The sequence below is a fragment of the Channa argus genome, chromosome 9, assembly GCF_033026475.1.
Source record: "Channa argus isolate prfri chromosome 9, Channa argus male v1.0, whole genome shotgun sequence".
Classification (NCBI taxonomy): Eukaryota; Metazoa; Chordata; class Actinopteri; order Anabantiformes; family Channidae; genus Channa; species Channa argus.
The window spans coordinates 12,706,347-12,823,473 of NC_090205.1; the positions used below are offsets into that span (position 1 = coordinate 12,706,347).

General features: G+C 38.9%; 3 protein-coding genes across 4 annotated transcripts; 1 reads left to right on the forward strand and 2 right to left on the reverse strand.

The window, feature by feature from the left end:
* Positions 1-423: 423 nt before the first annotated feature.
* tnfsf13b (TNF superfamily member 13b) lies at positions 424-4,099 on the reverse strand. The gene is made up of 6 exons (XM_067516463.1): positions 3,360-4,099; positions 3,128-3,239; positions 2,569-2,625; positions 1,725-1,849; positions 1,274-1,424; positions 424-1,037 (listed from the first exon to the last, which is right to left on the reverse strand). Exons 1-6 carry the CDS (start codon positions 3,591-3,593, stop codon positions 925-927), a joined length of 792 nt encoding a protein of 263 aa, XP_067372564.1. The 5' UTR covers positions 3,594-4,099; the 3' UTR covers positions 424-924.
* Positions 4,100-5,386: 1,287 nt separating this feature from the next.
* abhd13 (abhydrolase domain containing 13) lies at positions 5,387-8,812 on the reverse strand. Of its 2 annotated transcripts, XM_067516462.1 has the most exons (3): positions 8,607-8,812; positions 6,476-7,604; positions 5,387-6,263 (listed from the first exon to the last, which is right to left on the reverse strand). In XM_067516462.1, the coding sequence occupies exon 2, from the start codon at positions 7,568-7,570 to the stop codon at positions 6,515-6,517; it is 1,056 nt and encodes a 351-aa protein (XP_067372563.1). In that variant the 5' UTR covers positions 7,571-7,604; positions 8,607-8,812; the 3' UTR covers positions 5,387-6,263; positions 6,476-6,514. The 2 variants fall into 2 exon arrangements, with proteins under 2 accessions (XP_067372563.1, XP_067372561.1); XM_067516460.1 differs by having other exon boundaries at positions 5,387-7,604.
* Positions 8,813-21,378: 12,566 nt separating this feature from the next.
* LOC137133180 (NALCN channel auxiliary factor 1) lies at positions 21,379-100,232 on the forward strand. The gene is made up of 3 exons (XM_067516495.1): positions 21,379-23,404; positions 92,311-92,482; positions 94,626-100,232. The coding sequence occupies exons 1-3, from the start codon at positions 22,673-22,675 to the stop codon at positions 94,925-94,927; spliced, it is 1,206 nt and encodes a 401-aa protein (XP_067372596.1). The 5' UTR covers positions 21,379-22,672; the 3' UTR covers positions 94,928-100,232.
* The last annotated feature ends 16,895 nt before the right edge of the window (positions 100,233-117,127 follow it).

The following is a 117,127-nucleotide window of genomic DNA, read 5'->3' on the forward strand; positions in this document are numbered from 1 at the left end:
TTAGTACTAAGAACCTCCCCCACCCTTTCCCAGATGTAACTCGCCCACCTTCTGTAGCTTAACATAATATAAACTTAAGAGTTATCCACTGAGGATACTTTACTGTTTCCTCCAGAGTCCCACCACATTCATTGAGCAGCTTGAATGTTGAATGTGTAGACATCATCTGCTTACAGTTTAGCCTCAAGCTAAAAATAGGCTCTTTTACTTGATTTTCACCGATCCTCCTCTGCCTTCCTTTGATTTGTCTCCGTGCTGCCATGCAGGATGTTTCCTTCTAGTGGCCAACACTGGGACAGCATCTCGATCTTAGACTCCAGATGATGTCATCTCAATTGCAAGAACTGTTGCATCTCAATGTTTGTCATTTTAACATTAACAGATTAAATGTCACCATTTCATTCACGTTTGAGGATAAACAGACCTGTTTATTGTTGTTTATTGCTTGTTTAAAACTATTTAAAAAGCAAATGAGCCGCTGCTACAGTAAAAAATATTATTGATTAGCACATTAAAAAACATACAAAAACGATTTCACACAAGTCACACACGTTACATGTTAGGTTATGTCATGGGTTTGTGATTATTCAATTTTCTGGCAAGATTCTGGCAGGTTTCGTAATATTGATGTGTGTTATTTGATGTGTGTTAGGACTGAATATAATAAAGCTGTTGCTATAAGATGCGAGTGAAGTGTGTGCAGGTGAAGAGAAAAAAATTATGCCATTAGGTTATTATCTTTTTTATGTCTGCTCAGGCTGAACAATGTCACACAAACTGCCACTCAGTGTGTGCTTCCTCTATGCATGTCATAAACACCCAAAGTCAGTTGGCAACAACAGAACTGTGTTTCCTCTCCTCCCAGTTTGGCATCTGTTTCCCATGACAACGGCATTTCTTGGTTCCAAAGCGACGTGACACACTTTAAGCCAGTTTGACAGCACCCAGAAAAGTGGCATCTCCATCCAAGGATACGTTGGCTGTGGAACGGGGAATTAGAAGCTCCAGGACATCTCCGACCTCCAGCTTTACAATACCTGAGGGAAGCAATGTTCACTTCAGACATTAAACTAACTGTTTGTTTTTTCTGTTTTTGTTATTGGCACTTATGTGCAACCACTTCATAAACACACATATAGATGTGTGCACACACACAGACACACGCATACATGTGTTTGAGAGGTCGTCTAAAGATGAAAACATGCACACTGACCCTCTCTAACAGCTGCTGTATAGGGAGCATAGCTGGACATAGACAATAAGACAGGCTCACCTCCTGTGTAGCAGGTGTTGTAAGGATAGATGGGGTTCATGTTTTGGATGCAGCGGAATAGGGTCACATACTGAGGCTCATCTCCCACCACATTCCTCTTCCTCCGAATCACCACGTGACCCATTGCAAAAGTAGAGTCCATATAATAGACCTGTGCACGTGAGGAATACTGGGTTAAACCCACAAGATATCTTACAGGCATATTGGTTTGAACCTGCATGGTCAGATGGGTGGTAGAGCAATCGCTAATTCATTTATGATGCATATCTCATTTACATTTTTTTTCTTTGATTGGCATTTTTTCAAGGTCAACTACATACTTTGTCTTTTTAAACAGGCTTATTCATCTACTGTGGAGACGTGTTACCTTCTTGCAAAGTATCTTGCCTTGGCCACAGAGCAGCACCGCCTCCCTGTGGAGAACATATGAAAAGACAACCAGAGGACCCACCTGACTGTACACAAAGAAGAAGCCCTCCTCTTTGACTATCATACTGTCTCTGTCCGCTTCCAGGGCAGAGCCCCTCCTCAGCCCAACCTGCCAAGGGATACCTGTGTGTGGCTCAAAAGCAAATTCTGAACAAAGAAATAGGGATTTATTAGAAAACATATTTAAGCACCTTAGATAAACAACTACCCCACGAGTCAACCAGTTGCTGCTGGTTGGTAAATACAAAACATGTTTAGAAATATATTACTGTGAAACATACTTAGCATCAGTACTATTGAGCAAAAGTAATTTTAGTTAAGGTAGCACAGATCCCATATTTTCCAGATTTTTTTTCCTGGAAACCTTTGATAATATTAGCTGTTAATTACTAGGATTTTAATAACTATAACTCATCTCTTGCTATAAAACTCAGCCTACTCAGAAGCAGTACTTGCAAACAAATGTCTACATATTTCCAAAACCAGAACTGGGAAATAATGCAACTAAGTGTAGCACACAATGTATGACTTCAAGAATTAAGAATTAGTGATTGTCTCTTTTTTTTATTGGTCTAATGAATACTACTATATCTTTATTTTTATTTAAATACGAACACCTAATAATTATTGACTGTGGCCAAAAAAATATGTATACATTTTTCATGTTCATTATCAATCACATTAGGCTTTTGTGGAGAATTTCCTTGAAATTAAGAACTAACTAGGGAAATTATGAGAATTATGAGGAAAATATCTTAATGAACCTTAACTTACACAGTCTGAACAAAAACCATATAATTAAAATAGTAATGGAAATGAAGTCTACATGAAAAAATAAAATCTATCACACAGCAGACATACTCTACCTTTGCTGAAGGTTTTCCTACTATTGTTTGCCAACAACTGCAAGCAAGGCTGAGAAACTGTGACAAAACATAAGAGATATTTAGAGAGCTTGAAACTGAAGGGGTTTTCTCTCTTGTCTCTTCTTGTTTTCCTTTTTGGAGGAAATTCCACTGACAGTACCAGGACTCATCAAATAAAAATCCTTTACCAAATTCATACAAAATAGGGCAACTTGGCCCCACACAAGCACACTCAGTTCACTCTGCGGACTATAGCATTTTTTTCTCAAGACATCCAAAATCTTATTTTTATCAACTAAGAGCCCGAGCCATTCACACTTAGTGTTGATCTCTTTTTAAGTGGCCAGTGTTTTCCTTTTCATTTAAGGGTCTAAAAGGAATAAAATATAAAATATAACAACAGGGATTGAACTGAATTGACCTTAATCAATGACTTAGACAGTAGAAATGTAATTGGTCACATACTGAGCATGATTAAAAAAAAAAAAAGTTGTATAACAAATTTTGCAATTCATGACAAAAGGTAAACTACTAGTCTTTGGTGCCCAGGGTGTCTTACCTAATGTCTCGGCTCCTGGCACCATTCTTATCTTCCTTACCAAGGTGCCATCATTTTGGGGTCCAGATTGGTGGGGGGGTTCTTGGCTTCTCCTGGTATTGATATTATCAGTCTGCACAGACAGAACAGAAACGCAATACATAGATGTGAAACAAAAATGTTTTGCATACTTTCACAGACCTATGCACACAGGGTCTCTGTTATGTCAAGTCGAAGACAATTTGTCACTAACCTGGCCTCCACGCCTGGCCATTTGTCCCTCTTGTCTCCTGCGACACACTTCTGATTTGAGTCCCTCCACCTCGGCTCTGAGAGCCATTAGTTGGTATAGGGACAGAGCGGAAAGTGAGGAGGAGGTGACAACAGCTAGCATCAGCAGGAAAACGGGCCAGGACAGCCTCCCTTCACCTCCCTTTTGTCCAGTTCCAGGCTCCAAATCTGCAAAAACTGCCATTGCACAACTCATGCAATGTCAAGAGCTCACATGGGCAACGTGACCATTCTCACGCTTGACTCGCCGCCTCTCTTCCAGCAGACGCGGGCTAAAAATGATGGATGTTTGCTTCTGTCATCAAGTTTTCTCTAGAGCATCCAGCTGAACTGAATTCTTGTCTATAGGCTCCAATGATTTCCTTAACTCTTGCTTTTGTCTTCTAGTAGCCTATTCCAGTTTAGTCAGAGGGACTACGCAGAACAAATACTGTACAAAAACTGCTTCCCCTCTATTGTTCCGCTCAGCTAACCACACTTACAGCTTCCTGCCTGTCCAGTGGGCCTGATTAGTCTCTCCCCTTTCTCTTCATCTCTCTACTTCAACACATCTCTGTAATATAAGTGTGTACATGTGTGTGGTCATCACAGACTGGGTTGAGGAAGGACAGTCTTGACAGTTAGATTAGTCACTGTCTGCTAGGGGAATGGGAGGAATGATTTCGGGCTAAAAAGGAGAAAGACATATTAATAAGAATTTGACGTTGACAGCTAGAAAAGCCAACATGCACTAAAAGAAGGAAGTGCCAAAAAGACTTCAAACTTCAATGGCAACATAACAGCAAAATAAACAAGCTGCAATTCCCAGAATATAAAAAGTGAAGTGACAAGTTGTCAAAACAAACAGGACATTTTAACATATCAATTTATTGCATGTTACGGTACAGTAAATAGAAAGTGAAAATGTTTGCTTACAAAAGAAGTCGGCATTGTTTCGAAATAGAAAAGAAACGATAAAATGGAAAATCTCTCACTGGACTGAGAATGAAGATAAAAGTTTTCACATATCCCATGAAGGTTTCTTCAGTGTGTGGACACTGTTAGCCATAGTAGTTGTACACTTATTATGTCAACACTGAAGGTTCAATATAGAAATCTGACAGACCCAGCGTCGTCACACACCAGCTTGCAAATGCAAATTCCAAATGGCGTCAACACTCTGAAGAGCATTCATTTCACTCTGTTCACAATCATATGAACATTTACAAATATGTTCCGCAGAGCATTCACACAGTATTTTTAAAAACATTCTGTTTGATTCCAGTTCTTCTCATCATCAGGATGTAGGACAGTAACAACCAACCATGATAAAAAAAAAAAAAAATCCTTTTAATGTTGATTTTGCTTTAGGGCCACCACAAAAGAATAATAAAAAAAAAAAAAAAAAAAAAAAAGAAATTACTAGTTCCTACTTTGTGTGCACGTGTGCGATAAGTAAAGTGTGAGAAGTAGCATAAGCATAAATTCTCAATGAATTCAGATTGCACATAGTGCACTTCCAACAATGAGATGGGATAAAAACCTTTACAAGTGAATGGTGTTCTAATCTTATAGTTTTCGTATAATACAAAAGTGTCTGAAACTTGTCAGCACCACTGGCGAACAAGAAAATCAAAACAAACTTTACATTCATAAGAGCCATTTTTCAAGTTATCGCATTGACACAAATTTGGTATTTTGGTGCCTTTTATTTAGCATACTGTTTGCAAACAGTATCAAGTATGGCTAAGGAGATCTGTTGATTGTATTCAAATGGCTTAGATATCACTGCGGTGCAGCATGCTGCATTTGGAAAGCAGGAGCAGATAACAGTGTTTTAATTGTCAGGCTCTGCTCCACCCCCTGGAAGACATGCAGGAAAGGTTAATTAACTCATTAAAAGCCCTCCAGCCTTTTTCCACATAAGCATGGGGTGAGATGAGAACCAAGAATTACCAATTAACAATTATGATGCTGATGATAATAGGAAACAAATAATTACAACATTCATTCAAAAATAGCCCATATTTTATTTTTAGTTATTAGAATACGTTCAGATTCTTCCGGTATTGTAATACAAGACTCAAATAACCACTTGTTTGTATGTGAAAGACTGTTTCTAATCATTCTCCCCATCCTTACAGGCCATTAAGAAAATCCTTTCTATGATGACTAGTGTAGGTGGGAGAGAACATCTCTTCCAATGTCCATACAAACATTTATTTTATTACTGTACTACGATAAAATGAAAGTTCAACCCACCCTTTAATAATAAACCACACACAAATTGCAAAAACTACAGGAACCAATGTTTCTCGAAGTCCATCAAAGAGTAGACACTATCCTGTGTGCTAGTTATGTGTTTGTGTTTTCTTTTTTGTTTTTTTTTTTAAGAGAAGCGTGTAGCTTATCTCAATCACACTAAAACAGAAGTAATATAACAGGAAAGAAGAAACTATTTCTGACGGGCAGAAGTATCAAGCATGACAGCTTATCATTCTGACCACTTAATATCAGCCAACATTTTCAAGTATTTTATGCTTATGAGTTGGACAATTTTCTTTCCAAGGGTGTATGGACATTCCATTCCAAAGGAAGGAAGGAAAAACAATTTTATTGCTCAGACAATTTTAGCGTGGATAACTCAACCCTTGAGTATATCTGAACAAAAAAGTGCAATGTGTTAGCAAATATATACACAGGTTTATTGTGTCAGTTTAATTCTGTAAGTATTTTTAATGAGACACCTTATATGATGAATGACTGTTACACTTTATCTCAGCAGAACCATTACAAAACATTCCTCTGTAGTTGTGACATGGCTTGCAGTGTGGACAAGCATGGTCTGGCTTCATTTATGAAACGTGAGAAATAGATCCATTCACAGCTGCAAAACAAAAAAATCCAATGAGGGCACCATTACCCTCCTTGAAAATCTTATAATAAATCTAAACTTTGAGACACGTAAAATTTACAACAAGCTTGAAATAAAATTAAAAACCCAGAATAAAAGCACAAAAAAAGTACATTCTTTCTAAACAACAATTACGTCCCTCCACTCAATTTCCTTGACAACCTACACTTAATTCAAACCATTACCTGTAGTCACAGTTGGCCCTGGACAGTTTTTTTGCTTTGTCAGATAATTGTGACACTAGCCGATGGCTGAGCACTCTCCTCGTGGGCATGACTCTTCATTAGGTCTTTCATGAATTGCTCCAAAGCTGCAAAGTAGCCTTGACATTGCCATGTGTCATTGTGTGTACCCTCTGGAAAGATAGCCAGGCGTTTAGTCCGTGCAGGAGAAAGCTCATAAAGTTGTTTCATCATAACTGGTGGGATGAGCTGGTCCGACAGACCAGATACAAACAGTGAGGGCATGCGACACAGCGCCACTTGCCGATATGACAGGAACTGATTCCTATAGCACCACAAGGGTAGCAAGCGCATGGGCAAGAAAGAGAAGAGTGTCGCTGCCATGTGGGGGATGCTGAGGAAGGTGTTTTCAACAATAATGGCCGCTACACGATGAGGGTTGACTGATGCCAAGCGCACAGCCACTGCACCTCCTAGTGAGCGGCCAAAGAGTACCACTTTTGTCTTGTCCAGATCAGGGCGGGTCATTACATAATCCAGTGTGGCCTCAGCGTCCAAGTACAGACCATCTTCACTGGGCTCACCCTCACTTTTTCCATAGCCACGGTAGTCCACCAGCACTATGTTGGCTTTCAGATTGACCAACATCAGCAGGGCGTTTGGCACCCTGTGACCAATATTACCAGCATTACCATGGAAATAAAGAATAGTAGGTGGAGCAGAGGATGCGGGGCTGCTCTGATTTCCAGAGGCAACTCCTGGAAGGGCATCCCCTCCTGTGTAGCGAAGCAGGATGAGGTTGAGCTTTACACCATCCTTGGTGCGGATGTATACATTCTCATGTGGGATTCCTGTTGGCATGGGAACATAAAGGCGCGAAGAAGAGGGCTGGTCAGGGAAGTAGAGGAGCACATCCTGAAATTTGTAGAGGATGCCTGCAACAGAGGCTAGGATGAGAGCAAGAAGAAAAACTCCTCCATACAGGTGGAAGGTGAGGATAAGGGCCAAAAGGGAGACTCGACAGGCACCCCAGGACCAGGAAACGAGAAACAAGGTGCAACGCTCCATTGCCCCCCACAGCCTCCAGGGCTTCTCCATGGCTACACGCAAGCTGAGTCAAACAACATGCACTCTACAAACACAGAAACAAATAAAACAAGAGAATGAAGGAGAGCACCAGAGAGTACAGCATTATTAACTGTGTACTTAACATAAAAAATATTAAAAACAATAAAAGCAATAAAATAAGGTATAGGTAAGAAACTTTACAAAAGCACAATGTCTGTTAAAAATTGATAATGTGGTTTTGAAGCAATAAACTGAACACCCACATTAACCCCCCGCCCCCCCCAATTTTTTTTTTAAAACAAAAAAAAAAACAACAACTTTGTCTTATAAGCCATTTAGCTAAGAACAGCGTTATTACCATACTGTGGACACAGTTTTGTCTAACTATGTGAATGACACAGCGATCACTCGTCTGTCAGTCTACAGAGACAGAAAACAGTAAAGGTGATGGGGACCACAGCTGGTCCTGAAGACCCCCAGCAAGGCAGCTTTTTCACCTGCTGCTTATACTTAATTATATCAGGCACGTTCGGCCAGAAAAGACTAGGTCGGCACCAACGTGATGAACCCCAGCTTCAGCTAATTAACCTGGGTGTGGGCAGAGCGCAAATATTAGCTTGCAAACATAGTTGAGGACCACAGAAGCCTGTGTTAAATTCATGGGAATGTTGGTGAAGCTCCCATAACTACATTTACACGATACGTTTCTTCACTCGATCCACAAGGAGGAGAGTGTGACAGCTGCTGTCAACCAAAAAAGCTAGAAGCGCGTTGGCAGCGGTAGCTAGCGTTAGCTAACACTGACTAACGTTAACGTCAGTAGTCGTTCATAATTTCATATCTGGGCTGTCAGACCGGGTAGTCAAATCAACGACCGCGGTGCGCAGAGCTTTATGGTTACTAAGTATAGAAAGAAACTAAACCTTAATAAACTTAAAGTTAGCTATCGGCCATGGAGTTCGATTAAAAAAGTATCACACTCTTTTGCTCGCATTAGCCTGCTATAACTAGCCGCCTAACGTTAGACTAGCTTCCTATATGTTTAGCAAAGCAGGCACACACTCACCTTTCTCTCATTCTTGGCGCCTCAGCTGCGTGAAATTCTTACAAAACGGTGACACAATGACAGCACAGTCACTGTTAGCAGAGCTGCACCAGTGAACCCAATTACACTGAAAGTTAATTGAAAAGAACGGACGGGCAACTAACCAGCATAACCCGGCAAAGCTAGCGACACCGCTGGTTGGCATTACCGGTGTAGCCCTCATTAGCTCCGTGTTGAGCTCAGCTCAAGACAAAGGTTCCGAGGGAAACCTTTGGTCCGCGCCACATACAGTACAACGTTGCAATGTGTGAAAATAATGTGACAGAAAGAAGCAACCGCTGCTATGATATGTTTCATATTCATCACGGCGTACATATTTACCATAATGCAGACCACAACACTCGGGGTGTTAAACACAGTGATCTGCTATAAAGTTGAGCTATAACTAAAGCATGTTTAATTTGTCCACCAGGTGTTGCTCTTAGAGAGAAGGTGATCCAGAATAAACTCACCGAGGGGCAGTTAATTGAAGTTAGCAGAAAGAAAGTACGTGGTTTAGGGATGTGGTATATTGCACAATAACCAGGAAACTACAAGTCATGGATGACACAGCAAATACAAGTTGTTATTTTCTTGTCTTTTGTTTTGGTTTGTTTGGTTTGTTGATGGGGAATCAAAACTGACCACCTAAAACTAAAAAAAGACATCTACAAAAGTGGTTTCAAACTGTAGACATGAAAGCCAAAGCCCACTCTGGGCTGCTGGTAGGTAGGCTGTGAGAAATGTCTTGAAATTGTCCCTGGAAGAAAACAGTAAGGGCAGACAGTGTGTCCACCTATTTAACTGAGAGAATGCCTCAACCTAGGATCTGACATTTGCTTAAACATGATGAGGTCAACAAATCAAACAAAGGTGATACTGCTATTGATCCAAGTGGACTAAATGTGATTGTAATTTCTACAACTGGCATTAATATTACATACAATTACACTGTAAAACATCAGATTAATCAGAAAATAAACTCACATAATGGAAAACAGTTACAGGCTTGATTAATATGTATATATTAATGTTTTCTCCTCTTCCTAGGTTTCTATTGGTATTTGTGCATTTAACACACTCAGTGTGACCTTGGAGGAGACAGATTATAGGCAGACTAGCACAGCTGTTGGTCATTCAGCTCTGTCCTTGAGGTTTGTTGATGTGATTCTGGGGTGTCTAAGTCAGGATTAAAGCATTAGATGAAGCATACTTTTCTCTTCTGTTAGATAAAACGAAGGCTACCAAATTCAAGTTATTATACAACTGAAATACAGTGATCATTTTCAGTTGAGGCAAAAATGCTAACCCTGACAGAAATGACCCTTAAAGGTACAGTGGAGATGCAGATGCAGTTGAGGGTGCTGTGCAACACTGTGGAAGAGTTGGTTAGATGTGATTAAAGGAAAACATGGCTATTGTTTATATGGTATGATAACTGCCCATATATTGTAGATGAGTGCAGAAATTATCTAAACAAATAGTTGTATTCTATATATCGTTTTTGCCTGTGGACGATCAAATGGCAGTATTTCATTCTGAGCCGTATTTATTTGGATTTTGAATTTAATTTTATTTTTGATTTTTTTTCGGAACACGAGGTTTGTTAGATTTAGAGTTGTAAATGTATGTCAGCTCAGGGGCGTTGGTCCATGCTTGCTTGTATGAGAACTAGGACCAACGCAGAACGGATTTAGGATTACGGTTAGATGTGCATACATTTTTTATTGTTGCTAAAATCTCCAAATAACTCCACGGGAATTTATGTAAGAATGGAAAACTGTCCTTAAAGGAAAATAGTTTTTTTGAACCAAAATACTGAGGCAGAGGAATGAGAATGAGGATATTTTTCCACTATAAAAGACTTAAAATTATGTACATGTTCAAACTCCTTTTATGTTTGAGGCTAATATACAGAATCATAGTGCAGTGACTTTTGCAGTGGCACCATGCACCTAGTTGGGGGCTCATTATCTAAAGAGCAGAATGCATGGTGTCCACACACACACACACACGCACGCACGCACGCACACACAGCTGTCTCTTCAGGTTAAATATGATAGACTTAGCAAAGAAAACTGACAACTGGCAACTTCACTCTTCTTACCTATACGGGTCAATTATGTTTGAAATGCCATTTAAAACATCTACATACTCACATCGATACTATATATGCCAAATCTTTGTGTCTCTCTCTATCTTTCTCTCTCTCTCTCACAACACACACTCATGCAGTAAACCCACTGTGGAGCCACTCTCCTATCCCACGACTCAATTACTTGAGATATAGCATTCTAAACAGCTGGAGGGCCAGAGTTCAGTAATACAAAGTCAGAGCTGGTGTAGGACGAAGACTCCCGGTAAGGACCTAGCTCGGAAAATCATATGATAAGGCCAAGGGACATGCTTATCATTCACCTCACGCCATACAGCCAGTGACCTCGCAGGGGCACCAAAGCAGCAGGTTATAATTCTACAAGGCACCCATGGATTCCACTGATAAAATAAGAAACTGCACTCGGCCTTTATGAATAAGGCAAGCTATTGATATACGCTTACTTTTCTGTCAGTCAGCATTTTTTATGACTGGTATCATGTATGCATCTTCATTTGTACAGTAAGAATTTTTTTTGGTTTTTAAATTTTTGCTGTGAAAGACATTTGTAAAAGAAGCAGTTTGAGCCCGCCTGACATTAACATGACTGATTCCTCTTTGATTTGCAAGTCACTGAATGCCATGCACAAGGTGATAGATGTGGTGTCCATGGCTACAATGTAAATGTGTTGTCACCTTGGAGACACGGCATTGCTTTGAGTCAGCTACATAATAGCAACTCTTCTTTTTAAACACATCACAGAAAGAGGGCAAATAGAGCCAGAAATCACCTGTTAGTTCTTGTACAACATTAAAATGAACCTTCCACTTTCATGCTGATTCAGAAGGGGCTGCTGTAGCTCATATGGCTCTGTCCAATTGTCAGTCAAAAAAGTTTAAGTGGGCTGTACTTACAAAATTGGCCTAATCAGACAAATAACACAGACAGGCCTATCTGGAATTGTAGACATCCAGGGTGTAAATCGGTTTATTTTTCAGGCAGCAATTTGGAGGAATCCTGTTGTGAAAAGACTGACATTTCACAACAATAGAGACATCAATATAACCTGCAAATATAAGGTTGTGCACACACGTCTCTATGAGTGTGTGCTTCTGTGTTAAATATGGGCTAAACTTCACTACTGGCAGTTTAACCCAAATCACATTAAGGAAATGGATACCAAGCTTAAGAGAAGAACTACAGAATGCCTGACCAGAAATACTAAAATACTGTACTGTAGCAAGTAATTATATGTTGAGAGGATGTGGTTTCTAATTGTGTTGGATCTAAATGAGGTGCTGGGTTTTGTGTGGTTCCTTCTGTTTGCATTCCTCTCTGTGTTTAGTACATTTAACATGAATTAGATTTTTGCCTGCCTTGTACCTCACTTGTAAGTCGCTTTGGATAAAAGCGTCTGCTAAGTAGGGCATTAAGGAGGACTGGTCTGAAGATGACGGGTCACTGACTTTTGGGAACATTTTGAACAAAATATGAAGAGATGATTGAGACCAGTCTCATGCCTACATGTTACGAGTGAAGCTAAAGGCAGGCCTATAAAAAGCCTATTATAATTAACATATAATTAAGTTATCATCAACTCTTAAAATCAATAATTAACATGTTTTATCAAAGTTGGTGATTTATACAAAAATATGCACTATGCATGGTGACCAGGTGCAGTGGCTTCCTGACACCTGATGACCTTACAGTGATTGAAAAAAATGCCATCAGGCCACTGCACCCTTGGAAGAAATAACTACGCAGTAAAACCACAACTACAAAATGTACAACACGTTAATGAGCGAGCTTTAGCAAATATTTTTGAACTTTACACAGGCAAAATCTTGCCTCCTGCTAATTACCTGATGTGGACAAACAACAGACTGTATCTTCCAATTTAACTGGAAAAAAGCATCATATGTCATGAAATTTTAAATTAGGCAATAACTGTCCCCACCAAGACCACCACAGTAATACTTCAAATTACTTTAAATACTCCCTATCAAATTGGGAGACAAAAAGAAAACAATGAAAAAAGTTTAATCTCTGTGAAGGATATTTTCTTTTTAAAGGCAGTACAACCATGAACCAGTCCCAGTAGCAACCCTTTTTGAAAAAGTGCAATATCAAGGGCATGCTGTAATTACTATATGTTCAATTTGGCCTGTTGAGACTTCAGCCTCCGCAGAGGGATAGAATCCACTGTCCTTGAAAAATGCAGCCATATTGTCTAAGTGAAGAGGTTTCATAAGGTGCAGTAAACTGTAGGAATTTAAGTGCATACGGGATCATTTTAGTAACTGCCGTCCACTTAAAGAGCAAATTCACTCAATTTAGAGAAAGCTCAGTCACTTTGTGAAGGTCATTCAAAGCAGTAATAAGTGATTGTTTGAGTTGTTTTGGTAGATCACTGCTGACTGAGCTGATACCAGAGGACATGCAGAGTCTGGTCGCCAATAGAAACAGACAGGGTTGTGGCCTAGATGAAAGGTTACTGTTTTATCCTGTGGGGATGGAAAGGCCATCTTTCATTTCTGATTTAATGAGTGTGTGTGTTTGTGCATTACAGTGTGGTTCTGCATTAGTATAAATGAGAAATTTGTAGGTTTAGAATTTAATAAACTGAAAAGGAGGCCAAACTGTGGGGTTTTTATAACATTTTATAAAAAATGTTATCTAACTAACTCTACAAGAATGTTGCTGTACTGTATATGCCCTGCAACAAAATGAGGATTCTTGTACAATAATCCTAAGTGCGCACACTGCCATTTTCTAATGTGTGTTATCATTGACTTCAAGTTAATGCAAGGAAAGTGGGGGGGAGGGTACTTATTCAACACTGTATGTCAGTAGGTCGTGATCTCAACAGATCCTGAAGCCGCGTGTTACAAATAAAGACTAATGGCCCAGTTGGGGGCAAATAATTCTAACACCAGTCATTGCTTCCCAGGCACTACAATTATCAGATACAATGAAAACAGCTATCCAATCATTTAAAACCTTGTGGTGAACACACTTTATTGACTAACCAATGCTATAGCTGCCCATAAAGCGTTATATTCTCTAGAGTGGGTGCTTTAGAAAGGAAAAAAACCTTGGGGTTTACCATAGTAATACAGTTTTCAAAATGCAACATTGTATTTACCCCATCTTTAATCAGTCCTCTTTGCTGAAATGGCTACATGAGAAAGACATAACAAGAATAAGAAAGACTGAGTAAAAAGGTAAAGAGTGAGGTAAGGGAACAGGCATGATTGATTGGAAGGGCCAACATAAAATTCCACATAGTGATATCTGGTATCTCCTTCTTTTCATATGACCCTGTAGTAAGTCAGTGTAATGGCTCTGTGATTTAAAGACAACAGTCTCAACCTGCAAATCTTATCACTGCCTCCTGCCTCCTCTTTCACTCTTTATCTCCACACTTGCCTCTTACTGTAGTTGTTGTCCATTTCAAGCTTTCTGTTTCTCTTACACACAAACTTATACAAACACACAAAGAGGGAGAGAGAGAGAGAGAGAGAGACAGAGACAGAGGTACACACACAAAGCTAGGTACTCTCCTCCTCGCCGCTGAGGCCCACACAATTAGATCTTAATGAAAAGGTACTGTACGCTGGCAGCTGTGCACTGGGGAGTTATCTCTAAATGTGACTGTTAATGGGAAGCAGGAAGTAGAAGGCATAGAGCAGGGTGTTCTGTATCTGTGTGCTAACATGTGCATGCTGATTGAACCTGATCTTCATAAATTCATAATTTATACATCTTCATAATTGTTATCTTATTTGTGCGTGTGTGTGTGTGTGTGTGTTACAATCCAGCAGTACATATTGGAAGTTCATGTGATTTATTTATGTTTCCCAGGCCTTAGTTCTCTAGACCCCAGCTTGATTACAGTGTATAACAGCAAAAGCAACCATGACCCCACCGTGACCCCATAAATTAGCCCTACTACCTGATGGTACCTTGCAAAATTAGATCATGTGGATCTTCTAAGCTGATTGATTGAACTCTTCCTTCCTGCAAATCAAGCATCTCAGTGGTGCAATGCATCACAGCTCCTGTGAGCCTAGAGGACCACAGTGAAAAGGATTGATGTTCTTCTATGGTTCATTGCTGAGGGGGTCTGTGTAATGGTTACAGCAATGCTTCACATGCTTGATAAAAAGGTGCTGAATGAATGATCACAAGGTAAAAAAAATGGAAGCAGATCATGTTGCTGCTCTCTTATAATCTTAGCTGATGAAGTTGTGATACACCGAGGTGAAACGGTCGGTACTTTCTCAAACAAAGTTTTACTCTGAGACACAGTAAATAGAACCAGAGTAGAATGTATCACTTTTGACCTTTTCCTGAACTTTATTCTGTCTGTGGTAGTTATTTACAAAGGCATGCAGAGAGGACTTGTGATAGGAAGAGAGGAATAAATGTCCAACAGAAAAAGGAGGGAAGGAGGTCTCTGTCTGTATCTTGCTGCCTCCTTCACATCAAAGCAGCTTTTAGGGAGCAGTTAGCACAGCTGTAAATGGGTGAATAACACAATTTACAATGACACAGTCTTTATATTTAATATGGCCCCAGGTTAACAGAATTTACAATGGTAGATTTAGAGAGAAACACTAATGGATGGCACAGCTTTGATTGTCTCACTTAGCCATAGATTTTAAGATTGCCAGGAGAAGCACAGATGTGTGCTGTGATCATGAGTAGAACAAGTCATCATTGGGCAAGAGAGACAGAGATGCACGTGCCTGGTAGACTGCAGAGTGTGTCCGCAAAGTCATCTGAGGTTGACCAGTCTATGTGATGAAATAGATGATGCAGAGTAAGGGGCTTAGGCCAAGTGCAGCACAGTGTCATGCAGGACCCAGCTCACACACAGATTACACAACAAAGCACAAATTAGATCAGTAACCGATTTAAACTCAATTTTATTTGTGACAAAAACCATAAAATGTTGAAGTGGGGAACTAAACTACTGATTCTACAGCAATGCAGCATCGCAGCATCATCATACACGATACTCTGAGCTAAATGCCAACATGTTAACATGCTACACACATTGTACAGCTGAGGCTTGTGGGAATGCTATTGAAATTATATTTTGTTCTCAAGTTGGCTCTAAATGAAATGTCTGATGATGACTAAAAACAGTGCAATTCTTCCTAGGGGGAAGATTAATGTACCTGTAGAGAATTTTAAGGCAGTCCAGTGGGGTTACTCACTAAATGCATAGAGACAAGTTCCATTAGCAAAATGTTATAACTAAACTAGTCAAACGAGGAGCAAAAAGTACCAAAAAAGCAGCAATAGCATATTTCTTATAAAAGAAGTCATTTTACTTATGCTAAGTATCTGATTAGCAATCTCACCAACATATTTTTCCAATTACACAGCAAGACAGTGATGACAAGAGTGAGACAGAAATTGAAGAGAAGGAATTGGGGATCAGTGTCGTAGCAGCCACACGAAATTAGGTTTAATCTTCTTTTTAACAGAATGGCCATGGTTATCTTCTAGAGTTCAGCACACACTACCACTACAAGCAGAGCAAGAGGAGAGGAAAGGTGAGATGAGCCTGAGGGAGTGGAGCAAAGCCGCTGTACACTGGCCTTCCTCCAGCCCTGTTCCAGGTGCAGTCTGAGTTCTAAATGAATGTCAATTTCTATAAACACACCACTTCTACAGGATGAGTGGTGATTGGATCTTGGCACTGGACACAGGTCAGACTCCATGTTAGACAGGATTTGAATTCACTCTCAGTTCTTCAAACGCTGCACTATACATTTTTCCACTTTACTCTTGCATCCAGGGGTAGACATATCCCTTTCATCAGGAGGTGCTTTTCTTTGACAGCACAGATTAGTAAATGCGAATGCATTCAAAAATGCCAAGCTCATTTTCTGTGCTCACACCACACTGAGCCTTTGCCGTGCTTTGCATTAATAAAGGGTCCATTCAAGGTTTTCAATGTATTGCCCCATTTCATTCAGCTTATAAAATGTTGTATACACTCAATACTATGTGATCAAGTGATAAGAAGAAGAACAGCCAAGTCAAATTGGGTCAATCTGTATTTTTAAGCTAGTAGAATTTATGTGACAGAGGAGAACCAAGAGGGAGGGATGGATGAGGAAAGAAGAACGAGGACAGAATAAGGTACTGTGGGTCCAGCTCAGATTGGTGTTGACAGCAGGGATGCTTGGTGACAAAACCCTTTGGGCTGGGCCTCATTTCACTCTGCTGGAGTGTGAAGCCTCAGTCTCTGCCCCGGAGTTCCTGTAAATCCTGCCTTCTGCTGTTTACACTAAGCCGATGTTACAGGGGCCCACTTGTTCCATCTGGAGGAGGCAGACCCATGGGTTTGGTACTGAGTGAGACGCTCTTTGAATTTAAGATCTCCTCACAAATGTGCACAAATCTAATTTAACGAATATATTGTACGAATATATATTCTTTTCTATCGATAAAAGCTCGCAGTCACGCTAATGGTCCCGTAAGGTTCTGCTTTGTGCAAAATAGGTATGTTTCTATGCTCACAGCAAAAATACTAAAATGGTAATGTGTAATATTTATACCCTAATTTGTAAAGTGAGTATGATCAGTAATCTGAAAAACATTAATATCAGTACAATTCCAACAAATAAGAGTTTTGAATATTTTGACCAGCTCTGTCATATCCTCCTAATCATTTCTTTATAAAATCCTAATCATAAAGATAAAGAATTTTAAATTATTGAACAGAACTTCAATATACAAATGTTGTGCTAATACATCTTACTTTTATATGGTAGTACATAGTTTAACTATGCTTTTCATTTTGTCCTATCATTTTTTACAGCCTTCTGGCCCTTCCCTAGAGAGAGATGTCATTCCCTGTGCAAGAGACTGTGAAAGCATCATGCCATCAGTGATGTAACATCAGAGTAAGAGACGATGAAGACACACACCCAGACTAACAGAGATAAGTATATAATCGTACTATACACGTTTTTGTGCATATGTTGTGATTTTAATGTGACTGTTATTAAGTTATTCTCCGCAAGAATGTTTTACTTTTTATGATTGAAAATAAAAGGAAATAGAATGTGACGTAAGACTACGATGGCATAAAAAAGCTAATTTAATGACATTGTTAGATTTTTCCCAACACAAATCAGTCTCTTCAATCTTGTATTTGTATTCTATATTTTTCTCTGCCAGGGTGAAACGTGCCTTCCCAGACAGGCACAATTCCTTTAATAATGGAAGCTCAGATCCTGATTGCACGGTGGGAATATAGCCCTGGAAGATCCTCGATATGAAAATAAGTAGTATCTTTGGGAAAAAAGCCAGTTGTATATGTGCCACAGAGGGATTCCTGGAATAAAAATGGGGTATTAAAAATTGGGTTATTCAGTCGATAAGGAGTAAAACCCTCAGGGGGTGGGTGGAGTGAGAGGCTGGACTGTATGATGGTGTCTCTCTACTGCCCCTTGATTCTACTGACCAATTAAGCACACTGATAAAAAGCTAGTCAGCTGCTCTTAAGTTAAGACATGTTTGTAAAACTTCAATTAAAGCATACATATATTACCACAAACACATAAATGCACTGACCCTAGGCCAAACTTCTGTCAACGGAAACGTTCACTCAGGACAGTGAGGTTGGGCTGGGGGTTGTTGATCCAACCAATCAGAGAAGCTAAGCTCTTTTTTTTCTTTCTGATGAGAGAAAGAGAAAGACAAGGTCATGAGGAAGATCTGAAGGAAACACATCAGAACGGTTTCATGGAGTCAGCTGAGAAGGAGAAACATGGAGAGAGATGTTAACATGAGAAAAGGAGAAAAAAAATGGTGATAGATCAGAGAATGGAGGAAAAAAAATAACGTTGAATATAGAAGAGGAGGGTGTGACGAGACAGTGAGACAGTGTCAGATAATGGTGGGAACAACCTATAGCGACAGAATCAGTTAAAGGGATCCAATTCCTACATGACACGGTGAACAGGATGTGTGAAGGTTAAGTATTTGACACATGTTGGCAAATGGCCATCTGCAAAGTATAAAAATATGGCCTGTTGTTTTGCACATGCCCCGTTCTCTTTCTCCTCTGTTGATAATCAGCAGGTCCACTGTAGCCATACCCTCTTTCCTCCTTCCTGTCGCCCCCAATCAAGTATGCTGATGGCTGGGGAAACAAATTGCAGTTATGAGAAAGTCAATATCAGGGTGCAAAAAGGTTGCAAGCAAAACTTGAAATGATTGTTGGGTTTTTAAGGAGACAGAAATATCAGCAGCAGTTTAAGCTTGCGTGCATTATCTTTTCAAATAGAAACTCAATCAGAATCAGAATGACTTTAAAAACAGCATCAAAGCGAGAACTACAATGGCACTTAGTTATTTTCAATTTGTTTATAACACATTTTTAAATAGACATTTATAAATAGATTGTCAAGCTTCATCTGAATGTCACAAATGTACTTTCAAGTGCATTTGACAAGGCAGACAGAATGACACAGTTATTATCTGCAATTGTTTTCCTGGAAACTCACACAGAATTTTAAATGGAGAAAAGAGGCAAGGCCCTCAACTGTGCAAATTACCTTTGATTTAGCAAGTGCTATCAGTACGTACAGTTGTTTCAGAGAGAACACACACACACACACAACACACACACGTTCTCCAGCATGGTTATTGGATGAGTCATGTCTGCCAGCCCTTACTGTTACTGTGATGGCTTCAGATTTAAGGGGCAGCAATCTGCATTCATCTCACACACATACTCTCTCTCCCACTGTCCCTGTCTCACTCTTGGCCTTACACTACTTCTGTCTCCTTCACACACACACACATGCATGCGTGCATACACACACGCACACACACACACAAACACACACAGGTAGGAAACTGGTGGGGGTGGTGTCAAACTGACAACTCTCTGCTGTGCCAAACATAACTCCGTATGTTGTTGATTGGCCACCTCTCAGGTGCTAAACCAAGTCAGGTGTTTGGTCTGAGCCAATCAAATTACAGTTCTGGTATTATGAGACTCCTGGCCAGGTCCCAATTTCCATATGTCTTCCAAGAGAACAGGGTCAGGCAGTTACATACAGCACAGTTTTGATGTATTAAACAGTGCAACTGCAGTTAAAGGCAGATTAGACAATCCCAGCTGAAGTAGGACATCTATCCCTGTGAGGCATGATCACAGCATCCTGCAGTGACATAATATGTGAGAGCAATGAGTGATGAACGATAAACATTCAAGCACCCCTAGCAAAGACAGCACAGATGTTTGCCATTATACCATCTGTTTCAATTCCAGTTAATGTTCCTATCAAAATCCAGGAGCTGCGCGGTGAACTTTCACTTACCATTAAAATGAGAGGTGACGCACAAAACACAGGTTCAAGAACATCAAGCAAATTATGTAAGTGCATGCTGACATTTTGGTGATGAATGGGTAAATTCTGTTAGTGACAAGACTTGTTCCCTCTACTCAGAACATTATGATAGAAGTGGCCTATATTAGTGGATTTGTCCTTAAAAAGGAATTTAATACTAAGAGCTTTTTGGGTGCATTTTAGTTTTTAGTTTTTTTTTTTTTTGATTTTGTGAATGGGTTCTTTAGCTTAAACAATCAGTACAATCAGCTCAACATGCAATGCCACCAAATACAAAAACCAAATTTTTCTTGTGTATGGAAGCAATTTCACAAATTAAAACCCTGTCACAGGAAAAAGTTGAATTGCAGCATCTAAACAGACAACATTACTGGAGCCTAATCTGAGCACACTCAAACCTTTCAAACCCGATCTCCAGCCTTAACCTTATCTCAAACTGCTGCTCTAAAACACAACGAATATGTTCGGCCAAACAGTCAGCCACTCCTCTCCTTCAGCCGCGGCAGGTGCAGACAGATTGCTTACGTTTGCTTAAGTCTGGTATTTGTCACATTTAATGCTTTTAAAACCATAAACCAAGGCAGAAGCTGTTTACTTGATGATGATATGAGCAAAGTTGATTTTGCTGACAGACTTTTACTGTGATATTTTTAAGTATGTACAAATTGACCAGGTTGTTTTCCAATTTGATAGAAAATTAATAACATTTTTATTATATGATTGCATTTAAAACCCCAATATGTGATATTGTAATCTGGTCATGCTTTATATTTAGCTTGCTGAAGACTGATAGCTAATTTCATAACATTTCCTGATTGATTGCTGCTGCTGCTGCTGCTGCCTCCTGTTTTCTAAAGCAATTATTATCAGAGTTTTTAGTTTATTTGTTATTGTGCTTGATATTTACTACATTGGTTTTACAGCTCATGTATTATGCAATGCAGTTTAATTTGGTACTGGCATTTGAAGTGCATTTTGATGTCAAGAAATATCTCTCCCATGTGGGGTGTTTTCATCTTTATTTTACTCATCAGTTCTGGATGCTGCAGTTCTTCAGCTCTGAAAGGTTTCCAACAGTATATTACATTTGTATAAATAAAAATCTGCTATGTTGTTGTGTCATGTTTTTGCCAGCAAGACACTGGCTGAACTCAAACTAACTGGATTTACAGTTAGTTTACAGAGCCTTAAATCAACCTTGAGCACAAATGAATCAGGTAGCACCTCTTATCTCCTGTTTACAGTTCAATAACATTAAGCAACATGCGTATGTTGATAGCATCCTGACAATGATTAGCAGCTTTAAGAACAAGGAAAAATGCTGTAATTTACTTTCCAGCAACAACACCCCCTCTCCCTTTCTGTCTGTGTCACTCACAGGAACATTGCAGGTCCATACTGTAAGCCATATGTTTGTTTTAACCCACTGACCAAACACAGCACAACTGATAAGATGGGACGCACTTGCAGGGAGCAGCTACATATTGTTAAACACAATCCTCCTGCTTGTTCAGCTGCTTTCCCACTTGTTCACACGGATCAAGCTTAACTAGATATGTCTGTTTTGGCAAGACCTTGATTGCCTACAACTTAATCCATCCCTTTCTTCTGAGCAATAAAAGCAATTATCATTAGATGATTCATGGTATCTACACTACAGTCCACATTAACCGGATCAATGAATCTTTATGACTCTACGGAAATTGTGACTGTGATCTCTTAACTGCATTGTTGTTCTTGTCTATGAACTCGCGTCTATCCTGAACCAAAAACAAGATGTGGCCAAAAGTGTGTTTGTGCCCTGCCAAGAAAATATCTGGCGACTATTACTCTAAAGAGCACAGATGACAGCCAAAACATCTTTAACCACCGTGATGTGTGTCTGTGCTTTCTCCTCCCCCCTCCGTGTGTCTCTGTGTGTTTGAGTGTGCGTGCAGATAGGTAATGAGCTGCTCCGCCACTGCGCAACGATGGAGCTATCGCAACGATGGAGATGACGCAAACAGACCCAGCTCTCCAAAAAAGTGTTTCAAGACGAACATGGCGGCAACTTAACCGCGGTCCAAGATGACAATGGCCAACGGGAGAAAGGATTCTAGGCTTTATGCCCTGGTACGGGGCAGAGAAACCAGCCTGTGTGCATCTCAAGAGCTCGTTGCTCTCCTTTAAGTGAATCTGCAAAGCGAACGGCGGAAGACGCGCAGTATCAGTACCGAGAGGTTCGCAACAGCTGGTCTCCCTGCACCTCCGACGAGAAAAAAAAAAAGCCGAAGAGGGACGATAGGCAGAGGGGGCATGCGGTCAAAGAGGACGCCGTTCCCCCCCGGAGAGCCATGGAGAACCGGGATGCGGCAGCGCGAAGCTTAATCCTTGCGGGCGCGCTAATTGGATCGCAATAGCACCGATTGCTGCGGGCGCGACAGAGGAGCGCCCTGGACCGGCGGAGGCACGGCGCACCACCGTTACAGAGGAGAACTAACCGGAGTCCGTCTCCCCCCAAGTCAATGAGTATTGTGGCAGAGCAGCCCCCGCGGTGGAGTCGGCCAGGGCAGCACTTTCCTAAAATATGACCAGGGGTGCTTGGATGCGTCGGCAGCATGATGAAGGCTTAAAATACTGGTTCGCACCCCGAGAGAACGAGAAGCCATTTACCGAGTCGGAGCGGGCCCAGAGATGGCGACTTTCGCTGGCCTCTCTGCTGTTCATCACCGTCCTGCTCTCTGATCACTTGTGGTTCTGCGCCGAGGCGAAACTGACACGAACCCGAGACAAGCGGTCCGACGAGGAGCTTGCAATTACGGACATGGGCGAGTACCCAAACTCCCTCCACCGACACCATATCCCAACATCACCTGACCCCCACCGTCTCGCCATAGAGCAAGATGTTATTTTTCTAGGGAATTCTACCAAACCTCTGTGGCGAATGGACACCTGTCTCCCTGACAGCCTGTCTAAAGACTGCTTTACTTTCACGGACGCGGAGACCGTGTGCCTGGGCCTCTCTGGTGGAGGGGACAAGGGTACACAGCTGGCGTACGTGAATCTGAGCGATTTGTACCTTTCTTTTTGTAATTCCTACTCACTTTTGGATTTGTTTTACGGGTTTACGAGTCCGGGCGATTTGAATTGCACCCTGGATATGGCCATGGGGGTGGATCTGCTGGGATGCAGCGAGTGTGTCCGGGCATATCAGCGTCTTGACCAGCAGGCGGAGGAGAACTACCGGGACTTTGAACTGCTGGTTCAGAAATACGAGACGGATGCATACTCGGTTAGGACGTGCATGGAGGAATGCAAGGTAGGACTACGAGGCCGGACGAGTGCGCGCACACACATCAGTACATTTAAGGGGGTGGGTCCACAGTCGTCATGGAAACCATTGGGTATAACTGTCAGTAATTTTTGAGTTACACTACCAGTAGGATACCAGTGCCTGTACTGCATCATTTCGCCTGTCAGGGTTTGCACAAATACACAGCTGCACGGAGGGACTAGAGGACAGGTCAACAGCTGCAAGCCTTCATCATTCTCTTCTTTTCCTTGTTTCTCAGTCAGTCTTTCTAATATGGAGTGAACTGTGGCTGTGGAAGTGACGTTTGGCAAGGATGGCAAGGAAGGATCAGGCTTGCACCACAGCTCTATGCAATGAAGGGGAGAGACAGGGCTTTTCATCACTGTTAATAGCACAGGTGTGATTTCTGCCCCTAATCCAGGCTGTGTCCCCAGTTTGCTTGTAAAACAAACATGGCAACCTTAAGCACACATAGCTCAGGCTTTGGAGTAGCCTGCACATTGTGCTTGTCAACAGCTTTGCATACCTAGGTTTATATCATCTCACTTTTTCTCTTTCTCTCTCTCTCTCTCTCACACACACACACACTTTTGGTATAAAAACCCTGTTCTGAACAATGTTTGCGTGTAAATAGTAACATTGTTGGGAAATTACAGTTGTTTCATTTGTTGAACACTGGACGTTTGCAGAGGCTCCCTTTCATCTGTGCATCCTCCTGTGTTCAATGTCAAAGGGGCTGTCAGAATGCCCTGCAGAGGCCCTTTTAGTTATTTTGTTGTGCAGTTATTAAAACTGTATGAATAGTATTCATCAGTAGTCAAGTCTGGTTCTGTGGTGGCTGATGCAAAGACCATGGCCAAGCTGATTTCTGTTACTGAGGGGACGCTGCATTGCTTGCTCTCCATCTCTAATTGCTCCATCAATGCCTCATTGGCTAAGCTAGGTGTGTTTATTAGTCTCTTTGCTGAATGTGCCTTGGAAATGTTAAATATATTGTGTGGGGTTCTTGTGTAATTGACACTATAGGGTAGTGAAGATTTATGATGAGCCCAGTTTGTACTGTACAGGGGTAGAATATTACACGCCCCATATCTGTATTACGTCATTTGTTCTTTCCAGATGAACCTTTTACCTTTGCTCCAACAACTTTTTGTGTGGCATCATAGCTTTAACAATTAACTCATCTTACGGTTTTGGAAAATGGTATTTACATTGTTATCAGTCTAATGCCAAGAGAGCTGCATCCTCATCATCATCATCGTCCCAAAAGCACTATAACACAGACAAAGGAATGACCCTTGAAAAGTAGGAAATCTCTCTAAATTGTCGTCATTATGATCCCTCAAGCCAAAGTCATTTCTGCAAGATGGATGTTGTACAAGGGCAGATGGTCAGGATACTGTGCTGTGAGTGCTGATAATCTGTGTGTGTGAGGAACGATCTTTGGTGGGAGGATCTTCTGATGATAAAGCTTCACAATGGAATCATGTGTTGGTTAATATCTTTGTTTATTCTGAGTCATACCTATTTTTTATGTCTCATTGTTAGTGTGCACATCCATATACAGGATGTGCTGTATGCACTGTACCCCTTTCTCTCATGTGTTCCATGAATCTGTTTCCTTTTGCCATTTGTGCATTTGCACTCCTACTCTTTGCTAATCTAATAAGACTTAGGCACAGCAGCCTTTTAGCCCCTTTAGCCCAATCTGCATTGCTAATCTGCTTCTGTGTTCATGTGACCTTTTCGAGAGCACAGCACCCCAGGACTGTATCACAAACCATCAGACTTTTAAGAACCACTCTGCTGGACAGAAAACACACATTTGACAGTTTGACACAATAATTATTCGCTACCGATGCTTACCACTATTTATTATGTCATCTCAGACATTTCCACTGTTTTAAATTCTTCATCCATATTTTGACAACTGCTCAAAGCTTCCTTTTAGACAGTTAAAGTTAATTGGATTTGGAACATCATTAGGTTTGGTGTATACTGTAGAAACCTGTTGTCAGTGTTGATATGAGAGAATGGTTAGGCAATAAATGTAGAAGAGGATGGATAATGTCCTAAGTGAGGAAAGATTAAAAAGTAAATTTAAATGACAGAAAATAACTTGAGAAAGAAAATGAGAAAGAGACTTAAGTAGCTCAATAATCCTAGTGGACATATGTGAACTGTGGGATGCCATCATCACTTTTCATCAGGCTGGTGTGTGGCACTGGGCCTGCTTTGTTTACTGTCAGAGAATGATGTGCTGCTGGAGTTTGCCAGTTTTTTAATCTGAAAGAAAATGCAATACAAAACAAGTAGTTATCTACAGTACATTTATATAACATATAGTTTTGAATATTTGGCAGAGGTTATGCAGATATTGCAAACAATGACAAATGATATTGAGCCAAGGCAACTTAAAAATGTAAACAAACGTCACTAAGCCTATTTTATGTCAACAAATCGAAAGGCAAATGCTTCAGGCCTGCTAAATATCATTTAACATTAAAAATGATAATATATTGTAAAAAAATCTAGATAATTTAAAAGACTGGATGAATGATATATTATTTGAAATTGTTAGGATACACTTGCATGCACATATATTAGGGGTGTCACAATTCTGAAACTGAGAACAAAACTGTGATAAGTACATGAAATTGTATCACAATATCGGAAGACAGATATCGGAGTCAAATAGCCAAGTCAGCAGCGTAGAACCATTTTTGTTATCCAGTTAAGCATAAGGTTGGTAACTGTAACTGTGTTGGAGTTAAAAAAGACTCTTTGTTCCTGTGTTCTATGTTGTTCTTCTCTGTTTTAAAAAAGATTTAATAAAATCCAGACTTTTTTTTACTTGTTTTCTTATTTAGCCCCACTGCAAAACACACAAACAAACAAACAAACAAACAAACAAACAAACAAACAGCATACGAACCGAACTGTGGCCTAAAACTTGACATCACAACTGAAGATGGACATCTCTACGTGATTCCAACGATTCTGATGAAGGGTCTATTTCAGTGAACAGACCGAGCATCATAAATAATGTAAATGAAAAGACAGCCTTGGCATTGTCAGTGGACAAAGTGCTCAAATTATCCCCCTTTGTCAGTTTCTTGTCTTAAGTTTTATTCAGTGACACTGTGGTCACCAGATCCTATAAAAAGCCCAACAACTCACCTTGTAGAGCTTCTAAACTAGCAAGACCCAGATCTGAAGTTATTCCCCGGTGACATGTCATCCAAAAACATGCATGCATTAGGTGACTCCTGTCTTCATTTCCACGGGCGCTGTGCTGTAGTAATTTTGAGTCTGTCCTCATACACTATCCTGCTGTGGTAAATACCCATAAAAGGATTCATCCACAGCTGAATAGAATTCCCAAAGTAACATTTGAATAAAACGTATGCACAGTATTGACAAGGTAAAATGAAAAACAATCTTTTTGGGATCCAGTTGAAAACACATATGTCCGCATACAGAAGAAATTAACTTGAATTTAAGCAGCGCAGACAGGGTTGAGAAGTTGTAGTTTCCAATTAGTCAACTATCAGGCCCCTTTATCTAAAGCAACTTGCAGACAACAGAGACAATCTTTCGAGGTTCAGTGTATCACCGAGGGAAACTTGGGTAGACCAGGAGTTGAACCATTGACCCTGGGGTTTATGAACACCTGCTCTACCAACTGAGCTACAGCCACCTCTTCCTGATCAATCCCACCTTTCCTTTTGTATGAATGAGGAAAGGCACAAGGGGCCTGAAGGTGGGAGATGTCCATTGTTTTTATGTTTTTTTGTTCATGTCTCAGCAGAGTGACAGCACAGGAGGAGAGGAAGAAGAAAAAAATGTGAGACACATGCAGCTGATTCACAACAGGAAGTGTCTGAATTTAAAAAACCCACAGAGGAAAATATAGACTTCTATGGGGCAATTTTTGTTAGTTTAATTTACCTTTCACTCAACTGCGTGTTCCTGTCTTTTGTTACACACACACACAGTTGGAGAAAGCTGATTAGAAACCTGGTTACACTTATACATCAGTGCATTTACTTGCACTTAAGTAACCGATTTACAGTCATTTTTCTCAGAAAAGCTAATATTCTATCGTCATGTAACATCAAAGCCGGTTTCCAAAATCAGTGTAGGTTATAAGGAAAATTTGGCATAGTATGCATAGTATTTCCAGCATGTCTTTTGCGTACCATGGAGACATGCACAAAACCTAATTTTACACTAAAACCAAATCGTAACCCTCAAACAGCTTTTCCAAAGTGTGTAAGACACTGAGGACCAGCCAGAGTATTTTCACCCTTTAAAAATGTTATCACTTCCCTTGTTCAGATCACAAAGTGGTTCACACAATATACAGTATGGCCACATACACACACAAACACACACACACACACACACACACAAACACACACACACACCAAGAGCCCCATGTGCAGTGTTTCCTGCAGGTCCAGACCTGAGTGTCCCTTCCGGTGTAATTTAATTTGCACTCCCATAATTCTCTGCTTTTCTGGTGGCTGTGTCTCCAGGGCTCTGTCTCAACATGCTGATGTCCTTTCTCCCTCTTTCTGACACTGTTTCCCGCTTACTTTCACATCCTCTCCCTCATTGTCTTTCTCCCATGTGTGTCAGAGCTCTAAGGAAGCAACATCACACACACATGTGCCCAGTATTGGTCTTCACATCACCTCCACCCCTTTCTCTCTCCTCTTTATGGATTTACATCCCATTGGGGGCCTTGGCTTCTCTCCCACTTTCCCTTTCTAGAAATATGTGGGTTTTGAGTGGTCCTTTCCTACTGGAGTGATAGATACTGATCTGGGTTAATGTACCTTCCTTTCCTTCAATTACGGGCCTGTCCACACAGATCCCACCATGTGCTCCTCCACCCAGCCTCTCTGGCCCTCTGCGTATTCAGTCCCATGTTCTCCTTCATCTCTTGCTGCTTCTTGACTACTACTGGACTATTCTGACCATTTTTTTGAACAGGCTTATGTGTTAATGGCATCTTAGCTGTGAACACCCAGGACAGCCTAGCCATCAGTTCTTCAGGTATTTGGACATAAATATGATATATTGGCAAATTTAATTTTTGGCCTGATCAATTAAAATAAATTCTAATTGTCCAAGCAGATGTTTAGATTGCAAGTTCATTCTTGACCTTGTAAACCACATTTTTAAATCAACCTCCATTAGTAGTCTTCACAGACCTTTCAAATGATCTTTCCTGTGAGAGTTTGCCCAGGTGCGACTGAATTCAAGTTTTCTATCCATCTACTTGGGTAACCCTCAGTCTTGAGTCTTGAGCTGGTTTAAAAACATTTAGATTTTGCTGTATTATACCACATTAAAAGATGGTTTGATGTTTTGTGATTTGATCACACGATCGGAAGCTTAAAAAAGCTTAAAAACACCCAGTAATGAGAATTATGGTGAGATTCTCCTGTTCAATCAATCATCCATCCATTTTAAATCTGTTGTTGTGAAGACATCAGCAGAATCAATAAGCTAGCACAAATGTGGTTATTATCCTGGCAATCTTCCAGATATATGGGATCTTGCAATCAACCAGTTGAGACCCACAATACAACTCATAATGTATACAATCGGAGTTATGTGAAGTGAATTGCCCTAGCTGGGTGTGAAATGAAAAAATAAATGTAGATTTATGATAATATATGTTGGATTTATATATCTGTGCATTACACAATAAACAGGATGACTAGACATTCACAAGGAAGAATGTAAGAACCCCATGAACCCTAAGAAGCATGTGTCTGACATTGTGTTTTAAGGCAAATGCACTGTTCTGCTAAACTAAAATTTTAGTGAAACTGACAGCTTTTTAATCCATAAATAAAATGATTAAATAAACTCACAGCACTAATGTATTGTTCTGCCATCAACACCAAAATCATGGAACATGCAAGTCCTGCACTTTGTCCTCTTCCCCTTGAAATCAATTAGGGCTCTGTTGCTTCTCTATGCATCTCAAATAGATCCAGGGAAACTCCTCTTCGTGTGAGCTGCCAGTGTTTGTTTCACCCCAGGCAGTAGATAAGGGAATGTATCTGTTGGTGAAGAACACAGCAGCACTCAGATGGAAACGCCTCCTCGTCACCCTCAGCTCCCTGTCTGAGACTGTACAGCTCCCTCCTTCACTGCCTTGGGCTTCAGCTCCAATCAACACATCCACAGCCATTTTTTTCCCTTCTATCAGCCACTATTCAGAAAAAAAACCTTCTCTCACGCATTCAGTACACTGAGTAGTGAGTTCCTGTTGCTTTTGCACATATTTTTGCTACACAGTCAGCATACTACAGTCATGTACACATGTGTTTGTGCCTGTGTGCAACCACAAGCTGCATGCATCCAGTAATTTCATGTGCACCATAACCCTGGTACAGATAATAATGAGATAAACTACCAGGAGTCTTATATCCAGTTCAATCAGATCTATTGTATCAACATATGAATTTTAAAAATGCACTCTTTTGCTATCTGTCTCTCTCTCTCCCTCCCCTCTTTCTCAGTGGTATGCTTAATTGAATGATTTGATGAGTGGGTGATGTGTTATGTTTGATTTTCTGTGACAAAGTGAAGCGAGAGAAGGGGCTAGGAAGAGCGGAAGTAGCTGCTATTGATAACTGGCTGCATACAAAATTCACTTAAACACTGAAATCCTAAACTCAGTTCACATCAGACTTTCAATTGTCCAAAATAATGGAAATTTTAAGTGTTTTAACAACTCATGTTGTGTTACTTGATGACCAAAACAAAAAAAGAAAGATCATAATAGGATTAACAAAATTAGTGATATTAGAACAGGTATTTGAAAGTACAAACCACGTATAAAACACTAGTGCTACCATGACAGTCTCTAGTACTGTTTCACTTTTCAGGTTTGATGTTTTCTTCTGTGTTGAAATGTACATGTTAATTCAGCTCTTGTGTGCGAGCATGACATGGATCTGTAGACAGAATTGTTTATTTGAAAGTAAAAGAAACAAGCTTTCAGTGCAATGAGTCATTGATAAAAATGGAATCAATTTAATCAGAGCATCATTGAGCAGCTCTGTGGAAGCCATTTATAAAGCAGTGTGTGCTATTTAGACACTATTTTTAGCATAATGACAGAAAGCTGTTTGATGTTGCTGTACGTTCACGGACAAGAAATAGAAAATGAGCAGCACGTCACATTGCCTTTACAGACTTTCCTGCAGGTAAATCCAACAAACATGAGCATATTCAGTCACGTTTTGTCCTCACGGCAGGTTGAGAGTGATCAGGTGACAGAGGTGAATAGAAGACAGAGAGTGACAAAAGAATGGTTAGAGTAGAGGAAATACCCAGTGATCTGTGCAGCATTATGGGCTCATGTCAGATACCCTGACATACTGCATTTTCCTTGGTGTTTTTTACAAACAATTTATTTGAGCACCCATTCTTTCCTAATCCTTTCCATTTTAATCAGGCTAGTGTAGAGTCTGTTTTCAGCACGATGTTTAATAGTGTTTTACATACCGGAAAAGAAATGGAATTGGGCAGCACTTCACATTTCATTTACAGTCTCTCCCGCAGGTGAAGACACCCTGGTTATGAAGAATGTTTGGAGCAGTTGGACTCTTTGTTTTGTAAAATATTTTAATCAGTCATGGTTAACATACTAATCATACTACGGTGCTATTTTATAACCCTTTTAGTTTATCTCTCAAATCCCAAATTATTGGTATCCTGATAGATTAGGCTGATAAATAACACTGTATTTAGTGTAGTTCTGATAAATGTACATGTAACCTCCTGTATATTCTGTTGATGCTTTACCTCCCCCAACTGCACCCCCCTCTCATCCTTTGTTCCACACGTGAAGGGATTTATCTTAAACAAGCCTATTTTATTAAATCTCCAACCACTTCCTGCTTACATCCAGGCCTGGCTTGTTACTATATTTAGAACCAGGATACTCTGCTCCTCTGAGCTTGATTTCTAAGGCAGCACTTTCCCTAAGACTGTTCTGTTTTTGTCAGAATCTAAACTAAAATCGAAAAAATCTTCCCTCTTACTATAAAAGTCCTAAAGCTAAAAGGCTGGTTTCTGGTTTTAATGGATGTTCACAAAAAATACAGTTGGACAGACTTGGCCAATTAAAAGCTGTGGAAATGCAACGACTAGTAATTATGCAAACACATTAAATCACATCTAGCTTTTTATTTGCATATACAAATCTTGAAATTGGGTCTAAAACAGGAAGAGAGGAACAAAAAGCAACTGACAGCAGAAATAGTGAAGTGTGCTGAGAAAGCTACAGTCTGAGCATCACTGGCAGAGAGACAGAAACCAGTGACAGTTCCCAGACTCTGGTGACATTCTCACATTACTGAGTCACCAGCATCATCGGCCGCTCACAGCATGTCCTGATTCAGAGAGAACAGTGCAGAACAGTGAGAGAGGACAGACACTGGTACATGCAGACTCATGTCCATAAACTCAGATATAATGCACTGTGCGAAGTCTACAAGGCCCGAGGAGAGACTTACTGTAGTGCAATCAAATAACAAACATGGTCGTATTCAATCACATTTTCTCCTCATTGGAAACTGACCGCGATCAGGCGACAGAAGTAAATGGGAAACGGGGAGAGAATGACAAAAGAATGGCTTGATTAGAGGACATACCCAGTGATGTGTGCAGCATTATGCCCTCATGTCAGGTCTCATGACATACTGTATTTTCTCTGGTGTTTTGTACAAACGATTCATTTGAGCACCGGGTCTTTCTTAATCCTTTCCATTTTAATCGTTCTAGTGTTTCTGTCAATGGATGAGCGTGTGCATTTGTTAAGTGAGAGCGCATGTGTGTATCCCTGAGTACATGATGGCATGGATGCATCATGGGATTCTATGTTCTAGTTGTCAGTGTCATTTCTCATTATTATAGTATGAAGATTAAAAAGCAGTTTAAAGGAATGGCTCAACATTTTGGGAAATGTCTATTAATTTTCTTTTTGGTTGAAAACAGATGAGAAAATTGATAGAACTGCTATGTCTGTCTGTGATGCATGAAGCCACAGCAAGAGACATTCAGCTTATTTAGTTTAGTAAGCAAATAAATATATTTCACAAAAGCCATAGTATCCTCTTTTGTCTTATATCTTATATTTGCAAATATTTTAACTTTAATGGAAAACATTTCATTTCATAAGTTGCAAACAGCAATTCCAAATCAATTGGAATTCAAACTATCCAATTTAATTTCTGGAAGCCTGTATATTTAAATGCTTTGACTAAAAATCAAAACTTCAATTCCTCAACCAGAGAATGCTGAATATTTTTTCAATGAAAAGAAAGTGATTTGTTAACAATGCAGAACGGTTTAACTAGTCATTTAAATCAACTAGTTACGTCTCACTGCAGCATCCAAATATTCATTTCACCAGTGATAATATTCATACATACTGATTTTTTTAATTATTATTATTATTTTATTTAATTGATACTATTAAAAGGTGTTCTCCAGGTGGAGTTGAATAACACTCAAAATGGCATTTAGACCATATTGCACTAAACTCCTCCATTCAAACTCATGCAAATGAGTTTTGCTGTCCTCTCACAGCCCTCATTATAAAGCCAAAGAGGCTTATTATTCACATCATTACTCCAATGGCACCTAGCAACCACCTCACCACTGAGGAGCCTTTTCTGGTGTGTGATACAGGCCTGTATGTAAGTATGTCAGACCTACGTTTGGTGGTCTGATTGAGGATTTAGTGAGTGGGCTGAAGCTAACCAAGCAGTATTCACACCGTGTATGGAGCAGGGAGGGGCAGAAAGAGAGGCTTTCATACAGGTTCAGTACAGGTAGAACATGGAAAAGGAATAAAGGAAGATGAAGAGAGGAGGGGAGCCTGAATGGACGACTTGGATCTTATTGGCATCTTTTTGTAATGTTCTTTTTTGCCTGCTGTGTGTGTGTGTGTGTGTGTGTGTGTGTCTGTGTCTGTGTGTCTGTGAGTGCATGTGAAGTGGATGTCTGATGGAAGGGTTTTTAGGTTTTCCACCTGCAGAAGGTAACCTCTTTGGCTAAAACACTTTTGTTCACTTATGCCTAGCCCCATCTGCTATTTGTCACTGCAGCTGTGTCTCCCGTCTTTGCCTTTTACATCATCTTTGTTATGCTTCATGCTTCATTTTATTCTTTTTTTCTCTTCAAACCTTTTCACCCCTTAACATGGATGTTGCTTTAGTCCTGTCCTGCTTTGTCTCTTTTGTTGCAGTTTTGCTTTACAGTGGCATTGACGGCCCCGACTGATTCTCTGTAAATTATTCATCTGTCATTGACTTTTCGAAAGCACCCAGGAGGAACTGGAACACTTCTGTTACTTGCTCCCACACTGCTGTGTCACTCTGCTGTACCTCAGTTCTCTGCACACACAGGTAAAGCAAGCAAGCGTTATTCCTTCATGTACACAGAGGTGTCAAGTCTACAGATCTTCGGTCAGGCCTGTGTGACTGCAGAACCTTCCTGACCCCCTCAAAAATACAAACAAACAAAAGAAAACTCTTCAACTACAACACAATGAAGTACTTTAACATAAAGAATTCATTAAATGGTCCTATCAGTATTAAGACGATGGCAAGATGTGAGACAACAACCATGATGTTCTTACTAGTGCTTATGGTGTATATTATTTATGACATTCTGGTTTTCTGACTCGTTTCAATGTTCAAGCATTACATCTCAAGCAACGTTGATGTTTTTTACCCTTCATAAGTCCAGTTAACTGGGTTCGATGTTTCAAAATGAATATTCCATGTAGCAAATCCATCTGTTTCATTGTATCATATTTCCATATGTACTGAATTCAGCTCAGCACAGCTGAAATGGCAGCTGCATCACTGCGAGTGATGAGCTTTAAAATATGTCTTGTTATGGATTTGAAATTGGCACTGTATATGAACTCTGTATTGACACTTTATCCACACTGTTGTATCTCTGTGCCTCCCTGCTTTCCCAACCTTTTTGCATCTCTTCCCTGTTTTATCAAGGCAGTTTCCTTTCACACACTCATTGCTGCGCTAGTTCATCACGTCCTCCTCCTCTCACTATCTTGCTCCCTGTAGCCGTAATCCTCCTGTGCAGGCTCTTAGCTGGATAAAGATGTCTCCCATCCCTTCTCTTTATGGCAGGATTTACAGCAGTAGCCCTTCATATCCCTCTCTTAGCACTCTCCCTGTAGCCTCCGCTGTTATAGGGCCATGCTCTTTGGAGAGCATCAAATTCAGTAGCACAGCAGAAGGAAATCCCTGAAGGTCTATAATACACAAACTACAATGTAAAAGGGTTAAATATATTAAAAGGCTGTGTTGTATTTTCATGCACAATTTAAAAAAGCTATCACACCTTAGAAGAAAAAATTGAGACAATTTGATTCTAAACAATTTTCAAATTGTTACTTGCTGTGAGGAAACAACATTATTGAACATTTATGTCTGGGAATGACGTCTGCGTAAAGACTCTTTCTGTTTGCGAAAAATTGAGTTTTTGAGCTCACCTTTCTGTTATCCTAGTTGCTTTAGCACCTCTGTTTAAGTGCTTCCCTGAATTTTTCTATAGGAGTGGTCAGGATGGATAAGACAGTACCACAAAGGGTTATGGGCTTTTAGGAGCCACCTTATCAAATTTGAATGTCCTCATTTTCAGTTGCGAAAAAAAAACTGGGCTCTGAAGTTTACCTCAGGGTTTTTGGTGTCAGTTATTTATGATATGCATTGCAGCATAATTCTCTCTTTCTTTGTGTGTGTCTGTGTGTGTGTCCACAGTCTTGGAGTATTGATGGACTATGAGGGTAGACATAGTGTATACGTGACTGTGTGTGATTGTATGAGTAAGAGAATAGAGAGCAAGAGAACAAAGGCGACGTTCACAAACTGACTTATTGATTTCCCATTTTAAAGCAGGGGTGAGGTTTCAGACGGTAAAAGCGTGGGAGGTGGAGTTGTCAAAAAAAAATGGGGTGGGAAGTAAAGGCAAAAAGAGTAGGGGGGGTGGGTTTGAGACTGACAACAGAATAATAGAGATGATTTGAAATCTAGTGAGCTGGACTCTGATGTAAAAGGAGAGCGGGTAAGCAAGACATTGATGCGTTGAGCCAAAGCAGATAGATGCTGGTAGCACAACCAGGAAATGATTGTGATTGATTGATAGATGATAATGAAGGTTGTATCCAGTACAGAGGACATCAGGGCTGTTACTCTGTTACTTGCTTTTTTGTCTTTCATCTCTCCCTCTGTCCTACACTCCACCAAAGCACTATATCATCAACTGGTCAACTCTTCCTTTGTCTCTGGTTCTTTCTTTGAGGGATGCACGGACTTTTGCTGTAACCACATATTTAAAATAAGGTTAATGTATAATACTGTGTAATATTTTTGTAATAGCAAAATATCATGTGACAATGTGAAATATTTGTGGGACCTTTGATGAACCTACTTTCACTTTTAATTTCTGTAGCTGGACAAACTACAGCTTTACTGTTTGAATGTCCAGATACCAGACTAGAACAAGTGGAAGTTAAGTTACTGTAAGTACTTACATTTAAGTATTTGTCCGTACCAAGTAATGATAGGAGTACTAAACTGTTATATATACAGTATGACTTGCATACTGTAATACTGCAGGTGTAATCATCATCAATTCACTACAAAGTTAAACTGATCGGAGATACTGACAGACAGGGTCAAAATAAAGGTGGGGACATACTTGAAGACTAAACTAAGACTTTGAAAGATTGGATGGTTCAGTTTATATGGAGGTAAAACTAAGCGAACTTTAGGTAAAGCTGTAGATAATTTCAATCTCACCAATCTCACCAGTCTCACTCATAAATATTAAATATTTCATATTCGAATAACTGTGGATCTCAAGACTTTTGCAAAAAATATCTTGTAGTCCGCTTTATTTTTGTCATTTACTTTGACTTTTGGCTTTATTAAGAATATGAGTACACAAGGGTGCTTTCAGACCCGATACCAGATACTCGTACTGATATTGGGACATGCCCAGTTTTCACCCTTTATCATTAATAATAATAATAATAGGAATAAAAAAACAATAACTAGCTATTACAGTCATGAGAAATAATACCATCAATCAATATGACTATTTTAAATACTCAAAATTGAATTAAAGGTTTTGGTTTGACAAGCAATAGTTAATTGACAAGACTAGGAAAATAAGTCAGCTGCTCACATTGTGATCATGTGGGACTGATGTGCACATTGAAATAAAGTTTCTTTAAAGGACCTCTTTTCATCAGAACATAGTGTAAGGCAACAGCTAAACATTTAATTTCCCTTAGGAATTTGTATATTAGACTAAAATTAAAGCTAAAATAGGTTTAATATTGGATTTACTTTGACCAGGTGACCACAAACATGAATTAATATTTGGACTTGCTGCTCTAAAACTTACAGTAAATGGCATTTATGTTTTTTTAAAGGGTGTTTTACATATTTTATAGTAGTAGTACATCAACCTCTTGGCAAGGGAGACACAATCACATTCTTGTCTAACTCACACAGTGAATGCTTTACAATTACCGCTGTTGTGACAGAAATCAGGACCAGGCTTGCCTCAACATAATTACAAGCTTTAAAAAAAAACACTTTGCCTGTGTAAAAAACACTTTGTATATCCATGTAAACTTCAAAAAAAACCTTCAAAAAGTGAAGCAAATGTCAAAATCTAGCATCTATATGGAGTAAATGTTTAAAAACGTTACATAACTGCAATTGTCAGCACTTGTGTTTTAACTGTGTTCACATTAAAATGTATTCATAGTGAAATAATGTATATGTAGTATCAGCAGTAGCTTTATGTATGTGTTTTCAATGTGTTTTGATGATGTAATAAGGTCAGTGTTTGTGCTAAAAACTATGCTTTTCCACAAGCTGTCTGGATTTCACAAGCTCGGTTTCTCTCTCTAGTTCTTGATGTGTCTTTCACTCCTTAAGCTACAGTATAAAAGTGTAGCATAGTGCAACGTTAGAGGAACATCATTGCAGGTGGAATACATGATGCTTTTATAAATACTTTCTCGGGAATCTGAAATCCATGTATGTTGTTTTTTCAACATTTGGGCATGCACATGGTGTCTAAAGTGTTTTCCTGTGTGTTCTGGGGGTTCAGTGTATTCACAACTCTAATCTGTCTGCTAGGAATCTGTGTGTGGGTGACATTAAAGTTCTCATTAGCACTGTAACTCAGCACCAATGCCACTGTGAAGACACCAACGACACATCTACTGCAGTAAAGTCTACCCACCGTGTGTGTGTGTGTGTGTGTGTGTTTGTGTGAGAGTAAAAGCTTCTTATGTTAAGAGTACGAATGATTTCTCGCACACATTCTCCTCATTCGCTTTTCTTAGTCTTTTTAATGTGCTGTCAGTTTTATTATGCATGTAGGCAAAATGAAATAAAACAGAACACAAGTACTTCGTTTAATAGCTGCACTATTAAAAAGTTGAGGAATAGTAAGTAATATAGTGTGATTTGCCAGATGAGATGTATCATGTCTTGCTACAAGACTTTTTCATAAGTAACTGAACAGTTCTCTTTATAGACACATTATTTGATGTATCTTATCCTGAAGAAAGGAAGGATGAAGGAGAGAGAAGAGGTGGAAAGAAGGAATAGATGGGAGGAAGGAAAAGATGGGTTGCCATGGTAACAGGAAACGAGCTTGAATTGAGTGAAAGATGTGGTTTAGGCTGTTTTACTGAGCAGAAACCACAATAAATGAGTTACTGTACAATATAAGGTCTTGGACTTATATTGTAATCCAAGATACCAGCTGTGCTGCTCTATGCATCTTATTTTCTCCTCTTGTCACCCACATATTGGCATCCTTCTTCTATAACCATCCCTAGACCCACCTCTGAAAGCTTTTCAAATAAGCATGGTTAAGAGTGCTCTGCACCAAGTTAGTCTGAGTTGTTTGCAGCAAGCATATTAAATAAAGAAACCAGAGCGGCTGAGTGAAGTGGGACAGAGGAGGATATGGGCGGCTGCACTCAGGCAGGATTTGTCTGATTTCACACATCTCAGCTAATCAGCCTCCAACACTTAGCATCCTTCCTTTCTCTAGCATGCTAATCACAAGTGAGCTACTGTACTAGTTTTTCCTAAGGGTCATGCTAACATGCTAACACAGAGCTCGCCATCACTACTGTGCATGGAAAGCTTATCCTGTGGAGCATGCAATGCAGCAAGGTCATCATACCTGCCCCTGATTGCTTGGACGTAGCATTAGCATGCTAATGTGCTATTTTTACTTGGGTGTATTGTAAGAGCTGGATATCCGACTGAAAAGACTGGACTCCATAACCTTTACATGTCACGATATCAGGAGGATATAATTTATTTTCTGGACTGTGTAAAAGTTTTACAAATATAAAACCACTATAGATTCGAAATTCACAACAGAAAAGTTCACATTACTAAAACCTGAAGTGTTTGTAGTCTGTCAACAATTTTAGAAACATCTATTTTATTATTGTAGTCAATAGAGGAAAATATTGCAACCAAAAGAGTGCACAAGCCAGTGTCTACTTGTGCCAGTCCCAAGTCTGGATAAATGCAGAGGGTTGTGTCAGCAAGGACATTCAACGTAAAGCACATGCCACATTTAACATGCAAATCATGACTTCCTTACCGAATCTGAATTCCATACCGGATCGGTCGCGGCCCGATTTAACAATGACCACTGTGCAGTTAACCTACAGGGTGCCGTCGGAAATTGGGCTACTATTGGTCGAATAAGGAAAGGAAGAAAGCATGTTCATAGGTAAAGAGACAAGAGGAAAGCTAAGAATGTAGGACTGACAGAAGGGTCTTTAAATGTTGGGACTATGAGAGGAAAGACTAGAGAGTTGAATGACATGAATCCGAGAAGGAAGGTGGACATACTGTGTGTCCTGTTATTTTACCATGGGTTAGATAGGAAGAGAAATTTAGTAGGAGTTAGTGAGGAATGTTTAGATGAAAAGAGAGTGTTTAGGTGAAAAGAGTATCAGACAGGTTGATGAGTCTGAAGCTGGAAATTGAAGTGATGATGTTGATGTTGTTAGTGGTTATGCCCCACAGGTAGGATGTGAGTTAGAAGAGAAGGGGAAATTCTGGAGTGAGTTAGATGAAGATGTGAGAGAGTGGTGATTGATGCAGATTTCAATGGACATATTAGTGAAGGGAACAGAGGTGATGAAAATGTGATGGGCAGGTTTGGTCTTCAGGACAGGAATGCAGAAGAACAAATGATGGTAGACTTTGCAAAGAGGATGGAAATGGCTGTAGTGAACACTTTCTTCCAGAAGAGGCAGGAACAAAGGGTGGATGTAGAAGCACTAAAATGACTGGTGGTGAGGGAGATGAAGACGACAAAGACAGAGCAGAGGACAAAGTGGTGGAAGTTGAAAAAGCAAGAATGTAATGTAGTTTTCAGGGAAGAACTGAGACAGGCTCTGGGTGGTCAGGAAGTGCTTCCAAATGACTGGACCACTACAGCGAATGTGATCAGGGAGACAGCTAGGAGTGTAGGAGGTGTGTCATCGATAAAGAGGAAAGTAGAGACTTGGTGGTGGAACAAGGAACTTCAGGAGTGTATACAGAGAAAGAATTTAGCTAAGAAGAAGTGGGACACTGAGAGGACTATAGAGAGTAGACAGGCGTACAGGGAGATGCGGCATAAGGTGAAGGTCGAGGTGGCAAAGGCCAAACAAAGAGCATATGAGGACTTGTATGATAGGTTGGACAGTAAGGGTTTGTAAAGGTTGGTGAGGCAGAGCGATGGAGATGGGAAGGATGTGCAGCAGGTTAGGGTGATTAAAGATAAGGATGGAAATGTATTGACAGGTGCCGAGAGTGTGATGGGAAGATAAAAGGAGAACTTTGAAGGAAAATGGAATAAGGAAAATGAAAGGAAACGAAGAGTAGAAAAGGTGACTGGTGTGGAGCAGGAAGCAGCAAAGATTAGTGAGAGTGAAGTGAGGAGGACGTTGAAGAGGATGAAGAGTAGAAAGGCAGTTGGTCCTGATGACATACCTCTGGAGGTATGGAAGTGTCTAGGAGAGGTGGCAGTAGAGTTTCTGACTAGTTTTTTTTAACAAGATCTTGGAGAGTGAGAGGATGCCTGAGGAATTGAGGATGTTGAGGTTCTCTTAGGGAGTGATGAGGATGGACAGGATCAGGAATGAGTACATCAGAGGGACAGCTCATGTTAGATGTTTTGGAGATAAAGTCAGAGAGACCAGATTGAGGTGGTTTGGACATGTTCAGAGGAGAGACTGTGAATATGTCCGTAGAAGGATGCTGAGATTAGAACTGTCAGGCAGAAGGTCTAGAGGAAGACCAAAGAGGACATTTATGGATATAGTGAGAGAGGACATGAAGTTAGTTGGTGTGAGAGAAGAGGATGCAGAGGAAACAGTTAGATGGAGGCAGATGATTTGCTGTGGTGACCCCTGAAAGGGAACAACCAAAAGGAAAAGAGGAAGAAGAGAATTGAGGTGAAGCTATTTTGGCAGTTGCAGATTTTCAATAGGTTTTCCTTAAATTACTTTTTTCTTGAAAAAGACAGGATTAGTGAGAAAGGCAGCAAAAATTGAAAGCAAGAAAAAGACTGGAGAGACTGATAGCAGATCCATCAGACTTGTCTCTTGTGTCCTTGGTGACGCACATCTGCAGTTTGTCTGCAGTAGGAACAACAGAGACACAGAGAGGGAGAGACAGAGACAGCAAAAAAGAATACTTTTCCAGGGTCAGGGGCTGATGCAAACACTGAAGCTCAGGGAATGAACATTCTGCACCTGCAGTGGGACTTGGCTCCTACAGTAGTTATTTTTTCTGGAAGAAATGGGGTCTCTGATTTGCATTATGCAGCATCCTAGTTGCAGTGCCAGTTCTGCTGCAAGGAAAAAGTTGAAAGATATTGGCTTCAGTTACCGGGCTTGACTTTGTGTTGGTGTTGAAACAGATATCTTTTCATTTTTTGACCTTTGGGTTGGGCCATGTTGTTGTTGGTGTTTGTGTGTATGGAAGGGGACATTAACTTAAAATAAGCTAATGTACTGTTATGTAACAGAAAGAAATGTGCCATTATTTGTGAGGCAAATGCATTTTTAATAGGATATAAATATATTTTAATTACCACCAACTAATTTGCCTAAAATGACACATTTCTTTTAACCGTTCCCTAATAATTACTTAATCACATGCATGTTTATACACAAGATGATTTTTAATGGCGTCTTGATGAAGCTATGAAGCTTCGTCTCCCCTGTGGCTCCCATATTAGGACAAGGAGAGAAAACCAAAGAGGGGATTGGGGGCAAGGTTGCGAGACTCAAGACAAATAGAAGAGAAATGGATTAGACACACTTACAGTACAGGCACAGAAAAAAGGAAGAACACGTTAACCTAAGTTGTAATACTTCAAGAAGGATGATGTGTAACATGAAGTGTGGACAGAGTTCATTAAATGTATGCTTTCTCTCTGACTTTTTAAAATAAATGTAACCAGCCATCTGTAAGCTCGTACAGCCAGAGTTGTGCTAAAAATGGACCACTGAAAAGTTTTGCTTAATTAATAAAGGTTAATGCATTCTGGATGGAACACTTAATCCTGAAATACAAGGGCATTTAGTTTAACATTCACTTTCAGCATGTTTGATATCACTTTCGTCAATATTTAATGTGGAAAATGAAGGAAAATGTTTTAACGACTTCTCAGACCTTTACTAAGTCCATTCTTTCAGTGAATTAAGGGTTTTGTTCCTGTCTCTCCGCTATTTTAGTAATTCAAGCATGCACACAGATAGCAACTGACATATGTTTATAACCTAGATTCTAAACCATCTCACAACAGGTGAAAGTGGTAGAATTGCTGCAACCCTGTGTTGTTGTGACTGGGGAAGAGATAGTCTTACCAACCATGGAAGCACAGGCATCGTGGAACGTTTACTTTTAACTTGGTTGAAATTCAAAGCTCCTTAATCACACACACAAAAAAAATGAACAAAAGTTTGGAGCCTCAGTCAGAAAACCTTTTTGGCAAGTGTGTTACTAAGAACATCGCCATCAACTTTACAAGAAAATAATGTTATGATGCTTAACTTTAGTATCTACGTAACTAAACTGCATTTTGGAGGAAACGTAATCACTTGCTTGGATTATGTCCCTATTCTATGTATTGTCTTAACGAGTGAATCACTGTCTCACGAATGTTTTGTTTGGAATGTATTTTTTTTTTTTTTTTATACTCGCACTGGGCACTAGGCACTGAATGAATTTATGAAGTCATCACGTGCTGCTAAATATGAAGCATATTTCTGTGTCTGGAAATTAACAGAGAATGTCAAATTTACATTTTTAATATAATACTTATTATACAGCCAAAAGCTTGCCATCTGTGCGCAATACGGCACTGGCTCTGATCAACTTTGAAACTTACCAGATACATTTCTTTCCATTATTTGCTTTCCTTTTACCCTCGCTGTACAGTACTCAAGTGTCACTCAAGTTTAAAATTGTTTTTTTCATTTGTACCTCTGTTTACATGACCTACAGAGTAAACTCTTCCTTATATCTCATCTCATGATCACCTACCTAGTTATGAAGTACGTCTAAGTTAAAAGGGAAAACAAAATGTTTCATTATCAAATGACATGTAGAAGAAACAGGATAACTAGTGATGCTGATGAACTCAACTGTTCAACACTAACTTGGCAGGATAAAACAGGTGCCACTTTGTAAAACTTTTAGCCTCGGTCCACATTTCAAAACAATTATATCAATGCTGTACCCGGATTAAATGTCCTATTATTCCAGCTGTACGTATCACACCTGCAGCCACTCAGCTTAGGTTTGCTCATGTAAGTGTGTGGGTGTTTGTGTGCAGCAGCGTATGCCAGTGTTTGTTGGTTTGTACACTCACAAACAGAGAGAGGATGAGTCAGTGTCAGCCGGTCACCTGTGTACTGTATGTTTTGTCCTGTGCCAGTGTGGCCTCTCTGAAGACTGATGTTATTGACCTCTGGTGATGAAAGGTAGATTCTGTCCTTTCCAGGTGTTCCTGGTAGAGAGGGTGGGAGGTAATATGAGAGGTTTCTTCAAGTCCTCTATGGGCTTTGTGAAACACTTTTGATTGGCTTTGTATTAAACTATTTCATGTCTTAAGTTTAGCCTTTTGTATATTCTCTTACTGGACTTGCCATCCAGAGTCATAAATACCGTATTCTGAAGCATCTTGTGGCTAAAGATTGAACAACGCTAAAATGCCTATTTACTGTAGCTTTTCTTGAAAATGTGTGAAAATTTATAATGGCAGTGTTTTTTAGTGGAATATCTGCAACATACACATACAGTTTTAATGTGTTTAAATTTAATGCAGTCTAATGCAACAACTGTCACAAATCCCACATCTATAAGGCTTATAATGTCCATTTTAGGGAGGTGATTCTTAATAGTTAGATGGCTCTGATTTAAGTATGTTGGACAAATTCTAAGAAATGCCTCTTTAAATCTAACCAGAAATTCATGAAGTTGGCATCAGAATTGAAACTTTTTACCACTTTTCTGTAAACTGATACACGAGAGGGCTTCACATTTTTATTTATGTTCAATTCTATTTTTCTGTGTGGATGTGGTGTGAAAAGTATTCAGTGGTGCCAAAAATACATAATACACTGACAGAACAATGGGATAAATGTGGCGCCACAATACATGCAACAAATCCAAACTTTAAAATGGTTCACTGATTAAAGATGATGAAAATGACAGTCCCTCATGTCTTCATGTTGTTTCCTGCTTTACAATAAAAGCTGAATGCTTTTAATTTGAAGCAGCAGCAGGAGCACATGCTTAGTTTATGCCAGCAGTTATACTGAATACAGCCCTGATACAGCTGGAGAGAATTAACAGTAAACAGTGTGGCTGTTATCAGTGAGATAAAACGGGAAAAGAAACACTGAATTACATGCATGCCTCATTTCCTGTAAATCTCTTGTGCATGCAAAGGTAATGAGAGTTGGGAATGGCAGACTGCCGTAAGATATATATATATATATATAGATCCTGTATAGAATGGAAATTACTGAACATAAATCCATTTAGTATTGCTAAAGACAAGTTGCTGTGAAAACGTGTTTTCTTATGACACACAGATCCATGTTATATTGTTTGTTTTTATTTTAAAATGATAACACGAACTGAAACAACAAACATATTAAAGTACAGCAACTACGTGTACTGGTCAATTGTATAGACTTATAGACATATAAACAGGGTTACATAATTACACAACAAAGCATCTGTGTGTGGGCTCCAGGTAAAATTAATTAGGGACGTTAATGGTTCTGTGGCCGAATCAATCACTTCCAACAGAGCAAAGCATCAAGATGCAGTGTTTCCTGTTCTTATCCCGAAGTGATTCATCGTCTTCTGCATCTTCATTTTCATTTTTATCCTTAGAAAACCTTAGAAAACATGTTTGGGTCTCTTCTACATCTTTTGGCATTTATGTGTACAAATAAGGTAGACAAGGGAAAAACATAATATTCAGGCACTCTGCCACTTTTCAGGAGATTGAGTTTATATTAGGTGACAAAGCCCCTGCTGTACCGTATTTTTCAGTGATATTGCTTAGCTACTGGGAAGGATAATTTCTGAAGTGAGAAAGCTGTAAAGAACAATAGGACCATATGTTACTGTGCAGTGCCCGAACATGTTTGCAGATAAACAGGTAATTTTTTTGTTACAGTACATAGTGAGCACATTGCTATTTCTGTTCCTTTTCATTTTATATTGACATTGACAGTGTTTTTTGGAATTTATATTTCAAATTTACTAAAAGACCTAACTGAGGCCTTAATTATCTATTATTCATTTGGACACCTGTCTTTAAATTCAGTTAGAAAAAAAAGTGCCTAGACAGTGTCTTTTGATGTCTGCTCATTGTGGTTCATAGTGGTTCTCAAAATGCAGCTTTGGTGTAAGAATGTTTCTCAGGTTCATTGTTTGATTAATCAGAGTGGAAGTGAGCATGTCCAGTATAAAAGCTGCTTCTTGCTTTTTGTTTAAAGGACGCCTTCACTGATATTCAACTTGCTTCTTTTTGGTCTAATTTGACTAGTATGTGTAAATGAATGCCATTAAAGTTCCCTCTGACATCTCTATATTAAAATTAGGGGTGGGACCAAGTATGATTAAGTAAATATGTCGACTTACGTAACATGCGTTTTCTGCAGGTTTTCTGCTTTCTAACAAGGTATAGTTTGTCGGGTTGTGTTCAGAATAGAATTTTGCAATTGTGATACTTCAGGTCTCATGGGCAACAGTGAATAATAACGGATGGGAAAATAATAATAAATAATAATTTATCAAAAAATTATTATTATATATTAATTAACAAAAACCTAATCGTTAGGTGCAGCCCTAATTAAAATATCTCTCTGCTTCTAGCTGGAAAAGGCCTCCAGATGACATCACTTGGAGGAACCTCAGATTATGTTATCTTGTTGCTCACACCATGGAGTTTTTAATCATGGTACAGAGCTCCTCCAGATGAACTTCTAATGAAAGAAAAGCCTTCATTGAAAAGATGACAAAAGTTATGTCATCTGGAGGAGTTTTTCAGCTAGAAGGAGACAAATATTTTAATATAGTATAGTCAGAGAGATGATTAAAATCATCAAATATACATTTAAACCCTAAACTAAAACCATAGAAAGCAAGTTAAAAATTGGGAAAGTCACCCTTTAACAAACTTGGGCTGTAAAATATTCAAAATAATTATATGGTCAAATTGTAAAAAAAAAAAATAATTAATAGAAAAAGTATTATTTAAAAACAGTAAATGTAGATATTTTCATAACAGTAAATTTGGATATTTTAATAGAATTTAAATTTGTTTTTAAAGAACAATTATATGATTTTGGCCATTGCAACAAGCGTCAAAGTGCTGATTGCTTATCATTGTCCAGTATAAGAAAAACTCTCACACAAAATAAATGTAGCACACATAGTGTGTCCTGATTTGAACAACATGTGCTGGCATCCAGATAGCTTCTTTTTTCAGATGAGGCACTACGTATGTACTATTAACACTGGGGCTGTGCAGTAAAAGAGTTCAGGTGCTAAACAGGTCTGCCAGCACTCAACACCCTTCATTTATTCATTATGTGAAAGTGAAGTGAAAAATATGAGAAAAAAAACGCTGGACCATTGAGCAGCTGAAATGTTATCAAGCAAGGATTAGAAAAGATATAAATTACAAAACTAAAGCAGTTGGTCTCCAAACACGTTTCCAAACATACTGAGTGTTGTTAAAAGAGAAGGGAATATGACACAGTGGTGAATATGCCCCTGTCCCCACTTAGTTTAAGAATGGTGACATCAAAGTCCAAATGAGCATACATTGTAATTAATTGGTTTTAAATGATTTACAAATCATTGCATTTTCTTTTAAGTTTATAGTTTCCAAACTTTCAAATGGGTTTGTACTCTAACAACATTCATACTCACCATTCTCGGATGCTAGAATTATTCCCAAATACCCACACACATTTGGACTGCTCCATCTTGTGTTTTATGTTTGCTATCATTGAAACTCAACACATTATGTACCACATGTCCATCAGGGAAGAGATTATGCACTTTGAACTGCTGCAGGGCTTTTTATCTGAGCAATCTGTATGTTGGGTTTCTTGGACAGTAGACGGAGTGAAAAGTACAAAAAAAGAAAAGAAAAAGTAATTCAAATGAACCTGTATATAAAATAAACCTGATTCAAGTGAGCGCTTTGCTTGCTCTGAATTTGAGAGAGAAAAAAAAAAAGGAGCTTTGTCACCTCATATAAACTCTGGGGTCTGAAAGGTAGGAGAGAGCCTGAGTAGTAGCTAGTCACACATACTGCAAGACGTGGAGAGAAGTCACAAACAACCAGGTTTTCTTAGAAAAAAAGAGGAAGGAAGCTACAAGAAGTACATTTTGGTCAAGTATATAGTTCAATTTATAATAAGTGGAATTTTTATCAAATTTACAGAAAATATGCTCCATTACGAAATATATCATAATATAAAAGTTTGCACATATTGCACATGATGTGCTAAAAATCAATAGGTTTTGCTGTAAACAATTGTGTTCAGCTCTGTGAAAGAAAAGTGGTGCTTATCTCCATGATGCTGCCTGCCAAACCACTGCCACAAGAAATGACATTGTCTGACCGTATGTGTTAACTTGCTTGCTCGTTTGTGTCTGTGTGACTGATAAGTGCTTTCCTTTGAGAGAGTCCTATGCAGCAGGAAGTAGACAGTTACTGTTCAAACCGCCTTGATGCCTCTTGCCGTGCAGCCCCCAGCTGGCTCAGCTGGTCTGGAAACCCACCTTTATATAGATCGGGCACCTGGGAGAGCAGCATGAGATCCTGGCCCTCTGGCCTGTTCCAGTGCTTTATTGATAGGCACCGAGTGGGCCTGCCAATATCCCAGCAGCACATGGACATAGTAGCTGTCCTTTGGAGTGTGTTTTTGTGTGTGTCTCATTTCTGTACTCTCTGTGTGTGGCTGTATTGTGGCACTTTCTTTTTTCCTTTGATATTTTGTTTTCTTTTATTTTTTCTTTTACTTTTATGTCCTGTATGGCCATGTAAGACAATGCTTTTGAAAATCTAAACAGCCATGCTCACACACACATGGATTTGTACACAGCGCTGACTTTTACGTAGCAAACTAGCTGGTAAGTGAAAGAGAATGTCATTAGATTTTCTTTCCTCTGTCTCCATTTGTTTTTCTGCCTCTCATTTTTAAATGTCACGATTTATTCCATCTAAATAATGACTTTGTGATGTCAAATCAATATTGCGGAAATGAGAGCAGGGAATTCACATGTATATCCTGTATCTCTACCCCATTGTACAGAGGTCTGACTTCATCTACACAGACTATAAGAACATGAAACATGAAAAATGGAGGTGAGGAGGATGGGTGATAAGAAACATGGAGAGAAAAGTGCAGAAGAAGTCAGACAGAATCGAAGGAGAATGAAGAGGTAGTTAATATTTGATTAGTTAATTAGAGACTGTGCTATGTTCTGAGCGAGTGTGCTGTAGCTCTAGGCTCCTGGGTGTCATTGTGGCCGACACAGTCATCACTTACTGTACCAGGCTATTTCCGATGGCCTCCACTTCACAACAAATACAGTACCAAGAGCAGTGTTTTTGCAGTCACATTCACCAAGAGTAGTTGGCTGCAGACAGGGAAAGGGTGCAAGTATTGTGAAACATGGTGAAAGTGTTGGTTTGCTATTCTTGTGGCGAGAGCTGTGTGGTAGACCCAGGAAATCTTGGTTAGAGCCTAGATTATGATGTAATCCATTATTAAACATTGTCGGAGGACATGGTAGAAGGTACTTACAGCCTGATATTAGTGAAGACTAATTTTATCTGTTCTGTTAAAAAGCAGTTCTCCAACCATGACACAGAAAAAGTTTGATGATCTCTGCATATACAGGGATTTGGTGAGTTATGTCTTGGTATTTTCTCATTTTAATTTGAGTAGGTGGACACAATGCAAAACCTAGTCATACTTTACCAGAAATGCAGTGTGTCTGTGGACTCCTAGAGCGATAGACCCCTGCTGCTGTTGCCCCACCTTGCTTCACAGGACAGTCTTGGAAGTAAAGAAAAATCGAAGGAATATGAAACTTTACCTGTCAGACTATTATTTTTTTCTGCAGAAAATAGACTTCAGAGAGCCAAGAAGGGAGAACGTGACGACTTGAGGTAAATTGAAAGCTTTTGACACATGGTGGCTGAAAAAAACCCACAACAAAAATGTCTCTTTTCTGTTGAACGTTTGCCAGTTATAAAATTAGTCTGATTACTGTTTCGGGCATAAATGTTAAACAAAGGTGAAAATATGATCTCTTTTTAACAAGCATGTTGTGACGTGGAAATGTCACAGCGGGTCCAAAAAAAGATACAGATGTCTCAGTGATGAGTCATAGATGTTTTAATAGAAATCACAGTCTATCTGTGTTGATGGAAAAAGTATATAAAACATGATGAGGTCTCTTCATGTGTTTATTTGGTTGCCATATTTGTATGTGAAAACTTTTAGACATAACACACACACACACACACACACACACACACACACACACACACACACACACACACACACGCACACACTACTGGAATGCACGTGAAAAGCTAGGTCGTTTATTGCAAGACCCCTGTGCAATACCCCCTACCAATCTATGAAAGAAGTTTTCCCTCGAAAGCAGAGCACAATGAGACTGATGAAAATGAGCTGTGATTGATGCTTTATTAAGCTTATCAACCCAGAGAGGAACAGAAAGCCTAATTCTCCAACTCACTGCCAGACCAGAGAAAAGAGCAAAGGGAGCAGGGACCATGGTCTGGGTGTTGATTACAAGTGGATAGTGTGTGTGTGCGTGCCTGCGTGTGTGTGTTCTTAATTTTCGCATTGATACTGCCTAGATTTAGAGGTTAAAGCTAAACCAAACCATTCATTTAAAAATGAAGGTGACATCTTATAATGATTTACAATAAATGTTAATGCTGGCAAATGTAGTCACATATTTTAAACATATTTAATATATTTTAATATATTTTAAAAGTGGGGTGTTTTAACCAAAGGCAGAAAACTCAGTAAATGTAATCCATTCCTGAAAAGTAACTGTTCACAAGTGTGTACAGAAAATAAGTATTACTTGTAAGTTTACAATTCCTAAATTTAGTCATTTTGACAGACCTTGTATTTTGTGTCCTGAGCAGTGACTGTCACATTACTAATGTTCTGGTTGCGTAAATCTCTCTTTTCACTTGAGTCACAGCCATATGTCGGATGTCAATACATATCAATAAATTGTATTTCTAAGAGGAGATTTCTGTGAGGGATAAACTGTATTTTTCTGCTGACCAACCCTGCTTACAATATGACATAATCTTATGCTCATGCCTCAGTGTTACAATGATAAACTCAGTATTACAGTATGCACTGTGCAAAGCTGCGTAAAAGATACTGCTTGCAACATTCATGGCAATATTTTGATGCAGACTTCACTGACTTGTGCTTTACTCATAAAAGCTTATTTTAAATTTTTAAATTTTTAATTTTTAAACTTGTGTGCTATGCAATCCTTACTTTAGAACGTTTACATGCCAGTGTAAAATGTTGTTACGCTTTTGGTTTAACTTAGTTTAGTATTTCAATCAATCAATCTGCTTTTGTTTTAATTTAAAAATTTATATAGAGATCTAGATCTTCATGGCGACAAATACGTTATAAATAAATTAACATAAGTAAAATCTGCTCGCAGGAATGGGGCAGATAATACTTTGATACTTTAAAATAATAATCAAATTTCAGTGTTTTACAAAATTTGTATGTTGCTGTTTACATAGCTACAATGACTCAATGTGTGTGAGTAACTGTCTGAATGACATTGATCCAGTTTCTCAGTTCTTTAGATTACTTTACATGCATTTGATTCCTGAGCATATGGAGAAGTTTGAGGGCAACATGCAGCCAAGTTACAGTATCTAAAGTGGTAAATTTCTCTCACAACTTCAACCGTTTAAATGCTGCACTGTACTGTCTTAGTTTTAGCCCATTTTGCATACAGATGACTTTCAGCCGAGGTTTAAACTGGCAAGTTTGCAGTTTCTACTTGCAGTGTTTCTCTTGGAAGAATGTGTTTCACATCGGACAATTAGCATTCTACAGTAGCTTTCACCATCACATCAGGGTGTTGTTGCTGCTGTTTTTAGCAGCTTTCACTCCTACACTCTTGGTTCTAGCCAGCTATGACTCAGGACTACTAATTGTCTTCATGGCATAAAGGAACCCTCAGGGGTATCAGAAAATAATCCTGAGTGATAACTCCCGTTCATACTTTTTTTTTAGATCGGTGCTTTGCTTCCAGGTACATCACGTGATCTAGAATATGTGTGTATATGCAAATGCATGTGCAGACATACCTTTGCATAGACATTTCTCTCCAGATTATACAGTGTATCTACTCACCAAAGGTGTAGACTGTACCTTGTGCATACTAGAACAATATTTATGTATTGGCTTCACTGGGGTTGTTTTGGGTATCGGAGTAGATAGTGATGACCTGGCAATAGTGATATTTTGGCTGAGAAAAAATTCTGGCCCTCTCCAACTTCCTGCTGTAGTGATTACTGAGTTCTGACTCCTGGCAAACATATTCCAGCTAGAGGCCAGGGAAGCTCCACCCCATAATCACTATTGATTACTGATAATCCAGTTAGGAAGAAGAAAAATGCCTGTGTTTTGGCAATGAGGACAGGATGGCATCAGTTAGATGAGCTGTCTTCTTACAGTCCTCCTGAAGAAAAAGAGGAGAAATCATTTTCAAGCCTGTTTCATACACATTTACTTGTACATTTGTTACATAAAGACTGTGTAAACCATCAGGAACTCAAAGGCTTGTCTCAAGCTGTCTACAAACTGTTTGCTGGCAGAATACGTTATATGTTAAACTGGTTTGGTTGAAAAGGTGATCAGCACCACTAAGATTTGATTTATACTTGGTAAATGGTAAGTTCACCCATTCATACACCAATGGCAGTGGCTGCCATGATCCACCAGGAGCAACTTGGACCAGGGATTGAACCACTAACCCTGTGGTCAATGGACTACTGTTTTGCCAACTGAGCTACATCCGTGTGTCAGCTCTAGAACACTGGCTGCAGCAGGATGGATTTAAGCAGGTCTGGATCTAAAGGGTGAGACACTGCCTGATGGAGAACAGGGCCAGGCTGAAGGCATATTCGCCTTTTTCAACAGATTTGACAGCTCCTCCTCCTCTGGTCAGCTGTCTGTGGTGCTTAACCCCCCTTCCAACATATCAGTCCTTTGTTTTCACCCCTCTTAATTGACACTTGACCCCATCAGCTCAGTCTCCTCATGGCAACCCTCTTCTGTCCAGAAGCTTCTACATTTCTTACCCCCCCACCACCACCCTTTCAGGCCACTCTTCAGCACTGCTGACTCAAAGGTCTACAGGCCGGTATCTATCACTTCTCACATTATGTAGAAGTGATGTACTCTACATTTTGCATATCAGCCTCACATCAGTGTGGATGATGCTCGTGTCTACATGTTGCAAAGGATCTATAACCACTGCCTCTTGAGTGCCTTCAACATGGTCCATCCGTAGCTGCTTGGTGAGAAGAGGAGGATGACGCAGGTGGAGCTTGCACTCGTCTATTGGACAATTGACCTGCAGACCACAATATTTTCACCCAAACAAACTGTGTCTCCAGCAAACTCCTGAGCAGCACAGGGCCCCCACAAGGTACCTTCTTGTCCCACTTTTCTCTTGAACACATTGGATTTCCAGTACAACTCAAGATGCTTTCTTTCTTCAGAAATTTTCTGATGATTCAGCAGTTGTCAGTTGTATCAGAGAAGGACAGGAGGAGGAATTTAGGGCCACGATAGTGGACTAGTGAACTTCTCCTTCACTAGTGTTTTGTGTTCGTTCAGCTTTTTCAAACCATGTTTTCATGATAAAAACTAAAAGATATCTTATGAAGTGGTAATACTACTGTTGTTTTGTTGGCGTTTTGAACAGTGCCTCACCTGTCCTGTGCACTCATTCTGGCTCCTCCTTAACGCTTTCTATGCTCTATGTAAACAAAAAACTTGGACACAAATGTGAGCATTATGCTACAAGCTGATACAATATGCTTAGGCCATATTTCCATTTTATCATTTACAGTTTTTCATTAATCCATTTAAAAGGGCCCTGTGGAGTTTTAATGCTTAGTTTACAGTCATTGTGTGTCAGCAGAATGCATTGTGTTTAGCCATAAAGGCTAAGAAATATGTTGAATTTATGTCCTACTGAAACATTTGGAAAACAATTTTTAGAGCAGTTTTGCTCCTAAAGCTTCTTTTAAATGTCTTCTTGTTTCTCTCACTTGAATCCTATCCTCATGCGATAGTCCCTCCCACATACGACACGAGGGAGACATGCAAGGGAAAGATGTGAGCAGACAGCAACCGAGGAAACAGAGACACATTCTCAGCAAAATTAGACGTCCTTTTTGCCAGAGTGTCATCTGAGGTGATGTAAATATGCGATGACACTGACACAGCTGGATCAGCTGGCACTCTACAGGTGTTACGAGTTATCCTTTCCTTGGAGTTTGTATATGCAAAGATAATGTGATGTGCTGTCCAAACAATATTAACTAATGCCAGCAGAGTGATGATCAGAGTAGATGTGAAATTCCTCTGCATTTCTGCAGTATCTGCACTTTTATTAAAAACGTTTGTTTTGTATTTATATTATGAAGAGTACAATGAAAATATAGGAGAATAAGGCAGAAGTTAGGAAAACCCAGGCACATTGTAATGTGATAGGAAACAACCAATGACGACCACCTCATTTTTTTCTAGTCTTAAGTTTTCTTCAACTGCCTTTGTGAGTGCATTACTATGTTTCTTTGTGCTTTACTACCAACTGTCCCTGGGGTGAACGGTGTGAAACCAGCAGCAGAAGGTGAAACACTACAAAGGAACCAGGGAGCTACTCATGGACATCGCTCAATAGTGCTGCTGCTAATGATCAAAATCTCTGCTTGGTACCATTAGGCCATGGATATAAACAATAATTCAACTGCCAAATATGTTTTAAAAACTGTGAACCCTTCTCCTTGATACTTTCCAACTCACGGCTGTTCTCTAGCAACACTTCTGCCACCTTTCACTCAACTCCTGCCAAATATTGCAGGAAAATCTCTGTCCTGTCACAATTAATATATGCAGTACAGAATATTATACCATAAAGTCATACCTTTAGATGCCAATAAGTAACAATTTATTAGATATGTCAAGTCAGCAATAATACAGACTCCACGCCTGAAAATTGGTATATTCTTTGTGAGAGTCTGGATTATAGACGCCTGGTTGGTTGCGAGCTTTAAAACATGATTTAATAAAACATGATATTGTGTATTTTCTCATTGCTGTTAAAGCAAATCAAATGAAAACATAAAGGGGATTCAGAGAGAGGAGAGAAGAAAATGAGAACGGAACCAGAAATGAGGCAAAGGAGAGAAGACGGATAGGTTAAGAAAAACAGCTTCAGTTAATCTGCAGTGTGGGAGATAAAGAGAAACAGAGATCTACTGTAGGTGTATGAGGCTAAACTGAGAAAGGCATTAACACAGATGTTTTTGGCACAGTATTTTTTGTATTATATCATACCGCATGTTAGGAAATATAAAAAAAACTTTGAAAGTATCAATGTGAAAATATGATTACAAATTAAACATTATATTTAAAATAAAATTCATCATTATCAGGAAAAAAACACAAAAAAGAAAAAAAGTCTCCACTTAATGTAATTGTTTCCCCCTGGATGCATCATAGCATAAACAGTACACAAATATGTAGAAATTACGTATTGAATTATTACTTTTAAACCTCAATATCTAATAAAAAACACAATAGACTGTAGAGTACATAGCAAGTAAAGTACATTTTGCTTCTTATAGATTCGTTTACTGTGCTGTGTGGCATAATCCTGGCCATCAACTCCCACGTTCTCTGCATCTCCACAGCATGGAGCTTCCACTGTCTGTCAACAAGCTAATGGGAGGGAAACCAAACAACACAGAGGGAAGGGAACTAAAATATACACAGACTACATAGAGAGTTGGCCAATGTACCACAGATTGGAGCTCTGTGAATTATGCTGATTATGACTCCTGTTTCAGATGATCTGCAATGGGCTAATCCTTTTGTCACATTGCATCAATCTAAAGACAGTGTGTTAGATGTGAAATGATTGCTCTACAAATCAGTGGAAGAGGGGAGGATTTAAAGGGGTCATTACAGCAGAAACTTTAAAACAGAATAAACTAAATGCCCTCAAGAACAAAAAAAAGTAGGTAAGCTAAGTAGGTAAATTTAGATATACTGACAGAAAAGCTGAGCCTTTGTTAGCCTTGTCACAGCAGAGTAGATTTAATAGCACTGGCATTAAATTGAAGAGCAATTAAGTGAATGAATACAAGATAATTGTATTTACTGCAATGCACACATGGGGTCAATAACAGCAGTGAATAATGCTGTTGCATAACCCAGCAGCTATGTAGTTACTGTGCACAGCTCATGTCCTTCCTGTACTCGGAATACAGGGTCCCATTGGAGTCTAAAGAAATGGCAGCTAAGTGGGCTCTGGATTGATGTTCTCCCACAGCAAAGCACTGCAGAGGTCTCCCTCTCACTCCCTACCCCCCCCCTGCTAAACCCCTTCTTCACTCACCTGCATTGCACCAGTTATTTCTCACCTCTAACTTAGCATCACCTCCTCCCCTATAGATTCTGTACTCTGTAGTCCTTCCGCCTCACTCCCTCTGTCAGTCTCCTTCCCTCTCTCTCTCTCTGGCAACAGCCTGGGTTCATTCACATGTGCTCAGGTGCTCATACTGTAATCAACACTGTTAGCACTGAAGCTGAAATACATTTACTGTGAGGGAAGTAATAGGGAAACCGGAACTTTTATAAATGATAAAGGTTTAGATGTAAAGTTTTAGACAATCTACAATTTACACAGTAAGGTGAAGACCTTAGAGAAGAATGTAACAATTCCCTTTCTGAGCAAGAAATATCCAACAGAGCCAGTCTCTGGGTGGGCAGCTATCTGGTTGAGGTGATTAAAGAGTGAAAAGATAAAAGAAAAGCTATGGTGCCCCGTGTGTTTTGAAACATGTCAATGATTGTCCATATGAAATAGATTTAATGCTGAACCCTATTTTTAATGCTGAACCCTAAATGCATTGACATTAACAGAAATAATGTTGGTATCCCATGCAACATTTAAACATGATAACTTTTAAAGGTAAATACGTAAATACGTAATGAATGGAAGGACCCCACCTGCAGGAGGTTGACAGAATGGAGCAGAAAGGCTATAAACCCAGAAGCAGACCAGCTGCTACCCTGCTGACCAGAGTTTTTCTTTGTAGCAGTCTCAAATGTTGGCCCTTTTGTAACCTGTGACTGAAAGTCTTAGTTTTGTCCTGTAGCTACTTCAGGGTGGACAGACTGTGTCCTCCTCATCTACTTGACTGTGGCAGGCTCCTAACCATTGTTCAAGGGCTCTACCCTAGAGAAACAGAAGCCAGTGCTACACCATTGAACCCAAGATTAAGTGGCTAAAGGGATGAAAGGAGGAAGACCCAGATGTGTGTATGTGTGTAATTAATCATGATATAGGATGTGTTTAAAGCATTTGGTTTGGCCACTGTAAATCAGCTCCCTACTTATCTCCTGTCACTATGGCAATGACTTCCTGATCCACTCTGGGCTGATTTAGTAGTCTTGGGGGACCTCTAAACACATGCCATAGATGCTCTCTAGGCTCAGGCTCAATTCAATCACTTACAAGTTAGTGTAGCTGTGTGCCGTTAGATGAATCTTACTGGTGTGTGTTTTCATGTATTTATGCGCTAAACTAAATAATCATTTCCCGTAGTAATTAAATCATCTGTTTTTTTTTTATGTAAAGTTCCCTGTTTTGTGCAAGATTAGTTTTCATTTCAAGCATTATAGTGATCTATGATAGTTTTTAATTGCTCACTTCCAACAGTAATGACTGGAATTCCCATTAACAAAAAATTATATTTTTAAGTAAAGTACAATTAAGCAATTTTTTTATAATTAACAAAATTGCTTCTGTCTGTCCCACTGAGAATTAGCCTCAGTCTGCAACTCTGCAAATTTTACTTTTATTCACAGAAAATAAGATGTTTATACAGGACTGTTGAGTTGATAAATGTTCAACTATGTTTATCTTCTAATTGCTCACTAGTGTACGTTGATCTGCTGTTTGGTGTTGGCCAGATAGTGTAAAGTATTTTTCAAAAGCCTTTTTGCGTAAAATAGCCTCCTGCTGCAGTCAAAGAATGGCAAACAATACCAAGAAGATGGAGTGAACCAAATTCTTTAAAGTTTCAACGTGGAAACAAAGAAAATGAGTTAAGATGCAATAAATCTGTAGCTGAGGAAAATTACAAAGTCAGGTCACAAGAAGTGACCCATTTCCCATTACACTTATAACTTATAACAATATCATTAAAGCTGCTCCAGTGACTCAAGGAAGCAGGTCATAGAGTAGGTATTTCACTTAAAGTCTGACATAAGCATCTACAACATTTAAATGAGTGAAAATGTTTAAGTCTAATTAATTAATGCACTTATTGACACAGTTTATTGAAAAAAAAAGAAAACGGCTGCAGCTGCATTAGGTGTCTATACTGGAACATTTTCAATTTGATTCTGTCAAGGGGCTGTTTTTACACCAACTGTATTCTTTTTTTCTTCGCTGTCCCTTTCTTTTCTCTCTTTCTGTTAGGTTGTCTGTCCTGCAGTACAGGAAAAAATGCTTACAAATAAATAAAATAATAAGAAAAGAATAAAAAAAAGTATTTACAATAATAATTAAGCATTGCCTAAAACTTTACATCATCACTGCATACATTTGGAATAAAGCAACAAGTGGACATCAGTTAAATGGCAATATCCCCCATCTTTATCTCATTCTGTCATCTGCTACATGTTAAAAAAGCTGTAATTGCAGTCCTAAAACATGGGCCTAGCTCTGGTTTTCTGTCAACACATAAGCGTAGGTCTATGTTCATCTCCTCTCTCTGTCCCCTGAAGTCTAACACACATGCACACATGCACATAAACACACTAACACACACACACGCTGAATGAGCTTAAAGTGTCAAGACCAATAAGAGGAGACTGCTGGTAAAATCATGACCAGCATTTATATCTTTATGTGACTTGTGTTTCAGAGGAACCACGTAAGATCAGCCTAATAAAATGCTACTTGTTTATCAGCAAAAGCAACAGGAACAATTAATACTTTTAGATTCTTTTTTGGCTAACTACTTTTACATGTGCCCTCTCATGGATGAGCTAAAGTTAAACCATGACCTGACTCTTTCAGGGCAACCTCTGGCAGCCATACTATATATGACACAGGCAAGAGTAAGTCAAGAGGTCTAGATGGATGAATAGGTCTGAAAACACATGTATTTCTGAAATTAATTCCATTGTGTTTGTTGGTTTGCTATGAATGAAAAAAGTAACATGTAGGAGAGGAGTGTCTTTATTTCTGAAATTCCATCAATTTTTTTTTTTTTATATAGCCTACTCTGTAAAAGGAACTAAAGAATAACATAAAGTAAGCTCTAGTTTTATTTTTGTGTTCAGGTGGGGAGTCTTAAGAATTGTTTCATTGAAGTTATCATGTGCAGTGTTTTGGTAAGCAAATGGTATGAACACCTTAAGAGCTTCTCATCTGAGTATATTGTGTGTATTTTTTATTGTGTTGCATTTTATTACTCATAAAACATCAAAACAAAGTGCAGCAAAAGCATTTACTGAAATATTTGTAATTTTGCAATGGTAACATCCATGTTTACTTCAGTCAGCAGTGTTCATCTTGACTGCTGTCCTGCTGTCTGTGTGTGTGTGTGTGTGTGTGTGTGTCACTGTGTGTTTGTGTGCAGAGATACAAGATACAGACAAAACAGAACTAACTCATTGAACAGAACATTGCTCTACTGCATCACAAGTGGTTAAAGTGCCAATGCATTTTATCTTTAAAGCCTTTTAAGGTTTTTCTTTTTTTGCTTGCTCGAGTGTCTCAGCTTAAAAATCAGCCACACTTGGTGTCCACACTCATATCTGGACATTTCTGGCCTTAATAACAGGTAAATCAATGAACCCAGTTCTATAATAATTCCCCCTGCGGGGCTCTTTTTTCCTTCAATTAAGCTCGGGGTCCTCTACCAAAGGCCTGGGAGCTTGAGGGTCCTGTGTAGTTTCTAAGCCAGATATAGATCTCAGTTGTTGCTCCTGGAATCTGTTGCCACTCTCCCAGTTTGGTGGTCACAGCCCCCAAGATCCAATTACCACAGGGAGCACTGGTGCCTTCAGCTTCCACGTCTTTTCCAACTCTTCTTTCAGCCCTCTGTATTTCTGAAGCTTCTCGTGTTATTTCTTCTTGATCTTGCTGACACTTGGGATTGTACATCTACACTCAATGGCCACGTTATAAGTACACCTGTACGATTAATGCAGTACAATACAGCAGCTCTGCCATAAATTCTACTTTTAGAATTTCCTAGTTTTTAAGTTAAAAGTTGATTAAAGGTGCTAATCCTACTCTCTACTAGTTCTAACGTTTTGGCCACCCTATTTAAAATGAATGAGGGGGCACTCCAGTATGACTCCGCTACCCGTTATGACCTCAATAATAAACAGAGTAGAATTATTATCTTACTAACTCTCTGACAGTTTCAACCTCAACCTGAGAAGTTATAACGTATGTTGAATTTGTGGCAGAAATGCTGTATTGGATTGAATTACATTGTACAGGTCTACCTAATAAAGAGGCCAATGAGTGTATATGTGTGTGTGTGTGTGTGTTTGAGTGTTATTCATTGTTGATGCAATACATGGTTTTTGTACATTGCAAGATTTGAGCACTGTGTCTAGATGGTATAAAGTTGAATCACTGCTGCCAGTTTAAGACACACAGGCCTAGGTTTTCCTTGTTACTCAGAAATATTTTTTATTTTATTATCTTTTTAGTAATCAAGTGCTTTAAAGTATTCATAAAATTTTAAGCAGGGGTAGCCCACCATGTACTGTGGAGAGCCAGCAGCCGCCTATTTTTCCATTCCAACCAAAACTTCAGCCCACGGATTAGCACAGTTTCAAGTACAGAGAAAAAATGTCACTGAAATCACCTGCTGAGGCGGAATGAAAACCTGCAGACTGTGGGTTCTCCATGACACGTGGCAGGATGTGGTCTGATTTATTCAGCACAAAGAAGGGATATAATTGGGAATTAGTTGTTTATTCTGTGAATCTGTTTTTTATATTACGTCTTCAGATGCAATATAGTTGTTTGTTTTTAGGATTGGGCCAAGTGGAATCTATCTTTCTCACTGGGTGTTTGCACACACATTTACTTTCTGGATATTCGAATGTTCCGTATTTAACTTGGCACACAAAAACATCAAATTCTGCTTACAATATGTGGGAGAAGCTTGTATTTCAAACATGAAAAAAACTGAATATGTTAGCTGGGATACAGTGATGAATGCTGCAATACCGTTTTCTAAACCACATGGGTCAAAATAAAACAGGGGGAACTTCTAAATACTTCTAATTATGCTTCCAAAAGTCAATCCCTACACAATGCCAATTTTAAATTCAACTATGATTGCGTGGATGAATGTGTAAGAATGAATGACTGAATGAATGACATTTATCATTGATCCCTTCATTGTACACACCTTTTAAAATGCTCTAATTAGGGCTTCGTGGGCCTGCTGCAATACACTCTCAGAATATATCTGGAAGTGTATTATAGAAGAGAAGTGTAACCATGGAAAACTCATACTTCCTAACAAGTGCTGTTGATGTAACTAGGCCTGCGGTTGTCATGGAAACCGCTCTATTCATGCCGGGTGATGTACGGCTGCTTCCTGTTTGTTTTCCCTTTGGACATTTCAGCTTAATCGCATGGAAACAGGCCAAATATGAAAATATGAAGGAACTACAGCAGCATGGACTAACTGTAAAACACAAACAAATGTAATATATAACACTTGTTTGACTTTCTTCTTGGAAATATGTAAACCTGGATGTTTGTAGTTTTGTAGCTCTGCCTCTGACCTATTAGAAGTAGTTTTTCTGGGTTCCAGTTGGCTTGCTTTCATTTATGAAGAAAATGTAACATGCTCTTCAGCATTTTGACCAGCAGCTGTCAGCTCTTAGTTGTGAAGGTGAGATTGTATCTGTAACTGTAGACATTTTTGACATCTACACACACACACTCATACAGACACACTTTCCTGATGGTAACAGTGACTCAGTCCAGCTCTCCCTCCAAGGGAAATGGAACAGAGCTCAAGCAAAGGCCTAGGGGCTTTACAAGGTGGCTAAAAGGCCTTTCAGCCTCTCTTCAGCTTTCTGTAGCCAACATGTCAGTCTGACAGCTGATATACTGTATGCAAGCATAAATGATGTAAAAGGACTAATTTGCCATTAATATTTGTACACTGTCAAAAAAGCTACCTCTTGCCAAATCGTGGGATGACTGTTTGACGACAACACTATTTAGGACTAATTTACAGTTGATGCCGTAACAGTATAAGATATAGAGGATACTGTAAGAAAAACTCATGGGCACTGGACAAAGGTAGATAAAAACTTCACAATATGATTCCTAAATGTGATTTGGTACAAAAAACATTACAGCTGTGCATATGAAATGTTTTTGAAGATTTACATTTATGTAAAAAGGCTAATAGTTTTAATGCAGTGTTCATTCAATCAGATGAGCTGTTGGTGTGCTGATAATCAGTTAAATGCCCTTTTTGACAAGAACAAAAAGAGTTTTTTTAAACACATAATTTCATAAAACAAAAGCGTTCTTTTATCAAATTATGGATTGACAGAAAAATTCTCTGTGTATAACTCTGTGTATACAAGGGTTCTCTCGAAGGTATTCACTCCTTGAGGCTTTATGCTTTGCTTTTTTTTAATTTAATAATCAAAGTAATGTAAATAAACTAAATATAATACAGAAAACAGATGATTGTCTAATTATTCACCTCGTTCAGGTCAGTATCTTAAAATGCATCCAGTGTAGATAGATTTTAATTAGCTTTGCACATCTTGAGACTGCAATTGTTCCTCTTTCAGTGCTCCAGCTCTTTTCACATGCATGAGGATTGTGAATGAACAACCCTTTTCACAAGCGCCTTTACCGACCTCCACCTACCTACTTTCAATTTGCTACCCTTACAAGCCTTCCAGGGCCTGATGCTGAACATCTTCACAGCACGATGCTGCCACCACCATGTTTTACTGTGGGCATTGTGTGGTTTGATACTGCTTTCTTTATGCCAAGCATAGCATCTAGTCGCATGGCCAAAACAATGGTCATCAGACTGTAATATTATCTTCCAGTGGACTTCAGAGACTCGCACATGCCTTGTGGCAAACTCTGGCTTTTTCATCCTTGCCTGGCTTCCCTCACTACACCCCATTTCATAATGGTGCATTTTACTATACTAGGGACATTCAGTGACTCAGAAATTGTGACTTTTTTCAGCCCTTGACTTTTTAAGAATCGTTTTCATTGAGTTGCCTTGCCTGCTGACTGAAATACAATGCACTATCACACTGTCTGCTTTACTTGCCATTACTTGGCCATGATTAATGTATTTCCTGTGGTGTGGAAATTGTCAGTCAATAAACTTTAAGTGGACTGGCTTTTCTGACAAACATGGCTTGCCAGGCAGTGGGGTTTGGCATGCCAGAGTTGTGTTGAATTTGTCCCCCCATGGAGATGTGAATAACCCAACTTGTGTTTGACTTGCAGAGGGGTTAGAAAGTTATCTAAGAAAAACAGACAAACATAAAAATACCAACACCCTGACCCTACAGCCCTGCACCCATTAAAATAATTAACAACACTGTTCTGTATAAATAGAAATTCAAGGCCTTGCTGTATTGAGAGTACAGCAAATCCACTGAGTCCTTCTTGTGTGTCTTAAACAAGAAGTTATCAACTTTAGGTAAAGCTTCACTTGTAGGTCTAGATGTAAACTGTGAGCTAACATTAGCATTTAATAAATTGTGGATAAAAAGTTTAGAAGTCTGCTTATCTTTTTCTGAGGGCAGCTTTTAAAAAAAGCTTGATAAACGTTATCCTTCTAAGCATTTGCTGCAAAACACCTTATTCTTTAAAGAAAAGTTTAATCAGTGGAAATAAAAAACTGACTGCATAATGTCCACCAGTGTTACCAGATCTTGCAAACAAAATACTATGTACAAAAGGTCATACAAATCCAGACAAGTGAGTATTTCCACGCATACCTTCTAATCCTGAACCTTTAAGAAAAACATCAACTAAATTAAGTAAGTGCTGGTTATGTTTATAAAACATCCAGTTTTGGAACATTTTTATAGGACAAATACCAAATTGGTTCCAAACTGTGAGTTTAAAACACAAGAAGAGTGGTATGAATACACGTATAACAAAAGTAGTAATTAACTAATAAATGGTGTTTTTGATAACTTTGTATCAGCCACATAGCGAGTGAGTGCATAAACTCTTCTCTATTCACATGTTTGGCAAATACATCCAAGTCTTCTTTAGCTCAGGAAGATTATCAAGACATAAGACTACTGTGTAGGACGGAGGTAAATATTGAGATGTCCAGCATGGTAGAACTGAGGTGTCCAATGACCCAATGACATGAGAAAGTCTACTCTTATTTCATATTTAGTTTGCGGACAAAATGCCAAATACCCTTTCTTGCCTTTTGTAATTCTAATTTAACTTTGACAGTCTGATGAAACATACAATTTAATGATGGGCAATGAGAATTCTGATAATAAATCATTTAAAATTAAAATAATCTTCAGATGCAGCACAAATTACAATGAGGACTTTATTTTAGACTCAGTTCTGCATCATGGTTCAACAGGGACAAACCAGTCATTAAAGAGGAAATGATACTAATTTCCCGACTGACAGGTGGCTCAGAAGACACATCAATAAGACATACTGTGTTTTATTAAGGGTGACAACTTTCACCCGGTCTGGACTAGCTACTATCACTATTCATCACTAACACATAAAGTAAACCCCTGTTTAACAATATGCAGTTGTTATACCTTATGAACATCAGTGTGTACTGTAAATATCATTACAGGAAAGACAATATCAGACAATAGCAAGTTGCTGATATCAAGCTTTTAGTGACAGAAAACATTATACAACATTACACATGTAGGCATTTAAAGTCTACTTTTTCCCTGTAGTATTATTGTTGTGTCCTACTTGCTGGCATGATGCCCCCTAAATATTTTTGCAACTATACAGTATCTAATTACTGTGTATGGATTTGGTGTCAGATGGGCTGACGTTCCTCTCATTTCAACACCAACCACCAACTTTTTTAATGCAATGACAAATAATTTATAAAACCAATAATTTCTGGAACTGATTTGCTTAAAAGCTAATATTACAGGCAGCTGTAGATTAAGAAACCCTCTCCCCTCCCTGCTGAAGTAGTCCAATGCTATAACATGTCACATCTAAAACTTCATGAACCTGAACATGCAGAAAGTTCAACACATTGTTAATGTTGGTGATCCATCTAATATGTGCTGAATTATTTTATTTATAATGGCAGCCAGCAGCAGCAGTTGTAGGTGAAGAAGAGATAGTCGTCTCTGAGCAATTCCTCTTTTTTTTTTAAATCAATCTTTGCCCAAAGTCTGACTAGAACTCAAACTAACACAATGACCTGTAAGAGTCTAAATAAGTGGTGTTCCACCATTGAGCTTTTTTCTTCAGACAGTTTGCACTGTGTCTACCTCTTTTGTCTCTATTGTCTCACTGCATTGTCTCTTTGACCTATCAACTCTTAAATTATCATTTTAATAAGCTACTTTGCCTCCAACATGCTTTGTTTTTAATATGATTAATTCTAAATTAACAAAATAATGAAAAATACTTTGACGTTGTGGTGATTTGTTTCATTTATCATGTCACCTGACTACTGTGTGTATTTAATGCATTTAATAATACTCTAAAAGGCGAACTAATGGGTTTACCACTGTTATACGTACATCACGTCCTCTGCAGCTGTTTCTCTGTGGGTGTGTTTATGGTTTTTTCTCACTAGCAGCACATTGTGGATAATTATGGATGGATGTCATTATTGTCAAATCCCCAAATCAAACCTCTCTACAAAGGTGCAGTGGGCAGGGGGCAGGGTAGGTTACCATGGAGATGGTCAAGTGCAGTTCACACCACTCAGGTGTGAGACCATTTCATTTAAATACAAATTAGTGCCTCCAACCTGTGGCATGCAGTTGTGCTGTTTTCAGCCTCCCTTTCATCTCATTTTCATTGGGAATGAAATCCAGCCAATCAGTCATTGTTATAAACTCAGCTCAACACAAAGGGTGACTTTACAGGAATGTAAATTAATGTAAAAGTTGGTCAAGAAGCACGTATACAGATTTTCTCTTGCAAGAGTAGTGCTGGGTATCATAAAACATTGTACTGAAGCCAATAATAGTAGCTCACTAATCTACTGTCCTCCTCTTTGGTGTGATTCACTGCTGTGCAGGTCCTGCTGGAGGAGGGAGGGACTGTTTGGGAGTAGAGGAGCTGAAGAGACTATTAGAACTTGCTCTAAGATACTAACATATGTTAAGCTAAACATTTCTGTACATTGTTACTTGCAGAGCTTCTATTGCATGAGCAGAAGCTGAGTTTTTGCTTCTGCAGCTCATCTAATTAGTCTTTGCTCAGCTCCACCCTGTCACACAAACAAACCGAGGACGGACTACATCATCAACACTAAAACAATATTTTCAGATTTGTTAATGACACTCACTGATTTTTTTAAGTGCCAACAAAAATGCTGAGTATCAGTTGGCATTCTTAGTGAGTCGCACCGACCAACCAAACACTCTAAACACATGCCATGGTGTGATACAAATGATGAGCAGTCCTGGTAAAAGTGGCTGTTTTAATACCTGTATAGCTGTTCTTCAGAGTTACTGAAAGTGATTCTGGAAAACTACACAGAAAACCACAAGAGGCAGTCACAAGAAAAAAATAATTAATCCATTAAGCATAACTTATTAATTCTATTTGTGTTCTTCCTCTGTGACGTGTTACTTTTGCTCACGCTCTCCTGCTCTGACATCTGACCCTGTCCCATGAGGCTGCACTCCTATTACAGAAAAACAGGAAGAGCATTGCCTCTGACAGCAGGCGTTACGAGTGGCCTCATGGGAAATGTAGTGTTGGCAATCTAAAGTGGGGTATGAGTCACCATCTGTCTCATTGCACATGCATGTTTCTTGTATGAGTGTATTTGTGTTTATCATTATAAACTCTATTTGTGATTAGTGGATATTGACTCTGCTGCTGTTTTTAATTTATTCTATTTAATGACAAGGGGGTTGTGAGTTGACCTTGCAAGGTAGCAGGAGAGTCTTCAATGTCACTCTGTCTTTTATATGAATTTGTGTCTGTGTGTGCGTGTGTTGCACTAGTGCAGTAGTGAATCCTCTGTGTTTGCACGTCAATAGCTACAGTAAAAGCTCTGACAGCACTTCCCAGTCACACAGATAGTCCTGAAATCACCAGCACACACAAACATACATATACACACATACACACACATACCACCTTAAGGCTGAGACTGTCCTACTGTGTCTACTTGGCAGCATGTTTACGTATTCCAGGCTATGCTCACAGGGTGTATTGACATTCCTGTCTCATTGCTTCCTCCATTGTGCATTCTGTGAGAGCTAAAGCCCCCTGTCTCTCGCTCTCTCTGTGTCTCTTTGTATACAGAACATCAGACTTATCACATCACACTCTTTAGAACTCTTCAGCTTTAGAACACAGCAAGTCAACACATACATCAAATCACATGCTGTGATTACTGATTACTGCACATAGACACAGATATTTGTGATAAATACACTGATTTTGTGACCCTATTTATGTGACCAGTAAAGTCATTTTAAACACATCACTTAATCTGTCAACCAAACTAACATTAACATGCTAGTGTTAAAAAGTTCACTATCTTATTTGAGGATGTAATAACTAGCATTGAACACAACACAGCAGCTGATAGGAGTGTTTGTATTGCTGAAAGTTCACTGATAACCACAAATATTGAACTCTGGATTGTGATGATGGAAATGTTAGGGCATCAACAACAGTGGTCAACCAATATGGGGTTTTTAACCTATGCCACTGTATCATGAAGAGTGATGAAACTATATAATGCTGACTTGTTTTCTCTTTCTATCTTGTCTTTGCATCACATAAAACACAATGTTATATGGTTGGTGAGCTGCAGCAGTTTCTGTAGACAGTTCTTTGTTAATTAATTTTTTTTTTAATTTAAATGGGTTGATCACTATATGGAAATATGGATATCTGTCACAAATTTTATAGCAATATATTCCCCAGATTTGAGAATATTGTAGTATACAATAAAATTGTAATACATAAAAATTGTCAAAACAACCACAAGTTTAGAACCTGTGACTAGCTAGATGCTACAATAACTCCTGTTAGGCGGAGGTTTTGTGAAGATTCATTCCCTTGACATCATGAAATTATGGCAATCCATCTAATAGATGTTGAGCTATTATAGTCTAAACCAAAAAGATATACTGACTGGTACACCAACATTGGCAATCCTATAACGATGCTGCTAACTTTGTTAAAATGTAAATTGTAATTGTGAACTTGTTCAACAATCTGCAAGTGTTGCTAGAAGTTTCGTGTTTAATTTTTCTTTTCATTGCACCTTGACAGCAGGTGAAGTTGTGGCAGAAATTCCTTTTTTGCTTTTAAAATGTCACGGACTCATCATTGGAAATATGTCTGGTCACATTCCTGGTTTTGCTCATGTATTCTTAGATCAGAGATCCTATTTTTGCTTAGGTAAAGACCTTAAACCAGTATGACTTTGGAAGTTTTGATTTAAGTTGTTAAACAACAAAAGGGTTTTTTGAGTCCTAGGCAGGGATCCAGGAAGTATTATGTTATCATGGAACATCAAACCATTTGGGTGATCAACAACTTCAATCATATGCTGAATTACCTATTAGCACTATTAGCTGCCAGCAGTTTGCTTTCTACAGTCACTGGATTATTTTAATACTAATGAAAATATTTAAAATATGTGTGATTGCATGGCAAGTTATGGATTTTTTCAATTCTATTCAAATTTGTTTTATGTTATATGTTTGATTTTTGATTTTTTTTTGCCTGGAAAGGAAAATGATGACATCCATGTATAGCGTAAATCACACAAGAATCAAAAAATGTTTTTTTTTGTTCTCATGTGTATAGATTTACCTGAACTGTGCCTGAAAAGGATCGAAACACAAACTGCAACATTTACTTTTTATATAATCTGCAATATCATCTTTGTGTTGTATCATGTGTCCCATCAGTAAGGCATGTGGAAAACATCTCCGAAATCTGATATTGAGTCACTACAATAACCTTGATTTACCCAAAACACGTGGTATCAGTGCTGCATAACTCTGGGTTTGAGCTTTTGAAACTAGGTCATATAAGCAACATTTAAATGCTGAAGTGGACTGAATCTAATCTTTTTTTGTCCAAGTAAATCAAGTTGAATTTTCTTAAATCCAATCTAGCCACAATTGTGTAGTCTTTATGTTGTCCTGGATTGGATTCATATTTGATCTCTGACAATGTGACTGCTGTGTGTGATAATATGATATTAACATCCTAATTCTGTATGCATGCACAAATTTCCTCCTGTCTTCAGTGTCGGGTCCTGCAGTCCAGTAAAAAAGAGATTTGTTTATTGGCTGCAGTATGTGTGTACTGGAAAACATGCATGTACGGCTGTAGATTTCTTTTGCTCCGCTGATATAAATGTACTGTAGACACAAAATGCACAATGCAAAGTAAATGGCTTGATTATCTCAATGATACACCTGCTGTAAAAGAAGCTATGCAGATAAAATTGTTCAAGGTGATCTTGCAAAACTACTTTTTAATTAAACATTTTAAAATATGTTTTTTTGTCTTCAGAATAAACAAAAATTATATTATTAATATTTATAATTTTGTTTCTTAATATTTTTTTAACCGTTACAATAAGCCAATCAATATTTATATGAGTTAAATGAGACTTAAACAATTAGTAGCACACCTTATAATCACACACACAATAGGGCAAACACAAACATTTACTGTACATACCTGTTAGCAACTGGTTGTCTTTTTGCCAGATGACACTCCCGTGTTTTATCCTGTGTTTGTTCTTCCTTTATTTAATAGGATTGAATTTGGCTGGTACTGTGTGCAGATTAAATCCAGAACCAAAGTAAGAGTTAAGTGTGCTCTTAATATCAATCAAGAAAAAAATGTTTTTACTCCAAAATGACCAAAGAAAAACAATAAAATGTGCTAAACAATGGGGTGGACCTTACTGTGTATAGTTAGGATTCTGCTTAACTTATCGTCTTACCTCATAGAAAGGTGTCAGCCCATGCCATCAAAAATCTGCAGGAATACATAATAAGCACAAGCATTTTCTCATTTTAAGTTAACAAATTAAATGAAATTTGATATGAACCATTGCAATAGATAGTCACTAAAAAATACCCATCAGAGTCATCTCTGTGCAGTTATACCAGCTGTGCCATGGTGCCATGGATATCAAAACCATGACACATCATGCTAAGCTGTATTGTTGCCTAACCTTACTGTCCTAATAGTTGTTTGTTTTTTTGACAACGAGAAACTTATAACAAAAGCAACCTCTTTGAAATATTTAATTGTTTAGGTATTACAAGCAACAACGGTAATTTAAAATTGTGTGACTCTGAATAGTGCTGGCATGTCTACGGGGTGAGACAGCAATGACTGTTTTATTGGATGGATTCAACAACACTGAGAAGGCTCAAATGTGTGTTCCAGCATCTTAGAACCACCCACCTCTTTACCTGCACCCACAGCCTGATAACACTTTAAAATACTTTATTTTAAATACTCTATTAACTACGAGACTTTGTTCTTTTTAACTTGACCTACTTCTTAATCTGCTCCTGGGTGTCAAAAACTATAACAACTTGTTAATTACTTAATCATTAATTATCTTTAAGTGAAGTGACACATCATACCGAGTAATTACTAAGTAGTCCCTCATAAAGTCATTAATACATAATTTTTTTTTTCCTATTTGTGTACCCTCAAGTAAAGTGACTTATCATACTGAGAAAGTTGCCTATTACAAGCACATGCAATACATTTGCTGAGTTTATTCTGTTAACTTCCTACCCACACCATGATTCCACAAAAATATAAAAGGGGTTTGTAAAACCAAACTAGATTAACAGGGGAAAAAATGGCTTTACAACAAATCTTCTAGAACCAACCTTCACTGGGTGCTTTCCAAGCATCTCCCTCTGCCTCTGCTGCCAGCTCTTTAGGCCTATATACAAGGACGAAAGGAAGGTAAACGCCAGCACTGTAGACAGGAGAGCAGGACAGTTGGAAAGAATTAGAAAGTATTTTAGGACAGGGGAGAAAAAAAGGTCTAGAAAAGAGGGATGAATCATAATCAGTTTTATGTCATAAGAATATTAAGTTGTCAGTCGGAATATGATCAGCCATCGCCACAATGTTGGAAGAGCCCGATGCGCATTAAATTCACATACATTTACAGTAAAGAGTATTAAATTCCTGAAAGGGCCCTTTGTGCTTGTACTCAAACATCCTCCCTGACAAATCGTGTTCACCATCTGTTCAGTATCAAATTAAATTTAGTCTTTGAAATGGATTGACAATTATCCATACCTCCTTTGCAGTTCACTTGCTTATATAAACATATATTAAAACATTTTTATGAACCTAGAATTTTTATTTTTTTTTCACATTTGCATGTGCTGACACAAACTCTAAAGTATACTGTTCTTCAGAAAGAAATTACACCACTGGATGTCAGCAAAATCTCGCTGTTTTTAAATATTATTTAGATTTTTCTTTATATATATTTCAAATACTCCACAGTTTTCATTTAGTTGAAAGGCTGCTTGCAAGCCTGCTGTACGCTGACTAGAATAAAATTATAATACAGAGCTATTGAATCATTATAAATAAGTATACCAGGGCGACTAACCTATAGCCAAACAACAATATATATATGTATGTAAAATATGAATGTAAGTTCTATTAGGTTGAATTTCGAATTCCTAGAAAAATACTGAGCGCACAACCTCAGTTTCTTTATTGGTAGCTAAGGCCTTAGCCTTAAAACCATATAAATAAAATGTGCACTCTGCATTGTAAGAAAAGTAATTACGATTTGTGTAAATAATGCAGCCTCTCATATAACATGTCACCTTGGTAAGATTGAGCACTCACCTATGTTTTTATACAGTAAGAAGTAAACAACAAGCATTTAAAATTGCACCTGAGCACATACACTCACACGCAGGACCTTGAACTACAAAGGTTACTGTACATTATGCGATTCAGAGTGAGGACCTATTGGCTCTTTTATTAATAATTGATACAGGCCAGAGTTGCACTAAGGAGCTCATCTTTACTTAGCATGTTAAGGTGGGAAAGTTTTTCTTCAAGACGTAGAGGCAGAAGACACTTCTGGGAGGTTTGTAGCTACCACAGTCGCATGCTGATGACATTTAACTGAGCACGGAGTCAGGGGACTTTATTTAGATGACGGAGACATTAAGACATTACTGTAAGCCGGCAGACCAACGGCATAATATCAACCCGAATAATGTGATGAAGACATACTTGTTTGCTCTATTATTATACTTATTTGTTCTACTTTATTACTTGTAAAGATGTAAAGATGAAAATGAATCCACACTGGTGATGATAGATAATAGATAGACATAGATAGACACTCTTCTTGTATTAAATAAGATACTTCTGAGTCTGTTTTATCAGAAAAGTAAATCTGGACAGAGAATGAAAGAGTCTTTGCTGACACCTTAGATTATTTGCTTCTGTCGTGATGCGGCGCAGTTGTGAGACTGTATACTTTTCCATGAAGAAAATCACAGGGATTCAAAGGCTGAGATGGGCCATAATTGTGGCTTTAAATGATAAGCAACAGGAAGCATGCTGGTGTTTATGCTTCAGCATGCTGTTCAGCATGCCTGCAGGTTAGCAGACAGTGGCAGTATGGGGAGGCAGTCATGTACAGATGACACAATCCGCTGTGATGCCACAAAGCTGGCACTGACAAAAACCAGCGGGAAGACAAGCAATAAACATCCTGTTATTACTGTGTTATGTAACTGCTTGTGCTTTCTGCAACATTTAAGGCCGGGCTGCACCTCTGACCGCAGATGCATGGGTTTTCAAACACCCTAAATGTTTTTGGTGTATCAATGAGCAATTATGTACAGTTTCCAGTCACCTGAAAACACCATTTCACGGTTGGTCTATATCTGATTTTGGACCATTTACTCCATATCCCCATCCTACATGGCCAAGACTAAAATTACGCTGAAACGACTAAAATACAAATGAAGCAAAGCCGTACTTGACTTAGAGTGATTATTATAGACAATTAAAAGTATTATATAATGGAACAGTTATGTACTGATAAGCCATAATGTTACATTCCTTTGTTGGTTTTAATGTGATGGTGGACAGGTATCAGCTTGGGTAAAATTTAATGGCAGCCATAATGCACAGGTGTCAGACTAGGCCCTAGTCTGACACCTGTGCATTATGGCTGCACCTGTGCTGCACCTGTGCTGTGATGCACAGCCTAGTAACTACGCTGTGCATCACAGCAGTAATAAGGCAACAGTGATGAGTAGTGATACAGGTACTGTAGAAAAGCGCTATGTAAGTGCAGACCATTTACTTACTATTTTGCTGCATATTTTCTTGTCACACTGCTCACTTAAAAACAACAACACCGTTGCTGACTGCTGCTGCTGAATCCTCCTCAAACCTGCTGGCTCTCAGACTACATCTACATTAAGCCAGGCACGTTCCAAAATGCCCACACCAATAAAAATGTGTTTTTTGCATATTCCTCCATCCCCATTATATTGCTGATAGAGGAGACGATTCTCCTCCCACTGAGCATGTGTGAAAGATTGACAATCAAGCCTCAGAAAACAAGCAAAGAAGAACAGGTGTTATGGCTTTGTCACAGAAAAGCAGAAAACAGTATCATTAAAAAAGAAAACTACATTTCTTTTTCCATCTAGAGCCCACTTTAGAAAAGCATTATAGTATACATTATATTTCAGTTTTGATGCAGAGCAAAAACTCACAGGAAAAGGTGCGGTTACAGATTTACCCATCCTAATGTAGATGTGGTCTACATCTACGTTCCTAAGTTCCTAAGTCCACATTTCAATGCTGAGATGTTCCCATGTGGGCAGCAGTAAGGTCAGACCCTAGATGTCAAACATTGTTGCTGTACATTATCTACTCTCACATAAAATCTATTCTATGTGGGCTGACTAAAATATGAATATCCACAGTGGTTATGAACTAATCACCAGGTATGAGAAACAGATCATCGAACAGAAATTGTGAAACTTTAAACAGTATTATACCTTCACAACACAGGGTTGAAATGCAGGTGACAGCGATTCTTAAACTTTAAATCTCCTGTCTGCAGTGTATCATATTTATATGACACATTCAATAAAGTATTGCTTCCAGGAGTCTTTTGGATTGGTTTCATAAATTCAATTCAATTTTATGTAGTCCTCAGACTGCTTCCCACTCTGCAAGCTGGTTTGAGAAAATAGTTTAGATGAGGATGGCTGATAAATGTGTGTTTTTCAGCAGATTGTTCAAAGTCGTAGCCTGGCAGGAGCAACACTGTGCTGTGATTGGATCCATTCAAAATGATACCCGTGTGGTAGAAAGGAACTCCCTACCTTTGTTACCAGTTAATTGTGTTGTCGTGCTAAGCATCATTTCCCTGCTTAATGGGATGCAGGAGACAGAGGCTGTCCTCAGACCACAGTAACTTCCCACATAAAGGAAACACCACTCAGAAAACAAAGAGCTCACAGCAGTGCAGGAGTCCCTGTGTTCCCCAACACGAATCATCAAACGTCCTGTTCTAGTGCTGATGTGCTGACCCTGCCTACTGTCTGTATTCTGTGTGCCTGTGTACATACTGTACACTATTTGTGCGTAATGTGTGGAGGAGAAAGGGGAGGTGTCAAACACACAGGAGAGGATGTTCTCTTCTTGTGTAGGAGGACACTGTGGACAACAGTCATTTGGGACAGTGAATACTCTGGGATGAATACACTGGATGTTATGTTCAACAACGTGTCCATCAACATGCATAATCTAGTGTTTTAAATGCTCAAATACAAGTGCAAATACTCAAATACTCCTTTATGCTAACAAATGCACTATTTTTTCAGGGTAGGTAACATTTGTTGGAAACCACAAGGCTTTTTCTTCTGAAAAATGACCTTTCAGACCCATATTTACTTCAATACAAACGAATGGGCTGAGAGTGACACAATAAGTCAGAAAGCAATTGGAGATGGACCAAAGGATTGGTGACTTTTTTATGGGATTTGTTGACAGTACATCGCCAGCACAGTTAATTCTGAAATGATTATGGTAATGAGACTTCCAGTTACTTGTGATCTTACAGCTCGGCACTAACCTTCTATTGTAGGAAGATTTATGTGAAAGGGCCCTGAGCCCTAATGTCGAGCTGAGCAGACCTTGAACTGCAGAGAGATATAGTCTATCAATTATTGATGCAGGATATGGGTTATCTATTATTGCTGTGCACAAAAAGGAGTGTTGTACTTCCATCACAGCAGACAGTTGATGAGAATGTGTCTCATTAAGCAGCCCTGCTATGAGTGGATGACAGTGATTAGTGCTGTAGAGGATACGTATACACCACAAGGCTGTGTGTAATGTAGTGCAGTATTCAAATCTTTTACATGAAGCGCATGTTAAGAAGTGAAGTAGTGTGCACCACGGGTTCCTGTGTTCTTCCTCCTCACAGTGGAGGCAGCAGAGTAAAATAACTCTCAACTATGAAGAGCCTGACCAAGGGACAAGCATATATGCTCAACCAACTCCATTTATGTAAAACACCTGTGCTAAACACACAACATACTGATCACGGGCTTTACAGATATTACAGTGTTACTATTATGGGAAACTGCTGCTGCCCCTAAACGGCTCTCCTCACTTGTGCTCACCTCTCATCCTCTCATATTTCAACTCCCAGAGCCAGGCCCTGAGGCTGGCTCTCTTCTGTGATGCTATTAGATGGTCCATTTTGTTATCACAGCCCATGAAATTACAGCCATGGTCCTGCTCGGATAAATATTGCAAGTGAAGAAGAGCACAACTTTCAAACAGCTACCTTTGCTGCCCTTACTGATTATTTGCTTTTTTTAGTGACAGACAGCAATGACATTGTGACAGATGTGTTGTGTTACATGTGAACACCACAGTGAATAAAGCTATGAGACGGCAAACAAGATGGTTGTAATATGCAAGCAGGGAATGAGGTGCAACTACTTTGCTGCACGGCCTGTTGCAATGAGATGTACAGGGTAGCTTAGATTAATAGACGTGTCACTACTTAGTTTAGAAGTTCAAATTTTCCTAAGAAACATATATTGAGTACATACATATATTTTAGTACATGTAGGATACGCCTCAAATATATTTTCTAGTAGATACAGCAGCTAGAGTAAAGTCAGGGCATCTGTCAGGTTTAGTTTTTCATTTTGTAATTTTCCTGCTGAGGTGTGGAAGCAGTGAATCAACAGTCTTGTTTTATGCTAATGTTAGAATTTGTTTTTGGAAAATAACATGATTTTTGCTTCTGTACCTCTTAGAGTTGAGTGCAAAAAGTTTGCATCCCCTCACCTTGAAATGGCAAAGTATGTACAACAAAGAAGGTTTGGTTTCATCAACATAATATTTAATGTACTTTCAGCTAGTACAAATGTTTAAACGTGTACAAATGTTCAACATCAGAGGTAATAAAAGTGGTCAAGGAGTGTATAAAAATAAATAATGAAAATTGTATCACTGCAAAAAACCTTGATAAATCCTATGACAAATAACTTGAATATGCAAAATCAGGCGTACATTCTTTAAAAAACTCTTACTGAAATGCCTGATGAGTGGCACCGGGTGTGTTAAACTGGACTTGCACTTAAAATTTGCAAGTAAGTAGATCTCCAGGGACAGTCTCAAGCATTTTGCTGAGAGCAACAGAAACAGTTGGATTAGGAAAACAGCTTTTAGAAGACCTCAAAATGAAATATTTATATATTCATTTTGTAAGATTTCAAAGTGTTTAGGGATACCAGTAAGAAGATAAAAGTGAAGACATAATCCAGAAATAAAAGAAATGTGGACACACGTAGAAAGGAATCTTGCCTGAGGGCTATTTAAGAATCCAAAATAGACAGCAGGTGACCTGACTAGATCCTTAGAGGCAACTGGAATAAGAATCTACATCTCCACAGTAAATCTTAGTCTGAAGTGTTCAGGAAAAAAAAGCACACTGGAATCCATTGCTCTAGACATAAGGCAGCACATTTATTCTAAGGAAAAGATTATGTGGTCTGATGAGACTGAAGTTGAATGACAGTACTTGGACATCTTTAGTACAGGTATTTGTGGTGAGAAAAACTGTGATTTTAGAGGATTTTAGAAGCTTGCTGATGTTTTGGGGGCGTATGTCTGCATCAGACACTGGAGCTCTGCATTAAGTGGAAGGAAGAGAACATGTAAATACAGCTAAATATCAGAAGATTAGAGCATTATCTAATGTTGAGATTTTTATGCTGGGAGTGGATGCTCAACACTACGCACCTTTTCTAGGATCTCGGATGGTTACCTCAATCAGGATAATCTTCCGCAAGCTATCATACTTCAGTGCAAACTAGATGCTTTTCCATGCAGTGTGGGGGCTGATCTGTGCTGCTTTCCTCTGCTTGCACAAGCTCCCATTGCTCTGGCAGCAGCAATCAGATTAGTAAGTAAATAAGCTAGTAATTGGCCTCAATGAAATTTTTAAATGATACGGCTGTTTACTATGAGGATGCTCATCTTGAAATTTCAAGCATTAACCACCCATGGTATGACATGTAATGTTACAAGTGTCGCCTTCTTCTGCCTCCGTCTATCATTCCACATTCCCTCCTTCTCATGTGAGTGCATAAGGTCATTTGTACATGCGAGCATTGTAGTTTTCCTGTGGTTAGGATACATTTCAAAATATTATACTAAAAATATCAACTGATATGTGATCTAATTTATTAAAAGTACACCAAGTGTGCTTTAAAGAACAAAGTGTAATCTCTGGCTGCTGTAACATTTAAAGAATCTCTGTACAGTATCTGCCACTGCATGCATTAGATCTTTTTGTTAATCCTTTAATCTTGTAGTATATTTGTATGAGTGCCCATCTATGCTTGTGTGCCTGTGTGCGCAGCATTGCAGAGCATAAGCTGCATACTAACCCAATCATTAAGACATAAATGAGAACATCAGAATCTATCTGCAGTCTCGCACAGCAGTCCTGAGAGAGCGGCAGAGGGGGAGGAGAGGTGGGGGGAGGGCTGACCAATTTATCTTCAGTCTTTCTTTCCTCCTCTTGTAATGTTTGCATCTCCCCATTTCCACTCGCTTTAATTCTCTGACAGATAGAAGCACAGGGGCAGAATGTGGCCTCGTTGAATATATCAGACTCAGGCTTCCAGCCTGCAGTTTTCAGTCTAACCGAGAGCAGCAAAAGCAGCGGTGTCCTAGACGGTGCGACCCCACCGGATTCTGCCATTCATTTCTAATTTTGTCCTGCATTTCAAACACTGGCCAATCCTGGCCCACTTTCCCGTTCACATGTGTGATAAGAGACAACCTCAGAGAAACCATGAAAAGATGGAGAGACAGTTGGGTTAAATTGCCATGTCTTGCCTTTTTTGTATAGCCCATAAAACTCAAACTCATAATGCACTCGGAATTTGTGTTTGCTGAAATCTTTTTCAGAAAATGGCAAAATCTTGGTTAGAAGAGCTTCTTCCCAAATGTGTGTTTCATCATGGCAGGGTCACACTTTACCTTTGATCAGAAAAGGTCCCCCTAGATCGGTGATACATTATTTTTCTAGCCTCTCTCTGGAAAGCATTTGCAAACTTGCCAAATGTTTCAGCTGTATATTATTAGAGGACTGGTGGTTCAGAATACAAGATGTATATTTCTGTGTGCACAAAATCAGACACATGTATGCACCCATCCTGCATCTCCATCCACATTTCACCATATATTGCTTATCCTGGTAGGGTCATGGGGATGCAGGGTATATCCGTAACAGATTGTTGGTCCATCACAGAACCACACAAAAACACAGACAAGCATGCTCACATTCACACCTAAACAATTTAAAGTCACCAGAAACCAAACTGTGCCAGGACTTGTCTTTACCTTGATATGTCAGCATAAAAGGGCTAAACAGCATTAGTTTAAGCATTAACCACTGTAATGCACATATACTGTGCATGTATACTGTGCACCATAGTACCTCAAAATCTCAAGTGAAGCTAGACTTAATAGCTTTGAAATGAGATGGTGCATACATGGTCAATTTAAGCTTTGTGATGACCACCATTAGAGACTGCACATTATCTAACACAACTCCCCCACCATCATATTTCAGTCACATGTCTGTTCTGTAAGCTACGGACATATTAGATCTGATAAATCATGTGTTAATGGGCCCCTCCAGTCATTCATTAAGACATTAAAAATTACTCACCTTTAAATAATGAACTGCTTCTCATGTTTTTTCCTCAAAAAGTCCGTTTAACTCATTGAACATTCTTAAAAGCATATCCCAATTTTACTCTTAAATGTTGGATCTTGTGTAGTTTAACTTGTCAGTACAAAATGTCAATGTGTCTGTGCGCTGGCAGTTCTAATCATGCATATAATTTATTTGGCTTTTTTGACTGCGATTAACTGCCAGTGATTTGTGATGAAGCTTTAAGATGAGCTCAGATAGGCCCTTCCTGTAGTGTTACACCTTGTACATACAATAACAGAGGACAACACAGAGAAGTATGAGGGAAGCAGGAAACCTATTTTTCAGAATAGCTGGAAAACACAGTTTTTTCAGTTAAAGGATTTATTGAAACCTGTTGTCCCCATTTCTGCCCCAATCAAATACTGTAGATGTTGTGAAATGACAGATAGATTCAAGTGCACTGATACTGATACTGAATCAAGCGACATGTTGTTAAAAGTGGCATCAAATTAAGCCAAGTGAGTTTAAACAAATTGCATCATATTCACTTGTTTGAAGAGATAAATAAATTCCATCTTAATCTGAATATTATTTGTTTACAATTTAGTTTTCCCACTTAAATTATGTAATTTTGGTAATTGGTTCTAACACTTCACCTTTGATATGATTGCATTTAATTTGATTCTACAGGTTTTATGGTGACATTAATTTATTTTATTAATTTGCAAGTTCTGTAATTAAGTGTTTAATTGATTATATTTTGCCAAGAATGGAATTACTGGAATTACTTCCACTATGATAATTTGAAGCTTTTAGTAGAATAATGTTAATAAAGAAAGCAGGCTGTCTGGAGTTTCAAATTTCAGACAGTAGGAATTTTGAAATTCTACTTGTTTGCGGAATGTCATCTACTAACTCACATTAGTCATTAGTTCAGTAGTAGCATTTGTTCTGTGCACATTTCCTTTGATATTTAGGTATATTTCAGTATATAAAGTGGGATCTGCAGAAATTGTAGTTCAGTCTGTATTGTATAGCCATCATCAGTCAGAATATTAAAAATGACCATTGACACCTCTACTCAACAAACACAAACAGTGAGCAGTATTCATTTACAAAAACAGAAAATAATACAATGCTGTTGAACATTCATTTATTTTTACACGATGATCAAATAAATTGGTTATTTACAGCCAAGAGGCTTGGATCTGTGTGAGCCTCGGGCATGATAAGGTTTAAATCAGAGTCAAATCTCTTGTTATTGGTCCTGGCCTGTGTGTGTTCCTGCGTTTCTGTGTCATGTACTTCAGCAGTCTTGAATTTACACCTGACTGAGGCTGGACCAGCCCATACAAGACCTTCATTATACATATCTCCTCACCTCTGGTGGTTTCTCATCTGATAATTACAGAGAGTGATGGTTTTCTAAGTGTACTCAGAGGTTGGGCACGTGCATACGTGTGTGTGTTTGCATGTACTTGTGTGCACAGTAAGGTTAGTATCTCACATGTTCCCGGCTTCATACTGACACCACCCCATTTTCATTTACAGTATGTCAAAGTAAATTTCACACCCACTGCACATTATTCATCACATTATACCCTGTTCTAGGACATCACATGCAATACTCTATTTTCCACTTCTATAGTCATATTGACTACTACTACTCTCCTTTCGGCTTTATCCCGTGGGTTCGGGGTCGCCACAGCGGATCATTGTCCGCATGTTGATTTGGCACAGTTTTTACGCCGGATGCCCTTCCTGACGCAACCCTCCCCAATTTCTACCGGGCTTGGACCGGCACTGCATCGCTGGGGAAGGGGGAATGGGCTGTTAGGGGTTCAGGGTCTTGCCCAGGGACACTTCGACATACAGCCAGGGCCGGGGATCGAACCACTCACCCTGTGGTCCGTAAGCAACTGCCTTTACCAACTGAGCTATAGCCGCCCCTCTATAGTCATATTGACTAATATGTTTTAAAAATGTAGAACCATTTATTAACTTATTTATAATTTGGAACCAGATTATAATATAAACGTTTTAAATATGTATAGTTTTCCCCTAGGGCCTGGGGAATAGGGCCATATGTATTATCTGAATATTTCTTTTATAGCAATATTAATAGTAACTGTAACAGTAACTATATACATATTAAAGAAAACATGTTTGCTGTAGACCTCAAAGCTAAACACACGGTGAATAGGAATTATTTGTGAATGTGTGCCCCATGTGGCTGTAGAGTTCTGTATACAGCATATAATTTCATATTTGCCATAACTCACATAGCAAATCGTATTGTTTACCTTCAAACCTCAACAAGGCATCTCTGATATTGAAAATAGACACCAAACAGTTAAAGCTGTAACTTCTGGGTTGCAAGCTAGGTGTAGCATAAGACTTAAAATCAATCCACCCAGAGTTTCAGAGGCATCTCATAGATACATACAAAGTAGCCTTTTAGTGTCAACGTGTGACGAACAGGGTTTGACCTTCTTTGATTGGTTAGTAGGGAGAGTATTGCTCAAACACTTTTATAAGAGAATATCTCTACACTCTTGTCAGGCTGCTTAAAGAGTCTGTGTCAGAAGTCACATGCTATAGATTCAAGTTGTTATGCTCACAGATGTTGCGTGTCCTCTCTTCGCCACAGTTTCCTTATCTTGTGCAGGCATTTTACTGACCTCATTTTTACTTTTTCAATAATATGTTTGTTTTTTCCCCTTTAGTCCAATTTTATTTGTGATAATTCCGCATCATATGTTTGCTCACTCCAGTTTCTAACATACTACAGTTTAGTAGTAATTACTTAAAGGATTTTTATTTATCATCTCTAACTTGTCCTCTGGGCACCCTAAATTACTATGTGTTTTAAGCCACGTTGGCTGTGCTTATGCCTGTTTTGAGAGCATTGGCTCAAGTAATAAGAGTATAGTTTTTAGTCCAACCTCATGCTTGATCACACTGTACGTGGTCCACTTGTCATACACAATGCCAATTCAAGGTGCTTCACATCAGAACAACAAATCTATCAATATTGTAAAATCAAATCAACTCAACAAAAACAAACTTAATGTCGAAGGTGAACTTTGCTTCAATAGGATTTACAATTTGATCTGCAATGACATCCTCTGTCCTGAGTCCCACAGCAGAAAGTAATAGTCACCTGTGCAGACTCACTGAAAAAAAAAAACTACCTTAGAATGAAATATACTGTCCTTCCATAAGTACTGGATGTGCAAATAAACACATTTTGCTGTTTGTTCTTTTTCATGTGTTCATACCTTGCTTGTGGTTTTGCAGTTTAAAAAAAAATCTGTTATATTGCAGATTTAAAAACTTGCATGCATACAGAAAGATGTCATTGTGAAGGATTGTCTGACAGAAACAAAGGGAACATAACTAGGACACCGGTGAGCAGTTACTGTAAATACTCTACGAGGAAGTGAGGACGTGTGATGTCTGCTTAGGGATGTTTGAAACTGTGACTTGGAGTTTCCATCTGGACTTCTGTGTATGAATCAGGTTTAGGCAACAAAAGCATGTTGGTTAATGTTGAAAATATATTGTGTCTGGTTAAATATATACTATCATGTTTTGTCGAAACCATGATTGTTTCCCCAACCACATGCAGAGTGCCTAAACATAACCACGAAAAAGATTTGTCAGAAAACAATATGTTGTCAATGAACCTCTTACTGATGTGTTTAGTGGCAAATATGCACATAGGAAATCAAATGGTGCAGGAGTTGAGTTTCTTCAAAACAAATTTGCTGTAACAAATTTGATGTACATGATTATCTAGGAGACAGGATTGGCAGAGCAGGCAGCGTGTTCTCCTTCTTTACGTGTGTTTTGTAGGTCCAGTGGGAGCAGGAGTAGATATGTTCATTTTTAGATAAGGTGAGACATTTTATTTCCTCTGAACCACTAAATAGACTTGGTCTACACCATTTTTACAGCGTTTCAGAGAAAAGTCCAACTTCCAGACGTTCAATTAGCTTGACTTTTTCTTTAGTCATTGCTCTATCTTGTTCTTTTTTGCTTTCCATGGACCTTACATTGGCTTGAAATTATTAACATTTTGCTTTATAGAATGCTTTGGTTCCCCCACCTGAACCGTCATCCAAATAGAAAAATCTATTTCAACGACACTCTTCTCCCCAAGGCTTCTCCCCTACATTAATCTTTGTGACATATACAGTACACATGGATGGAATAATTTTCTTTTTATGAATATATGAATATGAAAACATCAGAGGGAGTTGTTAAAGGAAAGGTTTGTGCATGTCCTTGCACCAATTTGTCTGTATATTTATCAAGTTAAATGCAGTGTAGATTTAACATCATTGAACTGTAGATTCTAACCCTGCCAGAAACACAATTTTGATTTGGCCTTTACAATAAAACTGTATTCAGTGGAAAAATGAAGAGAGCAATTTAAAACATGGGCTAAGTTTCTAGGGACCCTCCTTTAAGAGGATCCAGAGTGCCTAATAAAGCTAACATGGGTAGGTCAGCGGCACCCATGGGAAGAAAACCCTCTAATAACAAGCTGCCACCAACTGTACATTATTAATAATGTAAAGACCTGCTAACACCACTTGGTTCCTCTTTGTCGGACTCTAACTCTTTTTCACAGTCACACTTGTTCTACATGCACGTGCATGTGGGTATGTGCTACATTTACCTGTAAAGGAGACAGAAAGAGAGCACACTAGAGAAATAGCACAGGCAAGAGCGAGAGAGAGAACAAGCATGGTGTGTGTCTGAAGGTGAATGTGTGTATCTGTTATGTCTCTGTTGGCAATCTTGCACCAGCTCTTCCAGACCATTTTTCATCCAGCTGCTGCAGTGTGAGCTGCAGAGGGAGACAGGGGGTGATGTGAAGGTGAGGTGGGGTGAGAGTTGGGGAGGGGGGTGCATGAATAGCAGCAGGAGACGTAGTAGTGTCCTAAGGAAAAAGGGTTTTTGCTTTGATAGTGAGCAGTTACTATTGCCATTACCAGTAATCCACTGCTGGGATTAGCTACATTTTTAGAGTAGCTAATCCCAGCAGCAGAGTTTTGTGTGGCTGGGACTGGACCCTATAAAGACAAAGAGACATGATGACTGAAATTCACAGGTATATGCACACACATACATACAAGCATGGCCTGGTAGTGCTAACAGCAGCAAGACTGCAGTGGGTGTTGATTAATCTCTCTCACAGTAGGTTCATCTTTCTCATAATTATCTTTGTCAAATTAATTATCAGAGTACGTGTCAGCATGACAGTGCAGATGAATTACATCCACATAACTTTGATTAATCAACAAATGAGTTTCAGGGCAAATGTTTTGTGCATATGGGTGCACTCCCAGTAGAAAATGCCTTTTCCCATTTTGATCCATCTCCATTTTTATGTCCGTAATTCCTCATTGTCATTCCACTGTCTCTCTGTTCTCTATATTCTCAGAGAGGGATATTTTTCTTATCCTCACAGTTTGAAAATGCAGGTGTCTGCCTACAGCACAGTAGGTAGAAACAGCATGTAGTACAGCTGTGAACTGTCGATGAAACATTCCAGGATACAGTAGCGCAGCATCCAGGCATTTCTATTAATGTGTATTCACAAGATAGCAGCCTGGACTATTAGTGTCACGAGTACTGCAAGTTTTCAGAAACAATACCTGCAGCGCTAATGGCATTTCGATCAGCCTCATTTGTAGTTTGGATTAATTGCTAATTCCCAGATGTTGCTATGGTTATGCTTTAAACTATGATAATGAACATGTTAAACATTAAACCTCCTATACATCAGTATGAAAGCACACCAACTTTGTTTGACACCTTTAGTATAAGGTATTGTGCCAAAGTACAACCTCACAGATTGTGAGCAAGGCTGTAATCTTCTCTGCTAGCAAGGAGAGTCTACTCTACACTTCAGAGGACAGGTATTGTCTGAGAAGGCTTTGCCATCTGTTGTCTTTAGTTTGGACACAATTTTACTTTTAGCAACCACCATTGAAATAGCCAGTTAAAACCAACAGCCGTAATTTTTTATTTAAAATGATGTTATTCAGTAAAAGCAGCAATCAGTGCAGTGAGTGGAAGAATATCCTTAGTGGAAGCAATACACAAACCTAAACCCATAGCTGATGGAGTTTAATCGGTAAGTAAAGAAAAAAGCCAATACCTGGTGAGAAATGGTCGCCACTTATATAGATTTTTCTACCAGTTCTGCATCCGTTCGTAATGCACCTTACAATGTTGCTTCTCATTCAATCACTCACACACAAACACATACGACCTGCTGATGATGGAGCCACCATGCATGGCGCTGGTCTGACCCACTTGTGAGCAACTTCAGGTTCAGTGTCTTGCCTCTTCGCAATTTGGGCCGTAGGAGTTGTGGATTGGCCCGCTAGTTCCACTGATTGACAGCTGCCCCAGTGAACAGACCCATGAAGATAAACATGGATAGTATAACTTATAAAACCACGACACAGGAATCAAAGATGTCCCCCATTTCCTTGAATAAAAATTGCTTGTTGAGAATTTACAGTAAGTACAAAAAACCTTTGTAGCTTCTGGACTTCTGCTTCCACACTAATTTCTCCTGCTGACCTGGTTTGCACGGTCCCTCTTAGCTCGTAGATCTCACACTGGGACACCGTCACTACTTAAAAATCAAAATAATGTTTCTAGTCTCTGGGAATGTCGTACAAATATGAAACAAGTATTTGACTTCTGTTCTAGGTGTTCGGTCAGCAGTTTCAAAGAAAGGAACAATATCACAATAAGAACTGGTTTATTCCAATAGATTTATAAACTCAACAGATTTACCGTAAAAGAAAGATAAAAAAGACAGTATTTTTCTCACTGAGTTCATGCTCATGTCTGTGTATGTAATCGAAGCTTGGTCATAACTATGATGTGATCCAGACAGAATAACATCCTGACAGGAGACTGTAAAATCAACCATGTCACATGCTCAGAGGCAGCGCAGAACTCCATCTGACACAGCCTTAGAGTCAGTGAAACCGCCTGCATGGAGAAAATTCATTCTTTCATTATTAATTCACACACTGCCATGACCGTACCCTTCAATCATACATATTTCATGTAACCCTGTACTGCTGTTATTTTGTGATTCAGCACACATAACGCTTGGATTTTTTCTTTTTCACTAAAAATCATACCACACTCATGGCATGTCAGCGCACCAGTCTGGTTAACCTTGTACTGTGTGTGGTCAGAAAGACAAAAAAATGACTCTTTGACCAATTCCCTGCTGTCCCCTCCACAAAAAAAAACACATTGTCAGAAAAAGCTACATATGTTCTTTTGCTACAGTGGGACATTCTAGAATCTGGTTAAAGCCGTTGTTCAAACATCAGTGATAAAAGGTTAAAGGCCTTATAAGAGGAGGAAGGTGGACAATAGGAAAAGCAGTGTTGTGTTAACAGAAATGTTTGAGCTACAAAAATACATTCATTTAAGGGTCCACTTCATAGTTTTTAAACTTATGAAGCCATACCGGAGTCAAAAGGTCACAGTTGTAAAAAGTGACGAAGAAGTTAATTATTTTCATCTTTCATCTGAGGTGATTTTGTTTAACACATCCCTCTCTATTGGTTTGGCTGTGTGTGTTTCGCTTTTAATAACCTCACACATTTTAACACTGCATGTTCTTTGCTGTGTAGTTAATACATTAGCGTGGCTTTTGTTTGCCAAATGATCAGTTCCTTCTTAAAATATGATCTTGGTGATCAAGTGTGTATGTGTGTGTGTGTGTGTGCGTGTGTACATGCGCTTTCTTGTTAGCTGTATGCGCAAATGTTTTTGTTTGTGTTATCACCACAAACAGCCAATTGGTTCTTATTGAGGAGCCAGGTCATATGTGTACTCACAGTCATTCAAATGTAACATGAATGTAATTTAATAGGTGCCTCTCAGAAGGTTGCATGAGTGCTTTCTGCTTAATTCAGTTTAAATCGGTGTATTGTATTGTGGTGTGAGTCTGCTGGCAGCCTGCCTCCTTCTTCTATTTTACTATTAAATTCCCACTGGGTCCTCTAACCACCATGGCTTCCTAGTTGTTTAGATCATTAGTTACACTTACTCTCCATGTAAGCGATGCAGACACCGAGTGTCAGACGTTGGCCCCAGGCTAGTCAATATGCACACATGCATTTAATCACTGTACAGAACACACAAGGAAATGTTATCTGCCTCAGTTTGTTCTCTAAAGATACTGAATTGATTGCACATGCACTTTCCTTGCAGAGACCAGTGGTTTGTTTTTCATTCGTGTTTGAGTTTGCACCTTATTGCATTCATTGACATTCTGACATGTTTAGCCATGTACACTCCTTTGTCTGTTGTTTGTTGTTGTTATTTTGTCCTTTCGGCTTATCCGAAAGGATAAATTATCTTTACAATTTGCCCCTTTAACCACATCTTGTAGTGGAACTCCCATGGGACATTGCTGCTGCTGGTGCAGTAGCAGCAACAGGAATTAAGGAGATAGTAACATACTGTACGGGCTGAACATCCTCTACATGTTTATAACCTTTTACATCTTAGCCTGCCTTAGAGTCATTGCTTGAATGGACTGCTCACTTCATCCCATACATGAATGATAATCTTTGCTTATGTGGACAGTAAGTGGGAAATTAAAATTTTCTTCAGTTGATATTATATAGTACGTAGAAGCCCATTAATACATAAGTTATTGTATACATAAGCTGTTGTTCTACTCAATTGACACAATTTAAAAGTGCAAATACTGTACCAGGCTGTACACTCGTGCTGGCTGTCTCTTTAAACTGAAGATCTTTTAAAGAAAGAGAGCAGAAAATAAGATAAAAGAGGATGACAGTGAATGACAGTGTTAGTTAGTTCAAGAGGTGGCTCATGAGACTCTGCGTGTGTTTTTACATGTGTGTACTGTACTTCATTTTGTAGAGTTGCAGTGATCTGGCCCCTGTCAGCAGTTTAGCCACAGCCACAACTCCAGATAAAGCATTAAAGATGAAGCACTGACAAGGCAGGGCCATCCGGGGCCACTTAAAACCAATACAGCAGGGCAGGGTAAGGCCCTCCATCAATTACAACCTTAACAGCCTAATCGTAATGAAATAATCCAATCCCACAGACAGCTGAGTCTCAACTCTGCAGATCACCAACAGGAAAGAAAAACCAATAGTGAGCAAGGATGTGAGTGGGGTTTAACGAAATCTTATGGCATTATATTTTCAATTATAAAAATGATTTTATAGCTCAAGAATGGATGTAAGTCCACTACCAGCTGAAGCTTCTAAATTGGCTTTCTCTTAAAACATTGCATGAATACATCACATACTGTACATTCATTCTTTTATATGATCTTGTCTTTACAGTAAGTAATATTTGGGTTCGGTGTCCTTCTCTGTAGCAGTGGACAGGAGAATTCACAGATCTGTCTGCCTAAAAATTAATAACCACTGTGCATGAAATACCAAAATATAAAATAAACGATTAAATTGAGGACATTTTATACCTGGTGGGAAGAATATTTTCTTTTGTTTTTTGATTATGATTCAGATTTGTTCCTGCTGATGCTACTTGTTGTTAATAGAAATTCAAAATCCTCCTCATGTTTACCTGTTGTGTTTATAAACTGAGGTACATTACACACCTCTAATCCACTTCATCTGGGTAATGATGTTTCACCTTTCCGTTGGCAATTTGAATATTATCAAGCTTCTCTAAATGAATCTCTTCACATTCTACAGCCTTTCACAATAAAAAGAAATTCAAAAGGCAGAATTCCATCCTTTTTTTTTGCAACTCCAACTCCTAAAAAAGTTGGGAGGATGTGTAAAACGTAAATACAAACAGAATGCAATGAATTGCATAGAACATAAACAATATATATTATATTCTTGTTTGTTTTCTCAAACATCTACATGAATTGCTTAGTTTTATTGAATGTGGCTTAAAAGTCATAGATAAACTAAAAGAACTGTAGAGTTCACATCATACACTGTTGTTCATTTTAGTTTGCTGTCCCTACATCAACACCTATAGTAATAAATTAAGAAAACCAACACCCCCAACTATTATTTCATGCGCCACCTTGACTTCACTGTAGATTTAACTGGATTTGTGTGTGTTAGTGTGTGAAAGTTTACACTGAGAGCTTTCTAGTCATATGACGGCATGAGGCCTCCACTGGGACCCTTAATGTGAAATGGGACAAAGAATTACAGTAAGTCAACAAAAGTAAATGAGAGATGTAAAAAGCAGAGCAAGGAGAATGAGAATTTGAGAGCCAGCTGGCTGACATCTAACTCACTGAGCCTACGATTAAGAAGGAAGGCAATATTTTACTCCCTCCCAACAGGGTTAACACACCAGATAAAGAGTTCATCCTACTAGTATTTTAGTGGGGAAGCTTCTCCCCTATCTCTTTCACTTGCTCTCTCCTCTCTCTGTGTTACATCTAACAGCAGGGTGATAAACTACTAGTCATGGGTTTACAGTATACTGATGGTTGGCAGTGGAGATCAGCAGCAGCAGTTCGACTGGCCTTCACTTACTGCCACTGAATGTAAGGGATACAACTGTGAGGAAAAGCGCCAAAAAAAGCAGTAGTTCCTGCACATCTGTTGAGTTTCAGACAGATGTTTTCCCAACTGGGTGCCCTTGCCTTTTTTTTTTTTTTTTTTGGTTCCAATGGCGCATTTTGCGTTTCCCCAAGATCTAACGGAATGTAGTTTTTTTACCCTTAAATTAACTTTAAGCATTACAACACAGTGACTCAAACTCTAGCGTCAGGAAACACGAAACAAAGAGGAAAATCTCTTCACTTAGGTTTTGTAACCGAATATTCAGCAGCGTTTTATATTTAAGTCTGAACTTTGATACAAATGACAACACAGACCTTGACTTTAATGTCATTATCAGAGATTCTCCTGAGTAGTGTAAATGTCTGATAAATACCAAAATTGCAGCATGCTGACACTTAAAGGGTGAGCAGTAGTCTAAACACTGAGAACAGGGGGACATGAAATAGACAATTTGTTGCACAAGCAAATGTGTGTCCTGTCACACATCCTTGGACACTCATTTATACAAAAGCACAAATGTGCACACAGTAATTTGTGTACAAGATGTGACATAAGGACACATAACCTCATTTTCATCTGTTCATCTGACATCCATTTACATCATGATAGCAGATTAGGGGACTGAGCAGTGTGTGTGTCTGTGTGTGTGTGTGTGTGTGTGTGTGTGTGTGTGTGTGTGTGTGGTGTCCTCAGGAACCAACCTTATCTTCAGCTGGAAATATAATTATTAGCACACAGCAATTTACTGTATCTGTGAACGTTTGCAGAATCTTTGTGTGCCCATTTTCAGTAACGAACATAAGTCTTAAAAACCCCTTTACACATCTTAACCCAGTATTTATTCTTATTTTGAAGCCATACAGTGTACAGATACAATGTGCTTGAGATGCTACAGAACATCTTAAAGGGGTGATTATGAGCACAGATTTCAATATCAGACAATATGTACTTGTCAACATTAAGATGGTTGCTATATATTTAACCAAGGCCAATTTTCCCTCAGTCAGATATCATAGAATATTTTTCTAAAGCCAAAAATACACTTTCATACGGTATTCCAAAGCAATGCCAAGGAAAATGGCTTATCCTGTGAGTTCAGGTCCGCCACAGTGGATCATTGTCCACATGTTGATTTGGCACATTTTTTATGCCAGATGTACTTCCTGACACAAACCTCCCCAATTTCTACCAGGCTTGGACCAGCACTGCACAGCCGGGGATGGGAATGGGCTGTTAGGGGTTCAGTGTCATGCCCTGAGATGCTTCGACAGATAGCCAGGACAGCGTTTCTGCATCGTGTTCAGATATGGCTTCTTCTTTGCATGATACAGCGTTAAATTACATTTGTGGATTGCACAGCGAACCGTGTTCACATACAGTGATTTGTCAGTGAAGTGTCACTGAGCCCGTGCAGTGATGTCCAGTAGAGAATCCTGCCTGTTTTTAATGCAGTGCTGCCCGAGGGCCCAAAGATTACACGCATCAAATTTTGACCTTCAGCCTCGTCTCATGTGCACAGAGATTCCTCTGATTCTTTGAATATTTTGATGATATTATATACTGTAGATGGTGACATCTTCAAAGTCAATTTTATATTGAGGAAAATGTTTCTGAAATTGTTCCACAATGTTTGCGCAGTTTGTCACAGATTGGTGAACCTCTGCCGATCTTTACATTTGAGATGCTCTGCCTCTCTGAAATGCCTGTTTTTATTCCCAGTCATGTTACTTACCTGTTGCCAATTCACCTAATCAGTTGTCAAATGCTCCTCCATTTGTTTTTTTATTTGCAGCAATTATTTTTCTACCCTTTTGTTCTTTCTGTATTTTGAGATGTGCATCCATGCTGTGTGATTACTATCCATCCCATTTGTACTATTTAGTGTTTCTTTGGAGTATTTTGGGGTCCAAACATCCATTCTGTCATGCACTTTCCTTCTTATTATGGTGCACACACATGCCCAACCAACATATTGACAGTATTTACATGAGAGCTTGCTACCATTCATGGTTTGTTGCACTGTTCGGGGGCATGGTGATTAGCTCACAGCACGTGCTAGCTGGCCTTGCACCTAATCAAATGAAAAAGGAAAAATAAAGCCAAAAGTAAATAGTTTACTCTACTTGAGCACAAATAGAAAATGCTCAGCAGTACTGTACTATATTGCTGGCTGTTGTTTTTGTTGCTAAATAATTGTTTGTTTAGTCCAACCTTTTGTATTTTGGCTTTGTATTTTGATTGGTTGAGTTTTACCATGTGACACTGTTAACGTTTTTCCTTGGTAGAGAAACTGAAGCCTTTCAGGCCATGATTTGTTTTGGTGAGTGTAAATAGCCTGTAAACTGACATATTGCATTAAAATTTATTGGTACATTGAATTTATTGTACTCTGTGTGTTGATAGTGAATACATTGTCATTACTTTACCATTTGAGAACCACTGCACAACAAACCAGGAAAGAATAATCTTCAGTAAACAGTAATACTCAGTTGTTCTGAAAAGCAGCTTGAGTAATACTGTACTGTACAGTATATTGACGGACCAAGTGACTGCCCAGCAACAGCTACATTCTTCAAACATTAATATCATGAACACCAGGAGATCTGTTCAGTCCTGCGTGAAGCAGTAGCTGTGGCTATCGAACACGTGAAGTGTGCATGGACAGCGTATGCTTCATCTGAACGCTCACTAACATTCACTAACATCAATATATCATGTAACATAGATATCCTCTCTTTCCACCTCTTCTCTCCACCTGACTCTCTCTCCCCTGCCCTCATCTGTCTGTCTCCCACCTAGATGGTTTATAAGCCCTGGCTGTGTTCTCAGTACTTCCAGACCACCCAGATGCACTGCAGCAAGCGAATCCCCTGTGGTCAGTACTGCATGGAGGTGCAGCAGCGGTGCCCCTTCATCCTGCCTGACAATGATGATCTTATTCACGGAGGAAGCCCCAGTTTTATATGCACAGGTACACAACAATCAGCTTACAGTTTATGCATCCTTTTCCCTGTTTATGTTTACGCTCATTTTACAGATTGGCATCAGTACAGTACATGCAGCAATCTAGTGCAACCAGTAGGGTCTGAACAGCTGGGCCACAGTGCTTTGTTGACTTTTCAAAGGATAAAAGAGTATTACTTTCATTAATCCAGGGATTCAAAGCTACTATAATAGCATCTCTAACTTCAGCTGCCTCATGCACTTACTGTATAATGAGCTAATACCTTATCAGCATGTGGGGAGTGTAGCATCTTTATCAGTGATACAATGATGAGCACACACAACCAGTGATGGACACACGGCTTGTGCCTTTACAGTTACAGGAGGTTCTGTTAATCAGCCGTCTGCCAACTAATTGTTGCTAATTACTAATTACCAAGAATCAGCCGCACAATAGAGCACTGTGATAGTGCTGAAAGTCTGAATAGTCTCATACTCTTACGGTCTGTGGGCCAGTGTTAGTGAATTTAGGATTTCTACTAGCTCCAGGTACACACCCCAGTGCACACACACGTCTGAATCCTAAACATATGTTTAACCTTTTTAGGTCAGAATGTTTTATCTTGCCAGTTCCTTAAAAATAGGACTTTGTGAGCATATTTAGTCAGAATATGTTTAATAAAGTACAAAGGCACTTACTTACATGACACTGTGATGCTTCCCTCTAGTGGTTATTTTGAGCATCAGGTTACAGTCTGTGTCAGTATGACAAGAACATTTTTTGGGCTGCTTACTTGCACCTGCTTTTTGGATTGATAGTTTTTACCGAAGGATAAAGGTGGTAGTATTCTATAGTTTTATTACAATCTCATGGAAAGACCGAAACTGACCACATGCTAGTTAGGATTTTCCTAACTTGAAAGAATCTGATTAACAGATGGCAAACAGCAGATAATAGCAGACAAGCTAAACGTTGTGTTCAACTGATTGTCACACTCTTGTTGCACTAGTTATTACTGACAGCAGCAGGATAACAAATGTGTGGTTGATTTAAAATAAGGGAAAATGCCCATGTTTATTGGAATGAAGAAACATGGTGCCCTCAGTGATGTGCTTTTAATGGTTTGGGGTACAGTTATGGAGGTCTGCGGCACAGAGGAGTAATCTACAGTATATCAGACTTTAGCGGTAAAGACATTGCTTGTTAGAAGCTTTGTTCTTTTCATATTTTTTTTATAGTAAACAATATCGGAAATATTACTATTTTAGGTTGTAGCATAAATGTACAATACAGCCATAACATCATTGCCCTGCCTGTTTATATACTGTAGTACAAAAGTCTTACAATGTCGTAGAGAGATAGTACAGTGCAGTACAGTTAGTGTGGGTCTGTTAATTCTGCATATAGGGCATGTGTATGTGTATGTTTGTGAGTAATTATGCAAATGGGGTCAGTCTAAAAGCAGAGTATGTCAGAAACATGCAATAATTACAAGGGTTCTCTTGTCACAGTTAAGATGTTGACAGTCATACTGTGCTGAGTGGGCACACTCTTCTCCAAAGTTCACTCCTCCCATTAGCATGCAGACAGGCTGTGAAAACACCCACCCCCCACCCCCACTCCCCCTTGTTCATAATCTCAGTGTAAAGTGTGTCAGCCTACTGTTTGTCATTTCAGTCCTTGAGTTGATGCAGTACATTTGGGTGAATTTCTTGCACTTTGCATCTAATTTGAATATGTACTTTGTGTTATTACCATTATTTTTAAAAAGTGTGAACTTAAAATTTATGATTTTGTTAATTTGTTTTATTTTGACATCATTATGTTATTGGAGATACTAGATACTAGGACGTTAGCTGTTTAGTGATTACCAGCACATTCATCAGCTTTTGGTTTCCCCTGTGTTTTTGAATGGGATTGGATTTGTTTTGACTTGCAGTTTACACTGTATGTGCAGAGTATTTTTATGGTTTGCATGTCTTGTCAATTTATTTCAATGCGATGCTTTGAGCTGTCTTGGCTATATTTAACCATCAGTTGTTACTGTCTTTTATGCAGTGTTTTTTGTTTCTTTCTTATTACAGGAAGCAAGGGTTTATTATAAAAATGCATGTCTGAATTGTGAGCTAACTATTTATATCTCCATCCGCCTTCACCAAACAATCCTTAGGGCTGTTGGAGGACTATCCTTCAGGTGTGGACCCAAATGCAGAGTGCTGCGACGTGCGGTGGGACTTGAAAATGGACAACCGTTCTCGGGGGACCCTCAAAAGAACTCACCCACCATGCCAGCATCGTACGTCCCTCAGCTCCTCGGCAGCCTGCAGACTGTGTAACAGCCGGCTCAAACTCTGCCTGCTGGTCCTCGTCCTCCTACACACGGTTGCCAGCCTCACTGCATCCCACAATGCAACAGGACTGGGCCTCCCCACCATCACGCCTCTGGAGGAGAGCCCTGCCAACGAGGAGTGATAGAGCTTCCAGGAGGAGGTGAGGTTGTCAGGTTGGGGGAATTCCCTCACCATAGCAACCAATGTGGAAAAATACAGCCACAGTTGTGCAAATGGCTGAAGCTGTGTGCCTGTGGACATACTGCAACACTTTCTGGCAAATGGAAAACGTGGGAAGCTTTGAGATGAAAAACACACAAATCAATCAAAACAAATATATAACTAAACAAACAGAAACACTAAGGGACTATACCAGTCCCTTAGATAGTTAAAGGGGACAATGCCACAGCCTTTGTTGAGTGGGAAGGTCGGCTTCCTCATGGCTGAGTTTCTCTCACTACGCTTTTTTACACTGTGTTCCAATTATCCGTTTCTGTTGCACTGGCTGACTATGAAATAACATAATCATATTCTCTTTCTAATGTTCATCCTTTTGTGTTCGTTACTGGGTGTCTCATTTGGGAAGAAAACGCGTTCTCTAAGTAAGACAGATAAAGTGTAAAAAATAATTTGCTGCAAGAAGTTTGCATGTGTGTCTGTGTGATTGTGTTTTAGGCGTGTGAGAAAGTGTATGTGTGCGTGTGTGTGTGTATGTGTGTGTGTGTGTGCTTATACAGTATGCGTACAGTATAAGAAATGTGTGTTGCAGAAACATACCCTAAAAGTCTCCCTAACAGAGCGGTGCAGCAATTATGTTTTTATGGACCCATCCTGCCCCCAGATGTCACTTAGCTCTCCCATGCTGCTTTATTGGCCACAATCCTATCAAGACTTAACTGGGTTTTGAATGTGGTTCTGGTGTCCGTTATATGCTACTGGTTAACATAGGTTTGGTCACATTGTTGTGAGATTAAACAAAAACTAACACAGTCTTTACAAGGATCAAATCAGTTCTGTAATTAGCATCATTAAAAATCTTTCACGTGACTGAATGGTGTAGAACGTAAGAAAACAAACACAGCGCATTCCTCCAATGTCACCAGCACTCGAAAGTCTCAAAGGATATTCCCATTTAAAATGTCTGGAAATTGAATAACATGTATGAAATGGAAATACAAATGGAAATGAGCAGACAAACCCCGGCTTTATTTGTCTAATGGCATGGCATATTGTTTTTTCTGTCTTATTAATTGCCTCTTTAAGTAAATTATAAAATGATGGCAGAAATCACAACATTTTTTTTATGATCTAGATTCAGATTCAGATATTACTAACAGGGCTGAGTCAAATGATCAAAATGATTTTACCTCACAATGAACAATAACTCTCTAAAGTACATATACTGCAACGATAAATAAAAGTACCAAGTGAATTCAAGTTGCACACTGATGGACTACTGTCTGTGTGCAGAGAGACCATTCATTGTAGTTTTTACTATCTATATGGGGATTGTTGAAATTACAATTAATTTAGAAAATGCCCAAAGTTATCTTTTAAGCTAGTGCCCGGGATAAGAATCAAAATCAGTCTACTCTGCCCTGCCTCCTCCAACTCTGCTGTGCTCTTCTACTTCTGCCATACTCCTTCACGCCCTGCACTGCCCACCATGTATTAGGTTTTAGTAATCATTAATTTATAATGAATGAAAAATGCTGCAAAACTTCTAATCAAGAAGTTATCAGAAATTATTTAAATTCCCTGTTTACTTAGATCCAAAATATTTTCGGCCCGTTTCACCAGAAAAAGATCAGCTTTTATCCTCAGCTAGTGCTTTGTCTGTCTCTGCATACCTCTGCATTGCAGCCAATGCTATTCTGTGAGCCTGATTTCATGGGAGACGTAAAGAGCGTCTCTGCGCAAGTTTTGGATTTTTTGCAAAGTTTTGCAACATATTTATACTAAACAGATATTTGAAAAAGTTACATAATGTAGCTTTAGGCTGTAAATAAACGTGAATATGAAATGAGACTAAAACATTTGACTTAACCAAAGATTTACAGGCATTTAACCAAAACCTCATTAGGATTCTGGCCACTTTTTTAGCCACATGGGACAGCAAAGTTAACTGACATCTGAAACTTTCTAAAACTGGATTGATATATTTAGCACTGTTGCTTCAGATGTACAACCTTTTATATTTTTTATTTTAAAGGTACCATCCAGTCAAAATCATGGCCACTGAAACCTCCTCTATCTACCCTGTTGCAAGAGCCTTGGTACAGCAGAAGGAGTAATGCAGTAAATGACTATACCCAGCAACACTCCTGGAAAACTGAAACTCATTTCACTTATTCATTAATTTATCAGTGGTGTCATTTTAACCTCAGGTCTTTTTATGCCCAGGAAACATGTGGACTGGATGCTACCTTTAAGGAAACTGTATTTCCTATTCGATCATGATGAACACAAACTGTCAACATCTTACTAGGGAAGGTACAGTGTCATGCTACCTGCAGCAGTGTTAAAGGAAATCCTTTGACCTACTAAGAGGCATATAACAATTCATTCCAATCCCTGGCACCATAGCAGACAGATTGAGATTCTCCGTCTTACCAATGCAGAGTTGTTGGTGACTTAATTGTCATTTTTTTTTTTTTTTATCAAAATGTGTATTTTCATTAACCGCATGTGGAGGCTTTCTGCAAGGTTATGACAGCCTCTTTTGTCGATTGTCCCCAGCTCTGCTCCCTGCATAAGCACCATACCCATACCTGGTCCTAAATCAGCTCCTGTAGCATGTCTTGTACTTTTCTCCTTGAAACATCACATTAATGTCTCATTAAGTAAAAGGGCTTTTTAAGATAAACAGTACAAACATTATCATCCACACACTAAAACTCTCCAGATTGTTAGCAGACCAAGGGTAAACATGGCTCATACTCTGTTTTATTTAACTCATGCACCTGCAGTACAGAGTCAAACCACATGGATTTTAGAGGAGAACAGGAACAGAAGCAAATCCACAGAGGTGATTATGTTGTTTGTGTAAGCACTAATGGCAAAACCTGATAATCATCTAAGTCAGCTGACACTTGTGTTTATCTTTTAAATGTTGACCAGCGTATGAACAGAAAGGAAAGGGGTGACTTTAAGGGCTGACTTATTTAGTTACTATTTTAAATTTCTTTGTCTTTTTGATGAACACAGCTGTGAGATGAGCTATTTGAAGATAAACAGGTGTTGCTGAATGCATATTTTCCACTCTGAGTATGTTGACTACTTCAATGAGATGTCCAAATCAATATGATGTCAAGAATTTTATTATACATACAGTATTACAGAATACGAGGATTTAAAACTCATGATTATTTGCATCATTTCTGTATAACCAATAACCAATGGCTTATTTTGACTCTTATGCTGTTTAGACCCTGGTCCCCTCCAGTTTACCATTGCATGAAATACATAACTGCTCTTTGTCATTCAGCACAGTGCACCCATCATGCCCATCTTGGATAACCCCATTTACTGATAGGAAAATGCTGCTATACTATTGGCCACCAGTAGATGGAGATCTATCTATTCGTTTATAGTGATACTGCTGCTGAAGACCTACCACTGGGCTGTCAGATACAGAGGAATTAAGAAAGCTGGACTCTGGAAGAACAAGGGATGGGTGTGTGGGTAAAAGTGTGATGTTGCACTTTGATGTGTTTGTGCATATGCTGAGATGTGTATTTGTGCCTGTCACTAATTGTTGTGTTCTCCGGAGAGCTCATTAGCATTGCTATGACCTTGGGGCCAGCAAGGCAGGTGTGTCAAACCTCCACTGTCTTTAGACCCACAGGGGCCTGCTACATTAGTTTTACCATTATTCACTGCCCTTAAGCTGCATAGAGAGTACTATGAAACCATTTTACTGTACGCTTTATAATAACCGTGTCACCGTCCCAAGACACAAAACAGACTGGAGTAGAGCTATGTTTTCCCTGAACCTGTCGTGTGGAACATTTCCTGAACTGGTATCCTGAAATAAGGTGAGAGATGTGAGAGGCAGTGCAAAAAAGCCAGGCTGAACGAAGTGGACAATGATGTGAAACGGGTGATAAAGCATAACTCGTTTTGAGAAACATACAGTAAATATCTGCTTTTCAGTGGGAACTAAAGGAAAACAGGGTCTGACTGTCATAAAGCTGTGTCATGCAACCCTCACCACAAATGCATGTAAGGGATCTCTTGAAGATATACTGTACATGTGATTTCATTCTGCGTATCATGTCAGCAGTCACGCTGTGATGTTGTAACCATCACAAGTCACCTGTTGGACATGGATTCATTAAAAAAACTGGCATTCAAAAGTCATGTCAAGGCCATGTCAGCTTTACATGCAGTAATGCATCCTTACTGGTTGCATGGGTGCGAATGCTGTGCATACATGTTGTCCTTCACGCCCCCTACAGATATATTTGCACCATTGGACATTTTTACTTTCTGCAAGAATTCTTCCAAACAATAATAGAATTAGATTTAACTTATGTAAATCTCAGATTTGACTTTTTTTGGTAATGCAGGCATGCACGCAACAGTTACTCTGCTATGATAATTTTATATTTTTGTGTGTTTTGGTTTGTCAATTGTTTACTGCAACTAACTGAGAAGAAGTTGTGTAGGGTTCTATACAGTAGATTCAGTCTAGATCCCTGACAGTGGTCTGTAGCAGTCGTAAGGTATGGTCTGTCACATTTTATACCACACCAAACCTTTTGTGTTTTGCCCCCACACATATAGACTCTGCCCCATCCTCCTGTGCGCCCACCACCAAATGTTATGTACACAAATATTTCCCTTTTTTCACTCTTTCTCAGCCTCTCTCTGTTATCACAATAGTTCTGTTTTCTATCCTGTGGATCTATGCAGAAGCCCATTCCTTTTTTGGTTGTAAATATGTTCCCTAGTATGCTGAACAATGTATGTCTTTTCGTCCAGGTTTTCTTGTGTTGTATTTTTGAGTTAATGTCACTCTGTTACTTTCCTCTTCTTCTCTAATTCTTTTTGTTATTTTGAGCGTATGAAATCATTGATGTTAAAAGAGAATGTGATGAGAACTAACCAATAGAGTTGTCCTCAGCTTCGCAACCTTATTGTGAAGGTTGTGGTTCTGTGTGTGTGAACGAGAAAGATTTATGATCATAGAAATGGAGAAGGTTCAAAGGCATATAGAAGTATCATTGCGATTATGATTATTATGATTACTATTATACACCAGTATATTGTAATATTATAGATGCTTTAGTTCAAGTAACTTCTTTAATTTTTTTACAAACAACTTTGAAGAAATGATTTATAAAACAGTCTCACAGTCATGATCTTTTCAAAGAGTATGAAAACTACTGCTACGATGATTAAAATTGTGTTCTGATGAAAATAAATACAGACATATAATCTTTTCCTCTGTTGTGTTTTCTGCATGATGTGATATTAATTGATATTTAACTAATATTCCAATGGATAACGGTCTTTCTGCATGAATGTTTATGTTGCTGTTACACTAGTGTATAACAGAACAGAATGGGCCTCAAAACCTACTTGATTAACATACTTAATCGAATACCAAAATAGCCATTTTTTCCCCTTTCCAAAACATGATGATGACAGAAGGTAAAATCATATTACATTTTCTTTAGGGGCACTGATGCAGACAAAAGCTCAACACTGTAGTGATTTACAGCAGTGATGTTATATTCAGTTGAAGTTATAGATTTTTCTATTTTACTTTTTAGTGTAATTTATATGAGATATAATTAAAGCTACAATGTGGAGCCAAGGCTAAAGCTAATTTAAGACCCAGACGTTGCTCCATATGTCTTTACTCTTAAACAGCTTTACCCATCCACAGACTGCACAGCCCTTCAGGTAGTTATCATTACCAAATTAAAAGTATTGATCTTTTCTGATTGGTCAGAAGGGAGGCTTCCACCACAACTCTCCATGTTAAGATGCTTTGAATGAATTATAGCATAATTTGGTCTGTAAGAGCAAGCTGAGAAAACCCGGTGACACTAATATGTGTATTTTGGCAAACTTTAGAAAGCAGGAACTAAACACATGCAACAAAAAGGTGATGCAGATGCAGAAAACAATAAACTGACTTTCATATGATGTCAGACACTTCCTGAAGTCAGTTTGCATAACTAAAAACTCCAGGTATCACTACTGGAAACTACATTTTAGGGTTTGGTTTTGTGCTCTGTAATAATTTTCACAGCACATTCCCACAGTTTACAGTAAGATTAGTGAATGTAACATAAAATAATTTGATTCCACATAAAACCATCAGGTGGCAGTATTGGTGTATCATATTGAGAATGTGCTGGCTCAACTCTGGAATTTAAATACACCTTTCAAAAAAATCATGAATGAATATCATACTGAACGACAGATTGTTTTTTAGCTAACATCAATGTGCCATCACACAACTAAAGGAATTGTATCTAATATCAACTGGGTGTTTGTTATTCATTTATGTCTTTAAATATTTAGCACCCTGTTTAAATTGCCTCTCTGAGCATAGAATGAAGCCCAGCTGACCAAGGCGGGATGAGCCAGTCGGCTCAGGTGCATACACACTCACCTTTGAATATTTAATGACACATTTAGCTGTTGAGGCATCATAATGAAGTGAGACACAGACTGTCCTCAATTTGCATGATACTATGTGAAGCTCTTTGAAACCTTGGTAGTTTCCTTGGCAGATGGTCCCACCTTTTGTGGGCCATCTAATATGTCTCCCTGTTTGGATAAAACCCGTATCAGTGAGATGAGATACCTGAGCATTGTTTTTCACTGGTACTGTTCAGTGCTATTGTAGTGGTGGATTATAAAACTGAAGAACAATACCAAATTGCATATTCCCTTTCAGCTTCCGCTCTGCACCAGTGGCCCTTCCACCTCGGATTAAATCCTCATTTCTATTTCAGCTTGTTGGGGGGATGAAGTGCTCAGCGGACTAATCCTCAGCTAGCCCGCCAATAGTCAGCATCCAATATTCCACCTGTCATTCAGACCACAGATTGTGTGAGTGTGTGTAAAGGCCATGTGCTTTTAGGATAACACATTTTTATAATGTTGGAATCCATTCATTTCTGAGAGGATGTTAAGAGTAGTAGGTTATTGATGCTGATGCTGAAATCATGTATCAGTGACAAGACAGTACTGGTGTTTTTTTAATGACTTTAAAAATTGGCTTATCAGCCTTGTATGTAGTACTGTTTGTGAGTAGAGATCTTGTGAGAAGATCTGATTCAACTATGTGCTGCCCTTTGCTCACCAACAGAGGTCAGTGCTATGCAGCCATGTGCAGGCATTTGATTGGTCTCAGTTATTAAAGAAGAAGAAGTCCTTTACATGCAAGCGTGATACAGTTACTCACACAATCACTAACTGTGTGTTTTTGCTACAAATGTAAAACTATCTTTAAATCAAAAGGCAGAAACTGGGCTTGGTGGAAAGCCACACCCCTGAACCAAGCTAAGCCGAGTTTGGCTCAACTGAGTCATGTTTTCTTTTTCCTCTTTCTGCCAGTTTGCATGCTGTTGATTGGTTGTTGGTTAATCCCTCAATAAAGAGACATGTGTCGGTTCTTCTGAGAGTTTTGCAGGTGTGACAGAATCTATAAACATTTGATAAATCATTCAAACACTCCTAATTTTAATTTTGCACAAATTTCTTGCAGTATTTTACTGAGCTATTCCTACGTATTTCTTTCTTTTTGTGTAGGCTTCTCTTGTGAGAAGAGTTGAGAAATGTCAGCCTGTTTTAATATTTCACAAAGTTAAAGCTTCTGAAGTTCTTATGTAACAGTCCCTCGTAACAGTTTTTAAGCCAAGTCTCTGGCATATCCTCATGTTTTTTTTTTCCTCTTGTTTGTGCAGCAGTGTGTGTGTTTCTACTGTGTGCGTTCAGGTTTTATAACAAGAGGGAGGGGAGGAAGGCAACATTAGGACTACAGGGATTTAAGGAGATGATCTGCCTCAGTGGAAACTCACATCAACACATCAGAGAGAGTAGTGTCATTCACATAATTTCTGACACTGAAAAAAAAGTGAAGCAATTTATTTTGATGCACTGTTCCCAATCCATGAACATCAGTTCTGGTCACTGTTAAGGGCTTAATGGATAAAGCATAATTAAACAGATGCTTGAGCATAGTTGATTAGATGAGCAGAGTTGGCCAATGGGTTGTAATGTTGCTACCGGCAGTGTGAATTGGCATTGTTGCAAGTGTCATTCACAGCAGAGAAGTCCAATTATGCACTATTTGTTTCTTATTGGCCATCAATTACTGATGAGACACTATAGTAATACAGCAAACATTTGCACTACATTACCTTTCTGCTTCATTGCGCAACAAACAAGCCATATAATGTACATTCTAACCATACTGCAGGACCCTAAATCCTCAGTGGATGCTGCTGAACCCACTAAATTGTACAGGTTATAAGCAGCTTTGCTGTTTGGTCGCACGACAGAGACTGGGAAAAGAGGTACATATAAATGCACTTAGAAGGAAAATACTTCAAACAGAGAGTTCAAAGCATTGGTGAAGTTGTGTAAATGTTCCTGCCTGGTACTGCACTGAGTGAGTTGTCATAGGGCAGATTTCGGGGCATGATTCACACATATGGTTGCTAGGCAGAGACACTCTCTCCAGCATGCACCCTTTTTTGTTAGTCGAACATAATCTGTGTAGTTTCCTGACACCTCGCAATTCCTGCTATATTCACACCCCCATTCCACTCACATCCTCTGACATATGTATGAGAAGAATTTCAAACTTTTAGTTTTCATTCCCACACATTACTTTTTCACTCCTTACTCCTCTTTTCCTATGTGGTAAAAATCTGGACACAATCTGGTTTAGAGGGAACAATTTGAGCAGGAGAAGTCTGCATCAGAAAAGACATGGGTTTGCAAGATGATGTGTGACCACAGAATGAAGTTCACACCATTAACTGAAAAAATTAAAATTACTGCTTGGTTGGTAGAAATAAATATACCCCCAAAAGTTGATGGTATTAGCTTCGTGAGTAGCTTGGAGAATATACTCTGCTTAATAGAACTATCATCCTGGATGGAGCAGGAATCCTATTTAACCATTCTCCTGGTGCAACATAGAGTAATGCTGTTTTCAGAAGGACTCATGTTTCACCAACTTGCTGTGTTTAGACATCAAAGAGGATGTGTGAGTGGATAATGCTGATGTGTGCATGAAAGTATGTGTGTGTGCATGTGAACTGTGCCCATTATTGAGAAAAAATGGAAGAAGTCCTAAAGCAACAGATAAAGGATCTCTCTTCCAGGACATGCAGTAGATGTCACAAACCCATACACATAATTTACATATTTGTGAGAAACGAATAAACTCTCAAAATGGTGGAGAGAAAAGGGACTGAGATTCCTGGGGCTGAACATCCAGATTAAACCCATCTGGAATGAGACAGGAAAGATGGAGAGTTCCCAGGACAGCTGATGGTCCAGCACAGAGACCCTGAGTGCAAAATCAGGGAGGGAGAGAGAGAGGGAGGCACAAAGCCTGGCTGCTCATGTGCTAAAAAACAAAGGGTTGACAAGCTGCAGGATCAGGGAACAGACCAGATGGAGGGCAACGTTTTAGCATGTCTGAGCTTTCTTTGTCATGGGTGAGCAATCTTATGTGGAACAAATAAGCAAAATTTTCTTTTCAGTACATAACGTACAATGTTTTCCATCCCAAAACTGCACTCCCATTTACGTTAATGACACCACTTTGTTACACAGCAAGGAGTGCTGAGGACAAGTAAAACACACAAGTTTACCCTGTTCCAACTTTTACTACACTGCAATGTAATGTTGTATGGCAACGAATCACCTTGTACATTGTACCAGCAGGGGAACATGAGAGGACGTGTAGTGGCAACAGCGAACATATTTAGACTAATGTATGAGAGAGAGTAGGGACAACCAGTCTACCCTGAGTCCACCCCGTGTGGAAGTATTTTAGTCCACTATTTACCAGCCATCAGCTGTTCAAAGGACTGGAAATCTATTTCATACCTGGATAGTTCATTTGACCTGATAACATAGATGCAATGAGGGGCAGTAGTATTATCAATAAGCCAACGCGTTATTTGTGGAATCCACTGATGAATGCTAGGAGATACATCAAACGTCATACAGATGTGGTGTGAAGGGTTCAAGGATAAGTATGCAGCTGAGAAGAGCATATGTTCAGACTATGGAAGTTTACATGTCCTTGGTTGTTTGCTGTCGTCACATTTCTTTCTACAAATATCTACAATTGTTCAAAAAGCACTTTGTAACTAATGCAGTTCAGGTGTGGGGGATGAAACAAGACAACCATGTATGCATGCACACACACAGACACAATCTGGGTGTCATTCGTTATTCCCATCACCTCATCACCATGGTAGCAATTCAAAGGACTGGTCTGAGCCTCCGATGTGCAGTAGGAGCCTCCTATTAACTCGTCTTAAGGATGGGTCACACAAACGCTGCGGCACTGTGAACATGTAGAGAATACAAGAATAGAGCTTTGTTCAAAATCCGATTTATCATACTGTTACTTGCTGCCACTTTTGGATCTCAAATAAACACGTAAACATGTGAGGACTCTCTCAAGAAAACCACTGAATCACATTCTGTTAAAGTGTCTCTTGACTTTTTCTTGTGTCTCTTGACTTTTCTTTGCTACAGTCCTCTTTAGTAAACAAGATGTCTTAAGATGACTGAAGTCCAGCTGCAGTACGTTTTGTGACTACTGTACTTAAGCTGGTAAGTTGTGTGCTGCGTTCACTTGTCTCTCTTTTCATTTGTGAGGACCAACCAAAATGACCTAAGAATTAAAAGACATGTGCATACATTCATACACATGCACTTGCAATAGCACATACACACATGTACACAGGTCATATACATCAGTGATTAGATCCAAATAGAGCTGAACCCTGACTGGCATAATCTGTTTCTAATGCCATCTGCCACATATAGGCTCAATGTTTCGATGAGACATAGACCACAGGTGATTACTGTGAGACCTGCATAACATTGTTTCTGGAGTGCAGTGAAATATTAATGCATATTAATTTTGTTTTTGTTAAATTAAGATTACTACTAAGGGTGTGGTCTTGACAATCTTAAACCCAGTATAACAAATCAATATGTTTGTTCTGAAAAAAAAATATTGTGACTTGTTTGCACAGGATGTTAGCAGAATACAAGCTATAAAACATTTCAAGCTTGACTTAAATCATGAAAAATTAAGACTCAGTAGCTTGGTTAGTAATGTTTCTTTGTGCCAGAAAAAGAAATTGCATGCATTCACTTATTTCACACTATCCTGAGCCTTGACAGTACTAAACACAAGGGTGGATGGAGTACAATTGCATACAGGATCAACTCATTATTTACAATTTTTGGACTTGTTAATTCAAGTTGCTCTGACTGGAATAACTAGTATTTGGTTTGAAAAAAATTACAGGCAGTGTCAGAGCCTCACCTCAAATTATGGCAAGCAAATGGATGGATTTGCTCTTAGATGTAGAGGAGTAGGAGTCAAAGTAATCATAATTAAATCTACTTAGGTAAAGTACAGATACCTGAAAAATGTACTTAAGTACATTAATGAAGTACTTGTACTGTAATCATCTGCATAGTCTGTTAGGGTCCAGATAGTTTCTGTGCTGATGACTTCGTGCAGGGCAGAAACTTTCCTCAGTCCTATGAAATTACAGCAATGTACCTAAAACATCGAACCAGCTGCTCATTTCATATATCACAGGTCCTGTATGTAATGTTTACACATGCTGTTTTATTCCTTTTACTTTTTACATTTTTTAGCAAAACATGACAAACAATGTTGCTTCTGTCTGACTCATGTTTTGTGGTGAGCGTATGTCCACAGTTCTAGTATTATATAGAATGAGTGCACCTCTGCTATACAGTAAAAGCTTAAAAATGCATGATTTGTTTGTTTGGTAAAATGTAAAGATGGGTAGGCTTAGTTAAAAACACTTCCTTGATGTCGCATGACATGAATCACATGATGGTTGCACCAACATCTGTTGTTTCACACTAGACTTGAACTCCAGTCTTCTAATGGAAAGTCTTGTGTTTTGTGATCCGTGCACCGCTCCAACCTCCTCCTGACTACCATTGAAGCTTCTAAACACTGCATGACAGCCCCATGTTCAGTTCATTTCGTGTCATATTTTACAAGAGGACAGTCTTTTAAGTACAGATGTGCTTTGAGATAAACCTGCTCAATAATATTAATAACATACTGATGTGTAGCAGGTACAATTTTCTATTTTATTCGATTTTTAACATGCCATAATGCCTGCAGGTGAGAAAAACTCAGGAGTCAACAAAGTGTGAAGATTTAGCCTCTGGCTGTCAAGAGACTTTCGACTAAATGTAATTTATGGTGGTAGTTGTTGGGAAATCACCACCTACTCACTGCCCCTATCCCCACACCACCTCTTGATCAATATCCTAATTTATCTTCTGTTGACTGCCTGACTGGTTGAGTTGTTTAATTCCCCAGGATTCACCATCACTTACCACTTTAAATGGGGGAATGTGAACATCAGTTATCACAAGACAATGTACTTCCTCAGGTTACATTCCTTAGAAGTTCACTCCTAAAGTCTGCACAGTTCTACGAGCAACGACTGAAAGCATCCCTCTGTAATCCAGATTTGTACGGTACCTCACCCACACCAATCACAGGTTGGAACACATTATACAGGCAACCAGCAGACTCAGGGGACAGGAGCAGGTGTCCAAAAATAAACTACATGATGCCAGAGACCCATCCAACACCACCCACTACAACTACTTTTTTTTTTTTTGTCCTTTCAGCTTGTCCCATGAGTTCAGGGTCACCACAGCGGATCATTGTCCGCATGTTGATATGGCACAGTTTTTTTTTACGCCGGATGCCCTTCCTGACTCAACCCTCCCCAATTGCTACTGGGCTTGGCCTGGCACTGCAAAGCTGGGAATGGGAATGAATGGGCTGTTGGGGGTTCAGTGTCTTCCCGAGACACACTTTGACATATAGCTGTAATCGGGGATTGAACCACTGACCCTGTGGTCCATGGATGACTGCCTTGCCAACTGAGCTACAGCTGCCCCCCACTACAACTACCCTAACACTCATTTTACCATCGAAGGCCAGACAGTGCAATTCACACTCTGGATGCAACCGTCCTGATAAGTAGCAAGTACAGTAGCAAATGTGAGTCTGTACAGCATGAAAGTAGTGAACCAACTAGCCAACAGTGACACTAAATTCTTCACCCATAAAAATCTCATATGTTCTATAGATTCTATTGTTATTTTTAGACAACATATTTTTAGACAACCACATTTGAGTGGTTTTATGCTCTAAATCTGTATCATAACAATGTCAAATCATAAAAAAGAAACATTTTTATTTTAACATTTTCTCTGCATTGTTGTATTTGAAAATTTTAGTGCAGATATTAACACAATGTAAATGCTGGCTTAGTCATGACTAAATTGATCACATGAAAACTAATTGTGTATGTTTTAAGTGTGAGTGTGGATAAAGGATGCTTGTTTATATTTGCTTGATCACAGATTTGACAAAATGAAGGATGTGTCCTTTAAACTCTGTGTGGTGGTTGTTTTTAACTGAATTCAGCCACTTAACAAATGACATCACACAGGGAGATAGATGCCATAAACCCACTTATTCTTCTTCATTTGTGTCCCTGATATCAGGTGGAAGGGTTGTGAAGCATTAGTATTTTCTTAATGCAAAGAAAATCTAATATAGAGAAAGCGGAAGATCTCCTGAATTCAGGAGCATGAATAAAGCACTTATGCTGGGTTCACTCACGTTGATTGGGTTTCTTTTCTTTTGTTCCCATACATCACCTTGGCAGTTAGAAATGTTTGGTATTTTTCTGCTCAATAATGTTTTGATATTGTTATGTTACTGACATTAACTCATGGAAAATACATTGGTGGTCAGCAGAGCGATACTATCTGATTCCACCAGATATGGTGCTTTCAAGGGTAATCTTCCAAAGCCTTTGTACATTTGAAAACAATCAGTTAATACAACGTTGGGCTTGCTTTGTTGTTACCGTAAAAATCTTTCTACATGTACATATAAGGATTCCCGCCTATGTCCTGTTCGTCCTCCTCTCTCCTTGACTTTCCTTACAATCTCACTTCTCCAGCCTCAGTTTCCAGTTCTTGACCCCTGTTTTTAACCAATGTTCAGTTTCTTTTAAGGATGCTCACAACTGTTCTACGACCTTAACAATTTTCTACTGTATTTAATTGTCTTCTTTTTAATTTAGCATAATTATATAAAAATTATATCAATCTAATTTCAAAAACTTTTTACTAATTGACAAAATGTACAAAATATTAATGCGCTTCGTTTGGGTAACTGTGGCTCAGGAGGTAGACCACGAGTTCCAGGGTTGTTGGTTTGTGGACGCTTCAGGGCTTTTACAAAGTACTGAGTAAAGGGTTTGAATATTTTTAAATCCAGACATTATTTCTTTCTACTTATTACTTTTATTACAAAAAGTGAAAGATTTTGATAGACAGATGTATGACCCCTCAGACTAGGCTGCTTAAAACAGATGTTTGTTCAGCAGTGTAAAAATATGAACTGATGTTATACAATACTTCTAAGCGGCTTGGTGACTAAAAATAGCAAAGAGTGGGTTTGTTTTGACCCCCACAGTGCTCAAAGTGCATTGGTAGCAAACCTTCAAAATATCAGAGCTGGCAACACAGTTTAGCTCTCACCTCAGTGTTTTTAACCTACCTTCAACCTAATAGACTTTTTTGAGTTGTAGTTACAGAGAGCAGAAATATCTTCACATTCTGATAATCTGTCTGATAAGATAATGAACTCTTTTTATCTCGCCTTATGTCTTACTCATCTATTTGTGTACTATGAATAGAAGTGCTTTGTTAATTCTTGGCTTTTTTTGTCTTTGAATCACTGACTCTCTTTCTGCTAGTTTGCAAACATGGTCTTTATGGATGCACAGGCATATGCATATATATACACTATATGATGTGTGTGATTGTGAGTATAAAACAAAGGGAAGGACAGGCAAAGCCTCCTGGACATGTTCCTCTTTCTTCTTCTTGCTGTATTGAGCCATCAGTTAAGCCCTGCCAGATCAGTGTGCCGACAGGGGATTCCAGTCTGCTAAGCTGCTGTGGGTGGACGCTTACCCGTCAAGGCTGAGCGTTGTCTGTGTCACGCACTTTTCCACCCAGAAGTGGAAACTTTATCACTTATCCAATCTTTAACAAAGCGTGCAATGTTTCCAGAAGTGATTTCCATCTGAAAGGCAGATGACAGGTCCCAAGGCTAGGCTATTGTTATGTGTTGGAGAGTGGACAGGTGTCAGAGACTGTGTTGGTAAGTCTCCATGGCAGGGGTTGGGAGCACCTAGGACACCCCCAGTAACCATATCCTCGAAAATATGAGCCCTAAAAACATCTGTGTACCATTTATCTAACATGCAAATACAAATAATTTCTGTATCACACTGTATTATCATTAATACTTTTACCTTCATAATCCTCTGAAACACTACAGTAGTTCTTACATTATGGCACATTTATTTTAAAAAGGTAAAAAAAAAATTTTTTAAAGTAAAAATTCGAAATTATTTATCACTAAAGTCTACAGAAATACCCAGGATGGCATTGCATATTTCTCATTACCTTTTTCTTTCTGTTAGCAAGTACAGTAACTATATTTGGTTTGACAAGCCTCCACGATGATGAGCAGATTAACCCGAATGAGTAGACTCTGTGTTTGGTCAGTTTTTGCCGAAACTGCGTGTGACACTGGCCTAGATGAGCAGCTGCAATTCCATGTGTTGGAATCTGTCACCATCCATGATTTAACCTGGCCTGCTGTCACAGATTGTGTCAAGGGGACAAAAATGGACCTCCAAAATGGAAACTCAAATGACAACATGGAGAGTCTGATGACAGATGGAGACAGCTAAAGGTTTTTTTTTTTTTTGGCAGCCTTGGAGGCACTTGGGTTCTTAATGTAAGAAAGTAACGTGGAAAAAAGCAGATAACAAATCTGTCCTTGACCATTTACAGTAAATAGCTTACTGAGTATAATGTTTAAGTTTTATTTTTGTGGCAGAAGCCGGAAGTCAGGTCAAGTGGGTTACAAATGTAGGCTCCAAAGGTACAAAGGGGCAGCAGAAAGATGGCGTCATCATCCCCGCTGCTTTTTCTTGAGTGCCCTGTTATATCCAGCACTGATTCTACCTGCTATGGGAGGCACTGAGGGGAAGCCAGCAATTAGTGCTGATAGATTTGATTACCTGAGCTGTAGACCTGCAGTTCAGCTATAAAAACAACCTTTGGCTGTCTACACATGTGAGAAGAGAGGGGCAAAGGAGATGAGAAGCTGCAAGGTTAATTGGAGGCTGATGAGATCTTTAATGCCTGAGGCAGAAAGCACATATTAATGTTTAATAAAAAAATACAGCTCTGTCATCATGCTAGTGACATTCATAGATAACCCTTCAGCTAATGTGTCTTGCCACTGATAGTCATAAATTATTGTGAGCTATTCATTTAAACATGGTAGTACAGCCTTTTGGACTGAAGTACTACATCAGACTTAGAGGTGCAAGTTTTTTCATGTTGAAGAAGAGTTTGATATACAGTAAGCTTCTGTTACCAGGTTATAGTCAAATTTAAAAAATGTTTCGTTTTTTACGTGGATTGCAATGTTCCTGCCTGCGTATTACCCGTGTTTATGGTGTATGCGCATGTTTTTATCAGTGCTAAATCAACCAATGATTTCCCTTTGGTAGAAACAGCCTCACTCTTTGATTAACATGTTACAATTCAGCTCTGCCGTTTTCATTTACCAACATCCTGCTAGTCAGAGAAGGTGCTGAGCACATGCAGCGATACTGCGCTTGTTCATTCCTCCCCTTCCTTTATTTATCGACCCATCTATCAGTCACCATAAGGGAATCAAGTTTATGTAAAACACTTATTAACTTCAGGTTTTTTGATTAGATGTTTTTTCAAAGATTAAAATAAGGATTTGCATCTGCATGTAAGCACAAGCAAGCATGTAACAATTTTGGCATTTGAGACATGAGTACAAAACAAGTCACTTCAACTGTTGTTATTTGTCCCACCCGATGAAGTTGATAGATGAGGACTGAAGTTGAATTTTTTATCATTTAACTGTAAGAAACGACTTATTTAATAATAGGAAACTTTATCGCATCCTAACTGTTCTAACAGAGACATATGGAAAGAAATAGCAAACATGTCTGCTTTCAGACTAATGTGGTTTGAGCTTCTGAACATACAAAGGAAATGTGATGTGCTGCATTACACAGAAACATTTGTCCCCACAAGATTTTACTTCCTTCACAATAAAACTGTTCTAAATTCTTTTCATATGCAAATGTCCAGGCGAGTATGAGGAACTACCATACGTCTGAACTATCAAGTAAATCACCTTCTTCACTCAGGTGGGTTTTTGAAATGTTTCTCCAACCAGTTTTCTATATGATCTGTTTCCATTTACATTAGGTCAATTCAGCCCTCTTGTTCATCAGATTTTGTTATGTTATGTTATGTTATGTTGATAGCAGATAGCAGTTTAAAAATGAACACCATAAGTAACCACTAACAAAGGCTTTGTTCCTGTAAGTGCCGCTTACAGGCACTTAAAGGGATTCCCTCCATCTATCCATCAGCTTTATGTTCAGAGGTGTCAGTGCCTGTTTGTTATACAGGGTATATTAATTTTGGAATTTCTTAATAACTTAGTAATGTATACTATGAATAACAATGTATAGTGGGTATAATTGTACTTATATGTATTAATGCTTACATGTCACAATGTGAGCCAGCCAATTCCTATTTTTATATTTGTCTATCTTGTCCTCTTTTATGCACCAACTCTCCACCCAGTGGCATATACAGTAACCTAACACTCTTGTTCACTCTGTGCTAGATTACCATTGTGCATCTGTCCTTTTGTATTATACTGCAGTATTGCTACTTTTTCTCCACCAATGATCAAACACATCAGTGCACGTTACAGCTGCACTCTTCAGATATTTTCTTACAGGAAATCTGCTACTGTGAAATGGGCTGCTACACGCATATAACTCTCTGCTTCGCAAATGCTGTATTTATGTCCATTTGGAGTGTTATTAGTAAGACCCTTGCTATTTCTGGATCTTTTAGGGGAAATCTGGGGAATGCGTTTGCTCATTACTAATATCTGGTAAGACATTACACATACAATAATATAATCAAAATTAGTTCCAATGCAACAAGTTCCAAAAACACTCAGCTGAGTACAAACCTCCAGGTTAACTCAGACAGCAACTCGGGAAATGGTGGCTGACAGCCTCCATCTCCCAGCTCTGCAGGGAATTACACAAAGAAGGAAATTTGTCTGGAATACTCTGTACCTTTAAAAGATGCAGACTTGATTAAACTTAGTGGGGCCATTGAGCTTTTGGAGTGCATTTTTGCATTTTGTATTTCTTCTCAACACTGGCTTAGAAAGTCAAAGGAGAAGTGTCTCTCTTCTCCTGCAAATTACATACAGTAAAAGACTGATCAATGTTCATCTACAGTGCTGTCTTGCTCCTAAAGATGTAAAGTGACATAGATCTTATGTGGGAACAGAAGGTTTCTGTTTTGCAGAGGTAAAGATATACTGAGGAATACACTTTCTAGTAATTTCTTGAGTTTTATGTTGGGAGTCGTTAAGTTTTATGTTTTCGTGTAACAAGTGAGTTCCTTCAAAATAGGTGGTGACCAAATACAGGGTTTAATATAAAACCATTTATCTTTAAAAGCTAGATAATTTAAAGTTTAATTTATGAGTCTTAGAAAGCTAATATGTTAATTTAACTGGCATTGTCATTTTATGTTCCACAAAAGAAGTTGCTTAAAAGAAGTTCCTCAAACAACCCAATTTACCAAATAAACTTTAGTTATTAGAATACATCAATATTCTAGGCATGAATTTTAAGAGCTCCATAATGGATTTTAAAGTAGTAGACTTGGAAAATAAGAACGATTGGTCTTCTCCGAGGTAGGCTTTTATTTGGTAATGATATCTACAGAGAGCTGCATCAGAGCTGTGAATTGCTGTACTCTGCATTAAAACTCACTCGTGTCTCTATATCCATGGCTCTCTAGTGCACTCTCTCCATTTTTCCATCCTGTCTTTTTATGTGGCAGGAAAGTGAAGATGGAAGAATCACTGACCAATCACGCTTTTTTCCCTTTTTCTCTGCTGTCCCTATCTTAGGTTCTACTTGGTCAGCTCTTCCTACTGTATCTTTCTTCTCGTTCTTCTGAGTGCACTAGATATGCTGGTCTTTTTGCACACACACCTGAGTATGGATGAAACAAAATTGTCATACAGTACCTTTATAATATATATGTATATTTAAATACAAGAGTTTATTCTACCTCAAACATTGGTTAAATGGAAGTGGACGCTGGGTTTATACTTGTCACAGAGTTATTAGCTAAGTTGCAGAATGTATTATGAAACATATCTGCTGATAGAAAGACCACAAAATGGCTTGTGTTTCTCTTTTATTTTATTTATTCTCTTACACGCTGTATGTAAACTATCCGTCTTATGAGTCATTATGTTTCCCTGTATGCCTATCTTTATACTTTAAGTGTTGGTATCTGTCCATTAGCAGGAATACCTGCCTACATGCTGCTATTAGTTTGCCAAATTCTGTCTGCTTATATCTCAAATAGGGATGGGCATTATTAACAACTTGTTTAAACTGATATATGATGCAGGCCAGTACTAGTTGTTGAAGAACCTTGGAAGCCACAATTCAAACAAAAACATTACGTTATATGAAATGTAACATCAGCAGACCTATGGATCTTGTTAGATTTTTGGTTGAGGTCTCATTCTCGGTCATTAATACACTTTATTATATTACTGTATATTCAAATACATATATGTAAATGTATTTCTATTTAAAGTTACTTTCATTCCTTATTAGCAAAATATGTTAGTACTTACTGCACTATATAAATCTGTAAGGTACATAATGAGATTGTGTACAAAGCAGTTAATCAGATGTTCCCCAGGGCACATCGTCTCAACAATTTATCAAAACATTCTCACATGATCCCAAGTGATTCTTGAGCAAAAATGTCACTTCACAGTAGGAATGAGAGGGACTGTAGCTTTTTCTTCCACTGCTTAGTTTTATTATTGTCCTACCCTCTGCACACTCAAGTGCTGACAATTTGCTAAGAATACAATCGCCTTAATTAATTCTGTGATGTTCTTTTACAGCTCTACAGGGAATAATTCTTGTAGGCATTGTGGCTACAATCTCCTTAATGGAAAACTATGTTCTTAACGTTTTTACGAGTCATATAATGTAGAAAAGATGCTTTACCTTCAGATTAGCAACAATTGCCTTATGGGTATGTATACAAATGTCCCAGCAGCACAGTGATCTGCTTATTGACTTCTACATCCACAGTAATGTCTGAGACAGCACGTTAGGCTGTGACTAAAAGTGTAATATTATACATTATAAGATTAATGTGTACTGTACATGCGTGCACTCTTTTTTCCACTTCCCAGTGTACTGTATGTCTGCAGCCTTCATCTACTGCCAAGTTGAGTATTTCACCTATTGGCTGGGCTGATTTTCTTTTTTCATGCAATATACTGAAAGGACAAGGAAGGTTAGACAGAGTTGTTATGTTCATCCAGTGACATAGTGCATGTGGCGCACAGAGTCACAAAGGTACACGATTGCTCATCAGCCCCCTCACACAGCATAATGTGTGTCATAACCAAACCATGGCCTTGTTCAGACCAACAATAACACCTTAACAAAGCCATTGCAAGTGTCTGTGTTGGTGTGGGTACATTGCCACAGGACACTCAATAAAGTCCAGACCAGAAGTCAAAGGTTTATGAGACACAATGATGCTCTGTCTTGTACTCCTTTGAGGCATCCTACATCTCTAATACATATCTACATAGAACATTTCAGGGCAGCAATGCAGTCTAAATGTCACTGCTTATTGCAGTGTGCTATTTTGGGATATAGACTGCACTGTGGTGTGGCAAAAATTGAGCTAATAGGCCCAGCCTACAGTACATGCTTTTGAAGCCATCTGTGTCAGCGTCACAACTGTGCTAACACGGTGGTTTCACTGAAATGAGGGGATCTGCATTTTAATCCAGTGCTGTCAGCCAGTGCACTCGGCTTCTGTCTTAGAGCCAGATGTCCGCTCGGCTTTGCCATGTAGACAGCGGAAAGAGCCCACACTGTTGCCACAAAGATGGAAGCACATCATTGTGTAAAATGTCATTGTACACTGTAGCATTCACATTTCCCTTGACTGGAGTCAGGGGAGCAGGTGTGTCCACACAGTGACTTGAATTTCCCAGACAGCATTATGACATTCTGCCCAGTTTGGGCATTTTATCCAAAGTATCAACACTGAGCTGCTTATACAACATTTAGCTTCATCAGTCTGAGGAGTGGACCCTCACCTATAGGAAACCAATAAATCAGAGCCCCTCATTATGGATCTCTCCAATAAATGTTTCTTACTCACTCAGGGGACATCGCTTACGTATGAAACATGACTCACACTGGTGTGAAAACACCTCTGTTCCAGGCAATGCTAGATCATGGTTTTTATTTGTTACATCAATGATAAATATGTTTCTCTCCAAACCAATCTGCAAGCACAACAACCTAAAAGTGATATTTTTCAAAGTAAATTGTATTTTACACCATGCTGTGCATATCATAATGTTGTTACCAAACTGATTACTATTTGTAGCAGTGTTAGTATGTAGATTATCTGCCTTCACTTGGACTAAAGGCTGTGGTGCACAAAGAAAACTAAGCTTTCATTCTATTCAATTAATCCAAAAGGATTTTTGTCATTATCCACACATAGAAATGATGAATTCCCACTAACTACACATTGATTTCTGGGATGAATGTTCATTCATTCACTAATTAGCCAGGCAGTGCTAATCCTCATCAGAGGTGCAGTATTGATTACAAGTACTCCTTGACTCCCAACCAATGTAAATTATACTCTGTTTGCAGTGTGTTTTCATTGTTACCTGTTACAATTGAATTGTTACCAGACATAAGTAGCAAAGGTAATATGGCTAAATTATCTAATCTCTGCTTGTCTTTCATTGCTGCATGTGATGGAATGTTGCTTTTTCAATTGAATG

Coding starts and splice junctions, on each gene's coding strand:
- abhd13 (XM_067516462.1), bottom strand. CDS start 7,570: ATGGAGAAGCCCTGGAGGCTGTGGGGGGCAATGGAGCGTTGCACCTTG.
- LOC137133180 (XM_067516495.1), top strand. CDS start 22,673: ATGACCAGGGGTGCTTGGATGCGTCGGCAGCATGATGAAGGCTTAAAA. Junction 23,405..92,310: donor CGTGCATGGAGGAATGCAAG/GTAGGACTACGA, acceptor TCTCCCACCTAG/ATGGTTTATAAGCCCTGGCT. Junction 92,483..94,625: donor CCCCAGTTTTATATGCACAG/GTACACAACAAT, acceptor AACAATCCTTAG/GGCTGTTGGAGGACTATCCT.
- tnfsf13b (XM_067516463.1), bottom strand. CDS start 3,593: ATGAGTTGTGCAATGGCAGTTTTTGCAGATTTGGAGCCTGGAACTGGA. Junction 2,626..3,127: donor GCCAGGAGCCGAGACATTAG/GTAAGACACCCT, acceptor GTTTTGTCACAG/TTTCTCAGCCTTGCTTGCAG. Junction 1,038..1,273: donor CAACACCTGCTACACAGGAG/GTGAGCCTGTCT, acceptor TGCTTCCCTCAG/GTATTGTAAAGCTGGAGGTC.